The sequence below is a fragment of the Amphibalanus amphitrite genome, unplaced genomic scaffold (assembly GCF_019059575.1).
Source record: "Amphibalanus amphitrite isolate SeventyFive unplaced genomic scaffold, NRLGWU_Aamphi_draft 001470F_arrow, whole genome shotgun sequence".
Classification (NCBI taxonomy): domain Eukaryota; kingdom Metazoa; phylum Arthropoda; class Thecostraca; order Balanomorpha; family Balanidae; genus Amphibalanus; species Amphibalanus amphitrite.
This window is the reverse complement of record NW_024882963.1, coordinates 1-142,580: the sequence shown is the minus strand read 5'-3', so window position 1 is coordinate 142,580 and position 142,580 is coordinate 1. Positions and strand designations below refer to the sequence as shown.

The 142,580-nt window shown below is 50.8% G+C and overlaps 5 protein-coding genes across 9 annotated transcripts; 2 read left to right on the top strand and 3 right to left on the bottom strand.

The window, feature by feature from the left end:
• Positions 1-5,726: 5,726 nt before the first annotated feature.
• LOC122373270 (serine/threonine-protein kinase pim-3-like) lies at positions 5,727-14,186 on the bottom strand. 3 transcript variants are annotated; one of them, XM_043351176.1, is made up of 4 exons: positions 14,033-14,186; positions 8,368-8,528; positions 7,554-7,917; positions 5,727-7,008 (listed from the first exon to the last, which is right to left on the bottom strand). In XM_043351176.1, exons 1-4 carry the CDS (start codon positions 14,097-14,099, stop codon positions 6,641-6,643), a joined length of 960 nt encoding a protein of 319 aa, XP_043207111.1. In that variant the 5' UTR covers positions 14,100-14,186; the 3' UTR covers positions 5,727-6,640. The 3 variants fall into 3 exon arrangements, with proteins under 3 accessions (XP_043207111.1, XP_043207108.1, XP_043207110.1); XM_043351173.1 differs by lacking the exon at positions 14,033-14,186 and adding an exon at positions 12,005-12,463; XM_043351175.1 differs by lacking the exon at positions 14,033-14,186 and adding an exon at positions 9,451-9,754.
• A 15,148-nt stretch (positions 14,187-29,334) lies between these two features.
• On the top strand, positions 29,335-32,609 carry LOC122373268 (uncharacterized protein K02A2.6-like). Its single transcript, XM_043351169.1, has 3 exons — positions 29,335-29,652; positions 29,902-32,301; positions 32,571-32,609. The coding sequence occupies exons 1-3, from the start codon at positions 29,335-29,337 to the stop codon at positions 32,607-32,609; spliced, it is 2,757 nt and encodes a 918-aa protein (XP_043207104.1).
• A 4,580-nt stretch (positions 32,610-37,189) lies between these two features.
• LOC122373269 (constitutive coactivator of PPAR-gamma-like protein 1 homolog) lies at positions 37,190-59,934 on the bottom strand. 3 transcript variants are annotated; one of them, XM_043351170.1, is made up of 16 exons: positions 59,849-59,934; positions 57,813-58,337; positions 54,222-54,655; positions 53,682-53,849; positions 49,940-50,132; positions 49,209-49,364; positions 48,671-48,729; positions 46,599-46,730; positions 46,002-46,190; positions 44,637-44,743; positions 41,572-41,697; positions 40,827-40,950; positions 40,332-40,483; positions 39,777-40,146; positions 39,472-39,545; positions 37,190-38,840 (listed from the first exon to the last, which is right to left on the bottom strand). In XM_043351170.1, exons 2-16 carry the CDS (start codon positions 58,018-58,020, stop codon positions 38,741-38,743), a joined length of 2,592 nt encoding a protein of 863 aa, XP_043207105.1. In that variant the 5' UTR covers positions 58,021-58,337; positions 59,849-59,934; the 3' UTR covers positions 37,190-38,740. The 3 variants fall into 3 exon arrangements, with proteins under 3 accessions (XP_043207105.1, XP_043207107.1, XP_043207106.1); XM_043351172.1 differs by having other exon boundaries at positions 46,599-46,712; XM_043351171.1 differs by having other exon boundaries at positions 49,209-49,361.
• Positions 59,935-64,344: 4,410 nt separating this feature from the next.
• LOC122373272 lies at positions 64,345-75,193 on the bottom strand. The gene is made up of 8 exons (XM_043351178.1): positions 74,665-75,193; positions 72,880-73,103; positions 72,451-72,582; positions 67,893-68,573; positions 66,295-67,782; positions 65,724-66,039; positions 65,076-65,486; positions 64,345-64,750 (listed from the first exon to the last, which is right to left on the bottom strand). The coding sequence occupies exons 2-8, from the start codon at positions 73,057-73,059 to the stop codon at positions 64,572-64,574; spliced, it is 3,387 nt and encodes a 1,128-aa protein (XP_043207113.1). The 5' UTR covers positions 73,060-73,103; positions 74,665-75,193; the 3' UTR covers positions 64,345-64,571.
• Positions 75,194-88,486: 13,293 nt separating this feature from the next.
• Positions 88,487-142,574, top strand: LOC122373271 (rho GTPase-activating protein 26-like; the record flags this gene model as incomplete). The annotated part of the gene is made up of 18 exons (XM_043351177.1): positions 88,487-89,003; positions 96,256-96,413; positions 102,930-103,001; positions 107,789-107,893; positions 132,178-132,288; positions 133,177-133,281; positions 135,209-135,286; positions 136,305-136,356; positions 136,812-136,909; positions 137,809-137,985; positions 138,469-138,618; positions 138,990-139,164; positions 139,488-139,590; positions 139,901-140,060; positions 140,484-140,597; positions 140,982-141,222; positions 142,162-142,302; positions 142,506-142,574. Coding segments are annotated over exons 1-18 (2,272 nt in total), but the record flags the coding sequence as incomplete, so codon positions are not given.
• Between the last annotated feature and the right edge of the window lie 6 nt (positions 142,575-142,580).

Genomic DNA, 142,580 nt, shown 5'->3' with positions numbered 1-142,580 from the left:
AATGCATCACTTTTAAGTATTCATTGCATCAGTTTTGACGGTACTATTCGGTCCCAGTATAGTCATTTTATTATCACTGTTTATAACAGCAATATCAAAGCAGCTTTGCACAGGTACTTCAAAGTTAGTAGATATGGTGTGTTGACACACTTGATTTATATGATATAATGTTTAAGCCCGGGTCTCTTATCTCTTTATGATAGGTTTGAAACTCTTAAAAAAATTAATTGATTCTCAAAACTTATGCTGAATAGTTAGGAAGAGTTTGGGGAAATGCTATCTCCAACGCGTAGTTATCAAAATTCAGACAACATCAATGTCGATTCAACAGGAACACTCCTGATTTGTTGTTGGGCTGGTGCGAGGGATGAAAGCGCTCCAGTTATTGTATATGCGTGCGAGCGTGCCGTGCGTTGGGTCAGCAAGACTAGCGCCATTGTCCTCGCCATAGAGGAGGGACAATGACGCGCCACTCGCCGCTTATGTATGAGCGGCGAGTGGCGCCTTATGTTGATGTCTGCAGTCCCTATCGCAGTCCCTGGCAGACAGCGAGGCGGCTGGAGCCGCAGCCATCGCGCAGACCGCGTGTCGCACCGCCCCCCAATCCCAAGTCAGCCCACCCTATCGACAGATAACACCTCAAGTGGCCGGTGCAGCGGCTCGCTGTGTTTCACCGGGCCGATGGGTACGACCGACCCCGCGACGAGCTATATATAGACATTGCAGGATACCTCTTGAAGGCCGCCGATCAAAGGACAAGTGACTAGCGGAGCCGTCTTGCGCACTTCGCCATCTGCGTCATTCGCGTTCGTCGGTCCGAGCCGGTGCTATGACAACCGAATGGCGCACTTTCCCGGCTAGTGGCTTTATCCATAGCTGAACGTTCAGGGTTACATAAGCTGCTGGGTCAGGGCGTGCGTCGACGAACGTTTATTTAGTTAGGTACATATTTATTTTTGCTATTAGTTTCATTCATCTCCCCTTTAAATGTCTCTGAGAGATACGCGTTCAGCTTCTAATTAACAGGAACAGTGGCCCGTAAAAAGAAACTTTTTTAGTTTCGATAAAAAGTGTGTCAGAACCTTAAATATTCGCAGTTCATTAAGCACCGGAATCGTGTTTCGTACCATGGCCAAGTAAGAATAACATGTTATTTATCAGTGTTCACATCTAGCGCAGTGCGCACCTACCATGTCTTTTCATTTAACCCTATTCCTGGCGGGGGGGCCTCAGGAGCCCCCCCCCCCTGAGGTTTTTTGGTTATATCTCCCAAACGCTTTGAGCTAGGAAGCTCAAATTTTCTGACTTTTTCTAAAAGGCTTTTACGCAACATTTCTGAAAATGTTGAGGTGATCTGACCTCAGGTCAGGTCACCAGAGGCGGTTTGGTGACCCTACCTCAGAAAAGTTTGCAATCACGCCAGAGCTAGAGTTTTTGACCGATCAATTTCTTCTCTTCAGGCTTTAGTTAGGGTACCGGTATGTGCAATTTGTATATCTCAGAATTTTTATATCTGTGACCTGAGGTCAGGCCAGACTCGTGACCTTTACATTGCAAGCCTATGGGAAAATATTGAAACGCCTCCTGCTTCGTGTAAATGAGTCAAAACCACCCAGTTCTTTCAGTATTATGGAAGATTATCTCATCGGTGATGATCCTGGTGCCGCTAATTGACAGGCGCACCGGCAAAGGTCATCTGAGGTCATGTGACGTCATAAATCGTTTTTCTGTCAATAAATCACGACATGATGGTGCTCAAGACTTGTAAGTGGTACCAAACTGCTCGCCTGGTCAAAGCGCGTCGTTTGGTATGCAGCATGACCATACCCCACAACCTCATTGATGAATGACCTGACCTTGACCTCAGGTCAAATTTTAAATTGACCTGTGAAGGTCAGCACATACTTATTTCGCATCGCCTCGGCGAGAGCAACAAAAAATGTATTGGTTTTATGTCTCTATGTTTCTTAGTTTAAAAGTTATATAGGTAACTAATTCCAAAACATTTTATCGTTGATGACCTCTGGTGACCTCAATATTGACCTGACCTGAAAATGTTTTATGTAAAAGTTGTAGATCTTTAAACGACCTATCAAACGCCGTTCGCCGTTTGTCGCTGCGATGTGTAGTTTTTGAGATCTGAAGGGGGCCGAATCGGCCCCCCGCCAGTTTCTTGTCCCGGCGGAACCCGCCAGGAATAGGGTTAAAGGGACCCTCCCGCCTTCAAAAAAGTTTATGAATTGGCATGAAAGTGATGTCGCTCGGTTCAGAAAGAGCGAAAACGAATATCTACCAAATATCACCGAAAAATATTCACCGGTTTTCAAGATATTAGACTTTTACTTTTGTTTACTTTTTGGGATCTCCGCTGTTCCTAGCGACTTTATTTGGAAGCAATAGTTTGGCAGCTGAAAGTGCGGCACTTGTTGCGCGCAAAGCAGCATATACCACCGCGTGCTACAAAACGTTTTAGTCAAACATTTAAAAATCGTTAGATATCTGCGCTGACGTCACACATTCAGAGGGGTATTCCTATGCATTAGCCCCTCTGAATCAAAATGCTGCAATTTTGAAATTCAATATTTCCGATTTAAGGCATTTCTCGATGTTGTGAGTGCCAAAACCGGTAATTGTGAGCCAGGGACCCCATTTTGGCTATCTCAACTCAAATCTAATGTTAAGGTGGGAGGGTCCCTTTAAAAGCATGTCTATAGTTGCGGTGATTCGATTCAAAACACAGCACCTAAAATTTCACAATTTATCTTTCCTCTTCCTCTTTTTCCAAGCTCTTCTCTCCTACCTACGTCTCCATTGCTCTTTCTCCACATCATGATTCCCTTTCCATCTCTCTCTCCCTCCCTCCCTCCCCCCTCTCTCTCTCTCTCTTTCTCTCTCTCTCTCCCTCTCTCCTCATCCCTCTCCTCTCTCTCTCCCCCTCTCTCCTCATCCCTCTCTTCTCTCTCTCTCTCTCTCTCTCTCTCTCTCTCTCTCTCTCTCTCTCTCTCTCTCTCTCTCTCTCTCTCTCTCTCTCTCCCTCTCTCCCTCTCGTCAGGGCGGGGTCGCCCCGCCTGGCGGCGTCCTCGGTGCTAAGATCAATACTCCTACGTCGGCCAGCAGAGTCGGTCGGCAGCCTCCCCCGACGGCGCGTGACTCTCTCTCTCTCTCCTCCCCCACTCTCTCCCTCACGCCCACTGCCGCCCACCGCCGTCATATGGTGTAGAGAGGTGAGACGAGACAGTGGCCATATGGGAGGCAGACACGGGACCAGACTGGTCATATGGTGCAGATATGGGAACGGATTCCGGTCATCTGGAGACGGGTAGTCGTCCGTATGGAGAGAGATGGGAAATCGGTCACATGGTGTATAAAAGAGTACTGATCATATGATGAAGAGACGGGACGGAAAATTGGTGTATGGTGTGGAAAAGATGAAACGGGACACTTGTTATGCTCTCATTATAGGTATATAATGGTGGGTGTATCTCAAGAAACGAGACAGGAAATTCGACACGGGTCAAATCTGTAACGCACACGATCCGTAAACACTTATTTATAGTCTAAAACGTGCAATGCAGTAGAAGTCTTTCCCAACTCTGTGTTGCACGTGTCAACTCTTCACTTTATCCGTCTATAGTAAGTGCAGTAGGTACATCAGTTGCAGTAAATCAGTTGCACTGCATCAGTAAATGCAGTGAATCAGTTTTTCCTTTTGCCTCAGTGTTTCGAGTGAGGCATTCCTCTGGGCTCTGACTGCGAGCTAGTGACTCATTCCGCGTATGTTCGGTGTCGGAATCTGCGCACTGTTGGCTGCCGCCGTCTGACCGAGCAGAACCGAACGTCGGCGATGCTGGCACTGGTCCCGCTGGCTCCGTCCGTGACAGGGGCGTGGGTCAGCCGCCCACTGCAGCGGCGGCCGCCAGCGGTTCGCCCGCGCTGCCCGCGCCGCCCGGACAGCCCCGACCCGTGCTGACTCACTGGCGGGACGCGCAGCCGCCCCCGCCCCCGCCGCCGCCGCCCCCGCCCACCATATACGGCGGCCGCCCCCGCCCAGTGTGCGTGTGCCGCCTGCTGGGCTCGTGCAGTGTGCGCCGGAGAGTCCCAGCCGCGCCTACACCCGTGTCCGCTCCCGCCCACGCCCGTGTCCGCTCCCGCCCACACCCTGACAGCGGTGAAGGAGAGTGGCCTCCCATGAGGTGCTCCTTGCCAGCGCTGCTGCGCATCGCGGTGACAGATTAGACACAAGAAGACCGCGTCCTTCAGGCGGATCAGGGGGGGGGGGGGGGCTCTGAAGTCTTGGCTTCACGGCGACCTGGCGTTATTATTTATTTATTGTAAATACATATATTGAGATCGAGCAACGTCCATTTTACAGACCCACTTTCACCTTCACTGGAGGAACGAACACGCCGGTAGCCGGCGCCGCTCTTTGCTTATTTTGCAAAGAACGAAAGCTCTGAAGTAGCCCACAGACGCTAAAGAGCAAAATACCTACATATATTAGCATGGGCTTTGCAAATTATCTGAACAACTCGAGAGGCTTCAAAATGCGACACTATCATGTTGACACCTAATCATTACTCGTAGAAGTCACGGACTGACGCATACGTTTGCACCGATAGTAGGTGTGCCGTTTTGACTCATGATATTTGCTAGATAACTTATACCATATTACTGCTTATGGTAAAGTGTGTCGATATGAACATACCAGCAGCGTAGCACTCGTAAACTACATTATTAGGCATAACGGATGTACTGATGCAAGAGTCTGACGTAAGGATGGCCTTGGTAAGGACGACTGCACCGGTAACAAAATCCATGCTATGTTTATTATTGATGTATTTAAAAAATGTTAAAAAAGCTATTTCATCTGACCGAATGCTTCTAACACCAAATTGAAAAGTTTTTATGCATCAATTTACAATAAATGTTGGCTTCGCGTGCTGCCGATTGAGGCTCAGGTATTCGATGTCGTTTCAGGTGTTGCTTCATCGTGGGCCAGCTGTTTGGGTGTGGCAAAGGTGCGGCCCGATTACCAGGTGTTCAGACACTCGCGCGTATACGGGCATCCTTGATGTTCATTTATCCTGATGTAAAAACCGTCCCGGTTGGAGGGACGTGTAAAAGCATGCCCACCTGTTGATCGCATGTCTGTGGCGCTGGCTTGTTGTCCATGAAGTAACCCGATCTGTCTGCCCCGACCAGCCCAATGTTGCACGTATTGCGCAGTGCAGACCGATCTGCGCAGTCGCTGTGGACGTCAGCCCACAGCTGCCGGCCCGGATTCCAATCGTTGGCCAATTTCTCTGACCTACGACCGTTGGACAGCAGGGCGAGGTTTGACGTCTACGGGCCCATAAACCAGTAACTGGAAGTGTCCAATGGTCTCGTTGTCTTCCTTTTTCAGTTTCTCCCAGCATGTCTAGTTTCCCCGCGAATTATGACGCCAGTTTGTCGCAAACATACCTGGATCTCCCCGTGTATGTATGTGTGACATCAAGTAATTTCACCTGAAGCGTAATCGACAAACGCACGTTAGGTATCGGTATGTTGGCTTCGCTAGTGGCGTCAGCATGCGTGTTTCTATATGTTCAACGATACGTTTCTAGCGTGAGATAAATGTATATTTATGTATCGCCCAACTTCTCATGTCGCTCCTTCGTCAGTCTCCTTTCCTCTCTCCTCTTTCCCCTCTCGTCTCTCACTCCTCACAATCAAAAACAAGCTGATACCCTGGCATTTCATTTATCGTCATTTTATCATATAAAAATATGTGATTCAGTTGGCTGTTGGGTACGTACATATGCACACGCACATTTACACACACACATGCACACACTGAATGATCTAGGCGGCGGCGCTTCCTGCCGCGCGCCGCTACACATGCTGGGTGGCGGCGCCCCGGCCGCACACCGCTGACAGGGCTTCTCGCCGACGGCGGATGCCCTTTGAGAGAAATTGCGAGGCGACTTCGTCGCGGTTCCGAGCTAAAACGTGTGAAGAGACAAGGCAACACTGACAGTGGAAAGGGAGGTCCCGCCGGACTGTGGGTTCTGTGGGTTGAGTAGCGAACTCGACTAGAGCTACCGCCCACTGCAGCCGCCAGGTTCCGCCGGTACGCTGACTTTGGAACTCTTTGGCTTGCTAAGTGGAGGCCGGCGGCGCCCACGCGGGCGGCCAGCGGCGGTAGCGGCGCCGTTTCCTGCAGCACGTCATGGCACTGGTCTAGGAATCGGCCGCGAGACGTGTAGGACCGGGCTGCGGCGCCCAGCCCGGTCCCTGACCGCGTGATATGTACACAAGGAGACGGCACTCTGCACCACACCAAGCGCGCACACTATACACCTCGCCAGCGACACACTCACCCACAATAATATATAATAATAAATATACACAGACTCGCCATCATCCACAGATGCTCCCTCTCCCGCACTCCTCGAGACGCTCATGAGCAGCTGGGTGTGACGCACAGTCCGAATGCGCCACGCGCCAAGTACTAGGAACATAATAAAACGAGCCCGCGCGCGGCCGCGCTCCTACTGATGGTATGTACAATGAGAGCGACGGCTCGCGCGCGGCGACCGAGCGCCAGGCGCCCGGCCGTGACTGAGCTAGGCCTTCACGAGCTACCGGCAACCGGTCGTCAAACACTCTCCTGACTGGCGGTGCTCTGGTCGGAGTATGAGAGCGAGTCCGACTGGCGGCGCGAGGGAATGTCGGTGGGAGGCGAACTGGGCAGCTGCGCCTCCATCCACGGATGCACCATCACCTGCTCCAGGGTGAGACGCTCTTCAGGCCGGATGGCTAGGCAGCGCCGGATCAGATCGCGTACCTCCGCAGACTGGCTGCCGCGGAACGACGGCTGGGCGCGGATGATCTGGTGGTCCTCCTCGAACGGTATGTTGCCGCACACCATGTCGTAGAGCAGGATGCCCAGTGACCAGGTGGTGGCCGGCAGGCCGTAGTAGCTGCTGTTCTGGACCCACTCGGGCGGCGAATACACCCGCGTACCTGCGGCAGAGAGAAAGAGGTTCGTCAGTCACCCGTCAAACCGGCCGGCAGTCGTCGCCGCCAGCGCACCTAGTAACGGCCGCGCCAGTGCGTTGCTGGGTGGGCGTCGTCAGGCGGGGGCCGCCGTCGCCGCCGCCGCCGTCTACTGCGTAGTACGAGTATCGAGCGGCCACCGGCGGCCGGGGAGAGTGCGGAGCGGGCAGAGCGGCGGGCGGCGCCGCTATCTATAGCCCGCCGGCCGGACGGCAGACGGCGGCGGCGGCGGCGGCGGCGGTCCGAAACGCCGCCGGAGCCGCGCCCACCGCCCGATTTAGAGCCGTCGACGGGCGCCGGAAGGGACCGTTACCGACGGCAGACATTCCTCCGACCGCCAGACTGACATAGCGGGCGGCTGGCGACCTCAATATCCCCGCCCCGACAACAGTGGCACACCCTTCCATATCATCAGCACAGCCATATGGTCACAATTAACCGACTTCAAAACAACCATACGATGCATGAGTTTACTAGAGAGCAAACTCGCTCATTTCCGAGTGCAAACTCACCGTCAAAGTCGGTATAGAGTCCGTCCTTCAGTATCGCACCGGAGCCAAAGTCGATGAGCTTGAGTTCTCCAGTGCGCTGGTCGACCAGGATGTTCTCGTCCTTGATGTCGCGATGCACCACGCCGGCAGAGTGGCAGTCAGCCACTGTGCGCACCACTTGCTTGAAGAAGCTGCGTGCTACGCGCTCCTCCAGGGCACCCCGCTCCGAGATGTAGTCGAACAGGTCGATACAGTTGTCGGGGCGCTCCAGCACCAGGATGAAGCTGTCCTGACGCTCGTACCAGTCGAGACACTTGACCACGCCAGGGATGTGCTGTACATCCTTTAACAAGATCACCTCGAGAGGTACGCGCTGGAAGTTGAGCTGAAAGAAAGAGGATCCTCATTAGTCGAGTTCGGCGAGCGAGAGCAGTGCACGTGCGGGTCATCAGTGAAGGAAAGGTCACCAAGCTCCACGCACGAGTGGATAGGCATTATCAGTAGATCACCCGAGCCCTGAGATCGGGAAAATGATACTTTCTAACAGAGGGTGATCCTCATCCATCCCGCTGCTACTCGCCACTAAGAATAGAAATGTCACATCAGTTGCCTGACGTCTGTATCTGTCCAACTGCCGACGGGCGTTTCTCTCCACTCACAGCTGGCGACTGTAGCAGTTTCCCCAGCAACGGCTGCTAACAGTTGTCCTACCCCTAAGCTGACAACAGTTACAGTACCCTCTATTCCCGTCAAAACTAGCGGTACTCTCTAGTCCCCCGCAGCTGACACTATTTCTACTCACCAGTCCCCCGCAGCTAACACTACTTTTACTCACCAGTCCCCAGCTGGCCACGCTGCGTTTGAGCACATGTTTGACGGCCACCGGTAGCCGGTCGCGGTTGCGCACGCCCGCGTACACGGTGCCGAAGCCGCCCTTGCCCAACACCTTGCCCACGGTATACGTCTGCTGGAACGGTGGCTGGCGGGCGACTCCATCTGGGGAAGGAGAGAAGATGATGTCAGAGAGTCGCCTTCGCGTGACGGCTGGAGGCGGCTCCACACCGCCCTAGCCCGGACACGATGAGGCAAAAACAGCGGCCTTCGCATGCCGGCGTTGGGCCGAGCAAAAAATATGTCATATACGGGGGCAGAACATGCGTCGTGGGCGAAACCTGTTGGAGTGCAGTGGTTCCCTTACAAGTTTAAATTCAAGGCTAATATTTACAATTTTGAAGAGCAGAAAAAAATGTTTGCGCACTAATTCTGTAAAATACATTGCTTGTCCCCTGATGGCAGAAGTAAAACGCCTACAGTTATACTGTGCCGCAATGATCAGCCGCTTTACTTGTGAGTTGACCCCTAGATGGCAGTACTAAAACGTCTGAGGTTATGCTGCACCGCAATGATCAAAACCTTCACTTGTAGCCCATAGATAGATGGCAGGCCTAGAACGCCTGAAGTTATACTGTGCCGCAGTGACCAGAAGCTTCACTTGTGGCCCCTAGATGGCAGGACTAGAACGCCTGAAGTTATACTGTGCCGCAATGATAAGAAGTTTCCGTTATTGTCCCTAGACGGCACTAGTAAAGCGCCTGCAGTTATGCTGTACCGCACGACCCTTTTGCCCCAAGTAAATATGCCTGGATGTGTGGTAGCTTGGGACTCGGCACTTCAATTAAATCGATTTTCTGAACGTAACCATCGATGAGACGAAATTAAAATTTATGCATGCTTAAAGGCAGCTCGATAACATCTGATGATAACGTAAATAGATTAACACCTCTCTGGGCACCTGCAGGCGCAAAAAAAAACACCGAAAATAAAAATGAAAGTTAAAAACTTAAAAGGACTGGACTACCATTATTTTTTCCTATTGATAAATCAAAACAATAGGATTCTCAGACACCTTTCTCCGTACCTTTGGGCTTGATGGGCGCCACTTTTCGCAAATCGCACCCAAGCGGCACACAGGATTGGGAGCGCATGTTGGCGGCCGCGGTAGCACCGCGTCACGAGCGCTCACGGAGCGGCGGGCACACCTCTCTACGCGCGGCAGTCGACTCCCGTCGCCCCCGTCCCCGCCGCCGCCGCCGGCGTACGATTGGTGACGTCAGAGCGGCGCACGCGCCGGCGCCGGTCACTGAGTTCGCCCGCCGCGCCCGGGGGGAGGGGGAGGGGGCGGCCCCTGGCGGCGGCAGCGGCCCGCTATCGACACTGCGTGTGTGTCCGCTGTCTGGACCGAGGACGCACCGGAAACAGCTATCTGCCGGCGCCGGGCGGGGGCCCATGGGAGCGGAGATAACTCCCCCTCCTCCCCCGTCCCACTCGACGCTCGGCGCCAGCCTTGGGAGGGCGACTGCCCGCCGCTAAACCGCGATGTATGATGACACAGCGGTGCGCGGTGCTAGAGTCCGGCGCAATGGCCAGAGGCCATTCATTTCATCCGTGCAGCAGCCGGCGAGGCGGCGAGATAAAAATCTATGGCCGGCAGACTGGAATGAGCCGCAGACCGTGAGGTGCTGGGAAAAATGTGCCGTTTTACGGGTGCATTTGGTACGTGACCTACATTTGGGTTGGTAACGGTCACTATCACTGACAGGTTTCCTTGGCAACGCGCCTAGTGCTCTGACGGGATTAGGAAAATCAAGTTATGCGTAAAATCCAAGGAAGGTCGCCTAGTGACAGTAAAAAGTCAGCCAATCGAGTAATTCAAAGTGAACGGTGACGATGTTACTGGTATCCAGTATATTCAGTCTACATATATAGGTAAGAAGTCCCCTTAGCTTGCATACCCATCAAGGAACTCTTAGCTTAGCTTATAGGTATGTTTCGTCTGCACATGGTCTCCAAAGCGCACGTCTATCATGTTTCCTTTTTCGTATTCCAATGGGGCAAAGTTATATCCCTGCGGTTATAGCGACAGCCTCAATAGAGAGCACCACTCACTCAATTGGACATTCTTTCCCTCAACTCTGCACAGCGCACTACAGTGTGCGCTGCAGTGTGGGCGACTGACATTTTGCACCAGCCGGCAATAATATCTGAGCAGGTGTGAGGCAATGTTATTGTACATAGGTAAGCAGAAAACAAGTAGAACAACTTCGGCTGTGAGCTATAAATATCGGAAGGTCGTCAAGTGCGTTTAGTGACCAAACAGTTGCAACCGTTCCGTTTTGTATTTAATATTTATTGAGGGTACCTAAATCAGAGGTGCCAAAAATACTCTCCTATCCACTAACTGAAGTTCAGTCATTCATGCGCCTTTCGAAAACAGCGCCCAAAGTAAGCCTGATAACCAATTCATTCAACACGATCCAGTGCTCAATTATTGGCTACGCAATAATCAATAGTCGAACAGTAGACTTCAAAACCTGCGATCGGCATAGTCAGCGGACAACCCACAAATCCAACAAATCCTGGTTCTTATCGATAGCCCTGGTAGCTAACAATCAATCGCTGTCCCTAAAACGCACTATATTGTGTGCAACAAACGCGCACGGGACACCAAACTATACACTGTGCTTCGTGCTCATTGAGTAAGTCAACGCCTCTTCGATGAAATTCCTCACCGAATAGCAAGCACGAAGTTAGCCGCGAAGTTAGCTATATCCTCTGGGTGCGGGTGCACTCGTTGAATGGGCGTCCCGGTATTTATCGCCCTGCGTCCCCAGTTTGTGATGTTTACCTCACACGAAGACGGCCGACAAACGGTTGGACTGAAGGTCAGTCGACTGTGTACCGACCGTCTCAGCGGCGGGGTGAGTGCGTGTGTCGCGCATCTGTGCCGCCGGGGCCGCCCCAGGCTACGTGGGTGGTCGGTGGACAGATACAACCTTTGACCGGACGTAACAGGCAGACATAGGTCGGGTCCACAGAGTGCTCGACCCAATGATGATGACTGTGCAGAAAACAACGAGGGTAACTGATGAATGGTATTGAGGACGAATGTAATGATGATTCTGATTCGGGGTGTTACATTTGGTAGTCAGTGACCATATTGTTATATAATAATTAACCAACTCGTCAGAATTATGTTCAGTATTACAGCTGAATGAATGAAATGCCTCTCAGCGTACACCATAAACCCGAACTTTCATGTGTTGACCAAATGAATGGGTCCCATCGGGACTGATCAGTTTAATCACTGTGGTGTGAATAGTTGGGCTTACACAGGCGCATTCACTAACGATGTCATTTGAAGTTCTATACGAATGAATGAGTGAATTAATTAAAAAACGAAACAAACATGAGAATGAATCAATGAACGAGCAATGATTTGTTTACTTTGATAATTTTAGTGAAATTTCGTGAGCTTTATTAGCATAACACATCAGTATACAATGTATTTAGTAAACACATTTCGGGAATACTGTAGCTTCAACGAGCATAGTTATATGTTTGGATGATGCACACAGAAACCGTTCAATTGTAACGATCACATAAAACATATTCGAATGAAGTAGAATGTTTACCTGGAACTTTATCCGGCGAGGTTGGACTGCGAGTCTGACTTTTCCCAGCTGGCGTCATGGTGATGGAAGGCATGTTGCGCGCACTCGGCCGGAGGCTCAGGCTGCATACAGCACCGCCTCTCGCTCTGACACAGCTGGCGCGCTGCGCCGGTCGCTCGCCGCGACACCACTCGACCGCCTCGGCCCTTCAAAGCGGACTGGCGCGAGCGAGCGGGCGCCGGGCGACTAGCAGACGCTAGACGGCACTGGCCCCGCCCACGGCAGCAGCGACAGCAGCCAGCGCCAAGGACCCGGTGGCCAGCGCTCATAAACACCGCAGAAAACGTACAGTTTGTGGGCGAAATAAGGCAGTATGAGCTGTTGTTAAAAGATTTGCTGATTCATTCATCTTCAGTAAAAATGTTTTTCATGAAGGAACGAAAGTATCTACAATATGCTAATGCGGGACGTCCGAGTGCTCGAATACGCCAAAGAGGCTGCCATATTCGCCAAGCCAGGGGACTCGTCTGGGCTTCGGCTGGTATTTCCGGTGGCACTGTGACCTTTCAACAAACGTCAATATAAACTGGGGAGGCGAACCGGACTGCAGCCGTTGTGCCAAGGGCTTTGATGGGGTACCCTCTGTGCTGCCGTTTAACGTTTCCCAATCGCTATCAGTGATCACGATGTGGTAGATGCATACCTAAATACAATAATGAAAAGCAATACCTAATGATCAATATCTCCTGATACGTCCAGATTCGGATTGTGCAAAGAATCTTATTAAATAAGAATCCTGAAATTTAAGCAAACACAAATGAAAGACTAAATAAAATCACTTCTGCTCTTCGCAATTGAACCTAATTAGCTGGTAAAGAGCTTAAAACTGATGCCGCTTTCACTTGAATAAAGTTGGAATAAAGTACCTTCCAAGGCTCTGTACCATATAAATTATAAAACGTCATGAACTTTTTCTTTTAGTTTTAGGACCTTGCTTTTTCTTTACATCACTTTATTTTTAAACGGCAAACACGTGCGCTTCCAAAATAAACATGAACTTCCAAACAGAGAAACGATAGTTCTAGCGACGATGTTCTATGTGGCATGCCTTTTAACTATGCTTTTTATTATTAAGTCTTACGTCTTACGTCCTGAACGATGTACGTAGTTTGCTGTTTGCATAATTCCATAACGTTCACATCGGTAGGCATCAGTGTTGGACATCAAGGTTAAACGTGGAATTAAAATACTTTTTGGATTCATGTAATTGTGTACACATATCATTTCATAAGGCTGATTTATGGCTCACACGGAATGTGCGGTTACAGCAAAAATTGAGCAAATGCTACTAGGATCTATTATAACATTTTATAACATTAACAATTTAACATACATAACAACATAACGTTATAGCATTTTATAAGACTGATGATCTATTATAGTTGCGAATGGGCCGAGAAAAATAATTTTCCTTAGTTAATCGAAAATTGTCAGCAAAATAAACAGTGCCATGTGAATCTTTGCTATTGCGTTTGCATCGAAAGGGTGGAGTGGTGGTGCAACACCAAACATGTCATCATGTCACGCGACGTCACTCAAATGCCGACAACGGAACGGCACAGCTTTGCCGCAGGGAGAAAACGATTGCAAAAATCGCGTGCCGACTCCAGATTTCACCAGTTGCGGCGCACATACCGCCATGCAATGACACACGACCATGATTGAACCGTGGTGTGATGCTGATGAAATAAATAAATGACATATAATGCCCCTTAACTCACTGCCCAGCGTTACTTACAAGTTACAACGTCCATCAGAGGCCTGTTTCACTAACAAATAAAACTTGTATTTACAAAGAAAAAACTTGAGTTTACAAGAAATAATTACCAACATTTGAGATTTGGATTTCACGAAACCTTTGAACATGAATTTTGAGTTTAAAATTTGCAAACTTTTTTACAAGAAAAAGTTTGCTAGAAAACATGGGAATCGCAAACTTTCTGTTTCACGAAGACCAGAAACTTGAAAGAAAACATCGTAATTACAAACCTGAAATTCCAGTGGTCCTGACGTTCGGAATTTTGATACTTTTTGTGCAATAATGCAAAACAGTCATATATTTAGAACAACTATGCCTTTGTTGAGTCGTTTCATGCTCAATTTTTACTTAGCACACACCCTAAGAAGCAAAATAATCGGTATTAAAATAGTGTCATGTTTTGTCATTCGCGCGCCATAATTGCATTCAACAGTCTTCTGCTGTCAAATATTTTGCGTGTTATTTTCTTTCAATAATAGGACAATGTGAACTATCATTTATATCTTTTTCCAACAGCATCATTATTTATAATTTAATTAGGCAGCTTTTGACATGAATACTAGACAATATTTGATACAAAGAAGCAATATCTTTAACATGCTATAGTTCTTGATTAAAAACAATTTTACTGTTTACAAGTTTATTTGCAAACATTTTCTTATCGGAGGTGCCACTGGCGATGAAGCTTAGTGAAATCGGTTTTTACGTAGTTGGTAAAAATACTTATGAATTGTAAACTACAAACACTTGTAAATACAAGTTTTTAGTGAAACAGGCCTCTGATCGGAATGCGTTATAGCGATTTTCATGCCATGCGGTACAGTCTACCTTCAGGCGCCTACCGCTAGTGCCATCTAGCGGCAATATTTAAAACATCTGCAAAAGTCTGAGCTTGGTCGTAAACTAATTGGCACGACTTTGCAAGTGCAGGTAGGCCAGTGTAGGTTGCGAGTGTAGCATCAGCCATGGCTTGGCACGTCAGCTGAATTGATGCGTAAGTTTTGGCACGACACTATTATTATCAAATTTGCTTTGATCGAACTAACTTTGACAAGGCTTCGATGATCGATCAACTTTAAAGTTTTTTTTTTATAGTTTTCTCACGCAGCCGTATACACAATTAGCAATAAGCATTTCTTGCAGTTCGTTGTTTATGACTTTCTATTTTCTTGCAAAACTATAGGTATCACATGAAGCCCTATGCGAGTGTATGAGAGCATTCCGAAATCCGAACTGAGGACAAAAGCATTCAAAAGTTTCAGACCAATATGGGATAACAAGGTGATAACTGGTGTGTTCTCTAACAGCCTACAGGGGCAAAAATCACATTCGTTACGTAATGGGCAATGGCCAAGCCAACAGCCAAACGTTATGCAATGTTGCGCAGCTGACATCAAATGACTTACATAACATCGATCAGATTGATTGGCTATTGTATGATATCCTAAACAAAACATGGCACCGATGGACGGTGTCACTAGTGCGAATGGAATTGTCGGCGACGAAATCGACAGCTTACGGAGGGATGAGTTGACCTGACCATTGACCACTCACAGCACTGAAATGTTGACATCCAGGGTAGCGGAGGCTGGAAGCAGACTGGATCGTTGGAAAGACCACGCCGTCCCGCAACCGGCTTAGAGGACAGCGACGGGCGAGGCAGCGGAAGACTGGTGGCGGCTGATTGGAGACCTCCAGAGGCAGCAGCAGCGGCGACAATCGCCGCCAACGCTGCCAGTTGCAGCATCACCGTATACCCACACCCCACCGCCTCAAGCAGACCCCCACGGGACGTCTAACTGTCGCTGGGGCTACCGCTGCAGCCACCAGCTCCTACAGTCAGCTGGGGACAGACTCGTGCAGCCGACGGGTGACTGAGTCGAGCTCGCCGGCGGAATATGGCGACGACAGACGTCACCAGATCGACATGTTTGTGGGGTGAATTGTGACAGCTCGTGCGCGCAGGCGGATTTGCGCAAATTATTCAAGTTATTTTGAAAATAATGCCACTTTTTATTGGAGCAAAAATACGTTCATATAGCTATGGCCTATGGGCTAATTTATCCCTGCAGGTATACCCATTTCAGTCATACAAATTTACTTCCTTCAGGGCAAACATAAACGGTTTGACTCAGCAACAGCTATGTCGTGCGCTGAAACAACGACCGTTCAAGCACAGTAGAATCACAGCCGCCAGTTGATTTAAAAAACGACCGAAGTATTTGCATCTGCAGATAGGTCAACCACCACCTGGGCACACACAGTATAAATATAAACAGACATAAAACAGTTAACACATTCCTGATCGTTCAGTCCAGTCGTCTGGTCGACGGGTACAGGTTTTGGCATAGCTTGCACAAACCAACTGCTCACGAAGATGCATGGGCGGCGCCACCGGGGGGGACGGGGGGGACAGGTCCCCCGCTATCGAAAGTTAGGGGGGTACAGTACCCCCCTATCGGCGAGGTCCGTTCAATAGTTGATAATAATGCATTGTAGAGTTATCCGTCGCATTTAATGCATCGTTGGTTAATCAAGACAGGTTCTGAATAAAGATTGCTGTTGGGATGTATCGCAGGGGGTCCTGGCCATCTGCAAAAGGTGTGGAGCTGTGATGCCTGTAGTCATAAGGTGATCGGCAGGGCCTCGGGGATCGTGCCCCCCCCTTTTTGGGGCGCCAGACAGGGTTTATTACCTCCCCCACCCCACTGCCAGACCACATTGCCGACAAAACCAAGTTTACTGAAATTCCATAGATTTCCGTTACTATATGGATATTTTCCATTCCTAATTAGTCAAATTCAAGCATGGCAGCTCTACCACAGGAACCATTTGAAATATATGCCATTTAACCCAGCACTTGTGGGCAGAAGTGTTCGGATAGATCACAGGCAGGACCAAAAAAGCACGCCGTAGCCCAAGATCTTATAATTGGGTAGCATCGGCACCCTCTCGTCAAGGGGTTCGATAGCACTCGTTTTTTTTTCTGCAAAACTAAGTTCGGTCGGCGGCCGAACGGCTGGGGGTCTAATCAAGCCCCCTTCCCTCCCCTTCTTACGTCAGCGGCTGTGAAAATGCCATTACCAGCTGTTGAAACATGGCAGTTGCTTTTGCATGAGTGCACGAAAGGGTTTTAGGTACGTGATACGTGAAAGGTTCTACATGAAATTGAGATACACCAGCTTATCAAATTGTGCTCACTGTGGTGCGCTCGGTTTTACCTTGACTAGTCTTTGAATTCTGGGGTGAAACAGACCAGTCAAGAAACCTGTTCCATAAGGAGAGCCACTGATGCTAAAGAGATGAGGGATGAGGTTTCAAGAGACCTTCATTACCTCCCAAAGGGGTGCCACGCCATTTGCCAATCCCTGCTGTAGTTGTTACGATTGGAGGGTGAATATGAGAACGATGCAGGTCGTGACAGCTCGATCATGACGAACACAATGGTGCCGACATCACAGCTCTATGTACCGCAATTTTTGACGAAGTTAATCAACAAGGACCGGAATCCTACCCTGGGGCACTTCACCTGCAGAGGTCGCCGGACCTGAGACCCTTTCACTCAATTTTTTCAACGGTGCATGCGGCATGCGCTCGTTTTTCCCTTGAAGCTCTTGGTAAGTAAAATCCATCAGAAAGTGTGATCAAATAACGGCTGGTGACCTTCCATGACCTAGCATGACCTTTTGAGTGACCACCGATGACATGACCACTGACGGCTAGCCATTAGCTGCACCCTGCCCGTTGCATATGGATCAGGTGGTGATGTCATGATTCTGAAATTATATTGCAGTTTTGGCGCACTTGTCTGAGCAGAAAACATTCCCACTTTTCCTCCATGACTATATGATGATGAAGCCATGAAGCTGACCAGACGCAAGATCGAAAATTTGAAAGTACGAAACGTAAGTAGTTGGCACTGCTACTCATACCTAAGCAATTCGCAGCTTGTAGGAAACCAGCTTTGAGTTGGCAAGACTGCAAATTTTGATTTAGAGGCAAGGATGCTTGAAAAGGTGATCGATCTTATAGTTGTCCTATGATAAGTTTGGAAACGGGATGCACCATTCGATGTGTTTTGGGCTTTGCCAAGTTTCGCGGCGTTACGTGCCTCGTTTTTTTTTTTTTTTGCATACACGATCAGTATCTACTTTTGGGATTCTCAGTCAGGCAAGCCCCCGTCCCCGTCCCCCCCTATCGAAAACCCGTGGCGCCGCCAAGATATCTTTACTTTTGGTGTACTTTATTCCGAAATGTCAATATATTTCAATGAATAAGTGAAATTTCAGTCCAATGTTATTATATACTTAAAGGGACCCTCCCACAGGGCGTATTTTAACATGTTAACTGGGTCGGCAATTGCCGACCCAGTCACGGAGAATGCCGACCCAGTGACAGCCGTTTGCCGACCCAGTTGCCGCCCCCTCTAGGATGCAGCACGCACATGCAGGCTAGGTGCCGTCATTCATAGTGAGGCTGCTGCCCTCCGAAATGATAATGCCGCCTCTTAAAGTGAAGCAGCCGTCTATAGAAAGTGATGATCCCGCAACTCAATGTGACAGTGCCGCCCCTAAATCTGTTAGTAGCCCCACTCAATGTACCTAATGGTGCCGCCCTTCTAAGCATCTGTGGAGCCCCGCAATGTGATGATACCGCCCCTCAAGAAGATGATGCCGCCCCTTTCAGCATCGGTGGCGCCCCTCAATGTGATGGTGCCGCCCTCAAAGTGCCGGTGGAGCCCCTGAATGTGATGGTGCTGCCCGCCAACGAGTCGGTGGCGCCCCTCAAAATGATGCTGCCGCCCCTTAAAGTGTTGGTGTCGCCCCTTATAGTGTCAGTGACACCCTCCGAAGTGTCGGAGGAACCCACCAATATAATGGTGCCGCCCCTCTAGGTATCCACATAGCCCCTCATTGTAATGGAGCCGCCCCTCAAGCAGACGATGCCGCCCCTCAAGAAGATGATGCCGCCCCTGAATGTGATGGTGCTGCCCGCCAACGAGTCGGTGGCGCCCCTCAAAATGATGCTGCCGCCCCTTAAAGTGTTAGTGCCGCCCCTCATAGTGTCAGTGACACTCTTCGGAGTGTCAGAGGAACCCACCAATATAATGGTGCCGGCCCGCCCCTCTAGGTATCCACATAGCCCCTCATTGTGATGGAGCTGCCCCTCAAGCAGATGATGCCGCCCCTCAAGAAGATGATGCCGCCCCTTTCAGCATCGGTGGCGCCCCTCAATGTGATGGTGCCTCCCTCAAAGTGCCAGTGACGCCCCTAAATGTGATGGTGTCTCCTGTCAACGAGTCGGTGGCGGCCTTCAAAATGATGCTGCCGCCCCTAAAAGTGCTGGTGCCGCCCCTTACAGTGTCAGTGGCGCCCTTCAAAGTTTTGGAGGAACTCATCAACACAATGCTGCCGCCCTCTAACTTTCTGTAGCGTCCCTCCATATACATAATGGTGCCGCTTCTCAAACCATCCGTGGCGCCCCTCAAAGTGATGGTGCCGCCCCTTACAGTGTCGGTGATGTCTCCTCAAAAGTCAAGGTGCCGCCTCTCAAAGAAATGCTGGTGTCCCTCGAAATGTCGGAGGCGCTCCTCAATGTTATGCTGCCGCCCCTCAAACCTTCCGTAACGCCCCTCAACGTCATGGTGCCGCCCCCCCCCCCCAATGTGCTCACGGCGCCCTTAAATGTCCTAGAAGCGCCGGTCAAAGTGATGACTGTGCTCCTGGCAGTGTCGGTGGCGCCCCTTATAGTGTCGGTGGCGCCCCGAACAGTATCGGTGGTGCCCCTCAAAGTGATGATGTCACCCTCAAACAAACGGTGGCGCCCTTCGAAGTATCGGAGTCCCTAAATATCATACCTATTTCCGCCCATTAACGATCTGTAGCGCCCCTCCATATGATGGAGCCGCCCCTTAAAGTATCCGCGGCGGTCCTTAAAGTTACAGTGCCGCCCCTTACAATGGGGTGGCGTCCTCAAAATAAAAGTGATGTTGCCCCCCCCCCCCCCCCGAGTAATGTTGGCGTCTCTTCTAAGTATCGGATGCGCTCCTCATTGTCATTTTGCCCCACATCACTGCGCACATGGCGCCCTTCAATGTAATGGTGCCACCCCCAACGCTCAAAGAGATAATTGCGCTTCTCACAGTGTCGGTGATGCCCGTCAAAGTGGTTTAAGTGCCCTAAAAAAGTTGGTGGCGCGCCTCAAAATGATGCTGTCGTCCCTTAGCATATCTGCAGCGCCTCCAAAATGATAGTGCCTTCCCTTAACCGGCGCCGGGCTGAGGTTTGAACCCCCTCCCGACCCCTATAACTTGGCTACTGGGCCACGTAGCGACACGCGGTAAGCGGCATTCGAAAGAGTGTCAAAAACTACTTGGGTTAGTTGGTTAACCGTACTTTGGTTAGGTCAAGTCAACTGTCAAATATCAGATGACCAGAGGTCATCAAAGGTGAAATGTGGGTGAAATGTTGTCTGTTTCAACATTTATTGACAAACTGGCGCATAACTCGGGGAAGAATAGAACTACAGCACCGCGAAAAAAGCACATTCGATTGCTCTTCAACGTTCCTATAAAGTCCTCAGACTTGACCTAACATCAACGGCTTAACCTCCAGAGCACAACTAGTTTAACCCGTGCCGGGCCGGGGAGGGTTGGAGTGGACAGTGGAGCCCCCTCCGCCCCTCTACTGAGCTGTTTTAATGAAGAACCTTTTTACTGTAATAATTATTGACTCACGAAAGTTATGATATTGTTTTTTCAGTACTGTGCTCCTCTCGTCGAGATGCGTCGAATGAACTATAATTTGACATTCAAATGTCATTTGGGAAATTTGAGCTCAGGTCCAGGTCATGACCTGACTGGTAAAGGTCACGTTGCATATCAGTCGATTTGTATCGTCAAACTGAAATCATCTAAGGTGTTTTCATCGCTCAGGTATGTCGCATGTCTCTATCAGAAGTTATTGAAAAAACTGCTGGAGGCCTTCCATGACCTGACATGACCTCAAGGACATAACGAGGGGTCGTGGGTGGCAATTTACGGATTAAGTGTGTCATTTTTAATTGTTTTATGATGTTTAAATTCGTTAACTTTGACATTTTTCTACCTATAAAAAGAGGCATGCATGCCCTGATTTTCTCCCATTTCCTTATACCTAATGGAAGGGTCGCAAAATTGTCCTTACCTTTGGTCAAAGACATAGCAATTTCGAGACTTACATTTTATATATACAGTTACACACTGCTTGTCTTATCAATCGCTGAAGTTATAAAGGGATCGTTCAGTCGGTGTATCTATGGTGAGCATTTGCCTGTTCCGTAGCTCAGTTGATAGAGCACCGGACTCCCTTGTCTTCGCTTGCGTTTTGTCCGCCGGCCGATCCGGAGAGAAAGTTACTGAGTGAAGGTCATTCAAATTTCAAAAACTCAATGAAAATGTCACTGGGGTCACGAAAATATTTGAGTAGGTAGGTATACCATTCATTAACTTGGGGGGGGGGGGATGAACGTATCGTTACAAATTACAATACGCTGTTCATTACGCGAGTAACTAATGAATAAAAAATGTATGACTTCATCCTTACTCCACCCGCTCTCCCTCTCCATAAAAAAGAGTTAATTGTGTTGCATTTTATTTAGATGCAGAAAAATAGAGGCGTCAAAGGATATGGCCGAATATCAGCGACCCTTGCTGTGTAAGCAATGGGGCTTGCAATGGGGTATGACAAGTGGGGGTAATGGCCCCGTCCAGCGCCCATAAAGTGGGCACCACTCGTGCGACCTGCCGACCACTGTTCTAGAGCCATAAAACACCGTGAATGTTTTAAGCTTGACGATACGGATCGACTGGTATGCAACATGTTTTATTTATGGTGAGGTCATGAACTTGACCTCAGGTAAAATTTTTAAATTAATTTTTGTAAAGTCAAATTATAGTTCATTTGTCGCATTATGACAAGAGAAATACCATATCCCGGAAAAATAGACGTAATACCGCTGAGCTTAGGCAGGTTGAATCTGAAATCATTACTTAGAAAGAGTTATAAAAGAAACGTCGAACGTGTCTTTTTTGTCATTAAATATCAGTAGGTATGCCGCCCCCTCAGATGCCCAGTGCCGCCCCTATGAGTGCAAAATGCCGCCCCTAAATGTGATTGCCGACCCAGTGAAAATCCCTTAAAATACGCCCTGCCCTCCCACCTTCAAAAAAGTTTATGAATTGGCATGAAAGTGATGTCGCTCGGTTCAGAAAGAGCGGAAACGAATATCTACCAAATTTCACCGAAAAATATTCACCGGTTTTCAAGATATTAGACTTTTACTTTTGTTTACTTTTTTTGGGATCTCCGCTGTTTCTAGCGACTTTATTTTAGAAGTGCGGCGTTTGCGGCAGATGTTGCGCACAAATAGCATATACCACCGCGTGCTACAAAACGTTTTAGTCAAACATTTAAAAATCGTTAGATATTTGCGCTGACGTCACACATTCAGAGGGGTATTCCTAAGCATTAGCCCCTCTGAATCAAAATGCTGCAATTTTGAAATTCAATATTTCCGATTTAAGGCATTTCTCGATGTTGTGAGTGCCGAAACCGGTAATTGTGAGCCAGGGCCCAGGGACCCCATTTTGGCTATCTCAACTCAAATCTAATGTTAAGGTGGGAGGGTCCCTTTAAATCGGTTTCATTAATCTGACCTGAAACATAAAAGATATTAAATATTAAAATAAAAGAAATTGGGTTGATTCCAGACTGCTCAGCCTGGCGACGCAAGTGACAGGCTGTATGAGCCGGTAGCGTATTTACAAATTGCAACCGAGCTCCGCCGTAGGGTATTTTTTTCCGCCGTAGTGTATTTCACTTGGTGGATTTTCTACCATACATCTGCCTGAGCTTAGGGTAATTACAATTTGTCCGCGACGTTCAAAAATGATGCACCTTTTTTCGCAGTATAGGATATCGCATGTGCATATTTCTGCCTATTTGGGTGCGCTTTAACGGTTTTTCGTGAGTAACTCGCGTAAAAACCGTCCGATCGCGACGAAACTTTCAATACCCCCGAGTTTATCAATTTTACACCTACCCTGAAAATTTCATGGCCCTGACCCAAATGACCTTTGACCTGTGACCTATTTCTCGAGACCATGTTTGGCCCGAATACTCGGTTATGGCGATTCGGCGTATGTCAGCTCGCATTAGCCGCGCGGTTGCAGTCTTCACGTGGTTTCAAGCCTTGAAACATGTGATATGATGCTGGTCCCATGCATTAGGGTGGGTGTCAAGGTCACCTGAAGGTCAGGTCAGCTCAATGACCTTTGATGACCTCGGTTCACTTTTTCGAGTTTTACATGTTTCTAGGCTAGTTTTTGGAGCTGATTTCGAATTTAGCAACCATTTGAACATCACAGGGGGTGTAACGAAATTATCCGGACACCTTTCTTCCCGCTGTAAAAGCAAAACAATCTGGTACTTTTTCTTTTAACTGAGCTTGTAGCCACCTTTCATAAAAAACACACTTTACTCACCTCGTTCACTCACCTCGTTGGTTTCTGCATATCTTTGGAGTGGTTTCAAGGGACAGTCAGAGAGGAAGTGAGGAACCCACACAGTGGCGAATGTTCTGGAGCATTTCAGCCAATGGATTTTCCAGCACACTGGCTTTGATGCGGACCAACGCCGTCTAAACCTGTGCCTGCGGTTGAGCAGTGGCGGGTGGCTCTTCATTACCTCCTGCTAAACAAGAGCCCACAGGTTTTCGATTGAAATGGGATCGCGACTTTTTCCAAGTAATAAGCGTTAGCCCAGAATGATTGAAGGTTCTATCGGCATCACTTCCCGTTCTTTTAGGGACTTTTAACCCTCGCCCGCACATGCCATTTTCCCATCCTAGAACGCACATGGGGGGGGGGGGTGGTTGCCACCCCCCCGCGCCATTTCGTTCCTGTTGGAGATAGAGCTTAGCAGTAAAGACCAAAAAGATTCTTTGGGAAGAGACAAATCCAATGATACCCAGTTTTACCTTCTCAGGTCAGTCATTGACCTTCCAGGTCAGGTCAAACTAAAAAATGTTGCTGTTTTGGGTCACCGTTGGATATCAAGTGCGCTGCTTATCAAATACCGATGACGATGCTGTTTTCTGGTGCCAAGCCAGCTAGAACCTCTTTGTCACACTATCCGACCAGAATTTTGCTGCTGAGGTCATTTCAGGTCAAGTTAGGTCAAGGTCAATTATATGTGTTTGTATGTGTGTGTGTGTCTGTGTGTATACTGATGTGTGCACCGATTGTTTTTGGGTCCATATCACATGAAATCATGATCTGAGGTTTTACCAAAAATGCAGTCAAAAAACTTCACAAAAAGTAAATTCAGCTTGCCTAAAACGCAATTATCTTAGATGACCTAGGTTGACCTTAACCCTGACCTTGACCCCTGTACATCGTCGAACAACATGTTCCATGATAGGTGGGAGGTAAGACTGGCAAAAAAGGCCGAAATCAGGGTGTCAAAAGCTCACAAGGCCCATGGCAAACGCAAGATGTTGAGAATTGCCCCTTTGGGTCATGACATGACCTGAAAAACAAGGTCATATCTCCGAAACAAAAAATCACAGAAACTTGAAATTTTCAGTGGACATCAAGAAAGGATAGACGAGCAGCTATACGAAAAATCAGCCTTCTAGCTCTAAAAATGTTGAGTGCAGAGCAGAAAGACTGCCTGGGGGGGGGGGGGTGGCAACCACCCCCCCCCCATGTGCGGGCGAGGGTTAAGTAGCGCGCCGCCACGCATGAAGACAGCGTGGCTTGAATCAGGCATCAGTGCGCGTTCAGAAACCGTGCCCTCCTATGCCGTCTGGTGGGGCGCCTCCAATCATGCTCCACCACGGACCACCTTCCCTGGAAAAGCTCCACCCTTGCCTATGGGGCAAAATATAAGGGACAAAAACACAAAACAAGACAGATAAGGACAAAGCAAAATTAACTCATTATCTAATGAAATTCAGGCTGGAGCAAAAACATAGGTAATAGGTATCTATGTCAAATTAGAATGAAAGATTAAAATCAACCTGACCAGGCCTTACGGTCTGACCGGGTCATAACCACCTTACTTCGCCTAACTTGGCCCAATTCAACCTAGGCCTACCACAACACCTGCAGAGGTACCTTCCTGGAAAAAATGACGCCCAGGGAGATGGCTGTCCAACTTATTGGAATACTACCATGATTGCTTGTCAAAATGTGTGTCATCAATCATCATGCTCTTGTTTGACAAGTGATGTATAATAAATGTGATATTTAATAGTTATCTCCTGACTGTTGACTGTTGAGTGATCAAAATATTCAAATTATCAGGGTACAATCCTGTGCATAGTGCACACTAATCATGCTGTTTTTGTGTAGGCCCTCTGCACATTGTTGTGTGCACTGCTATGTGCACTATAAAAAAGTGACTGGTGTTACATGACAAAAGGTTGAGCAACTGTGAAGTTCATGCCCTTGGTCTTGCTGGTGCCAAATGCCTATAGCTATAGCAGGATCAGTGAGGGTTGTAGACATGCTACATACATTGTGCATTGAAGATATTGGCACAAAGTTCATCCGTAATTACTATGCTTAACACCTAATGTAAGAAGCGACATAAATGCCCAGATGATAAAGCTCTCTGGTCAACATCACACAAATTTATTAACATACTTTGCAGGTACATATTAACATTCATGGCAAACACTTTCGATTTGATTCAGAAACTAGTTGCTAGTAAGCTTGCATTTTTGTAGGTACAACAACGACCATATATTAAATCATAAAAAACCTTCTCATGGCATTCATCACATACCTTTTTACCGAACAAGTACCTTATACCTAGCTACCATGCAATGATTCTAAAATTTGTCCGCAATCCATCTATATCTCAACTGACACAATGAATTTTAAATACCCTAGCAAAACCTATAACTGTACATAAGAAGAATGCAATACTACAAGAATTATGAATTTCTGAAGTTATTCTCACATGCTGGAATGTTGAAACTCTACTTTTGTTGTCCATTTCCATGTTTGATTGAGCCATCATATTGAACTGTTTTCATTCTTCAGTCACAAGCTTTCCCACAAATCTTGAATTTTTACACATCATCTTGAACCATGCTCCAGTCTTTCCAACAAGGTACTACGTAACATCAAAGCAATTTTGATTTGTTACAACAGCTTCAGATCATGATAGGCTTGAGGTTTGTTACACCATTTGCCAGACAAATCTATAAAATGTGTATCAATTCCCAAACTAAGTAATTGATCATATCAGTATTTGCAGTTTCCACACAATGTTTCATAATACTATTCTATGTTTATATAAAGAAACTCAAATAATCCACAAATTGTTATTGGAACACTCCCACTTCAAGAATTCACAGCAATAACAGTACAAGTTCGGAAGCAAACAAACATTGCGCCACATTTCGTATGAAACGCGCCATCGTCCTGAAGTTTCTACCACAGACGGTAGTTCAACCGCAGCCGTAGTGTGAAAACCCCTGCCCACCTTACCCCACGGCGGAGATCGGTTGCAATTTGTAAATACGCGAGCCGGTATGGACCGACTCAGAGGATTTTGATCAGATACCGGACGCTTTCAGATCTATGTACTCATCAGGGAACACAGACCACCGGTCTCCATCCATACGGGATCAAATTGCAGCGCCGTGGCAGGCGGCAGGTGGCCCGGTCGGAGGGCACATCACCGTCCCCCGTGCCAGCGCGGCCGATCGATCCGCCTAGCCCAGCCGCCCTCCGCCAAAACCGCCTAGGTTGGCAGCTCTCTGCCGGTTCAATTCCCGCGCTTTCCGCCGACCAATCAGCGCCTACTACGGGCGCCAGCGTAGCACGGTCGGCGGCCGCCGCCCAACCGCCCGCCGACACGGCGGAAGGGGTGACTGCGGCAGCTACAGCCCGGGTCGCCGAACCCCGCTCGGTGTCGTATTTCGATGACCGTACTCGCAGTGGACGCCGTGCGTATTTACAAATTGCAACCGAGCTCCGCCGTAGGGTATTTTATTTCCGCCGTAGTGTGTTTCACTTGGGGGATTTTCTACCATACATCTGCCTGAGCTTAGGGTAATTACAATTTGTCGGCGACGTTAAAAAATGATGCACCTTTTTTCGCAGTATAGGATATCGCATGTGCATTTCTGCCTTTTTGGGTGCGCTTTATCGGTTTTTCGTGAGTAACTCGCGTAAAAACCGTCCGATCGCGACGAAACTTTCAATACCCCCGATTTTATCAATTTTACACCAACCCTGAAAATTTCATGACCCTGACCCAAATGACCTCTGACCTGTGACCTATTTCTCGAGACCATGTTTGGCCCGAATCGCGATTCGGCGTATGTCGGCTCGCATTAGCCGCGCGGTTGCAGTCTTCACGTGGTTTCAAGCGTTGAGACATGTGATATGATGCTGGTCCCATGCATTAGGGTGGGTTTCAAGGTCACCTGAAGGTCAGGTCAGCTCAATGACCTTTGATGACCTCGGTTCACTTTTTCGAGTTTTACATGTTTCCAGGCTAGTTTTTGGAGCTGATTTCGAATTTAGCAACCATTTGAACATCACAGGGGGTGTAACGAAATTATCCGGACACCTTTCTTCCCGCTGTAAAAACAAAACAATCTGATACTTTTTCTTTTAACTGAGCTTGTAGCTACCTTTCATAAAAAACAGTTTACTCACCTCGTTTACTCACCTCGTTGGTTTCTGCATATCTTTGGAGTGGTTTCAAAGGACAGTCAGAGAGGAAATGAGGAACCCACACAGTGGCAAGCTGGGGCATAAGTTTCTCCGTCGAGGGGGATAAAGGGGGCGGAGCCAGGGGGCAAGAGGGGCGAAGAGAGCGAGCTTGATTCGCCGACTTGGTCCGGCACTTTGCCGACCGATCGCCAGCCGGCGCCACCGGCGCCCGCCGTCGCAGACGCGTCGCCAGGCACTGCGACGCGGGCGGCGAGTCGGCTCGGGCCGGCCGGCCGGCAGGCAGGCGACCGCGACGGATGATCAATCAGCGAGTGGCCGATGCGCACATTGTCTGAATCACCAAGAATCACAGCTTCAGCCCTATCCATCGGTTTTCTGCTACTGGTGTGGTGTCGCGAGCTGCTCCCCCCCTGCCCCGGGGCCTGGCGACGCCAGTTGCTCCCCCCTGCCCGGGGGCCTGGCGACGCCATTGGCGGCGCCGGCGCGCAGACGCGGGGTTCGAGAGCAGTCGGCCGCCGGCCCGCGCGGAGCGCGGTTGTGGTAGTAGCGATCGGTGTTTGGCGCTCTAGGAAGTTTAACGCAATGCGGCTTTGGTTGTGAATAAAGAGCTCACGTTATAACATCCTGGCGACGAGGATCAGATCAAGGTGAAGCCTTGGAGCTGTGATTGCGAGTGATGGCGAAACGGGCCAGTGATCAGTGCGCGGTGGTCAGCGAGGGCGGACAGGCCACGGACGGTGAGGGCGCAAACGTTGCTTAGTACGAATGCTTAGTGCTTAGTATTGCTTAGTATTTTTATTTTCGCGCTGCTGCTGGTAGTGTGCCTGTCGCGCGGCGGCCGTTGTCCTGGCAGGGTTTCCCATGTGATCGCCGAAATTCGTGGCGGCCATGATGCCTCGGCAGTGTGGTGTGCGTGGCGCATGCGTCGGCGTCCTGCACGCTGATTGGTCGGCCGGGGGTGACGCGCAGCTGTGGTAGCGCGTGTGATTGGCCGATCGGTGCGGCGGAGAGGGCCTCAATGCGGTTTGAGGCGCCCGGTCCCCGAAGCGGGCAATTTCGGCGGGAAGCTGGCGCGCGGCCGGGCGGTGTGGGGCGAGTGCGCATGCGCGCGCGGTGACGTGCGTGTGACGTCACTACCACGTGACGCCCCCGTCGAGAAAAGCGCGGGAAACCGCAGCTGCAGCGCCAAGTACAGGCGCAGGGCGGCGCGGTGAGCGGTGACCGGTCGGCGTGAGCGGTGGCCGACCGGCGTGTGCGGTGACCGACCGGCGTGTGCGGTGACCGGCCGGTGTGAGCGGTGACCGGCCGGTGTGAGCGGTGACGCCCGGCTGCGGGCCGACCGGTGGAGCGGCTGCGGGCCGCCGGTGGAGCGGCTGCGGGCCGACGGTGGAGCGGCCGCGGGCCGACGGTGGAGCGGCTGCGGGCCGACGGTGGAGCGGCGGCGAGCCGACCGGAGAAACGACGTGCTGGTGAGAGGGCGGCGGCACGATGGATCCAACGGGGATGCAGATAGTGTCTGCGGTGCCGTACCGTCCAGGCACGGACTTTGAAAAGTGGCTCCGGGCATTGGAGCGGTATATGATCGCTGTTGACATTCAAGGGCCTGCGAGACGGTGTGCAGTCCTGTTGCACCTGGTGGGCCCGGACCTCGCCGATGTCAGCGATTCACTGCCTGAGGAGGACGCCGAGAGGCAGGGAGAAGACGAGTTTGCTCGCCTGAAAAGGAAGCTAACACGGTATCTGGTGCCGAAGAATAATGTGGTGGCGGAAAGAGGAAAGTTTCAAGGGATGAAAATGGAGCAGGAAGAGAGTCTGGAGGAGTTCCTGGGCAGACTACGGACGCAAATCCTGCGCTGCGGCTACGAGCCGGCGCAGGTGGACCGTGAGTTGAGAGACCGATGCGTCCTGGGCAGCCGAGGTGAGCTACAGAGGAAGCTGGTCCGGGAGGCGGCGCTAAAGGGTGACGACCTCTCTCTGGAGGACGTCCGGCGGACGGCACGGGCGCACAGGGACGTGATGGATCTGACGACGCGGCTGTCAGGGGCGCCGGCGCCGGCCGAGACGGACGGGGAGGCAGTTCACCTGGTGCGACGCCCGCAACGGACGGAGAGGGTCAGGCCGACCGAGCCCCCGGGGCCAGGCACGTGCTTCCGCTGTGGCGGCCGGGGCCACTGGCGGCGCCACTGTCCCAGCGCGCAGTCGCGGCAGGCCGGCGCGCGGCCCCGGCAGGACGGTGCGCAGCCGCGGCAGGACAGCGGGCAGCCACGGCAGGACAGCGGGCAGCCGCGGCAGGCCGGCGCGCGGCCATGGCGGGCCGGCGCGCCGCGCTGCTATCGGTGCGGAGAGCGTGGGCATCTGCAGCGTGACTGCGGCAAACAGCGAACTGGCGTGAAGCTGGTTCAGGACGGCGACCAGGCTGACTGGCAAGTCAGCGCCGTGCAGCCTGCCGCAGCTGAGTGGGCGACGGTCAGGGTGAACGGCCAGGAGTTCACCATGCTGATCGACACTGGCTCACCGGTGACTATAATCAGCGCGGAGACTCACATCCCCGGTCTGACGCTGCGGCCGAGTGAGCTGCACCTCACGTCATTCACCGGCCAGCAAATCCGTCTGCGAGGCGAGGCCGACGTCAACGTGGAGACGGACGGCCGAGCGACACGGCTGCGACTCGTCGTGTCCGACATGGGCTCTCACCGACCTCTCATGGGACGAGAGTGGATCAAGGCGCTGAGGACGGCGTCGGGTCTGGAGACGCTGAACGTGTGCCCGGTGGCGACTCAGCCGACGCTGAAGGAGGTGATGGACAAACACCGTGAGGTGTTCAAAGAAGAACTGGGCAGAATCCCGGTGAAGGTGGCGCTCAGACTGAAGGAAGGCGCCAAACCGGTCTATCGACGCGCCAGACCGGTGCCGTTTGCGCTACAGCAAGATATCGAGCGGGAGCTCGACAAGTGGCTGGATCAAGGGATCGCCGAGAAGGTGCCTCCTGGACACTTCTCCGGATGGGGTACGCCGCTCGTACCCATCCCCAAGAAGGACGGCGTGCGGCTGTGCGCGGACTATCGGATCACGGTGAACCCGCAGCTGCAGCCTCTGAAGTATCCGATGCGCACGCCGGAGGAGCTATTCGCCAGCATACGAGGGAAAAAGTTCTGCAAGCTGGACTGCAGGAACGCCTATCTCCAGTGTGAGCTGGACGAAGAGAGCCGAGAGATGACCACCGTGACCACACACCGTGGTGCGATGCGGATGAACCGTCTCCCGTACGGGATCAGCACCTGTGGAGCGCAGTTCCAGGCGATCATGGACCAGGTGCTGGATGGTCTTCCAGGAGTCGTCTGTTACCTGGACGACGTGCTGATCGGCGCCGACAGTGACCGTGAGCTGATGGACAGGCTGGACCGGGTGCTGGAGCGGCTGAAGGACAACGGCGTCCGCCTCAAGAAAGAGAAGTGCCAGTTCGGAGTCCGAGAAGTGGTGTATCTCGGTTGGCGACTGTCTGAGGCGGGTCTGCGCCCGGTGCAAGAGAAGACGGCGGCCGTCACAGCAGCACCTGACCCTCGGAACGTGCAGGAGCTGCGATCTCTGATCGGGTCAGTCAGCTATTATCAGCGGCTGCTGCCCAACCTGTCTACCGTGCTAGCGCCGCTCTACGCGCTACTGAAGACGGGCGTCAAATGGGCATGGACGGCGGAGTGCGCCGCGGCAGTGCGCCGTGTGAAGGACATGCTGTCCACGGCGCCGGTCCTGATGCGGTACGACCCCGTGCTGCCGCTGCGGCTCGTCACGGACGCCAGTGCGACAGGAGTCGGAGCGGCTCTGATGCAAGTGACGCCCGAGGGGCTCGAGAGGCCGGTACAGTACGCCTCCCGAACGCTCACTCCGACGGAGAGGAAGTACGCCCAAGTGGAGAGGGAAGCCGCAGCCGTCTCGTTCGGAGTGCGGCGGTTCCACCAGTTCCTGTTTGGTCGGCCGTTCACCCTGGTGGTCGACAACAGGACGCTCTCCAGGATCCTAAACCCGGACCGTGAGCTGCCATCTCTGGCGGCGGCTCGCATGCAAAGGTATGCGCTGCAGCTCGCGGCGTATCAGTACAAGATCGAGCTGCGCCGGACGGAGGACATGAGGCTGGCGGACACGATGTCCCGTCTGTCGGTGCCGGACGACGCGGAGAACCGGCTGTCGGCAGAAGAGGAGGCGGCGTACGGCGGAGGCGGCGTAATGTTCATCGCCGAGCAGGGGCCGTGTCTGACCGCGCAGCAGATAGCAGTGGCCACGCGCCGAGACCCGGCGCTCGCCCGCGCTCTGGCGGCGGTGCGATCGGGCTGGCCGGCGGTGGTGGACCCGGACCTGGCTCCCTTCAAGAATCGCCGAGAGGAGCTGACGACTGAGGCCGACTGTCTGCTCTGGGGCGGCCGAGTCGTCATCCCGAGCAGCCTGCGCGACACCGTCAAGCGGGAGCTGCATGAGGGTCACTTCGGCTGCACTCGCATGAAGCAGCTGGCGAGGCGCTTTGTGTGGTGGCCGGGACTCGATGCTGAGCTGGAGGCGCTGGCTCGCGGGTGTCAGGCGTGCGTCTCAAAGCGAGCTGAGCCGCCGCAGGCGACACGGCACCCGTGGGAGCCGACGGACGGCCCGTGGCAGCGGGTGCATGCCGATTTTGCCGGACCTCTGAAGGGCACCTGGTTCCTGGTGATGGTGGATAGTTTCTCCAAGTGGGCTGAAATGATCCCAATGAAGACGACCACGTCCGAGCGGACCGTAGCGGTGATGAGGACGGTTTTTGCTCGTCTCGGACTACCACTGGTGCTGGTAACGGACAATGGCCCACAGTTCACGAGCCAGGAATTCGCCCAGTTCGCCAGCTCTAACGGGATCCGACATGTCAGAGTGGCGCCCCATCACCCATCGTCTAATGGGATGGCGGAGCGAGCGGTCGGCTCGCTAAAAAACTCACTGAAGGCGACTCTGGCAGCAGACGACAGCGGAGGCATGGAACTGGCGCTCGCCCGAGTTCTGATGGCGTACAGAGTGACGCCCCACGCCGCGACCGCACGGACTCCCGCTGAGATGCTGTTCGGGCGGAACCTCCGCACTCGTATGAACCTCATGGTCCCGAGCGCCGAGACAGCTCTGCAGGCGGCTCGGGACCGGCAGCGTGAGACGGCCGGCGGACGGAGCAGGGAATTCGCCGTGGGAGCTACAGTGTGGGCCCGCTCGTATGACGGTCGTCAGAAGTGGGTCCGCGGCACGGTGGTCGCCCGCCCCGGTCCCGTGTCGTATGAAGTGGACGTGGGACACGTGATCTGGTCGCGCCACGTTGACCAGCTGTTGGCGGCGGCGGCGGACCCAGGGAACAGCGCCGGCGGTGACGTCAGAGCGGCCACCGGCGGTAGTGTCCGAGCGGCGACCAGTGGTGACGTCAGAGCGACGACCGGCGGTGACGTCAGAGCGACGACCGGCGGTGACGTCAGAGCGACGACCGGCGGTGACGTCAGAGCGACGACCGGCGGTGACGTCAGAGCGACGACCGGCGGTGACGTCAGAGCGACGACCGGCGGTGACGTCAGAGCGACGACCGGCGGTGACCGGGCTGGTGGCGCCGGCGGCAGCGCCGGGCGCCCTGTCGGAGACGATCGCGCCAATGGCCTCGGTGACGGCAGCCGCGCCGGCGTCGCCGGTCAGGCCTGTGACCGGGGAGCAGTCGGCCTCGGCCGTGCCGGTGATCTCGGCGGCGGCGGGGATGCCGGTGACCCCGGTGGCTACGGCCGTGCTGGTGACCCCGGCGGCGGCGGTAGTGCCGGTGACCTCAGCGGCGGCGGTGATGCCGTCAGCAGCGGCGGTAGTGCCGGTGACCTCGGCGGCGGCGGTGATACCGGTGACCTCAGCGGCTACAGTCACACCGGCGGTGGCGGTGACGGCGGCGGCAGGGGCGGCGGGGACACTGAGGGCCCCTCGCAACGCCGTTCCGCTCGGCGCCGGAGGTGCCCGAGGCGACTGATCGCCGAGGTTTAAAATGTGTTTGTTTCCACGTTCCGACGCGTAATGTGTTTGTTTCCACGTTCCGACGCGTAATGTGTTTGTTTCCACGTTCCGACGCGTAATGTGTTTGTTTCCACGTTCCGGTTTAAAATGTGTTCCGTTTTAAGGGCGGCAGGTTAAAGTGAATGTGTTCCGTTTTAAGGGCGGCAGGGTGTGGTGTCGCGAGCTGCTCCCCCCCTGCCCCGGGGCCTGGCGACGCCAGTTGCTCCCCCCTGCCCGGGGGCCTGGCGACGCCATTGGCGGCGCCGGCGCGCAGACGCGGGGTTCGAGAGCAGTCGGCCGCCGGCCCGCGCGGAGCGCGGTTGTGGTAGTAGCGATCGGTGTTTGGCGCTCTAGGAAGTTTAACGCAATGCGGCTTTGGTTGTGAATAAAGAGCTCACGTTATAACAACTGGTATCATCGTGACCTTCGCACCTGGTTCCTGGTATGATGGCGTCCTCACGATGGCGAGGTGAATGTTCTGAAGCATTTCAGCCAATGGATGACAAAAAGCACACTGGCTTTGATGCGGACCAACGCCGTCTAAACCTGTGCCTGCGGTTGAGCAGTGCTTATGGCGGGTGGCTCTTCATACACCTCCTGCTAAACAAGAGCCCACAGGTTTTCGATTGAATTGGGATCGCGACTTTTTCCAAGTCATAAGCGTTAGCCCAGAATAATTGAAGGTTCTATCGGCATCACTTCCCGTTCTTTTAGGGACTTTTAAGTAGCGCGCCGCCACGCATGAAGACAGCGTGGCTTGAATCAGGCATCAGTGCGCGTTCAGAAACCGTGCCCTCCTATGCCGTCTGGTTGAGCGCCTCCAATCATGCTCCACCACCTTCCCTGGAAAAGCTCCACCCTTGCCTATGGGGCAAAATATAAGGGACAAAACACAAAATAAGACAGATAAAAACAAAGCAAAATTAACTCATTACCTAATGAAATTCAGGCTGGAGCAAAAACATAGGTAATAGATATCTATGTCAAATTAGAATGAAAGATTAAAATCAACCTGACCAGCCCTTACGGTCTGACCGGGTCCTAACCACCTGACCTTACTTCGCCTAACTTGACCCAATTCAACCTAGCCTAGGTACCACAACACCTGCAGAGGTACCTTCCTGGAAAAATGACGCCCAGGGAGATGACTGTCCAACTTATTGGAATACTACCATGATTGCTTGTCAAAATGTGTGTCATCATGCTCTTGTTTGACAAGTGATGTATAATAAATGTGATATTTAATAATTATCTCCTGACTGTTGACTGTTGAGTGATCAAAATATTCAAATAATCAGGGTACAATCCTGTGCATAGTGCACACTAATCATGTTGTTTTTGTGTAGGCCCTCTGCACATTGTTGTGTGCACTGCTAGCTATGTGCACCTTAAGTAAAAAAGTGACTGGTGGTACATGACAAAAGGTTGAGCAATTGTGAAGTTCATGCCCTTGGTCTTGCTGGTGCCAAATGCCTATAGCTATAGCAGGATCAGTGAGGGTTGTAGACATGCTACATACATTGTGCATTGAAGATATTGGCACAAAGTTCATCCGTAATTACTATGCTTAACACCTAATGTAAGAAGCGACATAAATGCCCAGATGATAAAGCTCTTTCGTCAACATCACACACATTTATTGACATACTTTGCAGGTACATAATTACATTCATGGCAAATACTTTCGATTTGATTCAGAAACTAGTTGCTAGTAAGCTTGCATTTTTGTAGGTACAACAACAACCATATATTAAATCATAAAAACCTCATGGCATTCATCACATATCTTTTTACCAAACAAGTACCTTATACCTAGCTACCATGCAATGATTCTAAAATTTGTCTGCAATCCTTCTATATCTCAACTGACACAATGAATTTCAAATACCCTAACAAAACCTATAACTGTACATAAGAAGAATGCAATACTACAAGAATTATGAATTTCTGAAGTTATTCTCACATGCTGGAATGTTGAAACTCTACTTTTGTCGTCCATTTCCATGTTTGATTGAGCCATCATATAGAACTGTTTTTGTTCTTCAGTCACAAGCTTTCCCACAAATCTTGAATTTTTACACATCATCTTGAACCATGCTCCAGTCTTTCCAACAAGGTACTATGTAACACCAAAGCAATTTTGATTTGTTACAACAGCTTCAGATCATGATAGGCTTGAGGTTTGTTACACCATTTGCCAGACAAATCTCTACAAAATGTGCATCAATTCCCAAACTAAGTAATTGATCATATCAGTATTTGCGGTTTCCACACAATGTTTCATAATACTATTCTATGTTTATATAAAGAAACTCAAATAATCCACAAATTGTTATTGAAACACTCCCACTTCAAGAATTCACAGCAATAACAGTATGTATATACAAGTTCAGAAGCAAACAAACATTGCGCCACATTTCGTATGAAACGCGCCATTGTCCTAAAGTTTCTACCATAGACGGTAGTTCAACCGCAGCCGTAGTGCGAAAACCCCTGCCCACCTTACCCCACGGCGGAGCTCGGTTGCAATTTGTAAATACGCGGACGCCGTATAGTCGGGGCAGGTGGTTTGGTCCAGGGTGTTTGGTCTAGGGAGCTACCCACTCTGTCGCTGGAACCAGGACAAACAAGCGGGCACCCTACCCCTCTGCGCAGACGCTATCGCCGCCCCGCGGTGGGGGGTCGCGGTCGCCCAATAGTAAACACCTTTCTCCCCTCAGCAGGTGGGGTCTCCAGGAACCCCAAGAACAAATCCGCGGGAAATGCACCGGTCATCAAGTTCGGTCAATGAGAGATAGACCGACCTCAGAAAGAGATGTCGATATCTACATATAAGAATAAGAGACGACACAACGCACGGTCCGTCCGAGGCTGACACGGCTGAATTTCAAACGCACGGGTGTGAACGGCGAGCGGTGCACTGACCTTCAGTCCGCAGGCAGCACGGCCGATCCCCACTCGCCACGTCCGGCTACCCACGTGGCTCCGCCGGCCACGCCGGCGTCCACCTGGTAGACAGGCACGTCCGGTCGTGGGGGACGTCGGGATACCCAAGTATGGTCAGTGGACCCCAGGTAAGGTCTGTGCACCGAGGTACGGCGGTCTGCCCACGTGGCTCGGACGGCCCCGCGGCCACCCACCGGGGTAAGAGGCACGTCCGGTCTGCGAACGCTGCGAGCCTCACAAACAGGCGCGACGGTCGCAGATCGCTTATCGCTGCCCGCCCGCCCGCATTCCTCGCACTCTGTTTGCTTCTGTTGGACGAGGGACCGATGTGTTTTGTCTGCTGGGGGAAATGCTGGCAGCCAGACCTACCAAAACACAGAATATGCATTAGAAAATGAATGGAATTAAATGCAGCCAATGACATGGAATGTGGTAGTCAACTGGGCTAGACAATAGACATTCACTTAATTTAAAAGCTGTCGCGAGGACACCTTTCAGCCTATCAGTCTGAGGTTGAAGGGTGTGTTTGAGTTCCTGTGTGCATGTGCACAACATAAGAAGTTCAAAGGTTTAGCTTATCTGCACCCTGCATCCCTTGCATTTCGTTTTCATACTTATTCCCATCGGAACCACCTGATCGACACTTCCCCCTCTCCTCCGCTCAGAAAGAGTCCCGGTGTCGGATTTCAGTGATATATTTTGTCGGCACACGGCACGGTCCGTCCCGGGGCGGCGGTGGCCGGGCCCCTGCCCCGGCGAGCGGCGGGCGCGGGCACTGGCACACCGCCGTCACCCGCCGCCAAGCAGCTAGCGCCACGTGACATACACGAAACTACGAGTAAACACAAAACGGCCAGCGCACGCGGCGCCGCGCCGCGCCGAGACGGGCGCGGCGCCGGTTAAGACAGGTCGCAGTTACAAGCTAAATAATTTTCTTAACATCGACTACGAAGTCTTCGGGAATTACGAGGCTATATATGCTGAGAAAACGCTAGACTTCGGGGCCCACCAATGCAATTGAACAGCCACTTTCGGCTAGCTGTATCAAGTTAAAGATAAACATCACCATTTACTTATAATATTCACACCGATATCGATAAGCACGGAAAAAGGACCTTCCTCAGAGAATACGGTGTGTATCCCGCTGTCGTTTCTCACCCTTTCTCTCAGCCACAGCTCGCTCGCTGCCTTCGCGGCTGTTTCTGCAGAAAGCTGGGCGCGTCAAGCCGCCCCAGCCGAAATTGTAGAACACCGGTCGGCGCCATATTACTATGTGAACGGACCTTTTTGCATACGCGCTGTGATAAGCAAAACCTCAAGCACTATTCAAACTTTTTTTGATGCACACACCCGGTGCTGTTTTCATTTGGTGAGACGTACTCTCTTCGGTCTCTGACAACGGGGTCTTCCAGCTGGTTTGGCCGAGACAGCCGAGGGCCGGTCCCGAAGGGGGCCGCGCGGCTGCCAGCCGTCTTACGTTAGTACAAATAATTCATAAAGTTACGAATCCACACAGGCAAACTATGTCGGCTCGCAGCGTGGCTTTCCCACGGCCGTCCGATCAAGAAGAAATTCAAACACCGAATACTATGTCGCCTATTTACAGGTAACGGGCAGCCGACACGACAAAACGAGTAGACCTATGTGTCTGTTCTCGCGGACGCTCAGACGATCGGTTAAATACGTGTGTGAGAGTCGACAGCGCCGCGCTCAGTTACCAAACTTGTCATATCCAGTCCAAATACCGACTGTCACCGCCCCAGCGCGGGGCTGACGTCAAAACCGCGCTCTTAACCTACCAGAAACCGTGTACGAACGCCAGAACGTGCGGTGGGCCCCGCCAGAGAGGTTCGCAAGATAAGCGACCGGTACTCGCGCGCGCACGCTGAATGAGCGGCCGCGGCCGGTGCCGTCTGATGTGAAAACATGCTGGTCAGTTTGTCTGTTTGAGTTGGTGTGATGCTGTAGCTAGCTTGGCCGCCGCCGGGCCGGCGATCGTGTGCCTCCTGCACTGTGCGCTCACGCGCTGTGGCCTCCCTCAACAGTAGTCAGTAACAACAATACAAAAATAGACTCTGCGGCGCGCGCGCCTGACGGCGGCTGCGGCGCGGGGCGGGGCGGCGGCGGCGGTGGCCGGCGACCGGCCGCCGCCGCCGCCGCCCCTGACTCGAAGCATCACAGTGGAGGGCCGTCGGTGCGGCGGCGCGGCGCGGCGGCCGGCCAGGGCCGTCTACTGAGCCACTAGCAGCAGCGCATCCTCGAACTGGGCGGGCGCCGCGGCGCCGCCGCCGGCACTGCCCGGGTCGCCGGCGCCGCTGCCAGCCGCAGAGCTGGAAACGACGGGGCGGGCGTCAGTGACACGACCACACGGAGACACACAGACGACACAAACACCAACGACACCGGACACACGTCACACGACGCGGAACACGCAACACCAGACGCACGAAATCGGCACCGTCACATGACTCTGACACAGACACGTGATATGAGTAGGCGGTGACCGACGACCGGCAGATGTCTGCGCCGGAACGATGACTTCGCAGGTCTCCGACGCGCAGACGGACGCCAGAACACCGCGCACATCGCCAGACACGACACACTATCTGCATTCGGAGTCCCAAGCGGATAGCCCGTGCGGCCGCCCGCTGCTCCGGAGGCTCAGCTGCAGGCGGACCCATCCGCTGACCAGATGTCCACATGGAGAAACACTAACAAACATACACTTTTCTTGTCATAGATAACACAACGTCGATATAATCTTTAACGTCGATAGATATTATGTAATCATCTTCCTGTGTATACCGTTATAGATTTTATTATTTAGGTGCTCTGTACCTAAAATTAGCTACAGCAAGGAAAAATATCGCTATTCATACAAACTAAACACAATATGGTCTCTGTCCACCCGCTTTTCTAAAATTGGGTTTGTCGGGTAGATAAGAAACATTCGGAACTCACGCGTCGGGTCCGGCATCCAGGCCTCTTCCGGCCGATCCCTCCTTTTTGGCCGGAGACACAGCCTTCTTCTTCACCTGGCGACGACAGGAGACACACAGATGCGCTGTCATTACTACCTCCAGCATGTCGAATATAGCGGCAAAGATACGATTATGTGGTGACCGGAGGCATCACTATTAAATGTTAATGTTACAGTCAGCAAGGAGCTATTGCTGTTCAGGGTTCAGTTAGCGAGAGCATGGCAGAGGCGAGACAGAGACGCACAGTCGCACAAGACTCACTCCATTTCGACTCTTTCAGCTCACCGTTTTAGCGGCGCGGCCGGCGGCGGGCCAGCCGTCCCTGGCGGACTGCTGGCCCACGCCGCCGCCGGGTCCGCGGCGCGGAGCACCGCCGGCCGGCGCGCGGCCGCGGCCGCCCAGGCTGCTGTTGCCGGCCCACGAGCCGACCACCACGCCACCGATCTGGAGACGTCCGCCGCGTGCCAGTAGCCGCCGCGGCCCGGGCACCAGCGGCGGGTGGCCGGCCGGGTGGCCCGACAGCTGCGGCCGAGCGTACTGCACGTGCAGGCCGTCCAGCACCGCCTGGCGCACCAGGTCCAGCTGGCCCACCATGTCCAGCTGGTTGTCGCACAGCTCCAGCACGTTGCGACACTGAGTGGCCTTCAGAAGGAAGCTGCGGACGGGAGACGGCGCGGTCAGTGTCCAGCCGAAGAGACCGCAACGAGAACGAAAAAGAAAGAAATGCAACGAGACCGGAGCACAGCAACATACACGTCTGCGGTGGAAAACCACTTTTCCCACCAATCTGGAAGACATTTTTACACTCTACGACAAATCAACGTTAGCCGTCACACTCACCTGTGGAACAGCTTTCCGTCGAAGAAGAGCCACGGGCAGCACATGAGCCACGGGATGGGCGCGCCGCACGCGTCGTTGGCGAACAGCACCGTCTCGACGCCCTGCATGAACAGGCTGGCCAGCTGGACGGCGCGAGCCGACAGAGACGGAAGCTGCCGGGTGGAAATCAGAAAATGGACGGTCAGAGACGCTGCACGGAAAGCAGTCAGGAACGGGTACAGACAGCGCGCAATAATTTGGTCTGACCTAGCCTAATCTGATCCATAGACATCAGCATACAGAAGTCTATTGTCTCAGGGCTCACCTAAACTAAAATGCGTTGTACCGGCCCCACATGGTTCATATAATGACCATTGAGCCAGTGTACTGTCGACGGCGCAGTCTGAACAGGTAATCCGAACGAAACCAACCGCGTCTTCGAACAACACACCGGACCCAGAAGTCTCGCACTGCTCTGGCGGGGTGTGTCATTTCCCTCCAGTATCGCTGCTTTACCTGCAGATCCTGCAGGTACTGTGAGTCGGTCAGCTTGGGGCTGAGCGCCTGGGCGATGAACGCGTCCAGCTCTGGCTTACAGAGGAACGCCTGACCGTTGGGGCCAGTCTGCGACATCATGTACCTGGGGGCAGTCGACGGGGCAGGTCAGATCAGTCGCCATGGGGACCTACCATCGAAACAACGGCTGATAACGGGTCTAGAGTACATTACCGGGGCGCCACAGTGCGCAGTACAGGGTGTATCATAGCCTAGCCTAGCAGTTAACATCTTATAACTCTTGAAAAGCTCTTCATATCAAGTTGTTTTTAAGGCTCTCTCAACAAAGACCCCCAGTGAGTCATATGTAAGTGGTGAACCGATGCATCATTGTAAGACACTAACGGGGTGATAGGGGACGCGGTAAGACCCGGACGATAAAGATAAACACAGACCTAATGTAAACAAAGCTCCGTGAACACAGACTGATTGTTGAGTGACTGGCTGGGTTGAGGAGTGACGGGGAGTTGACTACCAACTGCACCAGCTCTAACCCTGCCCCAGTCCCACCGACAGTTCCGTCAATCCACAGGCGTATTATGAAATCCAGTATGAAGGTAGCATGGTTTAGTGAAAAATGGTCAAAGATGTTTAGGTTATATTTGGTAAGGCAGCTCCCACCCCGCATACCATCCCTGGCGGCTGAGATACCGCCCGTGTCTGTCCAACTGTCCCGACTACAGCAGATAACCCCGATCATTCTCACCTGAGCACGCAGGCCAGTACGAGCAGGTGCTGCGGCACATAGAGCGGGTTCCGGATGTACGGGGAGTCGGCATTCACGCAGCTCAGCAGCGCACGCATTCGACGCTTCTTGTCGTCATCCGTCGTGCTGTCGGAAGGGCAGAGAAGTGCAGTCAAAGTTCAGGTCAGCTTGGGTACTGATCATGGGGGTACTGGCATAGAGTTGCGTGCATGTCAGAATTCACATAATGTGGCAAGGAGCGTATGGGAATGTCCCCGTTCAAATAGGAGATCGTGCGTGCTCCATGACCTCATCATAAATGTCATTTCGCGTGAGATCGTAAAATGTAGATAAGAAGCGAGATTGTTCCCCGCAAGCTATGTATTCATCAATAAGCAGATAGGGCAAGCTGGCATTTCCAAGAAGCAACGTTTATTGCATCATTTCCTTTCTAATTTTAAACAGCTTTCGGTGCCGTTTGATAAAAAAGTGACCTAAGCTATCCAAACGAACTCGAGAGGATCTCACGTTTTTACAAACGTCGATATTTGATGACAAACACTCAATACTAGCTGACATCATTTCAACTCAACAGACACTCAACAAAACACAATCATGCCCAAATCTCCTACTCGAGCCGAGTCAACAGACAGCCAGAGCCGTTACACCGCGGCGCAGAAGACATCAGTCGGTGTCCCCCGGTCACGTGAGGGCAGAGGGGGCGGGGTAGAGGAGAGGAGAGGGCCAGGGTCAAAGGTCGCTTCATTCAAACGCAACAGACGGACCGACAACAAGAGTGGGGGGGGGGGGGGCGGAAAATCGGCCGGACGCAGGCCCGTCCGTCCGGTGTGCAGAGTCATACAGGGACAAGTGCACCGAACAATGAGCAATGAGCATCCCGTGACTCGCGATTTTGCGCCGCAAGGGAGATCTGCGTCGAAATTTTCTGTGATACGGACTACGGAGCCGAAAATAATTTAATATAATGACGCTAAGAAACTAAGCCTTCTCACTAGACCCCGTATTATGAAGAGTCCTTTAAATGTTTTTGGTCATGGATCCCGCAGCGGTTAAGTTACATGACGACCAGAGTCCGTTAGATAGACAGTAATCCAACAGCCAACTAGGGAGTTGAATCGTCCCACAAAACAGACTAATAAATAATGCCCTGGCAATACCAAGTACACAGCTGGCTCGCGATTAGTCGAAACACAGCTGAGGTTTACACCGGGTTCGCCGGATTCAGATTCAGTCGGCGCCATCGCCGACCCCCGCTGGGTTGAGTATCAGCAGCTGTGGCGACACGCCGCTCAAACCAGCCAGGAGTAGCTAGAACCGCTCCGCGCTGACACACAGCTGCTAACACAGGCCTGAGACGGACAGACGTCGCCGAGGTCCGCCCACTCCCTGTCTCCACGCGGGCGGGCGTCGGTCCCGCCGCACCCCACCAAAATATGCGCCGTCACGGCGGCTGGGACCTAAACAGCGGCGGCGGCCGGCATCTAGCGTGGCGCCGACCTGAAGAGGCCGGGATAGAGAGCAAACAGTCGGCGTGATACCGGTCATCAGGCGCCCACTGTATTGTAAACGGAGCCCGAGGTCAGTCAAGTGGTCACGTCATGGAAAACTACGACACTGTCGGCACCCGCCGGGGCCTCCCACGTGATATGGCGTATCGAGAGGCGCAGGACAAGCGGCCGGAAACGCTTCAATGATAGCGCCGCCCGCCCACTTGGCGTCTGCAAAGAGGCCTGCCATGAGATTCGGTTTGTGGAAGCGGCCAGTGCTAATACGCCCACTCGAGTCGCTAGCTTGATTTACTGCTTTACAGCAGGATACTGTCAATGGAAATGTGATCTCATATTTGAAGTAGAAATGACGCAATGGAGTTGCACAATACATTTCCTAAGTACCATCTAGACAATTTATGGGCAGAAGTCTTCAATGTGAATGAAACATGAGAGCTGAGCCAGAGAAATTCATCATGCAGCATTTAGAGTCAGATGTCCCCAAATTGAATGAGACGTCCTTAAATGAGTCATTCATAAAGTCAAAGAGGGCCGTTCACGTGAATCATGGAGAAGGAAACATTCTACTTATATAATAGGCAGATAGCTGTTATGAGCATCAGAGATTAGGGACGCCACAGTCCGCAACAGCACAGATATTGGTAGCACTTATCGTTGATGGCATTGCGAAGACCGGACGAAAACAAATATTTAGAACGATTATAATTTATAATCGCGGTCAACGTCCGAAATGATGTAACTAAAGGCCTAGAATGGCGACCTCCCGTGAGCCAGCCTCCAGGACGGCCCATGTCAAATGACAAACACTGTCTCTATGGGTGCCATGATCTGGGCCAGCGCCACAATAACCAGTATATTCCGGTATCTACCGGTGCCTTGACAACCTGACGACCCGTGCTTAGTCTGCCCGCGGTACGAGCCGCGGACAGACATACACCGGCGGACCCGGCATACCGCCATACTACCTCAGCCGGGGCTTCGTACGCGAGGCCGACTGGTCGAGAGCCCAGCGGTCCCTCCCACGACGCAGACGGCGCGTGATGACACGCCAAACATGCTGTCACCCACGCGTGTACGCCAGTCACAAGACGACCAGGCACGCCAGATGCTACGCAGTGGACCCGTGCCCGAAGGGGCAGACCACGTGACCTTACAAGGTTGAGCTGTCATGTATGCATAACAGTACTCGAGTGGTGTGGCATTGCTGGAAGGAAGATGAGCGACGTGCTCCATAGTTCAACGTCGTAGATGTCTTCGTGTAGATGTGTGGTGTGCTGCGTAGTAGTTATGCGCTATAGATGTGCGTAATACTTGAAGCAAGACTGTCATCATGCGTCTCATTTGTCGAGATTCCGGCTGGTCGGCCGCGCCCATTTTCCCTGTAACATTCCTGTGTTCCGTGATATGTAATGAGTGTACATTGAGCTGTTGTCTGTGGTCCGTTGCTAGCCCACGCTCCCGTGACCCGTGATGGTCTCATGTCTGGTCCATAGTCCATGGTCTGGTCCACAGTCTCAACCCCTTGTCTGTGTTCCGAGTAGGAAGTCGTCAACTCACCCGAACCAGAGCCGCTGCACGGTCGGCACGCCCCAGTTGAGCGGCTGCGCGGTGACCAGATCGGGCCGAGTGTACGGGTTGGCGCGGCTGTATGCCCACTCACGGACCTGGTGGGAAGAGAGGGGAGTATGTACGGTCAGGTCACCGCGGGGACCACCCACGGCGACGACACGCCACATGGAGGATAGCACGCAGCCCACGCCACGTGGGACAGGGAGAGCGTCACACGCAAGGTCGAGAGGTACGCACTACGCATTACGCAGAGTCGCCCCCGGTCGGGCCCCATTCATTCGTTGTCAGGTTCGCGGAGCAGCTCAGACGGCATGACTCGGCAGTTCGCGCTGCGATACCGAAGGCTGACGGCCCACACCTGAGCGGCAGACTGTCGGGCTGCTATCGCTGTCAACGTGCACATGAAACGATACAGCTGCTATCGGCGCGAGCAGCAGCGAGACACATGAGACGGCACGTCACGTGAAAAGTAGCCGCGACAAGTCGAGAATGGTTATATAACGGTCATTTATATAACGGTTATTATGTACTGCAGTGATCACTCCAGTGAATTATAAACACTATTGATCAGTGCGGTCTATAAAAGCACGGTCACCGTACAAAAGCATCAGCCCATCGTGTCCCGTTGGGGGCGTCAAAGCCGAGGGCTATTTAATCGTACTTTGACGCGTGCATGACACATAATACACATTGCACACGGTACTTATACATATCTTAGCATAAGCTTTGTACCTACACGATACTTGAACACAAATCATGTGATAAACATTGCACACGGTACGTGCAAAATGCACATGACGTATGATGAACACACCAGCTGACGGTGAATGCGAATTACACACTTCAGGACACATATTACACACACATTTCACACAACACACATCGCATAGGGCGCACAGAGCACACTGATCCTCAGGACAAAGGCGAATGCGCTAAAATGCATGGACGAAGATAAAATACTCAAAATGACAAAAAAAAAAACTTCGCAGAAATAAGCCCAATGAAACTAAAAAACTGTGAGCAGATTGGCTAAAAGACGCCAAAAGACCGAGTATCAAGGATAAATGGAACGTGGGACAAATAAGGTAAGCTCAGATTCAATATACAGACAACAATATGTCAAAGACGAAACGATAACCAACAGGACCGCAATCCTTAGTTTTCACATCACTTTCTGTCTACTGGCTTTCTAAAGCTCCAGGTTAACCACGCACACCAATTATAGACCGCAGTAAGTGATGGACGTTTTGCACAGTGTACAAAACGTCCTTGGTTTTACCTGCAGAAGTGCAGACTAGGTATTTAAGTGCAGTAATTGCATGCACACCAGCCAGTAATTGGTGGCTGTCTTACCTGCACGGTGGGGATCTGGTGCTGCTCCTCCGCCGGCTTGTCCTTGTCGCGGTTGTGCAGGAAGCTGTGGTGGTACAGGTTGAACAGCACCGCGTACACCCGCTCGCGCACCGGCCGGTAGAAGAGAGCAGAGTTGGGCAGCTCGCGGCCCAGCTCATCCTCCACACACACCGGCAGCTGCAGCTCACCCTGCGGCAAGGGGAGGGACACGGGGAGTCATGGGATGGTACAGAGAAATACACGGGGCAGCACCACAGACAATATGGAAAGTCACGGAGAGAAACAAAGCGGTATGGGTCCTCGCCCACAAACTATTATGCCATTATGGCTGCCACCTATCGACAAGAGCAGTGCAGTATGGCGCGGCACAATACGATGCTAGCCCGCTGATTAAGTCAAGACCAAATCGATACGGCATGAATCGCCTCAACAAATAGCCTACGGCCTTGCCTTCTACGCTGAATATAAAGATGGCGCTGAAACGAAGAAGCCTAATAAATAACTTTTAGTGACCTGTGCCAAAAATATATAAGGATCATCTGCACCCAAATGCAAAGTCTAGGGAAAGCAAGGTCCTTACAGCTTTCTTAAACTCACCTGTGAGAGCACCTGGTACACCCAGGGCGCCATCAGACCCTTCTGGTGGCGCTCAGCTGCCGTCCGCAGTACCTCCGGGGTGACAGAGGGCAGTGGCGGCGGCTCCAGGTTCACCTGGGGGCCGTCCTCCGGCTAAGGGCACACATTCAATAGCGTACGTCAATGTAAGTCCCTAAAACTTGTAGAGCACCTCTCTTCATTTGAAATTAATTGTGCTGTGTCACGATTATACAACGGGCAGCCAATTACTATCAACCTACTGCGTACATACAGGGTGTCCCAGAATTACCCGGACATTTATTTTCTGGCTAAAGGTACGATTGCGCTCGATTTTAATGATATACAAGCATCATACTTTTATAAGATATCCCTTAGCTATCGAGCTTGGGGACTGTGTGCTTTTGGTGACCGGTAACGACTCGAATCAAGTATTATCCAGAGTCAAGTAAGAGTAGTCCTTTTCCGTTTTCAGCTTAAGCCACTAATAGGCAACCATGGTGAATCAACTCCCGTTTTCAACTTTGTAAACGGACTTTCGGCATGGTTTTTGCTGGAGAGCTTCAGCTGCTCATCTGCAAGCAGTTAGGATTGAGCAAAGCGCAATTATATCAGCTAACGAAGCCAGAGAGAGCGAGAGATAAACCTGATTGACAAGCTTGGGCTCGGCCAAAAAGGGCCATGCACCAGTTGTCAAACGGGTGGTTGCTTGTCATGGACAACAAACGTCACTGATCTAGCTGAAAACTAGCTAAACGATAGATCAGGATTATCTAAAGAACATCAGTCTACTTTCCACCACTATCTTCGCAAAATTTTGGAATTTGGGGTCCCTCGCCTGAAAAATATGCGAAAACTACGGAAAAAGCAGCGAAAATCACTACAATTCATCCCAAAAATATAACATATACAACAAAAAATTATATTGAAGCACACTTTGTGATCTAACGAAGGTATTCTGTCATTTGAACCGCCCGAAAAAGGCGTGTGTGAACGTCAGATGGCTACAACGCCCCAACAGCAGAGACGGCCAGGCACCCGTCGAAAATCAAATTGTGAGACATTTTGAGCCACCGTGCACTCATTCGGCTTGATATGATGGCCCAACGACAGCCGTTAGCACAGAGTACTTCTGCGGTAATATTCTACCAGTAAAAAAACTGGATGCCGTAAACCAAATGGCCATGAAGGGGTTTGTTTTGGAAACCAAATCTGTTGGAAGCCAAAGGTCCCGCCATGTTCAGACATGAAGCTTCTCCACTTCAGATGTAAAAAAACGCGGCAAAAGTGGTGTAGGCAGCAATTTTTGTTTTGAGGGATAATGCCTTATGACCTCGGAACACTTTGATGTTAAGTTAATCTTATATGATCGTATTATCCTCCGGCAACAGGTCAAAGAAAACAGGCCTTCACCCAGTTTCGGGAGAGCCGTAAAACAACTGAGACCAGCAATGGCTGGCATTTTCCATCATTGTCGGCTGATCTTGTAACAAGCGTATCTATTGCACGTTCTATTTCACAGCCACCCTAGTTGACTATATAGGACGATAAAAAGAAAAAAGCGCAATCATGTTTGCCTTATTTTATACGCTAATTAACAATGTCCGGGTAATTCTGGGACACCCTGTACTATCTCTTCTGCTGCTCAAATCTTAAACATCATACCTTTTGCATACATAAAAGCATTTGCACTCGATGGTGCTCTTTGACGTGCGATACGAATGAGAAGGTCGGCCTCAGACCGGAATGCGGCGCTGTGCCACAAGTTGGAATTTCCCTCCACGTGACCATGATAAAGCGCTAATAGACGGCTTCCTACCGCCACCCTTCCCCACTGTGGACTTCCGTCCTAGTCTTTTATGGGCTCCCAACTCCCTCCGCTATGGACTCCTCCGTACGCGGCTATGGACTCCCGCCGGCCGCCCCCGTCTCCATGGACCCTCGCTCTCGCCCGCTATGAACTCTCTCCCCCGTCCGCTATATGGACTCTCACCCCATCCACTATCAATGACCCCTGCCCCGTCCACTAGTGGACGTATGGGGGAACAGAGCCGCCCCTTGTCGCCACCACTCACCCCGTCCACGTGCCCGTTGGACGCCGAGCCGCCCGTGAAAGAGCCCGGAGCAGCACCATCTGTCGGTGGAAGATAACACTTAACATTCAAGCCCCACTCGCAGGTGACGAATGAGTACAGTGTACGATCGATACAGCACATAACAAAACATCTGTTTTCATCTTTCATATTGTCATATAAAAAAACAGACACAAAAGCCACATCACTGTGAAACATGCACCTGCCTATAACTAAATCAACGAAGCAGTGATCGAGCAATGGAATATCCAAAATATGCAGAGTGCAAGCAATGATCGCAACTAATAATGCTCTAGCACCCGCAAACACAGAACAATTTAGTCAAGGGTTTCCATTGCATGAATTCGAGACTATGAAACACGCTTAGATCTTACGTCATAAAACGTGAGGAGATAAATTATATTTAACAAGCGCGTGGTTACTGAGTAAGCAGCGTGCCGGAGAAAAACTGCCCGATCCCCAGCAGTACCATGGCGACTGAAGCCTCTGACTAGGTCTGACGCCCCCACCCCTCCCGTACCGTCCGTGCTGAGTCTGCTCATCTGCTGGGCCAGGACGCCATTGACGGTCGTCCGTCCGTCCTGCGAGCCGCCGGCCGCCCGGTCGTACAGACGACGCGTCTCGGTGGCCGCCGGGTCCGCCGCGTCGGCCGGCTTGGTGGCCGCCCGCGCCGCTGCTGGGGCAGGAGGGGAATCTCGGGTCAGAGAAGTCGGAAGCACTAGACAACACCTCATGCGAGCCAACCAGTCCTGTCCTTTGAACAAAGTTCTGCTACCAAACGTCCCGCCCATTGTCGGTAGGCTATCCTCCCAACCATCATCACTGCTTCTGGGTACGCTGTAAGTTGGGCTTCGATCCTCTCTTTTACAGGACTGAGCCCCAATCAGTCATTTAGATCCCTAATCCGTCATTCAGGGATATAAAATGCAAACACCATCGATACAAGCGACATCTACGAATCATATCAAGCCGATTGCAGCATCTTGCGTTGATTCGGCAAATAAGGCAGTTTCACAAGAACTGTAGTGCATATGCCGATTCCTTGAACGCTAATGCTATTGCAGTCATTTTTCTTTTATCCAGCAAAAGAGCACCTATGTAGCCAGCAGTCTCATGCCCGGCCCCCCTTTCATCAGCTCACAGCATCGACCATGGCATCCACTGAGACATGTTACAGCCAAGACATCCACCAACCTCTCGTCTTCCGTCCTCCACTCTCCATCCGTCTCCTGTCCATCCGTCGTCACTCACCGCCGCCGGCCGGTTTGTACTTGAGATCGTCGCGACTGGCGTCCGTGTAGTAGCGGACGCTGGCCCGCAGTTTGGCCACGCGCGGGTCGGTGGCAGACTGGAACACCAGCGTGCCCACTTCGTCCAGGTCGTCTGCCGAAGCCAGCGTGCGCACAAACTCGACCACCAGGCCAGTCACCTCCTCGGGAGTGGCCTGCCGGAGAAACAGAACAGGTCAGGTACTGGCGCGCGCTATCACTGGTTAGAAACGTGCAGGGGCGTAGTGGTACAGGTCAGACACCAATGGTACAGTCGGGGCGCTCAGTTTTACCATGGATGAGGTATTCCTGGATCGGACACTCCGCCGATTTTCCGACCACCCGGCGGCGGCGGCGGATTTCCCGACGGCGAGGGCGCTGGCGTCATTTTAGCATTGCGGGCTATGGGCGGAGCGTGTCTTTTTGTATACTTTTGTCGTTTATTACTTACCTATAACCGATTTTGATGAAAATTTTAGTGAACCAGGTAGAACAGGTACTGAGGAATGTCATGGAAATATTCTTTTCCCAGTTTTGATTTCAGAAGTTGCTTAAATTCTGCTGACAAGTGAGGGTTCGTGATTACAGCCGAAGAGCCAATGTTGGAATAAAGTTAAGTTTTATGCGATAACATGAAAATAAGTTAATATTTGTATTAAATCATCAATAGGAACTTGTTCGACTGCCGAGGAACGATGATATTTGATGATAAATTGCATCGGCAAGTCAAGAATACCGGCTTAGTTTATGGGCATCAGGTAATGATTCCGTATGTGATAGTGACTAAATGGAGCCATAATAATGATAAGAAAGGACTAGAAATTATGTTTGAAGTGTCTGAAATTGTGTCTTATGAGCTAAAGTTCGCTAATTTCGCCCTCCATTACCGCGTTTTTAGCACGCAAGCCGGTGCGGCGGCCGCCGGCGCACTCGCCGCCGATGTTTCGGAGCTCCGCCACCAGGGCGGCCGCTTGGTCGCCGGCGCTAGTGTTGGGGAATAGGGAGTGTCCTATCCAGGAATACTTCATCCATGGTTTTACATTACAAGTCAGTCGCTTAACCCTAGTGCAGGTTGGGTCGGGTACAAATAAGATGCACACGGTCAGATAAGAGTGTCGGCTCTCAGACAAAGGAAATGGAGATACCTACTTATTGCGCCGATCACTTCAGTTCTCCTGATTAATTTTACAACAATGTATCGATTGTTGGGTGACTTTTTTGTGAAAACAAAAGCATTCAGATTTTAGTTGCACATGTGACAATGCAAGGGACTAATGATAGTGTTAGCTTCATTTCTCCAGTATATTTACTTATCATTTATACCTTTCCACTATAATTTACACCTTTCTTACACTAACAATAGTAAATGTATGTATGTAGGTGTGAATCCTAATAATCCCGCTGTGAATCCCAATAAGTTCTCATAATTCCGTGGCCCAGCTCGGAACTTTTATGCTCTGTGTGTCGGGGTAGCGGGGCGGGGTAGGGGAGGCGATGTAAAGCGTTCCATTTGCTAACGATTCATGTAGCAGCACGGAGTCAACCCCCGGCACCTTGCCGACGGACGGCGGCGCTGTACCGTAGCCGCAGTCGGTCGGCCAACCACCGTCGGCCAGCGATGCCCGCCCACAATCGATTCCGACCCACTCGTCCCGTCCACCGCGCAACCGCACGGCACACCACACAACACACCTGGCCGCACGCCATGGTAGACAGAACCTGCCCACCATTGAGGGTATGGAACGGCCAGCGATAACGGAATTAGGGGAAGTGGGGAGGGGTGGCCGTACATTGTACAAACGCTAGGCGATGCCGCTCGGGGGTGGATGCCATAGCACAGCTGCGGTGCGTGTTGGTGGTACGAGGTTGAACGATGCGTCACCGCAGTGCATACTGCATAAGCTTCGCGGCCCCCTATGGGCTAGGGAACCATTCTATTCGTGCCAATAGCGGGTCCACTGGACCCAGTCCAGGTATCCAGGTGTCTTGGTGTTCCCATTGATGGATACACGATAACGAAAACAATCATTGAGTGTCGTACGGTGACAACAATCAGCCTTCGTCGCCATGCGAATGGCTTCAGCCACCTTCAGCACAACGTAGCGTTCACTGGATTCGATAACTCTGTCCAATAGCCCCGGGTCTGGAAGCGTGTGAACTATCCTGAAAGACCGACAGAGTGTCAAGTGGGGGTGTCCGAACAGCTCACTTTTGCGGTGGGCGAGCTTATGTTTGAGGCCTGTGAGCGGCAAACGTCCAGTCAGCAGTCCCATTGATCATGTGTAAGCTTCCTTCGGCGATGTGAGAGCGAAACTGTGCGCTGTGTAAGCTAGCCTTCCCGGACAAATAGTAAGTGAGCTCACCTTGACATATCCGGCTGTAAGTGACTAAGTGACTATGTAATGAGCTCACCGTGACATGACCAGGCGTTAACCCGCGCCCTGGTGGGGTCTGTTTATAACGCGACCTGGTGGGGGGGGGGGGCTATTTTTTGCCCCCCCCCCCTCGTATCTCCGAAACTACTGGACGGATCCGCAAAATTCAAACGGCGTTCGAAAGGCCTGTCAAATTTGTCGAAGGAAACCAAATTTCATTGACCTCGGGGTCACCGATGACGTCACAGGTCAGGTCAAAGATAAAATGTTTCACCGTTCACGGGGCTTCTAGGGAAAGCGCTATAACACCGAGTAAAACGCATTTTGTCGAGAATCAGCGATAAGGCGTCAGTTGTCTAGTACATATGTTGCTATTAGAGGTCACTGGTCATACCAGGTCAGGTCACAGGTCAGGTCACCAAGGGTCACAGCCCACAGGTCAGGTCACATGAGCCCAACTTTACTAAGGTTGTGTGATGCATGTTTTATGGCCAACTTTTCATTTCCAACTCAATGGTGTTGGTTATAAGACTATCAGGTACGGCTTAGGTCACTTTCTGGTGAAGTTCAGGTCAAGGTCAGGTCAAGGTCAGGCCAAAAAAGGTCAAATTTTAAAGTTGATAGTTTTGCATAAAATGGGTATTGATTCGATGCAGCTCGTCACGGGGAGTCTAATGGTGGTCTTTGTTTTGCGCTACGAGGTCTAGAATTGCTAACAATTGTGTTTCAAAATTTGACGTCATCAATTTTGAACAGTTCTTTCGCTATAACTTGGCCAAAAAAAGAGGTATCGATCTCAAATTTGGTATGTAGATAGAAGGCGGTAGGGACTATCACATATATTCCGGTTTTTGCGAAATTCAAAAAACTTTTTGGATTTTTCGATTATTATATCCAAATTTTTTTTTGATTTTTGGGGGTCAAAATCCAAAAATTTCACAAATCCGAGATAGCAGTTTTGTAGCCCTGTCGATTCTACAGCCTTTGTCTTTATCATTTTTCTGTATTTGCAAAGCTATAGGCCTGACAGCTCTTCCCGCGAAACCCTTTTTTGGGTCGAAAACAGCAGAACATGACGTCACTCTGACGTCATTTCCGGCCAACCTATCATAGCCTTTGGAAAAAATTTTGGTCACAATGTGTAAAATTGATGTCCGGGAGGGTACTGAAAGTTTGGTGACGATCAGCGCAGCGGTTCTGGAGATATAGCGAAAAGTCTGGAGGGGGGGGGGGGCAAAAAATAGCCCCCCCCCACCAGGTCGCGGGTTAATAGACGTTTGTACCTTGTTTTATTGCTGAGTGACTAATGACCTCACTTTGACCTGCCCACAGAGTGTCTAGTGAGGCTACCTTGGCGTGCCCGGCGCGGCTGGCCAGCCGTCCGTGGAACTCTGCCAGCTCCTCCTCCGTCAGCTGGTAATTGCCCAGCAGCGCGGCCAGCAGGCAGAACCGGTTGGGCTGCAGGTCCAGGCCGCGCGCCACCTCGTTCAGGATAAACTCCTTCGTCTCCAGAGAACCCTGCCGAAGAGAATGGGAGAATTGTCAGGGACGAAAAAGAGACACCAAAAACCGAATATAGCTGACGGCGTAAAAAAAAAATGCGCAAGTTGTCCTGTTCCTGTTCTTCAACCGTTGCAGTTCCTGAGAATATCTTATCTCAGTTGCAGCTCCTGAAGATCACACATTTGGTTCTCTTAAAAGGCGCAGACAGGCACTGGCATAACTGTCTCAATGCCATGTCTTTTTTAACATCCTAATTACAATCCTAAGCAATATCATTTGCAATATCATTTCACCACTCCGGCTAACTACTGACGTCTGACACCTACATATTTACGCGCCCTCACAAACTCTCCGATTTTTCCTTTCCACCCTCGGCGCCACCCGTACCTTGTAGGTGAGTTTCATCTGTTTGGCGGAGAAGTAGCGCGGTGGCCCGAGCAGCAGGTACTCCGCGTCCTCCGCCATCACGCCGTGGTAGTTGTTCTCCCGACAGAACGCCATCACCTCCTGCCGATGGTCCTCCACCGAGCAGAGCACCTGGACCTTGAGGTGGCGCAGCGCCATGCGCAGAGCGGTGCGCAGACACGCCGGAGCCGTCCACCACACCTTGGGCGGCGGCGTGGCCTTCAGCGCCACGTGCTTGAGCGCCTGGTTGATGTCTCGCCGCTGGTTGTACTGTCGGCCCACCCACTCGCGCATGCGGGGCAGCTCGAGCGCGCCCGAAAAGTAGACGGCCAGCTCCATGTTGTTGTTTTGCACGGTCTGGACGAGGATGGAGAGAAACTGAACCATCCGGTTCCACTGGCCGCCGCATACCCAGTCTGTGGGAGAGGGGACACGTCAGCGGGCTACGTAGAGGAAGAGGGAGAGACATAGGGGAGAGCGATGCCAGTCGGCAATCGCCCTCCGAAATAGCGGACCAAAGAACGAACGAGCACCCATTGCATAATCGGATGCATAACGTATGTATAATTCTGTCTTCGCATTATTCACAGACATAAAATGCATCATTTATTGCCTTAACACGCGCACTGCAGCGGGTCTGAGCCGAACACGAACTGCAGGGGGGGGGGGGGGGTTGAAAACAACCCCCCCTGAGATCTCGAAAACGGCGCAACGTAGCGACAAGCGGTAAACGGCGTTGGATAGGTTAAGATGAGATCGACAAGAAATACTAAGATCATTTTTGGGTCAGGTCAAAAACGAGGTCACCAGAGGTCACCGAAGACAAAATGTTACGATTTTCACAACAGGAATTTCGCGGTAGTTTTTCTTGAATAACTTGTCTTGCACACAAGACAGAGGATCGATTCGAACGCCATCGTTCTTAGCTCGTCAAGGCGCATCGAATGATATATAATATGACCTCGAAAGGTCAAGTTGAAAATTTGACCTCAGGTCAAGGTCATGACCTGACCGAAATAGGTCATGTTGCATATCATTCGATCCGCATTGACGAGAAAAACACGATAAACGTCGAACGGAGTCTCTATCTCTACTCAATCTCAAGTTATTGAAGAAAAACCGCTGGTGACCTCAGGTGACCTAAGATGACCTGGAGATCACCTTCCAAAGGTCATAAGTGATATGTTTCGGTGAAATCACCAACAGGGACCTGTAATACTATGATCCTGAGCGTATTGAAGTCATAGGATGGCATTCAGAGTAAGTTGAAATTTCTCCCATTGACTTATAATGGGCCGGTCGCAAAAATGACCTGACCTTAGGTCATCGATATAAAAATTCCGAGATATACAAGTTGTAGCTCGTGATGACTTTACTATTTCCTGTGGGTTTCAAGATCATATCTCAACAACTGTGGGCTTGGTGGGATTGCAAACTTCGAAATTTACGTTTCGAGGTAGGGTCACTTGACCTGACCTGGTGACCTGACCATAGGTCACCTGGGGTCAAAATTTTTACTCAAGGTGTGCAAAAGTTGTGAGAACAGGTATGCAAAATTTGGCGGCGCTACGCGCCGCCGTTTTCTCGCAATTTGCGAAAAACCACAGGGGGGGTTGAAAACAACCCCCCCCTGCAGTGCGCGTGTTAAAGTCTTTATGTCCAATAGTAACTGGATATTATCTGGCTTAGTAACTGGCTTAGCATTCTGTCATCACAAGCGTCGCAAAAGTCTTCGATTTCGCTTGTGACATTGCACAGCGAAAAGCTCTATCAGCCCATAAATGGAGACATTTCCCAGAAGGAAAAGATAGCCGCGCATTAGGACCGCAATGTATGGGAGCTAAGCCGAACGCCGGCACCTGCACCTATCAGACAAATCTGCTGCGGTCCAGACCGGACTGTAGCTAACTCACTAAATGCACTGCCCGGCAATAGTTCCCGAGCCCACCCCTCCCCGCCGCCCCACCGGAGGTACACCGTACTGAGCAAACGGTGCACAGTGCACACACAGGCGGAGCGGGCGGACGTGAGGACCGGTGCACGGGATCGGCACCGACCGCGGCGGCATTGACGTCACTAGCCGCGGACCCCCAGCCTGTCCCTGAGAACGGACCCGTGCCGTGCACCGTTCGACCGAGTCCGCCATATGGGGAGGCAGGACACGGCAAGTAGCCGGGCTACAACCCAACGGCTGGCGACAGACCATGTCAGTGACTTACAACAGTCCGGCGTAGCGCAGCTGAATTATGTGTGTTTGTGTGCGCGGGGGAGGGGCGGAAAGGGGCGTGCCCCGGCGTGCCTTCGCCCCGCCCCCTAGCACTATGCAGGCTGCAAAATGTCGCACATAACGGTTCAACCGGCTGACACCGACAGCCAAAATAAACGGCAATACGGCCGGGCAGTGACCTCCCCGCTGCCGGTGTGCGGCGGGCCGGGACGGCGCCACTGGCGTATTGTATCTACAACTTGGGTGACCTTAATTTATGGCGTTCGACAGCTTGCCGAGGGATTGGATTAAGGTTCGACAGAGCTGATTATGGCGTCTGATCTTCCAAATCACCGAACAGAGGGCTAAGTAAGAACGGCTTTATAAAGAAGAACCAAACTGGAATGCCCGAAGTTGGAACTCTCAGTACTCTGCAATAACCGCGATAGGTCTTCCAAAAGAGCTACGGTTCTAGGACAGACTATCCCAGACTCTTGACAGGGAAGGTCTGCAATTGATGGTAGCAGCCGCAGCTAAGTGAAATCAGTGAGTGGGACGGATCGTCAAAACATCCCTTCAAACATCCCGCTAAACTGATTTTTTACATCAAGAAAATAGCACCTCGCTAGAATGCATTGGCAGCATTATCTGCCACTTGTCAGGATTCATTTCCTCGACATTATCCTAAGTCCTGACCTACTGTCTCCGGCAAGCAACACCCTTTTACGGTTGACATTTTGCCTTCAGTTCGTTAGATCGTGTTTCAGATCATATTTTGTGCAAATGGAAACAAGAATCGCACAAAGCCCTGCGATTCATGCATACCAAACTCGCATCAATCCATGCATGCTTAGGACGCGGTAAATCAACGCTTTTATATCTGACCACCTGTTTTGCCGCCATTCGCCACACCTACAGGGTGTCCAGGAAAAAAAAGATACTACGGAAATTAAGTCGCATTCATTAACGCACGTGCCGATTTTGTTCCAACTTCATGTGCTTATAGTACAAGATTTGGCAAAACTCATGAGCACTGTAATTCGTCGTTGGAAAGTTGTCTGCCTGCCCGCCGAGATGGTCAACATGACCATCAGTCACCTGCAGACCGTGCTAGTGCTGGAGCTGATCCGCCATAAGGCCGCTCTCATTGAGTATCCGCTTTGAGGAGCTGCCGTGACTAACTTAAGAGTTAACATGCCATGTGGCACCTGCTGTCTGTTTTGCCATATTTTTGCGAATACAAGCATGTGCCATTTTAAAATGTAAGGTGTTTATTTTCGAAATTACAGCAAAAAATAATAGTATCCGTTTTTTCTGGACACCCTGTACCTACACCTGCACATTACTGCTTACTCACTACTCCTCACCTGAAAAGTAGCCTCCATAGAGTCTGTCCAGGCAGCCCTCTGCGTCCAGTACCAGACAGAGTTCGACGGCGGCTGGCGGCCGGTGCCGGCTGCCCGGTGTGCGCGGACGGTGCAGCGTCACGCCGCGCGCGATCTTCAGCAGGTCCACCGGTACGCACGCGCCCGGCACGTGCGCCTCGATGTAGCGCTGCAGGTCCTGAATGCCCATCTTGCCGCGTGCCGTGTCACCAGGGCCGACGCCCGGTTCAGGAGGGGGAGGCTGGGTTCAGGATGAGACGGGGTTACAAACAGCTAACTGGTGACGTTGGGATGTTAGGACGTTGGGTTTAAATTTGGTGACACTTTGATAGCACGCGACACATTGGATGCATTACAGCGGAATTCCCGCGGGGGTATAGGGGGGTAGAAAAGGACTGGTTTTAGAACAACCCCCCATTAGTATGCTGCATGGTGAGAAAGAAATGAACGGAAGGCTGATTTCCGATGTTTTATTACCATGGCCGAAGATGGAGGGATTTAGAATATCTGAAAAAGGAAAATGTTGTCAGCAGCTTCCTTCATGCATAGCATAGCTCAGCTGGTAGAGCATTGAACTACCAGCTGGTCGGGCTTAGGTGCAGTCACACTCTGGCAAGCATGCAAGTGTGAGACTTTTAACAGGGATGGTCTGAGATCGGTGGGAGAAGCTAGTCAGTTGAAGCCTGTTGAGGGGATGGAAGATCATTTCTGGCTTTGATGGGAACCCTACACTTTGGCATTTTGTTACATAATTGTTACTCAATTGAAATCAGCAGCAATTTAGCTGTTAATCTGCTTCTCTTAGTTAATTTCAAAGCCCATTTAGACTATCACCTTAATTGGGAGATAAAAGATAGGATCATGAAATAGCAGCTTTCAAGTAATTTTGGGCAACTGAACATCTGCATGATACATATACTAAATAAGTTAAGTCCTAAAAACATTTAACTCTATGCAAAATTTGAGGTAAAAGCAAATAGAGGTAAACAGAAAAGAGGTTAAAAGTGAGGTACCTACTAACTATGAAAACAACTTAAAAGATAGCACAAGAAAAACATTTTAAAGAAAGTCAAACAATGCTTTAAGATTTAAGTAAGTAGGTACCTGATGGCAAATATATGTCTAAGCATTTTTATTTAATAGTTTCATAGCAAATTTCTGTTAAAACAGACAACCACTATAACTTTATGTCAAGCTATGGATATAGTACAGAGACCAGTTTAATCAACAGAAAAAAAAATAGCCAGCTGCCAGTATTTTAATGCTTAGTCTCCTTCAAGGTCAACTTATCACATAAAAATTAGCTGCTAATGTGAAAACATATGTTAGACTGGCTGATATTAAATTAAATCAGTGGACTTTTCACCTGCATGACAAAATTCAGGAATGACTGGACACAAAATTCTGGCAGCTTGCATTTTTTTGTTGGTAAAAATGACTTTTATGTATCTATATGTTACATCTAATGTTGTAAGATTAGAAGAGTTACAAGGTATTTCATGCAGGTCAGTTGTTATCTATATTTTATCGATGTAAAGCCTTAATTATTATTTTCCACTGACTAAGGCGCTTTGCTGTCCGAGAGGTCTGGTTTTATTTAATTATTGTATTTTGATTGTGAAAAAACATTACTGTTATAATCTATCCACAGATCTAAAACATATTTTATATTACATAAAATACCAAAAAAATCACAAGATTTTATACAACATTTTCCACAATATCTTGATCCCCAAATGCCAAGGCTTCCAATTGAACTTGAAGCAGGATATGCTACATTGCATGATACCCCCGACATACAGCATGTACAGAAAACGATTTGAGTCATAGAAAGTCATAAAAATTCCTTTCTCACGAATTTCATGAACAAGCAAGGTTCTTGACGCCGGGGGGTATCGAGCAAAACGCCGCGCCGCGTGCGTCTCAGTTGTAGGATCAGCATCAGTCGACTTTGAAACACATACATAAGGAAAGAGAATTAGATTTTTGACAGAAAACAAATTGTATCACTCACGTACCATCGCCAAAAACATAATTTAGCCGAGAAAACCCAGCATGGGTCCCACGAGGTCTCCCTCCACGATCGCCACGGCTCCGAAAAATGCAGCGTAGTGACGTGGCGCTGAGATCGATTGTTTTATCGATTTTAATTCATTTTGAATTCGCTGCAAATTTGAGGTATATTTGAATACATGTATGCATATGATATCTTAAAGAAATTGTTATTATTTTGAAGTTTACAAACGCTTGTTTGATTACGGCATGACAAGAACATCTTCAGGATTCATTCTCCCGCTACTAGAATTAGAGCGGCAACATTTTAGCCCATGAACCCTCATTATATGCGCGTAAACGTTACATACAATGCAGATTGCAAAATGTGTTTGTGGGCATGGTATATGTAGGCACCAGCTGCCTAGTATATTCAAATATGAATTAAAGCAAAGCCCAGCATGCTTGAAAATCCTAGAACTTTTGACTTGTCTTCCATCCAAGTTCCAACCTTTTGTAACAAGTAAGCTAGGTTGAGGTATGCGGCACATTAGTAGTTGAGTGTCAAAGCCCGTGTTTTTCCATGCAGCCAGGCATCATCAGGCACCTACCGTCTAGTCGGTCATTCTCTGGAGAAATTTTACATTGGTTACGTCAGGACCTAGGTAGGTAACACGATGCAACAGTTGCGTGGCCATGCGGGCATCCTTCGCTGCCGCTTTCGTTATTCTGCATCCTCGAGTCTCAACGGCACCGATTGTATGCCAGCTAACGTGTTGGAACGTCTGCAATATACGTTAATTACCACGGAATATAATATAGTCTATGATAACTCGTGGACTATATGCTAATATGTTAAGTATGTTAACCCGCGCCCCACTGGGGGAGGGCTATTCATAGCCCCCTCCCGTTTTTCTGCAATAACTTCTTAACCGCTTGACGTATCGCCGCCAAACTTTCAGTACCTTCGGCTGCATCAATTTGACACATTGTGTCAAAATTTGAACTTCGTATCTATCATAGGTCAGCCGGAAATGACGTCAGAGTGGCATCATGTTCGGCCGATTTCGACGCAAAACATTGAACCACGGGAATCAATCACAAGAGCTCAGTTTTTGAGGTAGATCCGATTTCTTTGCATGAGAGGACTCAAAATGGACTGTGCTATCAAACTGCTATCTCGAATTTTGAAAATTTTGAAAATTTTGAAAATTATATATATATATATATATATATATATATATATATATATATATATATATATATAATTAAATTCAAAATTTGTATTTTTATCTTTTTTTCAAAAAGATAGACTTTTCAAAAAACGGAATATATATGATAGAACACATGCTTATGACTTACTCTAGCAAGTTTTAGGCAGATATCCTCAAACATGGCCAAGTTATACGCATTATAGATAGACTTGTCAAAAAACGAAATATATATGAACAGTGGCGCGGGAACCCTAGCGGGGGCTGAGCCCTCCAACTTTTCGGCTGGGGGGGCTCGTAATGTGTTTGAGCCCCCCCCCCCCCCAGCTGGAGGAATCGAAATAGGAAATCTACCAAAATAATTTCATAGATTCATACATAGGCGCGGAAACCAGGGGAGGGGGCAGTGGGGGAAGATTGCCCCCACAGCTCTGGGGCCGTGGGGGTGGTGCCCCACAACTTTTCATGAGGTCAGGAACCGTTGAGGCAGCTTGTCCTCCCCAAATTAGGGGTTGTGGGTCACAAAGGAAGAAAGCATGTAAGTGAAAAATCCACCTCTTTCACTGGCTCGGCAACTCATTTGGCAGATTAAAACCTTTATTCCAGGCTGCCAAAACGGTAGTTTCTTCACTCAGCTGAGACGGAATACCTGCCTTTTTTGCAAATATTTTCGTTTTTTTTGTTGAAAAGGCCAAGATCTGAAAAATAAGTGGCCTAAAACCGGTGAGAAAACTAGATTTGGGGGCACCCTAGGTTAATCTCTATTATGGTTCAGCCCCCCCCCCCCCGTCTGGAAGAAGTTCCCGCGCCACTGTATATGATAGAACACATGCTTATGACTTACTCTAGCAAGTTTTAGGCAGATATCTTCAAACATGGCCAAGTTATACGCATTATATAGCAAAAATTTCACAATTTATTTTTTTTTCAAATCAATTTTTCTGTACGAATTTGACATTGCACACCAATATAAATAGCACCATCGTGTTTCTGAGCTCAAACATCCGATAGACATGTTTTTGTTGAAAAATTTCAATTTTAAAATTTGACCTTTTTGACCTGAAAGTGACCTGACCTCAGCTATATTCAGATGAAAATGGCCTCAAATAACACAGGCAACACCGAATTCGAAATATATGGCCTAAATGAACCATAAAAAATGTGTCACGTGACCGACTTATGACATAAAATTTCCGTGACCTATGATGACATGACCCTGACCTGAAAATCAAAGTACAAGTTTGGTACCCTCAGAGTATCTAAAGCATTTGTTCACGAACCACAAATTAGCCTGATCTGACTTGTAAGACGGCAGCCAGAGCCTTAAATGTGAACAAGCCAAACATCGATAATTTTTACTTTGACCTGACCTGTGACGTCATCGGTGACCTCGAGGTCAATGAAATTAGGTTTCGCTCGACAGTTTTCCGGGGCTATTAGATGAACTTTGACGATCAGCCCAGTAGTTTTGGAGTTAGGAGGGGGGCTACGAATAGCCCCCCCCCCCCCCCAGTAGGGCGCGTATACACAGACCCCAGTGGGGCGCGGGTCAATTATTTTGAAGTCTACATGTCGTAAATAATATATTCCGTTACAATACGTTATCAACCCTAGCTGACCGAGGAGAGGTTGGGTGCCCCCCATAGGGTTTTTCGCGATAACTCAGAACACGCCGGAGATAAAGAAATGGAACTAGGCATAGGTACCTTGCCTTTGATTCAAGACGGGTCTATAAACACTAACCACATTTTCAGGTCAGGTCGATTCACTGACCTATATCGTTATAAATGAACCACAGCGTCTGCACGATCCTAAAAAGTCTCAATTTCGCGAAACCCTCAGTGCCAAGGAGCTTTTACAGAGGATGAAACTTACAGGTCCTATTATCCCAGAGAATAGAGAGGTCTCTCAACCTGTATATCTCGCATTTTTCCTAGAGGTCAGCTGAGGTTAGGTCGGTCACGTGACCCTAGCATTACAGGTAAGTCAATGGGGAAAATTGCAAACTGCTATTTTTGCGCCGGGAACGATCTAAAGCTATAGTTCGTTTTTCTTAAGTTCGACCCTCACTGTAATCGTCTCTTTGAACACAGCACGAGAATTGCTAGCTGAATTACTTAGAAAACTGGCTGGCGCACATTGATTTCACAGACGATTAATTTTACTCAAAATTATTTCTTCCTGGCTCTTATTTCCCAGACTCCTAGCTCGTAGGTGCCTTTATATACAACCCCACAGGAATAGTCATTTTGTCAGAAATTATAACTGAACTGATCAATAGATCGTACGGCGTTTAACAAAACGGTACATCATCGGTTTTTAAAACTTATTTGGAAAATATTATTCATGTCTGCAGTACAATGTGCGCTAACCAGTTTTCTTAGTAATTCAGCTAGCAATTCTCGTGCTATGCTCAAAAAGATGTTTACAGTGAGGGTCGAACTTAGAAAAAACGAACTATATGATACTATCTCGAGCACACGGAATCGTGAAGAATAGTTAACCTTATCCTCGAAGAAGTAAAAACAATGCCAAAAGTTATATTTAATGCGCCTGAGCAATGCAAACGCGATGGTGCCAATTGCGGCTCTGCGACCTGTTTTGGCGAAGTTTTTTTTACCAAAATTTGAGCCCGTCCCTTGGGCCACGTGACCTGATATTAGAGATCACCGGTTGATCAGAGACCTTTAAATTGGGAACCCTCGGCCGGCGACAGTTTATGACTATGGTTACATCCCTGTCCTGTGGTGCCCAGCGTTCGGTCCTGCCTAGACTGCCCATCGTAGTCTGGTCGGCGAACGGGATGCGAAAGCGCCCGACTACTTATCGCTGTACCTAACCGTTAAATTACACATTAATTTTAGAAAAAAAAATCCCTGAAACTCCCTATCGAAGACGAATGGGACATCCAATGATTGATCCCATCAATTAATATTATAAACGCGGTGACTGTTTTAAATTTTGGTAATATTTGAACTCGAGCTGTAAGGAAAAGCTACTAAAAATAGTGTTTCAGCACAATGCCAGTAAGATCTTTAGCGTGTGATTTCAAACTTTTACGACTAGACATTGTAATTCGATGTACGTTTTTTCGGCTAGGTACTAGTCGTTTATTGTTTTCGTTTCCGAAAACAATAAACGGCTATAACAATAAACGAAACGAAACAATAAACGAAACGAAAACAATAAACGACTAACCGAAAAAACGTTAGTAGCCGAAAAAACGTACCTACGTCGAAGATCTTTAGCGCACCCTAGAAGCGACCAACCTTTCCGCAGAGCTTACATCCATGATCCACACCACAAACCACTGAGCGAGTCGATGTTGCATGTTATTCACATAGTCACATGATTGACGACACAGACTGCCGTTCCGTTCACCTAAGTGACTCATTCACGGAGACAATGCACCATAACAGCCATGCACAAGTCAGTTCGACAAGTTCCCAACAAATATATCGGTGACTAACCGAAGACACCGCATATCATATCGCTCTATCACAGCCCTCCCGCATAGACACAGAGCATCACAGACCGACTACGCCTTCAGGCCCTCTCTGCCGGCTTCTCGGGGGTGCCCAGCTCCCGGAACGTGCTGAAACTGGACGCTCCGTTCCAGGTCCTCCAGCACGGAGACGATCCAACCGTGGTAGTCAGAGACCTTGGTGTAGACGGCGGGGATGTCCTGGCCACAGCCGATGCCCCAGGACACAAGACCTGGGGGAGGTGCGACGAAGAGTTACTTAGTGTTGTGAAGCATAAGACACCGATGACCGTTTACTGGTTCCTGCAAATTGAACGGTACGTTTCAGTATAGGTATCTGTAAAAAAGTCCGTTTAGAAGATCTTACAAGTGCAGCAGCCAGCTAACAAAAACACCAGCGGCTTATCACCCACCAGGACCAGTTTATCATCCGCCCGAAGCGTAAAGCGGCCCGCTAGCACCCACCTGCAGCGTAGAACGTCCCGCAAACACCCATCTGCAGCGTAGCGTGGTCCGCTAACACCCACCTGCAGCGTAGAGTGATCCGCTAGCACCCACCTGCAGCGTAGAGCGGCCCGTCGGGCCCGTCCTCCTTCAGAGGACAGACGAGTGCGCCGCCGCCGTCCCCGAAGCACGCATCGCTGCCGCTGCGGCCGGCGGCGCAGAGCACACCGCGCCTCGGCAGCTGGTAGAAGGGTCCCAGGTGCGTGGTGCGCAGGTGGTGCTGGCACGCTCCGGGCGTCACCACTGCGACTGGTGCCTCGCGCAGCACCCAGCTGTAGGAGCTCGGATCGTGGATGTCGCCGGAGACGTGTCGCGCCTGACCCCAGCCCGGTACCCAGCAGTGCTGGTGGTCGAACTGGGCGTGCGGCGGCGGCAGGCAGGCCGGCTGCACGTGCGGCAGGCCCTCCACCGGCGGGTCCAGCAGCAGAAGCGCCATGTCGTTCTGCAGGTTACCCGCGTAAAACTCTGCCGAAAGAAGCACAGTTTTTTGACATGCCATGTCGAAATGATGAAAATAATCGATTACAACGAAGCGTTCCGACTCCCGAGAGCCTCGACATGGGTAACGTTGATATATATTACCTATCCTGCCTTGCTCGACACACAGCCACCGAACATTCATATTTAGCGATAGATTGCCTCTATTTCAACGCTCCCGCAACCAGCCTCGGTAGCGCGCACAACCAAACATCCCCAACCCACCTGGATGGACCACGGCGCGCACCACCTCCACATCGTAGGCCGGGTAGAGCTCCCGTTCCGAGGCCAGGTCCCAGTCGCCCACACGGACCACCAGCGGGGTACCGGCCGGTAGGGGCGTCACGCAGTGGGCCACAGTCAGCACGAGTCTCGGCGCCACCAGCACGCCGGCGCAGAGGTAGGTCAGGTCCACCGTCAGTACGGCCACGTGCCACGGATACTCGCCGTAGCCGGTGACACCGTCCTCGCCCCGCTGAGTGGTCACTCGAGCGTGAAGACCGACCTCCGCGCCGCGACCGCACTGCGCGGACAGGGCTGGCTGGAAAACGAAGCATAGGGGATGGTCATCAGCAACAAGTAAAGCCGTGAAGAACTTAGCCAAGGTGCTTATCACGCATATCCCTCTCAGTTCGTCCTTCAGCCTCTCACCCTTCAGAAGATGGATCATCGAGCAAACGAGGTCCGAAAGTCTTCCCACACACAAAAGGACGGTTATCACTTTACTCTTTCAAATCTCAAACCGTGAGCGTTTACTGCATCCCTCAGCCAGCGGTCAGGCAAACCTCCGACTGACCTGTTGGTGGTGTGGAGGCTGATGTTGCCCCGGCCTCTGATGCACAGTTTGCTGGTGCGGCGGCCTCTCGTGGACATTGAAGTGCTGCGTCTTGTCTGGGTGGACCTGATCCACGTGCGGTCCAGTTCCCGGACCGTGCCCGCCGGGCTGGAAGTGCTCCGGCTGGAAATGTCCCGGTTGGAAGTTACCAGGCTGGAAATGATCAGGCTGGAAGCCTGGCTGGAAGCCAGGCTGGAAGTTCCCGGGTTGGAAATGATCCGGTTGGAAGCGTCCCGGTTGGAAGTGATCAGGCTGGAAGGGCTCCGGCTGGTGGAAGGGAGGTCGTGCACCGTGTCGGGGAGGCTGGGTCGGACGGTGCAGCGGCAGTGGCGGCCGTGGAGCCCCGAAGAACCGACCCCGGGGAGTCTCCTGCCCCTGCTGGCTGCCATGTCGTGAGGAGACTGACCCGCCCGGTAGACTGTCTAGGATCCTACTGAGCAGGCTTCCTGGCTTGTTCTCAGTTTCTTCCTCAGCGTCCAAGGAATTCACGGAACGACTGTCGGCGTCACCAGCGGCGGAGCGACCAACAGGTCCAACCGGGACATCCGGGCCCATCCCGCGCCACATCTCGGCCCGCAGCGGCCGAATGTCCACATCCTCCAACTGAGGAACCGTCCTCGGCGTCACCGCGATCTTCTGTGGAACCGCAGTCTCCTCGTGCGCCTCAGGCACCGCTCCTGCGGGCGCTACTCCTGCAGACACAGCTTCTTCATGCTCTTGTTCAACGTTCGAATGTGCTGGAGGCGAAGGCAGTGGTGGTGACTGGGTTGGAGCAGGAATGGGCGCTGGCGACGGTAGCGGGGGCAGAATAGGGAGCTCACGCCTCACATCAGGCCTACTAGACGGCCTGGGCGGCGGCGGGGTGAGACCTCCCAGCTTCACAGTCCCAAGTGATCCCGCTGGCTTCAGCCTTCCTCCGAGGGTGTTCCTGAAGGGCGTTCCCTCGCTGTCACCACCCTGCCCATCAGCAGCCGCTGCCGCTCGTTGCACCTCTCTCAGCCTCTCGGCAGCGATCTGAGAGGGGTAGATGACGCGTCCCTGTGACGGTGGCGGCGGTTGGATCTCTCGCTTCGGACGCTCTTTCAGGAGAACGCCCTCCAAGTAGTGACCGTGACTTCCTAAACCATCCGAACTCCCGCGATTCGTTGTTGGGGCAGCGGTCGTTGCATGCTGAGAAGGGGGAGGAGAAAACGCCGAGAAAAGCTCCGCCAAGTGGTCCAAGGGTAGCTGAACCACGTCCGAATCGGGCACGGTATCCTCAGCAACACGAGAACTGGGATCAGAAGCAGATGCAGAGCCAGGTGGAGACCCCGCAGCTGGACCGGCACCATTTGCTGCGTCTGCAGCTGGAGCCGGGGCAGGGGCTCCCGTCTCCTGATCCGCCAGGAAGCTGGGCCGTCGGCAGCATACAAACATCTCAGAGTCTTCGGTCAGACCACAGAGGTACTCCTGAAAAAAAGAAGAAGAAACAGTCGTAAACGTCGTTGTCAAATATTGCTGACAAAAGTTGTCACATTAACGAAATATAAATGATAAACGTTCCAGCCCACTCCATTCACCTTTTCCTGGGACGACTCGGCGTCGAAGAGGACTTGCCATGCGTCGCAGAGATTCCACGGGACGCACATGGATCTGCTGGGACAGATGTGTGGCACGGGCAGATCGTCATCTGGCTCACTGCGAGAACCCAGCTCATCGGATCTCCTCAGATGTGCACCTCCAACGGACAGGTCCCCGTGGCCAGTCGGGGTCGCTTTGGCCTTCTCAACATCACCGACCGCTGGCGATTCTTCATCGATTTGGCTCATATCAGCCATGCCAGAGCCCTGCATATGTGGATAGCGGTCCATTACCCTGTTGGACCTTCCTCCGGTCGAGACGGCCCTGCCTTCGCGACCCTCCGCGGCGAGCTGATACTGCAGCTCGAGCAGCTCACGCTCGGTCTCCCGAAGACGCAGAAGCTCTTCGTACAGCTCACCTTGCGCAAGGAGATCTTCGTTCGATGTTCCGTCGTTACGAGTTGGACTTGGAAAGCTGTCAGGTTCGACGACATAGCCGTCGTTTATGTCTTCACCCTCAGACGCATCGTGGTCCTGTTTTGAGTCATCGGCGGGAATGTCCTTTTCGAAGTCATCGTCGTCGTCAATGTGAAGTTCGTTTTGGTTCTCCAGCTCCTCCAGGTCATCGATGGTAAAGGTTGGCCAGGGCGCTACCACCAGACCGCCTTCGATATTGCTGCCCTGCAAACACACAGAAAAAGGTCGGTTTACGTGAAGGACGTCATCGACAAATGAATTAGGATGCGTCACACGGCTGCGATGTTTTAGTTTACCTTGGACCATTATCCTCTGCTATTTAGTTCCTACCTGCACTTGATATTTATCAAGCGTGCGATATTAATTAAATGCACTACGATGCTTACCAATGCGCGATAATCAACCAAGCAATCAATCAAACATGTCAAAGGTCTGAGCAGTAGCGGCGGAACACCATCAAGCAAGGGGGGGGGGGCACTGCCGACTTTTGGTCCCATTCTTTCCATGCAACGCCCATAGGGCTAATGTTAAAATGCCAAAATCAAAGGGGGGCACGGTGCCCCGGTGCCCTCCCCGTTCCGCCGCCTATGGGTCTGAGAACAAAAATGAAAACGTGTGGTCAGCTCGAGTCATTTTGCCTCATCTCCGTACGCATATTTCATGGGTTAATTCGAGATTTTGGCCGCAGAACGCTTTGACATGGCTTGTTACCACGTTAATTAATTTATTTGATCGACTTTTACTGTCAAGCGTACAAATCCGTCGACTTGTGTTCGGTCAATACGGTCATCACTATTTTGGGCCTTGACGATCACCAATGTCAGGAATATGTGATTATAACGTTAAAAAGGCATTTAAATAACAGTAGGTACTTACCATTCGTTTAAAAACGCATTGCTTAAAACTATGTAATTGCTTATAAAGACGTATGACTAATTGAACTAATATAGGTATTGAACTAATATTGAACTAATATAGGTGACGAGAAAAAGTTGTCATTTTAAGGTGTATGGTAAAGTCAACAGAATGAAACAAAATTATATTTTAAACCGCGAGCAGGTAGAACAAATCTTTTAAACGTCGAGCCGATAGGAGAGACATTAAAAAAATATACTTACGAGCGGTTTAATAATTTTATCCCGTACCGCCGATATGTTTTGGGCTGTAAAACTTAACCCGGCGGCCGCTGGGCCTCAGCGCCACCCGCCGGCCGCTGGGGGGGGGGGGGGGGCATATATGTAGTTGCCCCCCTTTACTTCTGCGACGATATCGTCGCAACGCGAAGAGATAGAGAAGCGAAACTTTGCACACACCTTCCTGAATACCTAGCCAAGGTTGTGTCCAAATTCGGTGTCGATCTCATTTGAAATGACGTCACAGTGACGTCATAAGTCAAATTATAGATTTGCGACTCGCAGTTTCCTAATGATATATCAGATACGTGGGACCGAATAGAAAGGGCCGATTACACTATGCAACAGGCATTTTGTTCCTGAGTAACGACCGATTTTTTTGGACTCATTGGGTCCCATTATAACCGAAATGGGCATTTGTTTTGATCTGAAAATGCTTTTCCGGTTTTCAGAGACGATTTTCGATTTTTGGCCCCGAAATTCGGTTTTTGGCCCACTGTGTCCGGTGTAATTGAGTAATCGACTCGCGGTAACTTTCATCGCCCTTCCTATGCCATAAGCTTTCGAATGATATCCGTTTTTGCATATTTGCGTGTAAAAATACCGTCATAAATCTATGTTAAAGTAAGAAAATATTGAAATTTTGTAAAAATTTGATTTTTTTTCGAATTCATTTCAAAATAGAGAGAAAAAAAAAACTAAAGGCCCTATCCAAATTCTGAGCCCAGTTCCTTGAAGAGCATTCAATTTCCGTTCGGAAGGTACTATTTTAGTGCATTTTATCGGTTTACTGTGGCGTCCAGATTGAGTCACTTGAAAAACGGGCCCCCAGCCATTTCCATGACAATATGTGTTCAGTGCATGAAGAATCATTCTAACAAATGGAGGTACAGATCAAGATTCTGAGCGACAGGACTGCTCAAAAGTAAGTTCCTGCGTGTGACCCGAGGTCACAAGGGGTCAACAACATGACCTCAGTTGACCCCTCGTTGATCCTATGGCGTTAGCATACGTTATCAGGTTAATGCTATATGATATGACTTAGGATATGTGTTTAGGTTAACTCAATCTGGACGCCACAGGAATCCGATAAAATGCACTAAAAAGGTACCTTCCGAACGGAAATTGAATGCTCTTCAAGGAACTGGGCCCAGAATTTGGATAGGGCCTTTAGTTTTTCCTCTATTTTGAAATGAAATCGAAAAAAATGTCAAATTTTTACAAAATTTCAACATTTTCTTACTTTAACATAGATTTATGACGTTATTTTTGCACGCAAATATGCAAAACCAGATATCATTCGAAAGCTTGTGGCATAGGAAAGGCGATGAAAGTTACCGCGAGTCGATTACTCAATTACATCGGACACGGTGGGCCAAAAACCGAATTTCGGGGCCAAAAATCGAAAATCGTCTCTGAAAACCGGAAAAGCATTTTTAGATCAAAACTAATGCCCATTTCGGTTATAATAGGACCCAATGAATAATATCTGTTAATACCTACCTATCGAAAATAAAGGATCAAGCAAGTTTATTAGAATTACACACGCACCGATAAACGTTTATTTTACCGAAAACGCCTCATTTTTCATTCACCGAATTCATTCAGCCAGATATAACAGCTTATGCCTTAATTAAATCAAACACCTTTTCAAATTTACTACCACGCGGAAACATCTAACATGAAGTAACTATGTAATTGCTTATAAAGACGTATGATTAATTGAACTAATATAGGTATATAGTGACGAGAAAAAGTTGTCATTTTAACCCTCGCATGTGTAGGGGGGGGGGGTCGGATGGACCCCCCCCCATGGTTTTTCGCAAATAACTCGCGTAAAAAGCGGCCGATCGCGACGAAACTTTCAGTACCCTCGCATTGATCAATTTGACACCTACCCTGAAAATTTCATGACCCTGACCCAAATGACCTTTGACCTGTGACCTCTTTTCCGAGACCATGTTTGGCCGGAATCGCGATTTCGCGTATGTCAGCTCGCACTAGCCGCGTGTTTGCAAGCTTTTCGTGGTTTCAAACGTTCAAACATGTGATTTGATGTTACTCCCGTGTGTGTCAAGGTCACCTGAAGGTCAGGTCAGGTCATTGACCTTTGGTGACCTCGGATGACCTCGGGTCACTTTTTCGAGTTTTACATGTTTCTAGGCTAGTTTTTGGAGCTGAATTCGAATTTAGCAACCATTTGAACATTTACGAAGTAGTTTTGGTGACTTCGTAACATGTTACGAAGCTGTCAGAGGCGGTTGACACGTACTACGAATACCCGTCATGACGCCTACTGGTTGACCTGACCTGACCTGACCCGACCTGGTCTAAATGCTTCAAGACATCATCTGTGATCAAAACTAACACGATATTCGTGATCAGCACCCCGAAAAACCCCTTAGCAGCCACACTTTACGACTTTCTAACAGGTCCCGATTTTCCCGACTTTGGGTCATTGACCTGACCTGGAAGGTCACCCAATGACCTAGGACCTTAAAATTGGGTATCATCGGCTTCCTCTCGTCACGGGCAACACGCTCGTTTTTTCCGCGAAGCTCTAGCTCGACCAGGGGCCAAACGGCAAGGGGGGGGTCCAACCGACCCCCCCCCCCCTACACATTAGAAGCTGGCAAACGCCGCACACATGCGAGGGTTAAGGTGTAGGTAAAGTCAACAGAATGAAACAAAATTATATTTTAAACCGCGAGCAGGTACACATGCGCATCTTTTACCGGGATTTTAAATAAAACGTCTTAATACGTACCTGATGGCTGATACGAACACCATTCCTTATAAGTTTAAATACCTATTCCAATTATGGCTAAGGGCTAAGGCTCGAATAGGTAATTGTTATTTACTTGCCAAACAATAACACCATATAAAAACCACCAAAACTGTCGTCTGACGACTGATATTGAACATTTCACCGGCCCTCCTATGCGTACCTTTCTCTGGAAGTACCATCGGAAGGGCGTCGGTTTGAAGTGGTGCGGCAGCAGCTCCTGTGTGTCGCAGCAGACGTAGTTGACCGTGGTGTCTGTGACACCGCACACGTACTCGCCCGGTGCCGACCCCTCCTGGGACGGTGGGGGCGCGTTAGAATGCTCTTATAAATGGATGGACCAGGGATATACCGTCCCGTCCCGTTCTGTCCAATTCTGTCGGTCGTCCGATGGAAAGGGACATCGGAACAGACTTATCTACAGACAGACATCGCCCCACAGATTTGAGCCTGACTTACCAGCATCTACTAGTAGCAAAATGAACTCATTTTTAGGCGCGACCAGTGGAACAAGGAGAGATTGGTCGAGGAATACGGTCTACGGAACAACGAGCGACCATAAATTATGGAAACAGACGTGACTTCTACCCACCATCGGATTTTTAGCGTCGAAAATGACGTAGTCGGGGTCGCATAGTCCAGTGGGCAGACACCAGCTGTTCACGGGGCAGGCCACGGGCAGCTGCTGTGTCTCCTCTTCATGCTCTGTACCGAGACAGGAACCGATAGCAGCCACCACCAGTAGCGCCGCCAGACGCCGCAGTGGTGCCATCTCTCGGCGGTCACAGGTAACAGTAGCGGAACAGCGACACAACCCTGAGGCAGGCCAGGGAGACACGACATGAGTCATACCCTACCGTGATTAATAATGTTTCGTAACATTGTATACAATTTGGACGGATAGGCAAATGTCTACTCCGAATCAAAGCACAAAATGATTTATAACGACCCATTGCTAAACGGCCCCAATCGTTTAGGCATTCAGCATTTTTGGCCACAGTCTTTTTACGGGGATCTCATATAGTCAATGGTCAGATTGTCTGAAAAACAGCAAACGAGCTGAAGCCGAAACGTTACTTATGACGATGCAGGTAGTTTGCTAAGTCAACGGGTGTAATTAACACGAGCACCGACGGGGGTATGCGCCAACTTCGTACCGACGGGGGGATGACCGCCCCCCCCCCCCCGAGATCTCGAGAACGAAGCACGATAGCGACAAGCGGTAAACGGCATCGGATACGCACGGACAAGGTCTACAATTTTTACACAGGTCATTTTCAGGTCAGGTCAAAGATGACGTCACAGGGGTCGAAAAAGTCAAAATGGCGGCGCTAGATAGGAAGAGAGTTTTTCTCGAATAACTTTTTCGAATTAGTCAAGATAGGAACAAACTAAGGGAATCATCGTGATCCTCTCGTCAATCCGCATCGAATGATATATATGTTGACCTCGAAAGGTCAAGGTCAAAGGTTGACCTCAGGTCACGTGACCTCGAGGTCATCATGTATATCTTTAGATGCGTCTTGACGAGCTGAACACCATGAGACCATCCGCGCGGCTGTATCTTGTTCCTGTACCGAGTTATTGGCAAAAAAAAAAACTTTGGTGACCTTTGATGACGTCACATGACCTTACAGCTGCCCAACAGCAAAACAGACCTCAAGGTAGTGAAGGTTGATCGTATATGAAGTCATATATGGACGTATGGTATATGGGGCCATTCCGACCCGTTTTAGTGGTAAAAACAGGGAGTTGATTTTTCCCCCATTGACTTATAATGGGGAGGTCGCGAAATTGACCTGACCTTAGGTCACCGACATCAAAATTCCGAGATATCAATATACAAATTGTAGCTACTAATGACCTAATAACATCCTGCGACTTTCAAAGGCCTCCGCCCATCTACTGTAGCTCTGGCACGGTGACAAAGTTGCAAAAAAGTGACGAGGTTGGGTCATTCAAAGTGACCTGGTGACCTGACCTTAAAAGTTAGGAGGTTCAAACTTGCACACCATGTGTAAAATTGATGAGAGAATAGTCGTACCAAATTTCGCGGCGTTACGCGCCGCATTTTTCCCGCTATCCGCGAAAACCAAAGGGGGGGGGGCGGATATCCGCCCCCCGTGTCGGTGCGCGCGTCTCGAAGTCCTACTTTTTACTTCTAAACGTGATAAAAGCATAAAATTATTATCTTTTGGAAGCTTTCTTGATTAATGATTATTAAACCAAACCAAATAGCCTTTTTGGTTTTCTTGCCAAACTTTTACTTACGGTACAAAAAATCAATTAGACATAAAATCACTGGAGGCGGATGAGAGACCGCAGCTCAACTGAAGCTCAGGCGCGGTGACTCAGCCGAAGCTCTCTTTACTCTTACCCTTTGCACTTTAGCACTAGGTTGAGGTCGCCTCTCGCCTTCCGGGGCGAGGTCGTCCACCGCAGCTCCCCGTGCACCGTCTACCGCTCGTGACCCGCGCACCAGACTGGCCCGCGCCGTGACCCTTGGCCTCGCCGGCGGAACAGCCTACCGCCCAGGGGCCAACTCTGGAGCCCCGCCCACTCGAGTGGGTTGCCACACCTCAATGCCACCGGAGTGCGGCTCGGTCGCCGTTTTTTTCTTTTATCAGGGTGCAGCCACCTTGCCTGGCGTTTCTGGACTTCTCAAATCGGTGAAATCCACATAGGTGTGCTCAGGGCTCAAAAAAGGTGTTTGGTGGTCGCCGACCACAAGTTGTACTCATGTTGTGGTCGCAGCACCGGCTGCCCACTGCCCATGGCTCTTTGGTTGTCGGACAGGCAATGGAATGTTTTTTTTTAAGTAATTAACTTCTAAGTGCTGCTATTCCCAGCCCCGTAGCCCGTATCAAGCGGGCTACGGGGCTGTGTATGTACAATGTACACGAATCTGTAATTACAACATGGATTAAAAGCAGCGGTTTGATCGCTAACGCTGCGTTCGGACAGCCCGGTTTCCACGTGGAGTTTCTACGCCGATGAGCTCCTCACGGAAACGATCACCTTTCGGCCGTTTGGCCATAGCGTTTCGCGCTGACCAAACGCGTTTGCGTGAGGAATTCCTCGGCGTAGAAGTTTCACGCAGTGACCGGGCTGTCCGAACGCAGCCTAAATACACCATATAACAAACGAAAGAGTGAAATTTTGCGCCCGAATCCCTACCCCTCCCCTGGCTGGCCCGACGGACGTCACCCCTCCCCTCGGCGTCCCTTCCCCACGGCGGCAGTCAGCTGGCGGCCGGCCGGACGGCCGGCGCGGGGTGAGACTAAATGCTTACTTCGAAATCTAAGCTGTGTTGCGGGATTGGCGGTTATGTGCGGTGCGGCGTGTATGCCGCGGGTGCGTATTATTTAGGCCAGGGTTCATAATGTCCAGGGCACAATGTGTCCAGTGCTCGAATTGGCCAGTGCCTTGAATTGGCCAGTGTTCACATTGTCCAGGGATTACATGGTCCAAAAGTGGCCAACTGGCTGCAGATAGGGTAAATTCAAAGAGGCCAGGGTTCATAATGTCCAGGGCACGATGTGTCCAGTGTTCAAAATGGCCAGGGTTCATAATGTCCAGGGCACGATGTGTCCAGTGTTCAAAATGGCCAGTGCCTTGAATGGGCCAGAGTTCATAGTGTCCAGGGATTACATAGTCAACCCAACCCAACCAAACCTAACCTAACCTAACCTAACCTGACCTAACCTAACCTAACCTAACCTAACCTAACCTAACCTAAGGTAATGATGTTTGCCTACCAGGGATAAGGAAATAGTTTCTCGCATGAATAGATTGCAAGCAATAGTAAATCAAATATTTTTAGGTTAAGTGGTTATGCATCAGGCTTCAGGCCTTCGGCCTGAAGCCAGATACATAACCACTTAACCTAAAAATATTTGATTTACTATTGCCTGTAATCTCTCCTAAGGCATTGCCTTCGGCACTGCACTGCTTTGCATTGAGCTGATTCCGTGTTTTTTTTTTACACAATGACGTCACTTTCAGTGACTATGTAATCCCTGGACATTATGAACTCTGGCCCATTCAAGGCACTGGCCATTTTGAACACTGGACACATCGTGCCCTGGAAATTATGAACCCTGGCCATTTCGAATACTGGACACATCGTGCCCTGGACATTATGAACCCTGGCCATTTTGAACACTGGACACATCGTGCCCTGGACATTATGAACCCTGGCCTCTTTGAATATACCCTATCTGCAGCCAGTTGGCCACATTTGGACCATGCAATTCCTGGACATTATGAACTCTGGCCCATTCAAGGCACTGGCCATTTTGACACTGGGCATAGCGTACCCTGGACATTATGAACCCTGGCCAGAATGAATGCTCCCCGTATGCCGCATGATAAGTAAGCGGCGACCACTAAATTAAAGACTGAAACGCTCTGACCTGTTTTCAATGAATAACACTGCATACCAAAAATGCCAATCGCTCTCGTCATAAGATATTTAGATTTAAATAACTAAGTTATCTGCATCATTATTTTGAACCAAATTAATGCTTTCAACTTAGTACTCACTCATTCCTTCCTTCGTTGGCTCCAAACAGTCTTTCGATTGTCTGGAAATCGTATGCCAAATCCCGCACCTCAGTATACGACTGGTGCATATAAAGGCCGATGTAAGAATTTCAATAGGCTCTCACATGCGATTTCCTGGCTACCCAAAAAGTTTCAGTCACGCTATCAAAACATGGTACCTATGTCAGCCCTGTCACCAGCTTGTAGTGCCCCTGACCGCCACCGACTCCCTTCCCTCCTTAAAAGCCTAGTTTCCCTCCATCATCTCTACTAGATTTAGGTGATGCTCCGACAAATTCACAAACAAGACCGAACTTGTTCGGAGTTCGGACTGTGAGTTAACCCTCGCCCTATAGGGGGGGGGGGGGGTCGAACGGACTCCCCTCGGTTTTTCGCAAATAACTCGCGTAAAAAGCGGCCGGTCACGACGTAAATTTTAGTACCCTCGCGTTGATCAATTTTACACCTACCCTGAAAATTTCATGACCCTGACGCAAATAACCTTTGACCTGTGACCTACTTTTCGAGACCATGTTTGGCCGGAACCGCGATTCAGCGTATGTCGGCTCGCATTAGCAGCGCGTTTGCAGTCTTTTCGTGGTTTCAAGCGTTCAAACATGTGATATGATGTTGCCCCCATGCATTAGGGTGGGTGTAAAGGTCACCTGAAGGTCAGGTCAGTTCATTGACCTTTGGTGACCTCGGTTCACTTTTTCGAGTTTGACATGTTTCTAGGCCAGTTTTTTTCTAGCTGAATTCGAATTAAGCAATCACATGAACGTTTACAAAGTAGTTTTGGTGCCTTCGTAACATGTTACGAGGCTGTCAGAGGCGGTTGACACCTACTACAAATACCCGGCAGGACCTCTACTGGTTGACCTGACCTGACCTAACCCGACCTGGCCTAAATGAATGAAGACATCATCTGTGAACAAAACTAGCATGATATTCGTGATCAGCACCCCGAAAAACCCCATAGCAGCCACACTACGACGTTCTAACAGGTCCCAATTTTCCCGCCTTTTGGGTCATTGACCTGACCTGGAAGGTCAACCGATGACCTAGGACCTTAAAACTGGGTATCATCGGCTTCCTCTCGTCACGGGCAACACGCTCGTTTTTTCCGCGAAGCTCTAGCTTGATCAGGAGCGAAACGGCAAGGGGTTATACCTTATACGTTCGCGGATGGAAAAACACAAATACGGGCGAGGGTCAAGTTGAAAGTATTAATTTGGTTCAAAACAATGATGTAGATAGATAGATAGATAGATAAGCTTTATTTCAGACTCTGGGTCCATACTCTTAAATACTGATGATTTCAGTCAGTGCAGTGGCAAGACAACCAAATGTCACACAAACAATCATTCGGGCCTGTTTCAGCACTCGCGCAGAGCTATGTGCTAGCTCTGCGTAGATAAGTTAGTTATTTAAATCTAAATATCCTATGACGAGAGCGATGGACATTTTTGGTATGCAGTGTTATCCATTGAAAACAGGTCAAAGCTATTGAGTTTTTAATTTAGTGGTCGCCGCTTACTAATCATGCGGCATACACGCCGCACATAACCGCCAATGCCGCAACGCAGCTTAGATTTCGAAGTAAGCATTTAGTCTCACCCGCCGGCGCGGTGGGTGAGCGTCCCGTCCCGTAATACGCCACGCCGCGTACCTACCACGTAGTAGGAGACCATTTGGGCGACCAATGAACGGCGCTCGTCGGCGATTTTGACAACCACTCTTCCCCATTGGTTTAAAGGGACCCTCCCACCTTCAAAAAAGTTTATGAATTGGCATGAAAGTGATGTCGCTCGGTTCAGAAAGAGCGAAAACGAATATCTACCAAATTTCACAGAAAAATATTCACCGGTTTTCAAGATATTAGACTTTTACTTTTGTTTACTTTTTTTGGGATCTCCGCTGTTTCTAGCGACTTTATTTTAGAAGTGCGGCGTTTGCGGCAGATGTTGCGCGCAAATAGCATATACCACCGCGTGCTACAAAACGTTTTAGTCAAACATTTAAAAATCGTTAGATATTTGCGCTGACGTCACACATTCAGAGGGGTATTCCTAAGCATTAGCCCCTCTGAATCAAAATGCTGCAATTTTGAAATTCAATATTTCCGATTTAAGGCATTTCTCGATGTTGTGAGTGCCGAAACCGGTAATTGTGAGCCAGGGACCCCATTTTGGCTATCTCAACTCAAATCTAATGTTAAGGTGGGAGGCAGTGTTCGCCATGGGCCGGGCCAGCCCAATGGGCCATGGGCTGGGCTGGGCTACGGGCTGGGCTGGGCCCTCAAATATGAAGGATCGATGGGCTGTGGATGGGCTGGGCCATGAACTGTTAAAGGGACCCTCCCACCTTCAAAAAAGTCAATGAATTGGCATGAAAGTGATGTCGCTCGGTTCAGAAAGAGCGAAAACCAATATCTACCAAATTTCATCGAAAAATATTCACCGGTTTTCAAGATATTAGACTTTTACTTTTGTTTACTTTTTTTGGGATCTCCGCTGTTTCTAGCGACTTTATTTTAGAAGTGCGGCGTTTGCGGCAGATGTTGCGCGCAAATAGCATATACCACCGCGTGCTACAAAACGTTTTAGTCAAACATTTAAAAATCGTTAGATATTTGCGCTGACGTCACACATTCAGAGGGGTATTCCTAAGCATTAGCCCCTCTGAATCAAAATGCTGCAATTTTGAAATTCAATATTTCCGATTTAAGGCATTTCTCGATGTTGTGAGTGCCGAAACCGGTAATTGTGAGCCAGGGACCCCATTTTGGCTATCTCAACTCAAATCTAATGTTAAGGTGGGAGGGTCCCTTTAAGTTGAGTCAGGGGTTCGCAACTGAGACAAAAACTATAACTACATAGCTTATTACTGTGTAAGACTCAAAAACGAGTCATTAAAGCACGCATGCAATGTGCATTGTGCATGCGGCTCGCAAAATATTGTTTCTTTGCTACCTTTGGGTATCTGTGCGGTGTCAATAATTTCTAACCCATTCATTTTTGACGGGCTGGGCCGGGCTGGGCTTTGACGCTTTTACCATGAATGGGCTCGGGCTGGGCCGGGCTGTGAACCCATGGGCCTGGGCTGGGCTGGACTAGGATTTTGCGGCCCGTGGCGAACACTGGTGGGAGGGTCCCTTTAACACGGGTGGTCGCACAGAAAACGCCGACGAGCGCCGATGGGGAAACGTGGTAGTATTCCCGTGTACGGAAGGTGGTAGTTTATCCTACAACAGTGGTATGTTTGCTCACCGTCCAGTGTAAAGTGGAAGTAACTATGACCATTGACTAAATGATGCGCATAAGTGATGCTGAAGTTGTGGCACTATTCTTAACAATATTTATATAGTTTTTCAAAGATATTCTTCGAAAATTTGATTCATATTCCGCGTTTTTGGTCGCACCATTGAGAAATGGAATAGCAACCGTGGTCGCCGACCTCATCGGCAGGACGGAGCTTTTTTTAGCCCTGGGTGTGCTGTTGACTATTGAAAGGCAGAAAAACAGCAGCTAGCAGCCTATTTAATGGCGGATCCAGGGGGGATTTAGGGTCATGCCCCCCAAGCCCGTTTGCCCCCTCTATAAGACCCTCGCCTGTATAGGGGGGGGGGACGAACGGAACCCCTCGGTTTTTTCGCAAATAACTCGCGTAGAAAGCGGCTGATCGCGACGAAACTTTAAGTACCATCCTATTGATCCATTTCACACCTACCCTGGGAATTTCATGACCCTGACCCAAATGACCTTTGACCTGTGACCTACTTTTCGAGACCATGTTTGGCCGGAATCGTGATTCGGTGTATATCGGCTTGCATTAGCCACGCGTTTGCAGTCTTTTCTGGTTTCAAGCGTTCAAACATGTGATATGATGCTGCTCCCATGCAAAAGGGTGGGTGTCAAGGTCACCTGAAGGTCAGGTCAGGTCATTGACCTTTGAAGACCTCGGTTCACTTTTTCCAGTTTTACATGTTTCTAGGCTAGTTTTTGGAGCTGAATTTGGATTTAGCAGCCATTTGAACATTTACGAAGTAGTTTTGGCATCTTCGTAACATGTTACGAAGTTGTCAGAGCACTGAAAAAAATTTTTACTCAGGCCAGGCATTACTCAGTAATAACTCATGAAGAAACTCAGTGAATACGATAGTGGTGCTCACTTATTGGCTGATCTAACTCACATCACCAGGGTGACTTCGTTATGCGTGAGTTCTGAGTGCTTAGTTTCGTGAATTCGAACTGAGTCGGAAATGAGTTTTGCTTGGGCAAATCGGGCAAATCTAGTTTCCTGCGCAATGCATGAGTTCTCGCGAATTCACGTGCAGTTGTGCGTGAGGTACCCCCGGCTTGAAGATGCGCGCATGCGCGGCAGGGTGAGTTTCCTGCGTGATGCGTGAGTTCGCGTGATGAGTATTATAGCCGTTGCGTTCGAAAACCGCGGCGCGCGCTTCAGTCCGTTGTGGCGCGGTGACTCGCGTAGTTCACGTTGAATTGTTGAGGCTATTGTGAAATTGTGCGGGAGAGTGCAGGAGCGGGGAAGGCGTGCAGCGAAGGATGGGACGGGTAAGTTATCTGTGAAGAGCTCGGTGATTGTCGATGAAGCTTTTATCAATCGCATGCGCCGCGGAGAACAGGGAGGTGAACTGATGGACCAGCAGACATTCCCCGCCGGCGTCAGGAGGTCGGTGCCAACCGTGAACGGCGGAGCAGATCGATCGAGAAACTGAGGGATACCTACCCGGCATATCGAGAAAGAAGAGGTGAGTTATGTTATATTTAAATTTAAAGGGACCCTCCCACCTTCAAAAAAGTTAATGAATTGGCATGAAAGTGATGTCGCTCGGTTCAGGAAGAGCGAAAACGAATATCTACCAAATTTCATCGAAAAATATTCACCGGTTTTCAAGATATTAGACTTTTACTATTGTTTACTTTCTGGGATCTCCGCTGTTCCTAGCGACTTTATTTGAAAGTGCGGCATTTGTTGCGCGCAAAGCAGCATATACCACCGCGTGCTACCAAACGTTTTAGTAAAAGATTTAAAAATCGTTAGACCTCCGCTGACGTCACAAATTCTAAGGGGGCATACCAATGCATTAGCCCCTTAGAATCCGAAAACTGCAAGTTTGAAATTCCATATCTCCGAATTAAAGCATTTTTCGATGTTGTGAATGCCCAAACCGGTATTTTCAGGCCATGGCCACCAATTTGGCTATCTCAACTCAAAACTAATGTTAAGGTGGGAGGGTCCCTTTAACCCTTGCATGTGTGCGGCGTTTTCCAGCTTCTAATGTGTAGGGGGGGTCGGTTGGACCCCCCCCTTGCCGTTTGGCCCCTGATCGAGCTAGAGCTTCGCGGAAAAAACGAGCGTGTTGCCCGTGACGAGAGGAAGCCGATGATACCCAATTTTAAGGTCCTAGGTCATTGGTTGACCTTCCAGGTCAGGTCAATGACCCAAAGTCGGGAAAATCGGGACCTATTAGAAAGTCGTAAAATGTGGCTGCTAAGGGGGTTTTTCGGGGTACTGATCACGAATATCGTGTTAGTTTTGATCACAAATGATGTCTTTAAGCATTTAGACCAGGTCGGGTCAGGTCAGGTCAGGTCAATCAGTAGGCGTCGTGACGGGTATTCGTAGTACGTGTCAACCGCCTCTGACAGCTTCGTAACATGTTACGAAGGCACCAAAACTACTTCGTAAATGTTCAAATGGTTGTTAAATTCGAATTCAGCTCCAAAAACTAGCCTAGAAACATGTAAAACTCGAAAAAGTGAACCGAGGTCACCCGAGGTCACCAAAGGTCAATGACCTGACCTGACCTTCAGGTGACCTTGACAGCCACCCTAATGCATGGGAGCAACATCAAATCACATGTTTGAACGTTTGAAACCACGAAAAGCTTGCAAACGCGCGGCTAATGCGAGCCGACGTACGCCGAATCGCGATTCCGGCCAAACATGGTCTCGGAAAAGAGGTCACAGGTCAAAGGTCATTTGGGTCAGGGTCATGAAAGTTTCAGGGTAGGTGTAAAATTGATCAATGCGATGGTACTGAAAGTTTCGTCGCGATCAGCCGCTTTTTACGCGAGTTATTCGCGAAAAACCATGGGGAAAGGGGGTCCATCCGACCCCCCCTACACATGCGAGGGTTAAAAAAAACATGTTTGTGGGATAATGTTGTCCTTATCCTAAAAGAACGTTCATTTGACCCTTTTTACTTCTTTAAACAAGAACTCCGTCACGACCCGATGTTTTTTTTTGGGGGGGGGGCGAAGGTTGTTTGAAGTCGATTCTTTCCATGCAGCATCCATAGGCACAATGTTAAAAATGTAAAATATTGGGGGACACGTCCCCCGTACCCTCCCCCCCCCCCCCGGTGGTGGAGCCCATGGTCTTAATTCCGCTCGCTGAACCGTTTAAGATTCTTTTGTCTCGTTTGTGCTTATTATTTTTCCACTGTTATTATTTTTTCCGACTGTTTTTTTTTTAATGCCTACACACATATTTTCGTACACTATTCGATTTCAGCGAGCATTTTCAACCTTCCTTACATATTAGATTATTAGATACCGCGGCGAGACGCGTTTGGACGTGAAATACTTATTTCCATTACTGTTAAGTATAACACATTTTATGTGATTGTTTCAAGCTGATTTTAATATTGGACGCCCATGGAAGTGTTTTACGAGACTAAAACCCGACTGTTAAGGTGACCATCCGACCTTGACCCGCGCTGTGCTGGGTGGCGTTTTACGCCCCCCACCCCGCCCCCTCAGGTTTTTCGCGAATATCTAAGAACGGCGGCGCGCAGCGCCACCATTTTCGGCACACCTGCTCTGTGCTCATACATTTGTTTCTGCATATGAAGAAATTTTAGACCCAGGTCGTTCAAGGTCAGGTCACGTCAAATGACTTAACATCGGAAAAATTTCAATGGTCGCTGACGATCGCACCGTTCGCAACGTGCCATGGAAACCGTTCGATATTTTTGTCATTTTCGCTCAGGGAATTCACCGCTCGATTTCACACCAGTTTGAGGTAAAATGTCAAAAAAATATCGAACGGATTTCATTGTATAGCGTTTTTGATACTGTCCCATTACCATGTGTCAAGTATCAACCTTACGGCATGTATCAGGCGCGGATACAAGGGGGGGCCATGGGGGCCATGGCCCCCCCCTTGGTCGATTTTTTTTTTCAAAAATAAAATAAAAAGTTAAAAAGTTAAAAAGCTGAAAAGGGGGCCTCCTGAAAATAAAGTAGCCGAAATCCGATGAGTTTTTTTTTTTAACCTACCCACTTAGTTATTTCTTAGAAGACTAGCTGAGAAGACTTCTCTGTTAGAAGATTGGAAAGCTTTTCATAACTTGGAGGTCTCTTATACTCACAGAGATGACCACTTTTACAGGGCCTCCTAACCTGCACAGAGGGCCTCCAAGCCTGCACAGATGTTGAGATGTTGCCTGAACAGCTAGATAAGCTCAATAGACGCAGTTTTTTTGGGGGGGGGGCCCAACAAGTGGGAAGATGGGGCCTCCAACAGGTGGGATTATGGGGGGGCCTCCTGGTTTCTAATGGCCCCTCCCTTGGAGATTTTCTGGATCCGCCCCTGGCATGTATAAAATATATTTGCTAGTGCAATAAAACACCTCATATGTGTTCAGCTTGACGGTTTGGATCGACTGATATGCAACATGACCTGGTCAGGTCAACCTAAGGTCAAGTTTTAAATATGGCCTTTCAAGGTCTAATTATAGTTTATTCGTCCCGACGAGAGGAACACTATGCTAACGGCAAAATAAATGTCGTGACTCTTGAGTGGAAAGTATTACAGAAAACATTTTGGTAAAAACGGCTTTTTTAGAGTTTTTGCTCTCTGGAGGCTTAATTGTTGACCTGAGGTCAAATCTGAGATCAAACGCCAGCAAAAAAAAAAGTCGAAAGGGCTTTTGACTGCATTTTTCCGCGGGCAGCTCTTTTGGTTCCGAGTTAAGCACCAGTTTTTCGAAAATATTGAAATAAGCAAAATTTGGCCTTTCCTGACCTCTGGTGACCTGGCTTGACTTGACTTGACTTACCCAAGACTTGGCTTGACTTGACTTGACCTTAAAATTACCCAAGTATTTCCTTAAATATCTTTAATGCTTTTTCGAAAGCCGCTTACGGCGTGTCGCTACGTGGCCCAACCCCAACAGCCGAGTTAGAAGAGGGGACGTGAAGACGACCCCCTCCCCCCAGTACATCACGGTAAACTCAGAGCACCAGCACGGCGCGGTTTAACATTAATTTTGAGCTGAAGTAACTTGATAACTTTTGATATTTCAATCACCTTGCATGCCCTATAACTTCCGTTTCTCTTACTGGCAAAAGAAAATCTGACTTTTTTATTGTGTTTTCAGGGAACGGCCCATTGAGCCTCCTCTGCATCTTGGCGGAGAAGGCGTCAGTGGTGGCGTACACGGGTGACGAAAATTTGGATCACCCCTATCATAACAAGTCCGAAGAAAACGAACGGTGCCGCCTCATCGTGGAGCGAACGGAAGTCTTGTGGGGATCCATGGTTTGGAAGGGAGTCTTTTGCTGTGGGCGACGGCGCACTTTGTGCTCAGTCAACAAACGGCGCACAAAGTGCGAAACACGCTGTGGTTTGTGTGTATCCATGTGCTCCACACACCATTCAATGCTGAGCGCCAGCCACCTGTAGCCGCGAAGACTGAGGTCGAGAAGCTGGCAAAAGAGTGAAGCTGAGCTGACGTGGAGTCGATCCCCCCCCCCCCCCCGACGCAGTTTGGCGTGTGTCAGAATTTAAATACAGCGCAATGCGACCGTTTCTACAAACATGTATTTCTTGTAAGGGCTGGGGCGAATAGTGCAAGACTAGACGTTGGTCGGGCATGGTATAATACAGATATGTATGCTGGTTTTGGGCAATGATTCGTTATATATTGGCCAATCCCAATATATAGACTAGCTGCCTGGTAGTGGCTGTTGTATCAGCATCATGCATGCATATTGCATAATGCTGATGCGGCAGCTGTTATCATGGGCGGCGAGCCTATACATTGGCTTGAGCCAATATAAAACGAATCAGATCAGCCGTTTCAGGCGGCGCCTGAGTAACACCCGAGTATCGTATGAGTTATCGACGTGAGTACGTCCTGAGTACAGCCCTAGTTTTCACTGAATAACCGATGAGTTCCAACTGAGTTATGGCCGTACTACTACCTGAGTTATACCTACATTAGTACCAGCTGAGTTACATGTGAGTTACTTCCTAGTTTTTCATGAGTAATGACTTACTAATACCTGAGTTTGGCCTGAGTTGTCTGAGTAGGACATGAGTTACGCATGAGTACTTACTGAGTTTTATCTGAGTTTTACCATCGGACAAAATGGCAACTCACTTTGTTACTCACATGCTACTCACTTGCAATGAGTTTTGCCCGAGTCTTACCTGCGTTCCGCCCTGAGTTTTACCTGAGTACGCGGATTTAGAGTGAGTTTTACCATTGGACAAAATGGCAACTCAGTCATTACTCAGAAAAGTGAGTAAAAATTTTTTTCAGTGAGGCGGTTGCGCACTAGCAATACCTGGCAGGACCCCTACTGGTTGACCTGACCTGATCTGACCTGACCCGACCTGGCCTAAATGCATGGAAACATCATCTGTGATCAAAACTAGCATGGTATTCATGATAAGCATCCCGAAAACCCCATAACAGACCGTATACGTGAATAACAGTCACACTTAACGGCGCTCTAACAGACCCGATTTTCCCGACTTTTGTGTCATTGACCTGACCTAAAAGATCAACCATGGCCTAAGACCCTAAAGTTGGTTATCATCGGCCTCTTCTCCTCACGGGCAGCACGCTCGTTTTTTCCACGAAGTTCTAGCTCGATCAGGGGCGAAACGACAAGGGGGAGGCCGAGGGGGTCCAACGGACCCCCCTTTAACCCTCGCCCGCACATGCCATTTTCCCATCCTAGAACGCACATGGGGGGGGGGGGGTGGTTGCCACCCCCCCCGCGCCATTTCGTTCCTGTTGGAGATAGAGCTTAGCAGTAAAGACCAAAAAGATTCTTTGGGAAGAGACAAATCCAATGATACCCAGTTTTACCTTCTCAGGTCAGTCATTGACCTTCCAGGTCAGGTCAAACTAAAAAATGTTGCTGTTTTGGGTCACCGTTGGATATCAAGTGCGCTGCTTATCAAATACCGATGACGATGCTGTTTTCTGGTGCCAAGCCAGCTAGAACCTCTTTGTCACACTATCCGACCAGAATTTTGCTGCTGAGGTCATTTCAGGTCAAGTTAGGTCAAGGTCAATTATATGTGTTTGTATGTCTGTGTGTGTCTGTGTGTATACTGATGTGTGCACCGATTGTTTTTGGGTCCATATCACATGAAATCATGATCTGAGAAGCTTTTACCAAAAATGCAGTCAAAAAACTTCACAAAAAGTAAATTCAGCTTGCCTAAAACGCAATTATCTTAGATGACCTAGGTTGACCTTGACCCTGACCTTGACCCCTGTACATCGTCGAACAACATGTTCCATGATAGGTGGGAGGTAAGACTGGCAAAAAAGGCCGAAATCAGGGTGTCAAAAGCTCACAAGGCCCATGGCAAACGCAAGATGTTGAGAATTGGCCATTTGGGTCATGACATGACCTGAAAAACAAGGTCATATCTCCGAAACCAAAAATCACAGAAACTTGAAATTTTCAGTGGACATCAAGAAAGGATAGACGAGCAGCTGTACGAAAAATCAGCCTTCTAGCTCTAAAAATGTTGAGTGCAGAGCAGAAAGACTGCCTGGGGGGGTGGCAACCACCCCCCCCCCCCATGTGCGGGCGAGGGTTAAACGTTCACGGCTGGCAAAACACCAATATACGGGTGAGGGCCGAGGGGCGGGCTAACAATACGCCTTTGGCGGTGCATGGAAACGAAGGGGCCATTTTTCGGCCACTTACGCCCCCCCCCAAAAGTCCAACTGGATCCGCCAATGAGCCTTTTGAAATACATATACCTTATAATTCTGCCCGCATCAATCGCGATTTCCTGAAAGCGGACGGAGTCTAGTTATTTCAACCTTTACGATCACCCCAGGGAATGCGATTCGGGACAGTTTTTTGCTAGCCTTCTTTAGATTTAATGATTTGGATATTAAATTGTTATCAAGCAGAACTATTACGTTGATTTTGAAATCATCTATAATGATAGCAATTTCATTTATGGTGCTAATAACCATAGATATGTCTGTATATCTATGCTTATAACGGATTTATTTTACATATAGCAGAACTATTTTTATTTGCTAGTGGTTTCCTAAAATATGGTAGCAATATTGGAGTTTTCCCTTTACCTGCCCTTGCCTTTATTCTTTTTTCTTTTCAGCGAAGAGAGGTGAGACCTTATGGCCCATTACTTTGATATTTCAAGAAATATGCGAAAATTAATTTTAAAAATAAATTCAACTATTGAGTGACTTAGTCATATTGCATCAACGCACAAATCATCAGATAATGATGTTTCGGTATTGTGTAAAGGTAAAGGAATTCCTTTAATATGGTAGGAAATAGTTGCGACAGTTATGGTTGTTGTGCTGCGCCTCCGGCGAAAATGATGTCAATCAAAGTCAGTTTTGAGAGTGCGTTTGAAGGTGTGGGGTGCTCGGGCTGGGCTCGTGTGACAGGGTGTGCCTTTGTGTTGAACCATCTAGACTGGACAGAAACAATCCAGCGTATATTTATATACTTGGGAGCGCTTCTAATTGAAATGGTAGTGCTCCTACCAATGTAAATATCAACATGGATTTGGGCCTTGATTGATTCGAGAAAGCTAGCTGGTTGGTTGAGTCAGAGTTGAAGAGGTTGTTCTTCAGTTGAGGTTGAACTGAACTGCACCTGATTCAAACATTGCAGTTAGTGCAACAGGTGTGCGTGTGGCTCGTGGCTTTGATAGAGAATAAACAGTTTCTGAAGACTCGACAAAATGGGTCGACAGTGCTTGCTTCCCTTGGAGCTAGCTGACTGCTTGACAGACAGCCCCTACTTCCGGCAAAATCTGCATGCTTATGAAAAGGAGCTTGAAAACACCAGTGCATCAATTAAATCTCTGGTGAAGGACATCAAAGAAGTTCTTGATGCCGCAAAACGTGAGTACCTTCACTTCCCCTGTTTTGGTTTTAACTTCATACATGCTAGGCTTCTGGGTGCAGTTGAATAAAATAGCCTGTGTCCCTTAAAACTAAAAACTATCACCAGTATGTATTATCAAGCTCACCGTCATGAATGTTAAGTAAAGCAATAATGCCAAGGCAATGATTACATCCTGCCTACCTATGCTGCAGTTGTCATAGCACAGGATGTATGGAATTGACTTGATGATAATGAGAGATGCTGCTTGATGCTTGGTTCAATGGTAAATATCAATGCAATATCCATTGTTTCAAGAAGTACCTATACCTATTTTGGTGTTGATGCGTGCTGTAGTTCGCCCTAATGATGATGATTAAGCACACATATGGCTTAAAACATTTCATGTTTTCATCAGTAGCTGGTAACCAGACATAGGCGTAGGAACGTTTTCGAAAGTGGGGGGGCCAGGCTCCCAGAGGTCTAAAACCTAACCTACCCCCAAAATCTAATTTCTCCTCGGATTTCGGCCACTTTGTTTTCGCAAACATGCTCAGAGGTAAAAAAATCGAGACAAAAACAAAAATAAAATTGGTTAAATTTCAGGGAGACTCCCGTCAATAAAGTCAAACTGATGGACGCGTTCCCCTGTCCTCCGCAGCCGTTGGCACCCATGCAAATTCCAGAGGCATCCAGCAACTTTTTAATTACGAGCAAGCGTGAAATGTGCAAAGCGAGTCTTTTCAATATACCTATAAAAATCAGCATGAAGGGCCCAGCTAGGCTCAGCCAGGCCTGTAAGGTTTTTAAGAGGTTTTATATTAGCGACCACTGCAACTGGGCTGATTGACTGTCAGAGGCCGGTGTGGGCCCTCAGAGACCAGTTTAACACTCGCCGGCCCGGACCTATAAGTTTTCTACCTACCGCCGAGGGGGGCGGGCGGGTACGACCCCTCTCGCCGTTTCGCCCCAGGTGGAGCTAGCGCGTCGCGGAAAAAACGAGCGTGTGCGCCGTTACGAGACGCAGAGATCGATACCCGATTTTAAGGTCCTAGGTCAACCGGTGACCTGAGGTCAAGTCAAGTGCCTCAAGGCACGGTTCCGTTTTTGGTGAATAACTTCGCAAGAAACGGCCGCAGGGCGCAGAGCCGCGATTTTGCCAGCATCGTGTTCGCCTCTCTCAGGTGCGTCGAATGATATACTTTTTATTTGGGTGAGGTAAACTTAGGGTGTTGACCTCGGGTCACGGTCAGGTCAGCGCCCCCAGGTCACGAAATTGGTCGAATGAGGTCTCGTCTCATATCATTCGATTCGGAAGGTCTTCATAAGTCCATTGGTGGCTTTCCCGACTCGCTAGCTCAATTTGATCGGTAGTTATTGACGAAAAACTAATATGACCCTTATAACGTCATAAATGACGTCGCGCAAGGTCAACATTGCAAAAGTGACGCATCGAACCTTGCAAGGAGTGCATGAAATCACGATTCGGTGTGCTTGAGATAGTTGGAGATCGTTCCCGGCGCCAGAAAAAAAGCTTTCAGTTTATCCCCATTGACTTATGCCTAATGGTGAGGTCACGAAAATGACCTTACCTCATATGACCTTTAGGAAAATCCGAGATGTACAAGTTGTGAGACTCCTAATGGATACTAGGTCCTGCAAGGTTCATTTCCCTGTGAAATCTTCTCTGGCAGTGAGGGCGTTGCGAAGTTGCGACATCTGAAGACCGTGCAGAGGTTCACTTATGACCTCATAGGTCAGTGACCTGATCTGACCCGAAAATGCGGTTGGTGTCAAAAGATCCGGCTTGATTCAAAGGCCAGGTATGCCAAGCTTCCGCTCTTTATCGCCGGCGTAATCGGAGCTATCGCGAAAAAAAACTACGGAGGGGCGGCACCCCCCCCCCCCCTCGGCCGGCGAGGGTTAAGGCCCTCAGAGACCAGTACAGGGCCTGCAAAGAGCAGTTTCAGACCTTTAGATGCCGACTTGGGCCATCAAAGGCTAATGTGGGTCCTTACAGGCCAGCTTGGGCCCTCAGAGGTCAGTGTGGGACCCTAAAATGCCGGCATGGGCCGGCGTTGGACCCCAAAGGCCAGCAGAAGTACTTGCCCTCAAAAACCAAGATGGGCCTCTGAGGCCAGCATCGGTCTTCAGAATCCAGTGCAAGGCCCTCAGAGGCTAATGTGGGTCCTTACAGGCCAGCATGGGCCCTTAGAGGTCAGTGTGGGGACGTAACAGATCGGCATGGGCCGGCGTTGGACCCCTAAGGCCAAGATGGACCCTCAGAGGCCGATGCGTACCCTTAGAGGCCGGCATCGGGTCTCCAGAATTCAGTGCGGGGGCCTCAGAGGCACCTAAAGGTTAGTCTTGGGACCCCAGAGACAGAAATGAGGCCACCAGAGGCCGATGTGAGGCCCTCAGACGCCGGCTGGGCCCTTGAGGCCGGTTTAGGGGTCCTCAAATGCCAGTGGAGGAACCTCAGAGGTCAATGTGGGTTCTCAGTGGTCAATGTGGGCGCTTGACCGCCACTGAAGGGCCCTCTGAGATCAATGTAGGACCCTCAAAGACTGGTTTGGGAACTGTTAATAGCTGGCGTTGGATTCTTGAGCCTCGTGACAATCGAATAAGTGCCAGAGCCCCATACGCCCATGGGGGCCCATTGTTTGTTTGGGGAGGGGGGGGGGGCAAATGGAGGGGCAGATACAGACATTGCTGGCCCCCAGCCTGTTGGAACCGAGGCGGGGGCACGGTCACCCTGGCCCCCAGCTAGTACGCCTTTGACGAACTATGCCGACCCCAAGCAGATCCGGTCAAGCGTTGGTCGTTTGTATACGCATTCTCCTGCACCGTGCTAGTATTGTCTTATACCTTTTCAGTGCTCGCTGTCCCGCGCATCGTAATCAACAAAATGCTGCGGCACCAGGACTCACAGTCTTGTCTCTGATATGGTTTTCTTCATTGAGTGAAGGAAATTGCGGTCAATAACGCTGTAGAAACAAAAGCGAATCTTCACTAAAGGGCAAGCTGAATAGTTGTCAAGTTCTGGTGTTTAGGGTACCGGGTGGTAGGTACAGACAGACACTTAAGTCAGCAAAAAGTGGGGGGGCCAGTTAACATTGCTGGCCCCCCACCTCCGAAAGTGGGGGGGGGCCATGGCCCCCCCGGCCCCCCTGTTCCTACGCCTATGTTAAACCAGAATCAGTATCTAGTACCCAATCACAATGTTGATGTATTCTGTTGCAGTCTCAAAGCAAACTGTCTGGTTTCACTACAGTCTACACAAAGACACAAAGTTTATTTTATACATGGCCATGCTATATAATCGTCTTCTAAGTCCAATCAGATTGAGATGAGGGAACTCTAATGCTTAGGTTGATTTCACTTTTCATTTTTCCTGAATGAGATAATTACATCAAGGAAGCTATTACATAAGTTATCTAGTTGTCAGGTCTTTTTCAGTGACTGAACCATTGTATTTTTGTGTATTATTTTCCTATTCTGCAATTGATTCACTGAACTCAAGGCTTTGGTTTCCCTTTCTCAGCATCAATAGAATCTTAAACTAGGTATCCTACCTACCTTACCTTACCTTACGGTGTTCGGGCATAATAAAGGCCAACTCGGCCTGGAGGTCCCGTTCTAACCGAGCTCCTGTCCCTTTTGCCATTTGTTAATCCGTGTCTGGTATATGATACCAGTGATGGCCCCAGTGGGCATCGAGTCTCGCCTTGAACGAGTCCACGGTGGGGGCACTGACCACTTGAGCAGGTAGGCCGTTCCAGTCGTTCACGGCCCTGACTGCGAATGCAGCTCTCCTCAGTCTGCTGACCGCCTCTGGCTTGCGGAGCTTGTGTGGGTGACCTCGTGTAACGGCACCCGTGGCGGGGCAGAAGAGATCCGTGACTTCAACATCAACCCCTCCATGGAACATCTGGTAGGTGAATATCATGTCGCCCCGTTTGCGTCGGTAGTACAGCGATGGAAGTTTCAGAGCCCTGAGCCTCTCTTGGTAGGGCAGGTGGCGAAGGTTGGCCACCATGCGCGTAGCTCTGCGCTGTACCCTCTCCACCAGCTTCTGGTCCGCCCTGTTGAAAGGGCCCCACACGAGGTTGCCGTACTCGAGGTGCGGGCGCACCAGGGACTTGTAAAGCAGCGGCAGCGTGCACTCGTTTATCAGCACGAATGAGCGACGAATCACAGCGAGAATCTGGTTGGCCTTGGCTACGGCTGCTGAAGCATGTTGTCTGAACTTCAGCTCGTCATCGACTTGCACGCCCAGATCCTTCTCCACCCGCACGACGCTCATCTCAGAGTCTCTCATCACATACTGCTTTGCTGGGTTGTTTCGTCCGAGGTGCATGACCTTACACTTCGCCTCATTGAAGGGGAGTTGCCAGGCGTCCGCCCAGTTGACCAGAGCCTCGAGGTCAGACTGGAGGCTAGAAGCAGCGAGAGTAGAGGCTACCGTGGAGTACAGCTTCGTGTCGTCCGCGAACATCGTCAGCGAGGAACCAACAACCTCAGGCATGTCATTAATGAAAATCAAGAACAGTAGTGGACCCAGGACCGAGCCTTGGGGTACCCCGCTGACCACCTCCGACCAGTCAGATGACTGACCATTAATCACTACCTGCTGTCTCCTGGCTCTCAGGAAAGCCCCGATCCATGTGATCAGCTTGCCGCTCACCCCGTGACTCCTGAGTTTATAGAGGAATCGTTGGTGAGGAACAGAGTCGAAAGCCTTCTGGAAGTCCAGGTACATTACATCGACAGGCTTATGATTCTCTAGGGCCCTGCTCCAGTCATCAAGCACTTTGACCAGCTGGGTGCTGCAGGAGCGCTTTGGCCGGAAGCCATGCTGGCAGTCTGCCCACAGGTGGTTCTCTGAGAAGTGCTGATAGATTGTGTCTCTGATGAGGGATTCCAGTATTTTACAGACAACAGAGGTAAGACTGACCGGCCGATCACACCTAATGGGGAAAATATTTTCATCCCTGAAACATGAATGACCGGCTTAACTTCATCTCTGAAAAGAGTTTTCATCTATTCCCAACAGCCAGTTCACATGTCAATTGACAGTTGATGCACCCACATCCTTTTGTTCCACACCCTGTCAAGATCCTGACATGCAATCCTGGTTTATCAGTTGGCATAAAAATTGACATTACACCATTTTGCAAAAATACTTCAGTTATTTACTTTCTTTTTTCTCATCCTAGGAGTGTTCTTTCTTCATCGGCACACCCAACCAATATCCAATTTTAGAACACTGATTAGGTTAGTCAGCGTGGCTGCCGCCTGGCCAGCATGTCTGGCCCAGCGGTCGGACGATGACCTCAGCGTCAAAACCAGTGGGATGCGGAACCCGGCGAACGTGACGTACTTCCCTTCCGCAACGTCTAAGGAAGATAGGGAGGAAGGAAACGAGTCAGGATATAACTGGAAGATGGAACTGTAATGCATTGCCTGGGGATGGGGGTGGGCTCTAGCCTCTAGGAGATAGATGCTGAGGCAGAACGAGAAGGGGTTGGTTGAAGGGGAAGTAGAAGAGATCGAGCAAGGCGGAACTGTAAGGGATGGGTTGTGCTGGAACGGAAGGGATGGGAGAGGAACGGAATGGAAGGGATGGAGGAGAGCAGAATGGAAGGGACGGAGGAGGCACGGATCGTATGGGATGGAGGAGGCACGGCCGCACGGATCGTATGGGATAGAGTAGGAACGAAACTGGACAGGACCGGACTGACGCAGAGACGGCACACGCTGCCGAGAACAACGCGGCGGAAGTCCTTAGCCGGACGGCGATTGAGCGCGACGCTCGCCAGGCCGTGCAATGGTCGTGCACAAGGCGTGCACCAGCTGTGCACAGCCGGCGGCCGGCCTAGTGACTCAGGGTTTCCGGATGGCGCGTGCGACACCGTCCACTCACGGTGTCAGTGACGGAGCTCCGTCCCGTCTCCGGTCCTGTTCGGTCGGCGTCTCGGGTCAGTTTCTGCTCAGTCGGGACGTGCGGTAAACCCTGAGCCTGGATGGAGACTGTGTTGAACTCTGAGTCTGGAGGGAGGCATGCTGACCACTGATCAGCGACCAGTGACCTAGTCGGTCCCTGTGGTAGACCCTGAGCCCGGAAGGGGACACACTGGCCTTCTGTGGACGGGAGATACGCTCAGTGATTCGTTCTCATGAGCGGTTAGTCATCGGACCGACACACACTCACGGGATGTCGCCAGAAGCATCCATGTGTGTATATCCGGACCGCGGCCAAGGGCGGCTGAAGGTCGACACTGCCAGCTCCAAATGGACTCACAATGTCTGCTTAGTTCCAGATAGGGTTAACTTGTGTATACAGAGGCGACGTAAACCAGGCCTACTGGCATTGCTGAGACGATTACATGCAGAAGTCGTTAAATTCGTGGTGATGCATAGGTAAGATGTATGTAGTTGCCAGCGAAGTTATAATCGACTTGTCTCAAACGTGGTATTCTACTATAGTTTTACTATATACCAATGCACCGTAATTTGCTTTGCTCATCACGTTCTTCCCTGGTTTTGTCCGAGTTTGAACTCTGGAGTTGGACTCGGACTGAAGTTGAATTCGGACTCGGGCTCTACGGAGGTCAGGCCACGAAAACTGATATGGCTAGCAGCTGAATAGTGAATACTGAGTAGTTCTCAGTAATAAGGGCAGTAAGTTCATTTATCGGGGGCTGCTGCTTTGTTTATTCATGCAGATATTGGGACTGAGCCAGGCTCGACATTTCTAAATCGAGCATGGGTCGATCGAGCAAATCGAGCAAAAACAGTCACCCTACTAACATCGGTAGGTATGTTATGATGAAGTAATCTTTGTTCGGCTTCAAGCTTGCTGCTGTTTTTCCGATGTTTCTCAAATTTATCATCAAATGTTGGATGTCTTCCAGATGCCAACACATCCTTGCATTCTCGCAATCAAATTGAAGTAAGACAATCGGTCATATACTCTGACACTAACAGTTTTGTTTGTGACTTTAACATAACATCCTGTCGTCATCTAGTTCTAGCCGTATCGAATCTGTCATCCTTCCCGCCAACTGTCCTCCTCAGACCGCCAGTCTGTCACCTCAGGCTTCCTCCGACCGCCCGTGATCGTCCCCCCAGGCCCCATCCCTCCTCTGAGCATCCTCCACGCCTGACCGTGAGTCGTGAGTCGTGACCGTCTTCCCCCGGCCGACCCGTGACCACCTACCCCCGTCCCCTGCACGCCCGTGACCGCCGGCCCCGTTTCGTGTCCCGCAGAGCTGTCGCGATGTCAGCGGGCGTTCGCCAACAGTCTGGACAAATTCCAGTTCGACTGTATCGGCGGATCACAGACGGATGACGAGATCGTCATCGCCGGCAGTCTCAAACAGTTCGCCTCGCTCATCAACCTGATCGAGGAGGAACGCCAGCGAATGGTGAGTAGATGGGCACTGGGCGCTGTCTCTGGGACTGGCGGCTCAGTGAAGGGCAACAGAAACGACGAGCATGTATTGGAAAGGCGTTGTATGATACTGGTGCATCACCTGTCTGCCTGTTTCAGTTGAGTGAATCAAACACGCATTTTTGTACTAACTATGCAGTATGCATGATTGAACTGGAGTTATTTTGACTTCGTTCTCACCCTGAAATACTCCGTGGCCGCTTCACGTGCCCTGCCCCGCCCTTGTGGATATCACGCGACTGTGTGGGGATCTGCCGCTCGTAGCGGGTCGCAGGGCGCGGTCCAGTCGGGCTCCTTATCCTATCTTTCAGCTCCGTTAGCCACTGAACGCAAACACTTGCCGCTGAGGCCAACCGGCCAGAACCTTGGCTGTTGCATTGAATAGACGTCAACTTTGTGTATGTACGGGCGATAAACTAGCACCCACAGTGCAGACGCAGTACGGGGAGAGCGGTGGGGGAGGGGAGGGGTGGCTGCCGTGCCCCTGAAACCCTCTGCTCGATCACGCCGCGCGGAGTCCCGCCAGAGCCCGTAACACGTGCCCCGGGCGCGTGTTCGCTCAGTCCATTGTGCAACACTGCAGAAATGGGAGTCTGACGCGCACACACACAGTCAATCGGTTGCTGTTGCTACATAGGCTGGCGGACTCGGGTGCGAGGGTCTGTCGAGCATTGACGTTGCACTGGATAGTATTCAGTGTTACCGCTTAGCTGGAGTGGTGTGTTTATGACGGGGTGACTGCTAGAGAGGAATTTGTCTTGGTGATTGCACAGAGCGGCACACTTTGACGAGGAATCAGTGATGTATTTCCACCGTGATATTGTTTCGTGACCTAAAAAGCATCCCGAAAAGCGTCGCGTGTTTACAGAACTGCGAGCTGTGAATACCGGGATGGTTTTGTGCCGATATGATAAGCCCGAGTGAAGTAAAGCGAAAGTTAATCCAGTGGAAGTATTTGTAACATTTCGAATACTTGTGTGAAATTCCGAATACGCAATAAGAAGCGTCTCATGGTGTATTGCATATAAATAATACATCTGTAATATTTGATTGATATTCGAGTGGAAGTCCTCGTTTGTGTATCATTGAGGAGCAGCTGGAGAATGCGCTAGCATTACCCTGATCTCTCGACTCGCCTACTTGCACTTCCGGAGTTAACGTTCCCATGGTGCAGAGATATCCATAATACTGATGTAACGCCCTTAGGTATGCAGTAACGACCGACCTTCTTTACGCTAGCGTCTGTTTTTCCTTGAAAAGCCGATTGCGGTCTTCACTACACCTGGGAACGCGTATATTTCTGACCGGTTCTCCTCCTAGCCGTGGCAAATCGCATCGAATTACGTTTAGATTCAAACTAATACAAAAAGAAATACAGTGTGCTATGTTCACTACCATCGGCAGGCTCTACGCGGATATGAAAATCCCGTTTCATTATTGTGCTCTCAAGTTGTGTCATACGCACGTGCGTTTTTCGGTCACAAAACACATCAAACGCCCGTCGTGCATTGTGTTTCCGTATTTTGAGTTGATTCTGTCGTCACCGCGGGCTGCACTGGTCACAAACGCCATTATGAGAGCGTGTCGCCGCGCCGCCACGAGTCGCTCCCCATCCCGGACCGCTCTCTCCGCGTGGTCCGGGCGTGCGACAATGGGATAGTGATTGTCATCTGGGGCATGGACTGTGGCCGCTGTAAGGAGCTGACCTCTGCTGTCATCATCACGAGGAGGGGGGGGGGGGAGAGGGGGTCACCCAGTAACACTCAGAAGGGGAGCTGGTTCAGGTCTGACTTCGTCCGAGGTTGCTAGTTCGGGGCGGCTTTTCGTCAAGCAAGGCGCATCGCTCGTCAACGATGCCGCTTTCCAGCGATGATCTAAGCCCTGGATAGCATTCCGTTGGTACTGGGCTGTGCTTATGTCATTTGTTTACATTGCAAGATACTCGGTGCGTATTTCCAGAGACATGGAATGGTTGTTTACATGGCGAGTATGTATAGACAAAGCTCTCGGCGGATTACTGGATTACAGATCGAAAGCTCTTGCGGATTACTGGACTATAGACCGGTATCGTTACGGTGAATGCCTGGTACTGCCGTGCTGTTCGAGTTTGGTATGGCGGTTTGTCTGCTCGTCGGTCATCCATTCCGATACTACGCTTGGGATGGCTTGGTCAAATAATGAAAACATGTTATAGGGAACACTCAGAAACTACACTACCAACACACAAGAACGCTGAAAAAAAAAACAGTTAACACTAAGCTGGTCATGTTATGGCTCACGCACAGCTAGCTGCTCGAGAGACGTGGAGGGTTGGCGTATCACAGGCTTGTTGCGGGAGCCCTTACCAGACGAAGGCTCAGTAACACGTTGTTCCCTGTCTGACTGGGACAGGTGTAGCGACTAGCGATACGATACGCTTCCCCCAGCAGAGGGAGCGTGCCGGCTCCTCCCCTCCGGTTACCAGACAGATGCTCCCCTCCGCTTGTCAGATACAGGTCGGACACTCGTCAGACCCAGCCTCCGATGTAACACCGTGAACTGAGGACCGGGTTGGGGTCGGTCCTAGGCACGGTGTCTTGCTGTGATCCTGGGGGTGGCCTGCTGTCATTTGGGACTGAGCCCCAAGAGGCTAACGGCTGCGTTTGATTGAAATCGAGCTTTAGTCTTTCTTTGTCTCTGGCTTATAGGTATCCCGTTATTTTCTTTCTTCTTCTTTCTTGGATAATAATTTTTCCTTGTCTTCTGTCTTGTTCCGTCTCTCTCTCTCTCTCTCTCTCTCTCTCTCTCTCTCTCTCTCTCTCTCTCTCTCTCTCTCTCTCTCTCTCTCTCTCTCTCTCTCTCTCTCTCTCTCTCTCTTCCTCCGCCTCTCCCTCTCCCTCTCCCTCTTCCTCTTCCTCTTCCTCTTCCTCTTCCTCTTCCTCTCCCTCTCCCTCTCCCTCTCCCTCTCCCTCTCCCTCTCCCTCTCCCTCTCCCTCTCCCTCTCCCTCTCCCTCTCCCTCTCCCTCTCCCTCCCTTCGTCCTCTCCCTCTCCCTCTCCCTCTCCCTCTCCCTCTCCCTCTCCCTCTCCCTCTCCCTCTCCTCTCTCTCTCTCTCTCTCTCTCTCTCTCTCTCTGTCTCTCTGTCTCTATCTCTGTCTCTCTCTCTCTGTCTCTCTCTCTCTCTCTGTCTCTCTGTCTCTCTATCTCTCTCTGTCTCTCTCTCTGTCTCTCTCTCTCTCTCTCTCTCTCTCTCTCTCTCTCTCTCTCTCTCTGTCTCTCTGTCTCTGTCTCTGTCTCTCTCTCTCTCTCTCTCTCTCTCTCTCTCTCTCTCTCTCTCTCTCTCTCTCTCTCTCTCTCTCTCTCTCTCTCTCTCTCCAACGCTACATGCGCACCTGCCATGAGCCAACGTGACGCGTCAAGCACACCTGCTGAGAGTTAATGGCTCTCCACATGATAAGGCGGTATGGTGATATCAGCTAACGTGACACGGGAGCGTAGCAAAAGACCGTCGCTGATATGCCATGTGATGGGATGTTAATTGCTGGTACGACGCGGTAGACGGTCAAGGGCATCTAAGAGAGATTGATCTGACCAGATTTAATAGTCATCAATAAGGACACGGCCTGTTTTTGGGTACACCATTGCGTGTGTGTATGTGGGCTGTGTGAATTTGGCCATCTCGTTGTCATGCGAGCCGCCCGTTGATTGGTAACCTCGCTGAGATCTGAATGGCGGCTGGGAACTATCAGGTAGGAGCGGGATCTCGGCGGCCGACGGCGCCGTCAGTGTGTCAGTCGGACGCAGCCGATGACGTCATCAACGACGTCACCGGTTATTGGTAGGGTAGGGTCTCAGGTGCTGGGAAAGCGGCTGGTCAGCGCGGGTTTCAATCACTATGACAGGGTTCAAAGCAAAATGTCTTCGTTCTTATGGCTGTTGAATGTAGTGCGACGAATCGTGCTGGGATGCTATCGTCCCCCTTCGCTTTAGGGATGACACCAATAAACCGCCGCAACGCAAAACACATGAGCACCAGTGGTAGCCGTCCCCCTCCTCCTCATGAAGCCGTCAAGCGCCACCTGTGCCCTGCCAGCTACGCTGTAGGTGAGGACACCTGTCCCCTCCAATCAGGGCAGACAGCTGGACCGTCCGTCATCGTATCTGTGGAATGATCACAGATCACGGTGCCTGCGCCCAGCTCACGCACGAGATATCGGTCGCTGACACTACGCCGCGACTCCAGCCGACGTCCTCAGTTTCTCCTTAGCTCCGTTTTCAGGGCGTGAACTCCAATCTGTTGGAAAGCTCCGCTCGGTGTGGTTTGTTTTCGCTGTGTGGGCCGAGGACCTGTCTGGCTTCTGTCTCGGCTCTGAGCCGTCACGGTCTCCGTGTCTCAAAACTGGCTGTGGCCGCGGCCTGCCGGGAGCCGTGGGAACCAACTGGGCGCCGCCGTGGCTGGGATGGTGCTGCTCGGACGGCGCTGGCAGGGGCTGGGATAGCTCGTCCGCTGGATCCGGGACAGCTCGATGGCTGGACCCAGGGCAGATCCGTGGCCGGATCCTGAACATATCGGCGGCTCGAACGGAACAGCTTGGCGGCTGGATCCGGGACAGCTCGACGGCGGAGGTCCATCCAGGATAACTCAGTGAGTAAGCGGTAATTTAGTGGCGGATCCGGGGCAACTCAGAAGCAGGAGTCTTAGGGGGACAGTTCGGCAGCAGGAATTTATCTTTGTGAGCTCAGTGCCGCGTATGGCCCGGAACACCTTGGCAGCCGAGTTTGGGTTTCGGTAAGGTCCGGCACAGTCTGACGGCTAAGTCTGTGGACAGCTTGGCAGGAGATTCATCAGAGATGCTCGGTGGTAAGCGTCTGGCGCAGCCTGCTGAAGCTGACAGTCCACACGGTTTTTGCGATGCCGTCGGCACTTGGAAGACGGTTCCGAGCCGACCGTCGACGCGCGCGCGTCCCTTGGTACCGGATCGGGTGGATTACCGCCTCGTTCAGCTCTGGTTCCCGTGATTTATTCCATCCAGGCACGGGACTCCTCCGTGCTTGTTTGTAATGCTTCCAACGATTTGGCTGTTAGTTCCAGCAGCCAGAGTTTTGCCTGTAGTCGTGATTGTAGCTTCTGACGTTTTGTAATTTATGGTTTCGCTTCTGCTTGTCATCATAGACTAGTTCCCTTCAGGGATGTTGCGTAGCCATAAACAAAGAAAAATAGCAGCCTTTTCGGCGATTTTTACAATCCTGGTTTTTAGTGTTAGTTTGTGAGTCGTGCGTGGTTCGTTTGCTCATGTGCGCCGTTTCGTTTTATTCCAACTACCTGGGCGGCCCGATTTCGGTGAGCCGTGCCGGCACCTTCCTTCTTAGTTCCGCCAGCGGTGCCGGCGGCGCGGCTGCCGGTCGTTCCGCCTCGTGTGCCTCTCCGGCCGGCGGGGCTCAGTGCGCCGCGGGCTAACGGCCGTTCCGGCACACAGGTGGGCTGCGGTCGGCCCGATGTGCGCCGGGACCGTCGGGGGTGGACCGGCGCACGGTGCGGACCACGGGGCCGCCGAACCCGGCCGAACCCCGCCGGACCGACCGCAGCTGCCGAGACCGCTGCCGTCTGCGGCCGCCAGTGTAAAAACAGACGAGCCCAGCGCGTGCTGGTGTGCCCGAACTCGCGGTGTCGAGATGACAGAGCCCGCCGGCCCGGCCCCGGCGCGCGGCGCACGGCCTCTGCCTGCAGTGATGATACCCCTGACGGCTGCGCCAGACTGGTTATGTCGGTCGGGACAGCCGGTGGATAGGGTTACCCGTCGGGCACGTGGGGTACCTCACGGCACGTGTTGCCGCACCTGGCACGTGGGACGCATCGCGCGGGTATCACGTCTTCCTGAGTATCACGTTCCTCGGTACATGGGGTTGAGAAAGTTATGCAGCTAAAGTGATGGTTACTGGCTACTGCTTTATGTGAGCTGAACTATGTGGATCGCCGTTGAATGGCTAAAACACTCCGGTAATTATTCTTGTAGTTTTTTTTTGTTGTTGTTGTCTTGAATACTCTCCTCTGCAGTGTTTCATTTTTCAGCCTTTTTGGTGGCAAATCACACCTAATGGGGAAAATATTTTCATCTCTAAAATATGAATGACCAACTTTACTTCATCTCTGAAAAGAGTTTCATGTATTCCCAACAGCCAGTTCACTTGTCACTTGACAGTTGATGCACCCACATCCTTTTGTTCCACACCCTGTCAAGATCCTGACATGAAATCCTGGTTTATCAATTAGCATAAAAATTGGCATTACACCATTTTGCAAAAATACTGCAGTTAATTACTTTCTTTTTTTTTCATCCTAAGATTTTTTCTTCATCGGCACACCCAACCAATATCCAATTTTAGAACACTGCTCCTCTGGTCCCACCAGCGGCATCTGTACTCGACCTATCCTTTAGCACTATCACCTACCATGAAATGCGCCTCTTTCTCTCTTGTCTTTGCCCTGACGTCCGTCCCTCTCTGTTTTTCAGCTCGAACACGGCCACAAACAGGTGATCGGAGCACTGGACACATTCCGAAGGACGCACATCGGCGCCGCAAAGGTCAGTAACACTTGGTGCAACACGGTGTCTCGGTGAAGCCACTGTTTTTTTTAGCGTGGAAGTTTTCTAAGCAGGAGTTTGTGGTCATTGAAATGTGTATTTTACTATTGTGTTTCTGTCCTTTCTTACTTTCCAAGAGCACATAATTGGGATGAAATGGGGATGCCCTCTTGATTTGCTGTGAACAACCAGTCTCGCATATGCTTGTCTGCAGAGCTCGTGTGAATTCGCCGTGCTCGCATCACTCACGAGGCCAGGTTGACTGACCGGTCGTTAACCTGTCTCAGATGGTGTCGCTATGTGCCGTTTTGTCTCAGCAATCTGTTGTCTGAACTTGAAAGTTTTGTCTGATGAACTGATCGATAAACCACAGAATGGGTTTAAATTGCGCCTTGACATTTCTCACAGTCATGATTTGAAATCATTCATTGTTCACCTTTCACCATTCAGCTACCAACGAAGCCCAGGTAAATGCTGATTTTGATTGCCGATGCTATCTTAGATTCAGCAGTAGATCTGTCGCTAATCCCTACAGAAACGTGCAACTTCAGTAACAGTATTGGACATATCAGCTCGTCGCTTAGCCGTTTTCCGCAATTGAATAAAAGCGGAGGGATTAGGTGAAATCGTTATTGGCTGGTGCACAAACTCACTGATCAATTACCGGGACGGCGCTAAGCTCAACGGAACGGAGAAGGAGCACTTTCTACAGTGGAATCGGGTCTCTGCGTGCTCTGGCCGTGGCCACCGCTAGGGGCTTGAGGGGTATTGTGCTGCAGTGGATCTGTGACGGTCTATGAGAGTTCGCCTCTAACTCTGAGTCGGTGTCTCGGGTCTTCTCGCCAGTCTACTTATGGTTCATGCCTCACGTCTTCAGCGTCGGCTAGCGCTGGGGTGCGCCGGCTGGTGCATGCGTCTTCCTCCGTGAATACTAAATATGAGCTAAGAATCGCGTAGTTTTCACCTCAATCGCAGCCAAATTGGAGACCGGAAAGGTGTATTCCGAACGCCCCCGGTTTCTAGAATTGCTCGACATCTCTAAGGCGACACAATGGAGCCGTGTATTCGGGAAGCTGATCTCTGCCTCTTCAGGTCGGCGTTTTGTAGCTCGTTAGTGTGTGAAAGTGAAAGCAGAACACCGCAGGTCTCGGCTCCGAACCTGTTTCGCCTGTGACCGCATCACTTGACTAAACATCACCTGATTTCATCTCAAAGCACCTCGCCCACTCTGGTCTCACCTCACTTCCTATAACCTGGCCTAATCTCGCCTTAATTCCATGCTTTTCACCTATCTTCTCCTTACCATCCCACCTTGTATCATACCACCACGGAATATATACTATATAGTCGTCTACCAGAGCTGGGCATTGCGCAACTTAAGTCCGCAACTCCGCAACTCCGCAACTTGCGGACTACCCTCTTGGTAGCGGAGTTACGGATCGGCTACCGAGCCCAAAAAAGTTGCGGAGTTGCGAGTTGCGGAAGCGAAAAATTCTAAAGCGCAACCGCTACCGGGGCCGCCACCGCTGGTGGGGGCGCCACTGTACTCTTTGCACTCCACTGCACACTGCACGTGTTTCCAGGCTAGTTGTTGAAGCTGATTTCGAATTTAATGACCGTTTGAACATTTACGAAGTAGTTTTAGTGCGTTAGTAACATGTTACGAGGCTTTCAGTGGTGGTTGACACTGGATAGGCGGTAGGACGCCTACTGGTTGACCTGACCTGACCTGACCCGACCAGGCCCAAATGCATGAAGACGTCATCTTTGATCAAAACCAACATGAAATTTGTTATCAGCGCCCCCCCCCCCCCAAAAGCATAAAAGCTTCACTTTACGAAGTTCTAGCAGGTCCGATTTTCCCGACTTTTGGGTCATTGACCTGGCCTGGAAGGTCAACCAATGGCCTATGACCTTAAAATTGGGTATCATCGGCTTCCTCGATCGTCACGGGCAACACGCTCGTTTTTTTCCCGCGAAGCTCTAGCTCGATCAGGGGCCGAACGGCAGGGGGGAGGGGGTCCAACCGACGTACACGTTAGACGCTGTAAAACACCGCACACAGCGAGGGTTAAGTCAAATTTTATGGTCGCCAGCACGGGGTTGGGGGCAGGGGAGGGGTGCTTGGACACCCCTCCGTAAGGTTTTCCGCAAATATATAAAAAAGGCGGCGGCAGGGCGGCTGTTTTCGACACTGCTATTAACACATCCTTTCCACACATTGTATGAACATGTCAGACCCAGGTCACCTCAGGTCAGGTCACCCGGTCAAGTCAAGGGACCCAATCTCCGAAAAAAATTAAACACCCGCCCTAGCAATACAGGGCAATATAGAATTAGATACACCTATTGACCGATATCACTTTGAAACTGTCTGCATGTGACAAGGGTAACAAGATATAGGTACAAAGTGTATTGTCTCATATTTTTTATATTTGTGGCTTAAGGTAAGGTCAACTGTGTGACCTCTCCATTATAAGTCAATGGGATAAAATACAACTCGTCCGGATTTGCGGCAAAATGATCCCAAACAACTAAAACATGCAAAGAGTAGCACTGGCAGGTCATTTACGTCGACTGGTGTCGCAATGACTTGCACATTGAGCATTATAGGTCACGTGACGTCATCAGAGGTCACCAACAGTCAGGTCACCAACAGAGGTCAACCAAAGGTACTACCTGTCAGACATAACACTGCACTTCAGGACTAAAACTGATAAAACATAAGAACCTAATAGAGGTTGGTAGCGGAGTTGCGGAGTTGCGGAGTTGCGAGTTGCGGTTTTACGATCTGCAAAATAGTTTCGGAGTTGCGATTGCGCTTTGGGTACCTAAGGTTGCGGAAGGTAGCGGTAGCGGTTTCCAAATTTCGGTAGCGATGCCCACCTCTGAATTAGTCTACGATATATAGTGTCGTAGACTATATATTCCGTGATATCACCTTTTGCTGCTTTTTTTCTCAGCTTCCTAATAGTGGCCATGCTTACACTCCTTTATCACTATTAGTTGCCACATCGATTCCGATTACTTCCTGGGACTTTCTTTTCACTTGAATGCCGAATGACCTCACATTCACAGCCTCTGCAAACTAAACAAACAGTCGACCGACTTCACTGACCCGCCGCTCCTTCACCATCTCACCCTGGCAGCTTGATTGCGCAGGGGTGCAGATGATACACGGACGACGGACGACCACCGTCGACTCACCACCGGCCTGGCGTCGCTCAATCACTGAGATCGTTTGGCGAACGGTGGCTCATTGCGCGTGCAGCCCCGCGGCCGCCACCCGCAGTTTGTGCCGTCAATCCCCTATCCGCTGGGATGCCCTGTTTGATTATGTCATCCCGGAACGGGCGGTGCACACTGGTCTTTTGACTTCAGTTCGATGATCTGCTGAATGTTTTTGTTGTACGAAATAAAATTTCACACAGGTACCAAAACATTCTTCGTGGAATTAAGGACGTGACTAGTGTGCTAACGTGATTTACTAGAGCTCCAAACTTCTGCTGGCCGTGGACTCCGCTGAATCCGCCGCTACTTATCCGCATCTCTAGCTCTCATCAGAGTAACGTCTATCTGCGGCCGTGCCCCGAAGCGTCACTCTGGCGCCCTGCGGTGTCACTCTGGCACCCTGCAGTGTCACCTTCCCCTCCCCCTTCGCCATCCGACGGGTGCGGTCCGCCTGCTGACGGCAGCCCGCCCCACCCTATCTGGAGTGACTCAGACGGCTCTGAGATCTCTGCGCCCGCTATCGTGCAGTGACCGCGCGGTGCCACCGCGGCGCCGCTGCGGTGCTGTCTGCACTCACGAGGACGGCGCGACTCGCGTCTACATCAGCCCGGCGGCGGTGCCCTACTGGCGCCCCTTGGTAGACTGGCGGCGCCGTGCCCCGGGCGGCAGGCTGTGGGTGGCCGGGCCGCCGCCGACCACCGGCCACCGGGACCCGGTCACGTCCGTTCCGTATGCCCGTGTGCCCAGCCCGCGGCCGTGCCCGCCGTGGAATGCGCTCTGAAGGGTCGGACGGGCCCCGGGCGACGGGACAGGGACTGGGGAACGAGGACTGTGTGCTCCACTGCGGACTGGCTGTGCGGCGGAGAGGCTGGTCTGTATTGGCGACCCTCCCCGCCCCAGAGTGACCCGCTTGTCTGCAGCTGTGCAACCTTGGGCAAACGGCATGTGCATTGTGCATGCAACATGAATGGGACACGTTGGAGTGTGTCGAGCCCTTGTGCCTCATCGTAGTACGTTAGAATCGTGCTCCCTTTTACAATGGAGGCCACAACGGGTGTGGCTGAAGTACTGCACTTGCATCCCTCCGATTTAATGACGGTATTTCACAGCCCATATGTAGTTGAGATGATACGAGTTGACAGGATCTTGATGGCTGCGCCTGGATGCATTTCCATTCCAGGAGGCTGCCTTATAATTCGACTACTTAACAGTCAACTCACTGCCAAGTTTTACATTCCTGATGAGGCTGTAACTGCGTGCTCTGCCGTGTGCACTGAAGGTCGTGCACATGCATACATCTATTTCTTTCAATACTTGTGTTCACATTCTTCTCCATGTCTGTGCCCTATGTGTATAAATCATCCATGAATGTTTGTTTGTGCTTACCTCATTCTTATGTGCCATCGCTAGGATTCTGGCTAAATGCACTCAACTCGAATGCCTGTGTTTCTCGTATGCAATTTGGTGACCAAGGCCTTGTATCTCGGTAATCGATTCTCAGTGAGCTCGATGGTGTGCGTTCCGTGACTGACGCCCCGCCTTCTATACTCTCACAGGAGGGCCGGAAGAAGTTTGAGAAGCAGACGCAGAAGTTCTGCTCCAGCTTGGAGAGGCACCTGAACCTGTCCACCAAGAAACTGGAGAACCAGGCCATGAAAGAGGTAAGTCTGTGTAGCTGGACTCGATTCTCGAATGGAACGATTCCTGAGACTATCGAGCAGATTGTCCAGAGAAGCAGTGTATCGCTCAGCAGTCGACCCAATCGCGTCTGGTTTGGGGTTTGAACAACATAGCCGCTGGCGCAGAGAAGGGGGCGCCGGTTGGTGCGGAGAAGAGGACGTCTGGACAGGGGGCACTGACCTCCCGGAGCTTGTCAGTGGACCAGATCATTAGGGGAGGCGGTTGTAGTCTGTTTCGTCTCGCCTAGTTCTGTGACTGACAGCGAAGCCTGCTGCCCGGGTCAGTGAGTCACTGGCCGTCGGCGCCTGCCGCCAGTGGCCGTGCCTGGTGACCGCGCCGCTGTGGAATGGTGCCACTGAGCCGACCGGTGTCTGTTTGCAGCACCAGTTATGTCGGTCGGAGTTCAGGGTCATGTCGCACCAGCTCTGCCGGCCGGACCATCACGCTCAGGCACTTCTGGGCCGAGCTTTAGTGAGCGCCCTCGCGGCTCCAGCGTGAGCGGACTAGCGTCGGTCCAACGGCAGGATGACACCGAATAACATTACCATATCAAGCGCAGTTCGCGAACAGGTCCCTCTCGTCACCTGACGACAGACGATCGCCGATGCATGTTTCTCTGCACGCATGTGAAGTGAGCTTTAACCGGTCAGTAACCTTGATTCGACACTGACCGTGAATCCAGATCAGACCATCTGCCGGAACTCTCGGTTTGATACCGCTCAGTCTGATCGGTGATCAGTACATCAGCTGGTGGCTGTCGCTGCTCCGTTTTGCTCAGCTGTCAGCACACGGCGTTCGTCCTTGGTTGAGCAGCGTATGGCCTACCCGTTTCGACGACCGCCCGCCATCCATTGTCCGACCAGTACCGAATCACTGACACTTGTAATGCGCATAGATCCGAAATGCAAGCCCAGCTTGGTTCGAGACGCCGCGCCGGTCGGGTCCGTTATTTTGGCCCTGAGTGCTAGGCACGCCGTACTCGCGTGGCACATACTCGATTTGTGGCTCCTCAGGACCAGGCCCAGGAGGCTCCTGAGTAGGTTGTGAGCCGGTTCTGGGCCGCGGAAGTCTGTCTGATTCATGGCGCTGTGTTTTTCCTGTTGCACGGGTTGTCGGCCGCGCCTGTAGCCTGTACTGCCGCCGCTGGCGGCCTCTGGACGGCTCAAGGCTGTTCACGATTGAATACGACCGCCTCGCAGGTGACGAGCTATGGATGACCCCTGTGTCTAAGGAGCTTGCTGTCGGACAGGGGGTGAAACATAAAGGGACAAAGCGAAGTGAATGCTACGATGGCTACACCAGGAATCCACCGGACATGCATTCTTTATTTGGACGTTTTTAATTTTTAAATTTAAGGTCCTGACGCTTGGGATCGTGCAAACCGGCAGTACTGTCTGCGCACCCAGCTTGCCCGTGACCGAAACCCACGGCGGGTCGTCACACATGGCAGACTCCTAGGCGTGAGAAGGACTGCAAAGTGTCAGTCTCAGCTGCAGGAGGCATACGAAGTGTTTGTTTTAGGCGCGGGAGAACCCTCCGTGTTTGCTCGTATCGGATGCGCCATCCGATCCCAGTGCTGGGTCAGCCTAGCGCTGCTGTCCGGGGCTGAGTTAGGTCACCCTGGTTAGCGGCCATGCTCCACTCACGGCTGTTCTGGCAAGCCTCAGTCAACACAGTAGGGGCACGGTCAAAGAGTCATCTCGACCACACGCGTCTGTGTCGATGACTGTTCGGTGCGGAGTCTGGCACGTCCGTTCATCCTGCTCGCCACTGGGGGTCGTTAATCACAGCCGGGTGACCGCTGAGCTCAGCAGCGGCGCCTGGGCCACGTGTTTGGGGTCAGTGTCACCACGTGGGGTGGTCGACGGACCCTCCTCACCGCACCCGCTGGACTCTCAACCGTCTCCTGCAGCCGACGTCAAACGGTAGTGTTGCGTGGTGAGATGCCAGCGGGAACTCCAGTGCAGATGGTCAATGATAGGATTATTTGTCTGCGAATGGGGACCGTTTGCTTCTCTATGCTGAGTGTGCCGCGGATAAAAAACTGCGTCTGTTTCTGCGGTGTGGTTTATTTTGTCTATAATCAGGGTGAGACCACATCACACACCGTGCTTATTGAAACAAAGGAGCAACATGAAGGCAGCAACAAGAGCAACATTTGATTCATTATTTCAATTGACTGACTGGGTCGATGCTCCTGCTATTGACACGTGTGAGATTTGAGAACCTCTTGAACAAGAACTTCCCTCGATTGAAGCGTGCGTGCTCCGAGACCACTCATCTCCCACCTCACGTGTTCTCGGAATCCCCGCTGCGCACTGGCGTGGCGTCGGTGACGTCGGTACGAGAATCAATCTGGGCGGCGGGACGACCACGCAGCCCGTCATCGATCGACTCGGCGACGAGACGCCTCCTCTCCGAGTCGGCAGGGGCAGAGCCGAGCAGAGCTCGACGGCTGGTGGGGGCGCATAGTGAGGCGTCTGGGCGTCTGGTGACGCGTAGGGAGACGCACAGGGACTGGCGCCTTGGCGCCGAGTGGGGAGGCTGTGCCGTGGTCTGGTGTTGGATGGGCTGAAGACTGATTGCAGAGAGCTGTGCTGGACGAAGATATGGCGCTTCGTGGTGAGTAGAGACTCAGTCAGACTCAGGCGTCGCGATGTGGGGCAATTTAAAGCTTCGGCTTTGCGCGATGAGTAGAAGCTCCGTCTAATCCGGGTGACGTGGTGTGGGGCGCTCAGAGCCTCGGCTGTATGCGGTGCGCTGTGCGGTAGAGGCGCGCCGCGCCGCTGAGTCCACCCGCCTCGTGCTGCCGGCAGTGCGTGAAAAACGGGCCACTGCGCCCCGGCGGGTGCGCTGAGCGGGTACAGAAATGGGGCGCTTTAACCAGCTTCGGCAGCGACTGAGCGCGGCCGAACGGGGCAAGTGTGGCTCGTTCACCCGTCACCGGCATCATTGCTCGCTCTGCTTCCGCTGTTGATATTCTTGGGTAACGTTTCATTATGTAGCCATTCATAAACCCACGGTGCATGTGAAACCGCCATATTTCCATCCACCGAGAGACTTGTTTTCACTGGAATGTTAATTCCCTGTCGGCTGACCGCCGTCGGACGTCGCCAGAAGCTGTGAAGCTTCCCGATCCGGTCCGACGTGGGTTGTCGTGGAGCTGCCACCGGGACGGGGGCCGGGCACGTGGCGCGGGCGGCTGCAGCGACGCCCACCACCTGTTCGTCCGTGTGTGCGGCCGGCCGTCGGACGAGTGAAAGCCGCAGACCGGGAGCGACGGCCAGTCTCACCTGCGGCTTAGGTATCGTAGAGAGACCAGCGACTGGCTGCCGCCGCTGCTGCGGCTGAGCTACGACAAAGCTGTGGTCAAAGGCGCAGAGCTTGAGACTGATTTCTGGGGTAGTGCATGGTTATTTATCGTCACACTATTCTGGGTAATTGTCAGAAACCGCACTACAAGGTGTTGTCTAATGATCTACCGGTAACCACCGTGCGTCAGGTGGCACGGGATCCAACGGCAACCACATCACGCCAGCTGGTGTCACGGAACCCGTTCAGTAACCGCACATCAGCTGGCGTCACACAATCCTTCGTCAGTAACCGCCTCGCGTTCCTAGCTTGCGAAGCCTCCACTGGTCAGTAAAGATTTGTATTGCACAACAGACTACGTGATTCCCGCGCCACAGGGGCTGGTTTCTTCGCCACGGGCGCCGTGGTTCCTGCTGTGAATGAACCCGTGCCTGGCACAGTCGGATGCGCTCTCCACAGAGCTGCGGGGGCTCGGGCTGTATGTAATCATTGTGCAGGTGACTCAACACGCTAGAACACGCCAACGAATGGGACGCGCAAAGATGCGCAGCACTAACTTCAGTCCGCTAAGCACTGAGCTGTAAAACAGCAGTGTGTTTACAATCAGCCCCGTATGCGCTCCGCGCCGGGGTAAGTTATCACCGGGAGTGCCATAGGAATGCGGCGCGACTAGCAGCCCGTGTCGGCCTTGGCTGAAGGCTGGTGGCGCGACCCGCTCCCAGCGAGCAGCGGACGAACATCCGGTCAGAGTCTTGTCGAGGCAGCGGCCTCCTTCCTAGGGCTGATCCTCCTGCAGCTGGAAAGGGAGGAATGCTGAGCCGGGCCTGAAAGTTTCACCGAAAGCGATTCTCCTGAAATTGAGACGGACATGGCCTCTGCCATGGTAGACCGTGTCGGGGATAATAGGATTGTGAACTTTCTGATATTCTTTTGTGTTGAATTGTCCATCCGGAGTTGTTTTTGTCGTAGTCGGAAAAGCTTGCACTGATAGGACCGGGTAATATTTTGATAGTTGTGTTGAGGCTTGGTTATCCCATCGAGTTATACAGTTTGCTACTAGAGATTGTTGTGTAAGGCGTAGAAACCAGTCGCCGCCTGGCTTGCACTGGTAATCTGGCAGGATTCCACCGTTAGCACGGCGCGTTCGTCGACGTCTCCGCCGGATGACGGCGCTATTCGCCGGCTGGTCCGTCGCTCCCTGAACGGCGGCGACTGCTGACGCCGTGTTGACCCGAGGTCCACACGGTCCCGATCGAACGCCGTCGAACAGCGCCGTTATATCCGCCCAGTGGGCCGGATCCGACCCCGCCCCGCCCCCTCCGCTAGTGTCAGATGAAAACCATATCGACCTGGCCAAAGGTCACCCAGACGGGCTGATTTGACCGCCGACAGGGCGCCGGACAGACATCGATTTAACGGCCGTCTCAGGATGCGCCGCCAGGGATCCAGGGCCAGTCGCCATCGGCGCCCGCCAGGTCAATCCTGCATAACTTGGCAAAATATTGCCCCCCCAAAAATCGTTGAGGTGACAGGTGCTGGTAAAAAATGATGGTTATGATACTTGATAGATTGGAAGCTAAACGTCTTCATTATTGTGTCTATTGGCGCTATGAACGGGTCGAGGAACGTGTGTATCATCCAAAGAACGCCGCGACGTCCACCTCGCGGTGGCAAAGAATCGGAAGGAACGTGTGATAGGGCCCACACCAGATATCCCAGACCTGCGACTTATCCGACGCACGTCTCTCGATCTCTCTCGACCACATTGGAACGTGTCCGTCTGTATGTTTGCTGGTTTCACTACGCGCCTGGCATGCGGCTGCATTGTCGGAGACCGGAAACCATCTCAGACCATTCTCACTTTCAACGTGACCACACCCGAGTCTCTCTCCTTCCTCTCTCTCCGGTGTGCGGTCGTGATGGAGCCTGCGGCGCTACAGTGCTCGTCTCACCATGAGCGCTCGTGTTGGTGATCGTTCTGCCCCCAGCAGTGCTACCGCTGCTGCCGTTACTGACTTTCCTTTTCGGAGGTCCGGCCGACGACTCTGATTCTCGCCATCCCCGGGCGGCGGTGGCACGGCACCGGTCTCTGCGGTGACGGTGGTGGTGGCGCAGTGACTGCCTTGCCGCGATCTAGGCCGCTGTGCGCCGCGGGCCCGGCCGCCGGCTCGGACGTCACGGCCACTTCACACGGGCCGAGCGTGGTAATCACCCGGCCCGGCCTCCTGAGGCGTACCCGGCGCGCACTGCCCGCCGCAGCGCCGCGGCCGGTGACGAGCTGACCCGACCGACCCGACCCGCGGCGCGCGGGTCGTGACCTCCGCGAACTTCAGTCCGTGCTCCGACTGGGAAACATGGGCTGGACGGTCCGGTCTGACCCGCCAACGTTTCGCGTTCAGTTCACGCACTGCGCAGTATGGTGCAGCTGTCCGTGGCCTCTTCAGAGACATGCTGCCTTGATTCGTCATTTGTTATTTAGATCAGTATTTTACGGTGTCAAATGACTTTGAAGCAGGCAGCTGAATATTTCTGTCCGAGCTGGATCCTGTCAGAGCCCCTGGTCCCTGTGCAGTGATACGGACGGGTCGGGTCACCTGCCCCTGTTGCTATCCACCACCGATGCCAAGTTGACCTGGTGGCTCGTGCCTTCCTGTCACCTCAGCAACAGGGGCCCTCTCGGTGCCAGGCCCTGGCCATGGGTACCCCATTCGGGCGAGGACAGGGAGGGCGCAGCACCGACGCATCTACATGCAGTTGGATTCATGTTTGTTAAACGTTATGAAAGGGTGTTGTTTATGGATGCACGGAGACTGGCTACTTTGCGCCTATTTGGTGACAGGAGCGGCTTTGGTGGTTCTGAGTTCTGACTGGCGAGCCACGGCAATGATCGCTGTGACTCCAGAGTGGCGTTGGTTCAAGGAGGCTCATCAAAACCACGGTGGTTTTGAAGAGGCACCAGCGACTGCTTCTCTTGGCACGATGTAAATGGCGTCGGTTACTCTGATAGGCGGCTTTGATAGAAGATTTATCAGACGCAGTCCGTGGATCTTGCTGATCCAGCTCCAGTGCTATCTGTGGTTACCAATGTTGGCCGAACCCCAACCGTTTTCAGATCGTAGCGAGCCGGCGTAAACATAAACATTGACGCTTGTCTGACTAATGGGCGTCGGCTCGGACGACTTCGGTCAGCGCACTGCTCTGGGTTTCGTGAGGCGTGGGCGGACAGTATGACTCAGTTGCACGTGGAGCGAGGCGGAGGGTAAAGCTCTGGATCACGTGAACTGGAAGGGCTGGGTTTTGGATTACCTGGGAGAGATGGATGATTGGCTTCATTGCTTAGATGATTCTTGAGACTGATGATTAACTTCCTATCTCACGTCTTGCCGAAAGACTTGTGCCAAAACACCTAAACATTAGATTGCAAGTTTAAGTTTGGTTGAAGTTATGATTCGTTGGAGAGTGATTCGGCGCTGGATCGTCTGCTGACCTCTGGCGACCACGTGGTTCCGTCCTGCGGATGACTGACGTCACCCCTCCGGTCCAGCCGGGGTGACGTCACCGCCGCGGTGCAGCGGGCGGTCCGCGCTGGGGACCGGACGCGGCTCCGGCAGCAGACATTCGCCGGCGCATTTCTGCGGTCGTGCCGACATTCCTGGAGACTATCAGCTCGGACCGGCTGGCTGCTGGTGACCGGACCTCGCTGCAGCCCCCCCCCCCCGGCCCCCGCCGGAGGCACGGTCCGGCCGTGCCCGCGCGTAGAGTACGCCGTTCACATGCCGTGCACGCGGGTAAACACAGGGTATGTCGAGGTCGGGCGCAGCGCAAATGACACTGCAGTGCACCTAGCAAAGGAACCCCGGGCCACGCTGTATTCTTTTGCAGCGCGGAGTGGTGTTATCGCTGTGGTGCCGTTATCCCCAAATGCCCATTAGTGGCCAGCTGCGTAATGTGGATCCCAAACTGCGTTAAGCTGACCCACAACCTGCGTAATGTTGACATACACTGCGCACGTAACGTTGACACACGTCGTCGCGTGTCTCTACCGCGTCGGCTTTCTCAGATTTTGTAACGATTTCGCCCGGCGGCCTCCCCTACTTTGTATTCGTACCTAATCTCCTTTGTTGGCGTTTAGTCGACCACAAATGATCCGGTCGCCGAATGTTTCGTATGCTGAGTGAGTCCCTCGCACGGTTCTCGTTGGGGATGGAAAACTGTCTGGAAGGAACGAGGACTGGCCGCTGAAGTGTGCTGCTTTTGCCGGCCACCGAACAGCCAAGCTCGTCCATCCCAACCCAACGCTCACGCGAAGACCTGACACCTCTTCAGGCCGGCTAGTTCGGATTTGTAAGGAGGCAAAGCTTTATTTGTTAGAAAATGGCTAATTTTTTAGTAGCTATGCTATCGGTTCATTGGTAGGAGTAATCGCTGTCAAAAACAAACATAACATCACGCTGTAAAACACCCGTCTAAGCTGTGTAAAACCTAAAACCCATGACAGGTTGAACCACAATCTCACGCTCTAAAAAGCGAATGTTTGACGGCATTCGTGTCAGGATTTCCGGTTGTGATCAGCCTCTGAGTTTCGGAAGGTGCTCCAAATACGGTAAACCCTACCCAAGCCGGACGGTGACACGCTAGAATGCCCTGCTCCGTTGGAGAGTGAGCTCGGAGCAATCTCAGCTGGTGAAACGCCGGACGAAGTAGCGTGAAATCCTTTAATGTATCGTAAAATAGTCCGGCCGAGATGTAGAAATCTCAGATGATTGGAGCATTAGGTGATTCAGGCATGGTGTTTAAAGAGATCCGATAGGTTCAAGTAGACCTGGAGTCTCCCAGGCACCAGAAGGCCTTTGCAGATACATGAGGCCCCATGAGGGTCAGTAGGCCCGGCTAATTTACTGAACCGTCCACTATCCAGGCTCTGACCGGAAGTGTGGCCTCGCTCCGTTTTCGCTCGGGGCGGGCCGGCGTCGGGCCGCCGGTACAGGGACCCGCAGTTGCTACTGTACACATATATTACCAATTCAGAATTGTGCTATAATTTGCTAAGTGCTGGCCATCGGAGAAAGGAAATGTAGCGCAAAGTATGGAGGAATAACACATGTTTGCTCCTAGGACGTATGTTTTGTATAATTTCTCTTACCGCAACAGATATTCTTCTAAAACTACAATCGTGCTATTTTTCTGTGCCGGTTGCCTCCCCAGAGCCCGTCCTTGGTATCGCCTATAGCTTCCGCTCCCGCTACGTGAATGAAAGTCACGTGACTACTACACGTTTGCGCTCAGTACTAACACACCTAGCCCGAGGGCCGGTCCGTAGCGGGGAGGGGTAGAACGCCAAAGCTCCAGCGCAGTGGAGGTGGTGGTGGCCCGTATCATAAAGAGGCAACGGTAAGCAGAACTACAATTGCCGCAGTATGAGATTATGATAAAGTTTTCTTTAAATGTATTAATTGACAAGAAAGTGCAAAGCTTATCCGATATAATAAAACGGTGTCCAAGGCCTTGGAAGAACTGTAAAACATATCCAGGAACGTATAAATTTATGATACAGGCCATGACCTTTCACCTTGCCTCCGGGGAGGACCGCTCAGGAATCCACATGCCGAACGAATCGAGGCCTCGCAGCGCGGCGGCAGACGAGGTGGATAAACCATTGCCGCCTGATCTTTCGAATACTTATGTTTCCAGAAGAAGGAGAGGGGGGAGGGCTGTTTTCAACACACTCACAATCCTTTCCTTATTAAGTTATAGCTTACCGAAAAGATGCAACACAACGGTGGCCGTCACGAGATGTAGCGAATCACCTCAGACAGCGGTTTTAAGTAAACCTTAAGCATTGGAATTCAGGCCAGTGACCCTGAAACATTATTTTATTTTTGCAGTGAATAAGCTGGAATGACGTGGGCAAAGTTAATTGCAAAGAAACGGTTTTAGTTTCAGAAAATTTCTGAGGCTAATCGCGCCAAATAGTATACGTTATTGCAAAATGTCAAATAGAATGTCAGTAGGCGGAACTATGGTCAAGCGTACCCATTTTCGGGAACGCATTTTCGTTCCCATGTTTGGGAACGATAAACCCAAATATGGGAACGCCATGTAGGCATTATTTAAAACAAGAAAAAGAACTGTTAAATGACGTCCAAAAAATATAAAACGATCGTGAACCACCTGATAGTTGTCTCAATATTGATGGGAAAGAGTTTGATATTGTAAGGCCCATCGTAGTTTCAAATCGTTCCCCTATTTCTAAAGCAGTCCATCACCCGGGCCGCGAGCCCAAATTTGGGAACGCTCTCGTACACTGGCGCTGCAAGCGTTCCTTATTATGGGAACGGCGTACCCAAAATTGGGAACGATTTCACCGACGCCTTTCAGGGGCTCTTTTCATTAACAAGCATCACGTCCAACGCCGCAAATTATTGTTAACGCAACAATCATCAGATGACCTTTCCGGCAAGACCGTTGCATGTTTCGCCCGGTCTTCTGCGCTTTTATTCCCGTCGATCTCGCAGCGGGCACGCCCCCCTCTGCAGGATTACGTAATCCACAACGCTCAGCGATGTTCAACAAGGTCTTCCATACCTATATCCACCGTCCGCGCCGAGGGTGGAGACATGTCAAGCACCTGTCTGCTAATCACCGAGAGTTGACGAGCACAAGAAGTATCCAAAAATGGGAACGCTGAATATGTTACACCCTCAAAACACCTAGTCCCAATGAAAATCTAGTTTTTTCCTTTCTTAATGAGTGTAAGTGGCAAAAGGCCTGGTAGGATGGGCACGAGGTATGATCGAAATCAGCATAAAAATTATAAATAAGCCACACAGAGCGACCTATATCAGAGAAATTCCCCCCAAACGATCATGCTTAGAAACGCCGAAGACAAAAACCACGCTCATGACGCTGCTTATAAAACAACGCTAAACAGCTAGCATCCAAATAAAATATGTCTTTCAGGGCTGATAAAATACAGCTGAATGATTTTAAACCACTGAAACTGAGTTTACAACAGTAGTTCGGTAAAATCACTGACGTTCCACGCGGTCGATCGCCCCGACACCAAAAGTCAACAATATTACCTCGGGACTGTCCGCGTGTTCGCTTGCATATGTCAGCATCTGGTGTCGCTAGAATGAAATTTCATAACCAGGCGAAAATTATTATACTTGACCTCAAAATGTAAAAAATGCTTCATTTTCCTTAAAATTGCATGTTAAATGTCGTATAACCCATATTTCCACCATTCTGTCATTTTTAAAAAATCATTAAAAATATCATTCCACGGTCAATTTCCTTGTTCCACGGTCAGATTAAAGATAACTTTATGGAGATTTAGTAGATACTTAAATCAGCGTGCACTTTTTTGAGACGTGATGCACTTTTGAGTTTTAGTGGGCGAACGGCCGAAAAATTGCCTTCCGTTCTCATAAATGGGAACGCCCGTTCCCATATTTGGGAACTCCGTTCCCAAAAATGGGAACGTTCCTATATTTGGGTACTCATGACCATAGTTCCGCCTACTGATGTTACGTGCTATCCAGATGATGGAATTTATACCGACACAAGAAGTCAAAAAGTGGCATCGTGAGTCATGTTGCATACCTATAAATCGATTCGTCAGCTCGGCTCGAGCTCAATAGTTCATTCGCGGATGATCGGTTCGTTTTTTTTTACATTTTATGAGCCAGCAACCACCCTCCCAAGTCCCCCCCCCCCTCCCCCAACAACAACAATTGTTGACAAATACTGTGATGGCCTAAAATGCCCTCAATTATGTTACGTATTTGGGGCTCTCAACTTTGATTTAATTCTTTTATGAATGGATGGTCGCATGAATGAACGAATGAAAAGCTCTACATCATTTGAGCGTCAGATGAAATCCATCCTAAAATTTGATCTACCAGTCTGCAACGGAAAGGTTTAAAAACGGCAGTGCAAGTTAAGTGCTGTTTCTAATCTATGCCGTTTTTTATCAAGTGTCTTATAGCTCCTCAATCTTGAGCCGCTTCTCTCACGATTCATTTTATATGATGCTTACATTATTCAAGAAGTTGCTGTTTTCGAGCTCGTTGGTCTTAAAAACTGCTATCGAAGTAACTTAGTGTTTCGGCACTTAAAAAACAATCGATATTTAAACCTCACCAATTTAGGCATTTTTCAGCGTCTAACATGTAGCGGAGGCGCGTAGAAACATTACGTTGTTCGGCCCTTGATAATAGAGCCAGAGCTTCGCTGAAAAAGAAAAAAAGAGCGTGCTGCTCGTGACGAGAGAAATCCAATGATTTTAGGGTCCTGGTCATCGCTGACGAGAGAAAGCCAATTATCTTTACCTATGTCCTGGTCAATGTTGAGAATTGAGATCCTAGGTCGACCTCCCAGATCAGGAGGTCGGTAACCCAAAAGCACGGAAAATTGGGTCCTGCTAGAATTTCTCCAAGTGAAGTTTGCTGAGACTTGGCTTGCTCCTGACTTCGAATTTTCACTTGCTTTGTTCAAAGATGATGTATCAAAGCATTTCGGGTAGGACGGGTCACGCCAGATCATCCATTAGGATTTAGGCGTTCCGCCGGCTATCCATAGAATGTTAATTAACCAGCACTGACAGCCTTGCAACATGTTGCATAGGCACTATACCTGATACCAAACTATGCCTAGTTTTCAAATGCTAAAATGGGTGCTAAATTTCAAACCAGCACTTCCTAAAAACCACGGTAAAAAGGCGTAAATTAAAGGAAGTTAACGGAGATCATTTCAAGTAAATGACCTTAACCTGAGTTTCACGTGACCTTGGCACCCACAACAATCAATGAGACAAACATTAAATAGTATATTTTACATGTTGTCACGCCCCTAATCACGAAACGACTATGGAAACACATAGAAGATGTGCGCTGACTTTCAATTGCTATTCTGGCCTGACATGATCTTGAGAAAAATAATCACAGGTCAAAGGTAATTTGGTTGAGGGATTTAAAATTCTCGGAGAAGATGCAAAAATGATAAGGACTATTAAATTTTCCGGGAAGTTGTAAAATTGATTAACTCCAGGGCACCAAAGAATCGTCGCAATGCAATCCTTCGCTTTGCCGTGATTTCATATTGGTGAAAAACAGGGGGCGCGGTCTAACTTACCTCTACTTATATGTGTGGTGAGGGTTAATATTCATTTTATCTGTGCTGATGAATGTGCGACAATTTCCACATGAACTGGGACCAGTCCATATGAGTATGTTTTTCTCACGGACAATGACAATATAGAAGCAATGCGAATAAAACCAAACGTTTCGGACAATAACGTGCCTTCGTCAGTGGAAAAAATAAGTGTAGGTTTAACATCGATGAGAACTATATGCGGCACCGTCTCGGTCTGGCCAGCCGGGTTGCCGATAAAATACACAAATGTTTATAAGCTTCCATGATGTGCTTAAAAAAACTGCTAAAAATATAGGTATCTTAAAAAAATACAGATAACTACTTCACCGATTTTATCGAAAGAAAACATCTATGCCTTTATAGTTACTTATTTCTTGCCACTGACGGAGGCATTTTTTGTGCGAAACGTCTGTTTTTATTCGTATTGTTATTGTATTGTCATTCCCTGGGAGAAAAAAGGATAACTCTTCAGTTAGTAACCATAAGAGCATAACGGCTTAAAGGGACCCTCCCACCTTCAAAAAAGTTAATGAATTGGCATGAAAGTGATGTCGCTCGGTTCAGAAAGAGCGAAAACGAATATCTACCAAATTTCACCGAAAAATATTCACCGGTTTTCAAGATATTAGACTTTTACATTTGTTTACTTTTTGGGATCTCCGCTGTTTCTAGCGACTTTATTTTAGAAGTGCGGCGTTTGCGGCAGATGTTGCGCGCAAATAGCATATACCACCGCGTGCTACAAAACGTTTTAGTCAAACATTTAAAAATCGTTAGATATCTGCGCTGACGTCACACATTCAGAGGGGTATTCCTAAGCATTAGCCCCTCTGAATCAAAATGCTGCAATTTTGAAATTCAATATTTCCGATTTAAGGCATTTCTCGATGTTGTGAGTGCCGAAACCGGTAATTGTGAGCCAGGGACCCCATTTTGGCTATCTCAACTCAAATCTAATGTTAAGGTGGGAGGGTCCCTTTAATGTAACACTTCACTGTGTATACGAAACCTATAAGTCCCTAAAAATAATCCTACTTACAGCTTTTAAAAGATACAGCTTAGGCATACAATTTCTATTCTGCATTAAGATAATATTCATTTATCGCCACAGAATATGTTAAATTAGTGCTGCTGAAGTTCGCTTTCGAAGCGTCTCCTTAAGGCATTCCACAGCTCTCAAGTGCCATTTTGGATCACGGAACATGGCTGGGCGCGGGACAGGTCGTCTGCGAGCTTGGACGGACCACGTGACCACCTCCCCTCCCCCTCACTCCCGTCCCCTTCCCCAGCAGGGCGTCCGATCTAACCGCGCCCCAGGCAGTCGGCTCGGTCCGACCCTCACTGATCGAGCCACGGCCCGGCGCCGCCTGAGTTTGTGCCGGGTGCAAAACTGGAGCAGTAACTAGCGCCGGAACTAGTAATCAGCACGACCATCGTCAGATGGCAGGAGTGAATGGAATAAGCGGTTCCAGGTTTCAGAAGGAATGGGGCAGGAAAAAGCGCTGAAAACAATGTTTTGCTGATATAGCCATAAAAAGTTCACTGAATTAGGAGAGCAGCACATCAGTTTAAAGCTCTTCAGATGGTGGTTTCAATCAGCACACAATCATTTCTCAATTCGTCTCCAACGTTGTCACAGGCCAAGAATACGCTGAAATACTAGTGTGTACAGAAGCAACTGCGGGTCCCTGTACCATCCGGACTGCCGGGAACAATGTGCGCAGAGCAATCACAGCGCGATGCCGTGGTCACGCAGGCACTGACCAGGCTTTCACCGCGCCTCGGGCGGTGGACGGAGAGAGAAGGCGACGATCGCGGGCTGGACCGAGTCCGGAGGACCGCCGGGTATAGTCCTGAGACAGAGCCCGGAGGCAGCATGGTCATTTGTCAGCCATCAGGAGGTAGCTCGAAAATCACATGGCTGCCAGAAACTCAGCGATAGGGACAATGTCATGTTTTGTCTAATTGGCATTTCTTGTGCCTGTTATTGCCCAAAATGAGTGGTTTCGACGTGTTCATTGTAACAACCTCGTCTTTAATCATTTTCGCTGCCTTCGCTGTGATTTTCCCCTAAGTCATTTCAGGATTCAAATATCTCCTGATCGCAATTATGACGGCTGTACGATCCCCGGCCCCGGCTTCAGCACTCCCGTAGTCGAGTTGCCAGCGACACTTAGCGCACATGGTAGCGGGTCAGGCGCCTTGACCTCCGGAAGAAACTCCCATGGTTATGCCGTCCCACGTGGGGAGCTGTCTCGCTAATAGCGCGCTACCTCCGCGGCGCGGTGGCTGTAAGAGCTGGACCCGAGGCAAGCACCGCATCTTCGAGAGCGCGTCTTCATACTCGATGAGTGATGACTGGAGCTTCATGAGATGAGACAACAGCTGAGAACCCTGAGCCAGGACCCTCTTCAGGCCGGGCGACGGACTAAGTGTTCTGGCTCTGAGGTAACTGTTGCTGATATGTGGCAGGCAGGATCCCTCCTTGGCTCTAGTACCCCCCGATTTTCTTGCAACTGAAATCGGAAAGCGAATTTTTCTATCTTTTTACGGAGGTTATGATTTTATGAACTGTCGGAATGTACTCGAGATGTTAGGCACAGGTCTGCTGGATCTATTTTGAGATAAGTGCCGTCTTGGCTTCCCGTTGTTCCGTGAACAAGTGTCTCTGAATAATATCAAACTGTTCAATTAAACAGTTCGCTACATTGAACATTCCCATGCTATCTCTCATTCCCTCTCTCCTCCCTCCTCCCCTCTCCCCGCTCTCGTCCCCCAAATTCCTCCCACTTTCGCTCGGGCAGCTGTAACAAGCATGTAACCCATCTTTCGGATACCCATTTACACCGGTGCTGAGCAGATAAGTGCGTGTGTTTGGGACTATCAGCCGATTTATCTGTTCAAAGGTTCGATTACACGCATTTTATAGGCCCTTGTTCCGGGCTAAGCCGTAGCATCGCCGATCGGTGGATGACCGTTCACTAAATCACGGCGACCGCCGGCAGCGTGTGTGTTGGTGTGAGGAGAGTGGAAACAGAATTTCCTGTAGTCACTCATTCTGTTAGTAACTCTGTAACTATTGTGTTAGGTAGAATCTACTGCGCATCTGGCTTGCTAGCCAGCAGATGTGAGTGCAGGCTGCCTATAGTTCGATTTCAGGACGCTTAATATGGCATATAAGCTTACGTTTATATGAGGCAGCTATCAGAAGCGTATAGGTGGACGGCTGTGAAGTGCCATATGTTCAGTTCACGGTTCATTGGACCCGACATTGGGTCGTCACTCGTCAGTTTGGGATCAGATACCTAACCATATGCTGCCCCCAAACATGATATATTGCAGATAGTGGAGGCTGCCAATTATCATTTTCCATTAGCAATGTTTAAGAACGCTAAGTTTTCGTAGACGGTCATTAAGAAATGATCATTACCAAACTGATGGCTGTCACCTGTTGTCAAACGTATTCATGCGAATACCAGCCGGTCCTCAGTATCCCGCCGTCCATTGGGCGATCCGCTGCCGTCGCGGCGCGTCGGCCCGGTACCGTCACCAGCGTCCGATGCTGGTGGGTACGGCCGTGTCCCATTTCCCGCTGTGGCCTACTGCGCTGGCGGCGGACCGGCGACCGGACCGGCCAGGACCGGACCGGTCGGGTCGGGTCGGGTCGCCGGAGACCGGTCCGCCCGGGCCCCGGATGTTTGTTCTGATCACGCCTGCGCACGTAGATATGTTAGGAGTGAAAGTGTTAGGTCTCGAACATGCTTTTTGTGGTAGTTATTCGATACTCGACAGCTTATGTAAGTTCATGAGTCTCATGACCAGTTCGTCGCTTCCAACGCCATTCGAGCTGCGTTGCTGGTCCAGTAAGGTAGTCAGTGATACCACCATGCCTTTCACGCTCCGCTGCCGTGCGCCCGGACTCGCGTGCCGACGTGTGTGCTCTGCCCCATGCCTCCTCCCACCGGCTGGCCGATGTCGTGAGCGCCGATTTCACGGCCCATTTGTAGTAGTGTCAGCGTGAGCGTGGTGAGAGCCGCTCCTGAACAGCAGCGGGTGTCTGCGTGGCCTCAGGGCGGCGACAGGTGACTGGCCTCAGGGTAGAACGTGTTGGTTCCATTGTCCCCAGTATTACAGGCTAAATCGTGACAGTCGCCAAACTCGTGGGTCAGAATCGGCGATGTGTAACTCGACTAGCCAGTCTGCTTCAGATGTGAAGTGTGGGTTGCACATTGCAGAAGCGGGCCAATTCTTTAGAGCGACGCGTACCGTTTAGGTCGTTGTCGCTCGCTACTGGTTCGGTGGGCGGGACACAGGTGTAGGTGCACTGTGTGGGTGTGGTGAGCTGGTATCCGCTGCAGCTCAGTCCAAATGTGGTCCAGTCGGCCCACACTGCTGTCGGGCCGTGCTACCGGCTTCACCGGAAGGGTCGCACAGGATCTCTCTTCAGCTGTCGGGCCGGAATGCCCCCGCCTCTGCTTCTGTCTGGGCCATTGCCTTACCGGTGCCGGACCACTCCCCCAGTCAGTGTTCTAAAATTGGATATTGGTTGGGTGTGCCGATGAAGAAAAAAATCCTAGGATGAAAAAAAGAAAGTAAATAACTGCAGTATTTTTGCAAAATGGTGTAATGCCAATTTTTATGCTAACTGATAAACCAGGATTTCATGTCAGGATCTTGACAGGGTGTGGAACAAAAGGATGTGGGTGCATCAACTGTCAAGTGACAAGTGAACTGGCTGTTGGGAATACATGAAACTCTTTTCAGAGATGAAGTAAAGTCGGTCATTCATATTTTAGGGATGAAAATATTTTCCCCATTAGGTGTGATTTGCCACCAAAAAGGCTGAAAAATAAAACACTGCCCCCAGTGGAACCCGGGTCACTTCCCACCTAGGTCCTAGTGAAGCAAAATGCTCCCCACCTGATGTCTGGGTCACACCATACCTAGTGCCTGAATCACTCCACGTATCTGCCGAGTGGAATTCCATTCCAAGCTTTGTCTCAGCAATGCAGATGCTTATTACGAAGAAAAGGTAACCGCTGAAACCAACACGCCAAACTGGAATCTCGAATCGAATTAAGAGTGAGTGAGATATATGCGAAAAATGCTCAATAATCGCAATGTAAGCAGCAAATATGTTGACGGATAAACGCGACACTCGTAAGCAGAGTGTCGTGTACACATAACTAGTTATGGTGTCTGCAGTTGCATTCCATTCAGCCCACACCTACTATGCACAGCATCACACCGGCGCCAGTCGCGCCTCTCGTCACCGCGCTGCCGCCGGCCAGCCGTCGGCGGGCGGTATATGATAGCTGTTTACGTGGCGCCCCGCTGTGCAGCCGTCTGTCAGGCCCGCTGTGATTGAGTCGTGACCTTGCTCTGTGACTGACCCCGGCCGATCCCCGTCCAGTCAGTGCGCGGTTGTGCGACGCAGGCGCGGTGGTTGCTGATGTTGAAATGGAAGCGGGTCGCTGTCCGCTGCTGCTGCGGGTCCGCTGTCCGCCGCCGCTTCAGTGGGGCATCGGCGCCGGTCTGTCTGCATCTCATCTCTTTATTGCCAGTTTGATTGTCGAATGGCTGTCGTAAACGTAAGAAGTGTTTATGACCGTAAATGGGTTGCAAGTTATGATCCTTGTTATTGATGCTTGTATGAGATCACTGCGTCGATTACTTGTGGAACTGAAGCGTAACTTTTCTCCTGTTAGTTGTGCAGAAATGATACAGTATTTTATCCGTAAAAAGATTGTGAGAGAGCAAACTTTCCTAATTTATGTGACTGCCGGATTGCTGAAAAAACATCGCAACAGTTCAAGCACCTGCAAGGACTCTAGTCCTACGGTTGCACTAGTGCAAGAAGTAACTACGTGCTGCCGTTCTGCAATGCTGCAACTGCCGCTGTGTCCCTGCTCCCCGATTGGTGTGCTGCGCGGCGCAGCGTGCGTTCCCGCCCCCTCAACCACGTGCAAGGCTGCACTGACACACCGCAGAAAGCAGCCGCACAAATTCACACACAGCTCTCTGCTTCATTGCGCATTGTCGATGTGGTAATTTTCTCTGCAGTCCGTTTTCCCTATCATTATCGGCAGCTGCTTCTGTGAGTTAGCGTCTCTATTGGCCAGATTCCAGTTTTCCTTTACTTGGATTCTGTTACTGCCCAGCCTGGGAACCGTCTATCTACTCCGGTGGTTTGCAGCGTAAGACTTGTCCCAGCCGCATTGACCCAGTAGGTATGTTGTCTGTCTTTTCCAATGTCCCAGTCCATGCCCCATTTATGCTCAAAGTCGCCCAGTCTGTGCCTCATCCCGACTCTGGTGGCCCAGTGCCTCGCCCTCATCCCGAGTCTAGTGGCCCAGTCCGAGCTCTGCGGGGGGCGGCGCTCCGGCCATCTACAGAGGTATGCCGCGGCCTTCTCAGGAATGTTGGCCACAAGGGCGGCCGACGCCGCGGCAGATCGAGGTCGGTCACTGGGGCAGATCGGCCGACCGACCGACTGGGGAGTGGCTCAGCTGTGAAAATTTATTCCAGGAGCTCCGCGTGGTGTTGGCTGGACATTGGACAAGGTGTATTTTTGCTCGCTAGTGTTGATATGACCTATCAATTTCCTTGGGAACAGCCATATACGGGGCTCATTTTTGTCGGGCCATTTCATGCCGTCCTTTGCTCAATTTGAAACTGGTTGGTGAACAGTGTGATTGTAAATTACGGCGACTGATGTCCTTGGTACCAACCAAGACCATTCGGTATTTTATTGATAGTTAGCTGCATGTCCATACCGAGTGCTCATTATCAGGTAAAAAGCTGTCCTCACGTGACCCGACCCAGCTGGAACGGTATCGCGTCACGTGACCGAAGCAGTGTTTAAGCGCGGCTCCCACGTGTCCTGGCGGCTGACGCTCCTCACTCCGAACCGGCCGCCTGTTCCCGTTGGCCATTGTGCTGCCATTTTCCTCCATATGCCGCGTGCGGTGACCGCCGCGCCGGCTGTGGCGGCTGATGGCGGCTGTGGTTACCAGAGTACCGATGGCGACTCTGGTTACCGGAGTTACCGGTGCTGTTGGTGGCTTTGGTAACCCGGGTTCTCTGGTGGCCGTGGTGACAGTTGTGCCAATGATGATGCGCTGGAGCCTGAAGGCTTGAGCAGCGATGGCGCCTGTGTGGCTAATTGTCCCCCGTGACCGGCGTTCTGTGCCCGTCCGGAGCAGCGCTGCCGGGTCGACGAGGTCTGGTCGGGTGACCCGGCCGGATGTCTGAGATTGGGTGCTGCAGTCATCGACCCTGATCAGTGATCGTATTCAGCTCGTAATTGATCTAGATACTTAGATATCGGATATGATACCTGATATACTTGTCTTCTCAAATCAACTGAGGCCAGTGGACTAGTCTAAAAAGTAAACACTAAGTCGCTTTTTGTACACCGAATAATTATAACAATCTGGTGTCAACAACTCGGCCGCCACCCTATTCCTGCCCCGAGAGGCCAGATCACGCTGTGACCGCGGCCGGCACGTCGTCGCAACTCCGCGAACCATCACGTCAGATCCGTCACGTCCTGTCGGCGGCCGTCGGGCCCCTGGACCCGGGGCACCGGTCGGGCGCCGCTGCGCCGTTTTTGCCTGCACCGCGCCGCGCTCGTCCCGGGCCGCCGCTCGCCGGGCGCGTTTTTCGGCCGTAGCGGCGGCCACCCGACACGGCTATAGAGCTGCCGCAGCGCACTGTGATGTGGGCCTCCGTCATACGACTGGATAGACAAAACTACGACCGTCGTAGTTAGTGATGCGGCGGTGAATGACAGTTGGTGTGAAATCTGCCCTCGGTCGTTAGGTCGGTCTGATGCGTTAAAAATTGCCTGTCGGTGGCTTACATAAATGAATGGAGAGGTCGTAGTTGTCAGTAGAGCCCGGGACGCGGTGGCATGGGCCGGCCCGCGTTGACGAATGGCCGCGCCGTTACGCGTCAACTGGGCTGGTGGGCTTTGTGGAGCGGCCGTGACGGCTGTCCACGCGGCGGGGGCCCGCGGTGGAACCACGCGTCGAGCGGGGCTCGGTAGCTAGACGGCCGTAAACAGCTCTAATGTGGTCACGGACCGGGCTTGAAGGGATTGGTTCGAAATCCGAGATGTTTTGAACGAGTTTGAGACTGACATGAAGCTGTCCGGGCTGGGACGGATGGCGCTGGACGGGTCGAACTGAGTTATCCCGGGTCATGCTATACGGATCATGTCATTGGTGATTAGTCTGGGCCGGATGCTCTGGGTCAGATATTCGAATGATCGGATGTTACAGATTACAACAGAACGATCTGTGTAGGTACTGTGTTATGTGCACGGCACTTGGGTTACTTCGAGTTCGACGGAACCCACGGGCTGTCCCGCTGCGCAGGATACCTTGACCAGCGTAACCTACCCGTCACGCTCCACCGAACCGTCACTCCCAGCCGCACCTCTTGCGTCATTTCTGCGTCGGACCGGGCGGCCCGCCAGCTTCTATACCCTGCGGCATTTCACGCTATCGGTGTGCACAGAGAGGCCGCAGCGGCCGAGGACAGCCGGCAAGTGCCTCACTCGTCGCCCCGCCTGTTTACCTCTGCCGACACCCGGGGTAGTGCCCGAAGGCCTCTGCTTACGTGGCGTGGCTCCTGGGGATGTATGCGGGAACATACCCGCTACCCTGGGGAGATGTCTGCCCGCTGGCACCTCGCACTCATCTGTTTTCCTTGCGGCTCCTCGCCCTGTTGTATTACTCGCCCAATGTGTGTAAGATTACGATGATGGATGATATGTGGAAGGCGCTGCAGTGTGTAAGAGATTCAGTGTATGATTTGGACGATATTTCCTGTAATGTTCCCGAGTTTCCTGGTGTTGATATTATGCTGACAGATGGAGCTCCCTTAGCAGCGACATTTGGCTGTCATCTGTCGCCGTATGTCAACAAACAAACCATACGGTTGCCGAGTTTAGGTTATTAATTCTACTCTTCCGTGAGTCATGAGCAGAGTGGACAAACACACTGGTAATTAACATTCTCATGCCTTAGCTTCTGTCGTTAGTTACTGTGCCCATTTCATGTTAGAATGTCTTTTGACCATTCGCCCCATGTTGAATTCTCGCCTTGAGACATGTCTGTTCCGCTTTTCTTTATACTTTTCTCATCACTTGACCAGTCACCCGATGAACACCTGTCCCACGCTTTGAGGGACGGTTGGTTGGTTTCCCGACCAGTCGGCCGACCGCCCCACTGACCGCGCTCGCCGTCCCCTCGCCGCGCCGAACCGCTCTGCGATTGTAATCAATGCGACTGGTCGTGATGTATCGGTGGTCGGTCCGACCGCGTCGGGAATACGTTACCGCCCCGATCACATCGGTGCCCGCCTCTATACTGGGGCTGCGACCGGCATCTGACCTGGTGAGGTCCGGCTTTTCGTCGCTATTTGGAACGGACAAGCTAGCGGACGCTAGGGATCAGTCAGACTCGGCATGGGACGTGCTATCGCTGCACCACACTGCGGCGCAGTTTTATATCTGCGCATTTACCCACACCATCGTTCACAACAGTCATCGGGTGACAAGTGGTTTGTCGAGATACTGCTGATGCTGGGCAATCCCTGGTGTTCACAACTTCTGGGTTTTGCGGTGGAACTGCTGGGTGGTGGTCAGTTACACCAGCAGTGCGTTCCTGCTCAGTTAACGGCTGCGGTGGACGGACAGACCAGCACAGAGTGGTTACTCGGTGCCGGTGGTTACCGGTCCCGGTGGTTACCGCCGGTTTCCTGTTCCGACATTTGGTCGCGGTGCGTGCCGTCCGCCGGGTCGGCAGGTCATGCTGACTGGCGGTCCGTTCAACTGAGGCCGGTCCGTGCCAACCGGTCCATGGCACCGCTCAACGCTGTCAATGAAGCCAGTCGACCGGCCCGGCAGGGAAGCTGGCCGGCCTCTAGGTCACAAGCAGTCTGTTTGGACTTCAGTTCTCTGGGTCTGTGGGGCCGCTCTATACATCTCTGCGCTTTGCAGGCGTTTGAGGTGTGGGTGTTAGTGTTTGCGGTTTTGTAGAGCTGCGCGTGTTTGTTATTATGCCGTCTGTTAGGTAGCCCAGGCTGTTACTCCGAAGTCTAGTCGAGGCCAGTGACTCGGCAAGTGGCCCGCTGGCGATCTGGGGAGTCTGGAAGGGTCGGCGTTCATTGAGAGGCCCACTCTCCAGCGACTCGGGCACTGAGTGGGCCAGTGGCACGCCGAAGGTCGCTGACCGGACCTTGGGATGACGACGTGGCCAACGAAGTCACGTGCTGAAGTGGGTCTGGAGTGAACGCTCTAATGAGTGCGACTGTTGGGGCGGGCCATGAGACTTCAGAGACTCTGGGCTGTTGCAGCTTCTCTGTGTGAACAAAGTGAGAGGTGCGCGCTCATGGATTAAACAGCAGTCTGAAGTGCTTGCGCAAGAAGCTGCAGAACTAACGCTATCTGTTTGCCCTGCTGGGTATTTCTTATCATACTATCGAACGCTTCTCCGTTTTATACGTCTTTCCGGTAACGGAATCAAGCAAAGCGCATTGCAAACTGACGCGATGTAGACTGTTTTTAACAATTGCGCTGTACCTTTTGTTATCGCGCCGTTCGCACCGATAGGCCGGTGGAACTACTGTAATCGTGTTTGTTCGGCGATACTCGCCAATGCGATATTGATCCTGGCTATTGGGTTGACTGTAAAAACCGCAGTCAGGCTCTGCTGGTTTGTGTTTCACCGTGAATCACGATTGTTACACCACCTGTGCCTATGACATACCCTCGCTGCGTCGTACCGTGATATCGGTACACTGTATATTTGTAGAAGCAAATATGCACTCGCAGTGACTCGCTGTTCTTGGCTGCATAGGCCCGATCCTGGCCGCAGCCCGCAATGTCAAGGTCTTCTGTCGGTTATGCCTGCCGCTCCCTCCTGTAATATTTTCATCCTTCCGGTGCCATCCGTTCATTATCCACTGAGTTGCCGAGGTCGCTGAGGGCAGATGGCTCTCCAAATTGCCGGCCTGTGTGATCATCATCAGTCAGTCTGAGTGACCTTAACTCCCGTATTACCGAGATGACGAGGCAACCCAGTGTCGCCCCGGCCCGCCCCGTCGTTACACCAGCCAGCGGCCTGAGACCGCGTGGCCTGGCTTGCACTCTGGATGCTCCGGAGTGCCGGCCGTCACTTTTGCGTAGAGAAGTGCCAGATGGGAATGGATTGCCTCCGCAGCAGCGAGCCAAATCACTGGGACGGCATCCCGCTGCGGTTGGGTCGCTCACCGTTACAGGTAGCCGGACCGGACCGGGGCGTGGGACAGGTCACAGCGCCGGCGCCCCCGGCCGCTCCGAACACCGGCCGAACGGTCGGGCTGCGCGCGGCGGCGGCAGGTGCCCAGTGACGTCACAGGCGACGGATGACGTCGCAGGGAGCGGCGCAGGTCCGGCTGGTGGTGAAGATCCTAATTGGACGCGTCACAATACAACATTTATTTTTGCATTATTTGGTATGGACAAATCGTTCGTTTTCCGACAATCAAACTCAGAAGAAACAACAATACAACATAATTCATCATCTCGTATCAAACTCAATTTTACGCTTTTAGGTCTTATGATACGATTTTGTCACGGCTTACACCGTGAACTTCTGCCGACCGAGCCGTGACATCTAATGTCTATTTGTGAGATGGATGGGAGGCGGGACTCTATCTCGCAATAGTCGCTACAAACCTCGCTATCTACCCTCGTTTGTTTAGCGACATGTGGACAATTATGCTGACCCAGTCTCCTCTATTACAGGCGGATGCAGCTCTGGAAATGGAGCGGCGATACTTTGTTCAGGCCAGTCTCGACTACGTCTGCATGCTGCAAGAAGTGCAAGAGCGCAAGAAGTTTGAGTTTGTGGAAACGGTGAGTGTCCCACCGCGCGCTGCTCGCTCTGACCTCGATGTGACCTTGGACGGTGGGAGGGTCCACGCGCAGCCATTGCCACGGTCCGAATGGGTTCCATTGCGGAGCGACACGGCGCCGGTCCCCCGCCCTGGCTGTTACGTCGCCCCGTGTGAGCTCGCGGTGGTGTGACCTGGCTGACCTCGGGGTGACCTACGCTGACCCAGCGGTCGACTGAAGTGCGGTTGGCCCCGCGTTCATACGTGACCTTTGACCTGGGGTGACCCGCGGCGTCTGTCTGTGACCTGTTGTCACCCAGACAGCGAGTCGGCCGGGGCGGGGCGGGCAAACGAACCGCAGGGGGTTGGCCGGTGACCTGGGTCTGTGTTGACAAGGGCGTTGACAGTGATGGATGCTACACAATTTGATTGCGTGAGGTAACTGGTGGTCAGCGAAACAAGCACGCTTAACTTAACTTTTACCTTATAATTTTCGAGCCAAAGATTCATGTGAGCTACAAACTATTTTTTATAGACAAGCGTGCATTCATCATTAATTTGATAATGTGTTTTTTGTACTTATTGACACAATTTCTGAGCTGTATTTACGGAAATTGGTCACGATCGCCTGTTCCTGCCCACATCAGTGCCCGCAATGACACCGTGTCGTAAACTCCTAACATTGATATGGTTTGCAGCAGTTTTACAAACTTGATAAATAGTGTCCTGTATCGTAACGTGAATGTGTGATACTGAAGTACACTTCAGTCGATAACCTTGAATCTCGATATAGCTTGTGTTGTGTGTCGCTTGAGATATACAAATACCGCCATTATTGATGTGCCGATAGCGTTTCAGCGGACACAAATTCCGCAGTGTTCCCCGCTGACTTCCTTTTGTTCTATTTCAGCTGCTGGGCTGTATGTACGGCTGGATGACATTCTACCATCAGGGACACGAGATGGCCAACGACAGCAAGGGACAGATGCGAGACCTCCAGATGCGACTCCAGAAGGTTGGTGAACGAGGGGCTGTTTCAGTTTGTCGCTCGATATATGCCTTAGTTTTTGTTTGATATGAGCCCTGTTTTACTACACCTTTTTTCATTGCGAGTCGGCATCTGTGCAGGTCATATAGACTGCTTTCATTTAAGCCGGCAACAGGCGTGGTCTTTCGACATTTGCGCGCCTCTCATCGACACAACGCGCCTTCACGATAAGGGGCATTGAAAATAGGCAGTGTGCACAACTTCGACACTGTTCAGTGGATTTAGACATAGCGCACTGAATATGACAACGTCCATCTGATATAGACGGGCGTGAATCAATTTTGACAAAGGTCTTTTAATTTCGTTTACGATTATATCAAACTTCATCGTATACATATAATCAATATGTATGAGTTGAGCGTTCATAATCGACATACCCATAACTGAATTTGGTTTGATTGTCCTCGCGGCCTGTCTCTACGAATATACGCAGATAATGAATTGTTATCACGTTCATAAAACACCATAGAATTGCTTTTTAGTCTCATTGCACGATACAACACAATTTGGTTTCAATACAAGTAGAACTTTATTTATGTGTGTGTACTTCAACATTTTAAAACAAATAAATACAAGCAGTTAACGAATCAATTTAATCCACAGTAATGGGTCATCAGCTTGAAATGCCTCTGGTAAAAGAGCAACATGATAAACAAAATTTCATTTGTGTATGGCCAATGGCCATGCCACATAAAAAACATTACGTAACACTGCAATAACAATGAACACAAGCAGTAAAATCAATGGACACAACTGAACGCTCCGCCGCCGCCAGTTGTCGCCGCGCCGGTGCGGTCACCCGGCCCAGGTGTCCTCTCTGGCCAGGCAGGCGCCGATGAACGCGTTGGCGTGTTGATAAGCAGCTGCCACCTTCTCCTGGGTCATGGCAGCCATCGCTTGATCCGCCAGCTCCTCCAGGATGGCGCTCCTCCACGTTCCGATGTCACGGTGTCCTGCCGCCAGAGCCGTGCCGCGATCGTCCAGCGTATACCCTGCCCCTGTCCAAGACGCTGCTTCAGGTCTGCTTTGTAGACAGAGAAACAGTTCTCAATGGGGTTCAAGAACGGCGAATACGCATCCACTTTGCCACGATGGACCAGGCGGTGTTCCTCTTCACGCTCAACCGGCGGGCCACAGCGACGTAATCGTTGCCATCACGGTACGCTTGGATGATTCGCTCGCGGTCCGCGGCACAAACGGTATGGCGGAGTCTCGGCATCTTGATACCGAATGACGCAAGCACACTGACCTGGCTTGAGGCCACCTAGCCTACCGGGAACCAGTAGAGGTTCAAGTGTAAATGATATAGATGACGCCACGTGGTCAGTTTGCTACTTCAGCATAGTTTATCAACACAAAACAAAACATGTTTCATATTTTCATTGTCCTACAAAAAAATCAAATGCAAATAAAAATCAAATTATCCATTAACGAAATCCATTTTGTATTGCCTAATTCAATCGAGAAGCGACTAAATTAAGTGAACTAAGACTAAATCTATTGTCAGTGTCGATATCAAATGCCCTTGTCGATATATACTGTGACACCGTTCGAAAATGAACAGCGGATAAACTAACGAAATGAAAACTGTCGTACAGTCCAAAGTAAGTCTAACACAATGCTCATTTACCGAACTGGGCCGCCTATGGTTACGGTCAATTGAATCTATGCCGACTCGCAATGAAAAAAGGTGTAATTCGTGCGGTACTTTCAATGATCGAGGGTTCCCAGTCCGTCGTGTATTGGTGCTGAATGTCATGAACATTTTTTTTTTATAGTTCTGTGGTCTGTCCGTCCCGTCTTGCCCGTATATTTCATTATGTCTGTTACGCTACATCTTCCCCCATGCCGCATCATTTCTGACTCGTGACCGTGCTCCGTCTTTGTCCGGCAGACTCGGGAAGAGTTCGAGTCAACTCGCAGTGAGGTGGAGTCACTCAAAAACAAGATGATGCAGGATGTGCGACAAGCGGTACGTCTCCGATGGTAGCTGGATTATGTTAGAAACAATGTTCCCTAGGTGTTGTTAGGTGTCCTACGCCCTCTCGACAACGTCACATATCCAGCGTAGGTGGCCGAACTTCGTCTCTCCGTTCTGACTTCTCGCAGTTACACGTTACGTCTGCCTCTGCAGAATGACGATTGCCGTTCTTCCAGCTGCAAAAACCCGATAGCTGAGTGGAATGTGGGCGGCGGAGGCCGGACGTCGCGCTCGGGAGGAGGGGAGTGGGGGAGGGGAGGGGGTCAGTAGGTCGATGGGGTCACACTGGCCTCTGACCCACCACTGTGCACCAGCTGCATTAGGTGTCGGTCGCCGCGTGAACCCTGCTGTCCATTTAGGCAGTGAGGTGGAGCTGTAGAGATGGTATTAGCCGCGCTGGGACGGGATTGCGAAATGAGATGTAGCGGTGGGCTGAGAAGCCTGAGAATGGCTATATTGAAAGGCACAATCGCTTTACCCTGGTGTGATATGTATTATTGATGCACCCTATACTTTTGATAGCTGTTAGATCGCTCTCAGCGGTTACGCTTGTGCTCGTTGGACAAGGCATGCTTTTGAGGTTGAATCGTTCTCTCGTCCCGCCGCGGTTCTGGCGTTGTCATTCTTGTCACGCTGTTAGGCCGCCAGATCTGCTGCTGATTCTTGGCAACATTCACTGTCAGTGCAACCCCTCACTGTCCCCATCATCCCGGCCGGCTCGGTAGCATCAGCTAGACCTTCCGTACTCCTGATATTGCATTCTGCGCAGGAGCAACATGTGCATTCAATGTTGGAATTCTCATTTTCAGTCGTGACCCCGGATCCTAAATTCAAGCTGGAGAACACCAACCAGCCAACTCTTATAGCAACTGGCCGCAATACATATTTACCCATGTTGTTCTCACATTTTTATGCTAGGATCATGTAGGCTTCGTGCGGGCTGCACAAATGAAGTGAGTTTGTGTATCATTTTACCGAACCTGACGTTGTTCGGTCTGACGTGTTTCAGAAGCCACTGGACGCTGGAACCCGGCATGGTTACCTCTACCTCATGGAGAAGAGTGAGTTCCAACCATCAGTACACCCCAGTGACGCTCTACCGACCGAAATCGAGCCGTCAGCTCGTCAGTAAACATCGATTTCGCAGTCTGCACACGGGCAGTCGAGTGCTAACCTATCGCTATCGTGACAAGTCTCATTGTGTGACATTGGTTTGATCCCTTTCACCGAAGTGATAGTGTGGGACAGGGTAAATCGACTCAATGTCGTATTGTGATTAGGGAGCGTGGTTTCGCCACCGAGGAAAATAAAGCGATGCATGTTTTGGTAGCGCTGACTTCTTGTCCACTCGCCACTGTTGTTTTTGCCATGGCGTATTCGTGCTGTCATGACTAATTTGCTTCCCTGTTTACTTATTGCGGTGGGCCTTTCGACCGATATGTTGCCGAAGTATCATATCTTGGTGCTATCTCAATGCTGTACCGACCGTGCTAACCGCAACACCTGTTACTTTCAGAGGCGTTCGGCTACACGTGGACCAAACACTACTGCAAGTACCACAAGAAGACGAAGCTGTTGTCTCTGATGCCGTACAATCAGCAGACCGGAAAACTGGTGAGTCTCTTCTCTGTTTTGATTGTTGTCCCTTTCATCTATCCTTTCATGTATCAGTAAGACTCCTTTCCCTGCGTAATAAAAATGCTTGGAAAGCTGTTCAGAAGCTGTATCAAATTCCTTTCCTACCGAGCCTATTTCATTCCCGTGTGCTGATTTTCGCTGAGGTAAGCTTCAGCCCCTTAACAATATGGATTTTGCACATTGCTGCCGCCACTGTTGCCGAGTATATAACTTAAATTCGTCACCGTTTGCTTTTTATTCCGAACTGGCACTTTATTCTCATTTAAACCACGTTATACTGCATCACTCACCACATGCATACCGCACCGCGACACGTACAGTTCCACAATCCACATGTTCAGACTGAGGGAGGTCTGTTTGGTGGCCTTCGCGGCTTTTTGCCTCAATGGTGTCTTTTCGGTCTGCTGGCTGTCAAATACAGGTTAATTGGCAGTTTTTGGGCCGGCGCGGTGGTTCGACTACCTGCATATTTGTGTTGTAGCGGTGCTCTCTGCGGTTCCTCTTCCGTAAACCATTGCTTTACGGCACTAATTGAATAACAACTGAAGGCTGTGACATGGTGCCTGAGCTGCAGTACTGTGCGACAAGGCAGTCGCACTCATAGACCGAAAACGGCTGCCATTGCCTACACATTGACTACCCATTGTAACAACTACTAACATTTTTTAATTATATTTCTCCACGCATTCAACTGACGGTTATCTTCTCTTATCATTTGAACGGACGAGCAAATGGGATACAATACATTGAATCACGTTTCATTTACAAAGTTTTATTTACGATGAGTCTGTATCACTGAGCTAGTGTATCTTCCCGTCCCTAACTAGCCCTGCCTGAATCACACCCGCCTCTGACCGCCCTTTCTCCTCTCTCAGAGTCAAAATGACGACATGGTGGTCCGCTCGTGTGTGCGGCGCAGCTCCGAGTCTATCGAGCGGCGGTTCTGCTTTGACGTCACAGCCGAGGACCGGGAGGGACAGGTGTACACGCTGCAGGCCATGTCAGAGGACGACTTGCGACTCTGGCTGGACGCCATGGACGGAAAGGAACCGGTGAGAGAGGAGGATAGGGACCTGAGAGGGTTTGGTACCCGGCGAACAGGAATCGGGGCTGTATAGAAAAGACACAGGACAGAGGCGAAATGGACCCGGTGAGAGAATATGATAGGGATAAGCGATAATGCAGTCTTCGGGGATAGGGCGGATAAGGACGAAAAAGAAGCCGGGACTGGATAACTGTGAGATATTCGTAGAAATACGAATGAGAAACTACATTTCTATTTCATTTTGTGGTCACTTCCATCGACATCTGTAGAGCCTGATGGTGGTGACGGAGTAGCTAAATGGTGATTCGTCGCAGTTCTTCAACGAGGGCTTCAGTTGACACTTGACAGTGCTAGCTCGAATGCGCGAGCGCGATCCATCTGTGCCCTTGGGTTATCTCCCGATATGTTTATCGCATACGGTAGTCGTGTTTGTATTTACTCTGTCTTTCCTTTGTCCTTTTAAACCGCCTTTGTCGCCTCTGCCCGTCAGACGTACTCCAAGTACGGCTCGGACCAGCGCAGTGAGGTCACCGCCCTGGACGACAACGGCTTCCACTTTGTCACGACGTGCATCGCGCAGCTGGAGGGCCGCGGCCTGGAGGAGCAGGGACTCTACCGGGTGGTCGGCGTCAGCTCAAAGGTGGGTCGACCGTCACTGGCCAGTCGTCACTCGCGTGGGCCAAGTTTGTCAGAGCTAACAGGTCACAGCAGTGTTCAGACTTAGGCTATGTGTCCATTACACCACTACCGCGTTGGTCTCTTGTCAGTTCTGTAGAAGTCTGCCAGAGCCCAGAGACCATACCTTTGTTGTCACCTGGCCATCTTATTCGCGTCTTAGTGCGTCAAACACTCGGCTGACCAATGCCTCTCTTATTGGCCTACCCTCCTCTCCTTCCCCGACCTATCGCGCTATATGGCCTGGCTTCCGCTGTGTTAATGCTCCACCGTGTGACCTGCATGCGACTTTACTGCGTAACCATTGTTTGACCCACCCCCATGACCCGGTCTCAGGTCAGTAAGCTTGTGCAGCTGGGCCTGAACCGGCAGAAGCTCGAGAAGGTCTCCCTCGACAACGTGGTCGAGTGGGAGACCAAGACGCTGACCAGCGCCATCAAGACGTTCTTCCGCAGCCTGCCAGAGCCGCTGATGACCTTCCAGTTGCACAGCGCCTTCATCAACGCCGCCAGTGAGTGGGATCGGCGGGTGGAGAGGGTGAAGTATGTGTGTGAGAGATAACGGGAGAGTTCATGGTCTGGGAGTGAATGATGTGAGGGACAAAGAGAGGAGGTTCGGGGTACTGAGGTGATTTTTTTGCAGCATTTTTTGTGAGGGTAGAGGTGTGGAGTCTGGAGAGGGATGGAGGCTCACATCCTGTCGTATTTTTTTTTTTTTTTAGACAAGCTCGTGTTTTGAAGTTTAGGTCCGCATAATGCGTTTTGGGTTCTTGCAAAATCGTATTCATGGCAAGCTGAGCTGCATGTAAACCTTTTCTGTGCCTTGTTTTTGCAGAGGCCGATAGCTCAGTCAGGGTAGCCGAGATCCACAAGCTGGTGAGGAAGCTACCCGCAGTCAACTACCGGATGCTCAAGATCCTCATGCAGCACGCACAAAAGTAAGTGTAACTGTTAGCCTCAGGCGGCACCTTTGCGACGGGCTCTGCATACGGGAAGTGACTTGACCCGTTGTTAAAGGAATTGGTACGATAGAGGGTTTTGATCTCAGTTAATTTCGCCTTTTCACGTACATTTATGCTGATTTTGGAGTTTTGAACAAATGTATGCTTTTATATGCATACTTTGTATACTGTAGCATGTGTAGAAGTGACTTACGTAGTTACCCTAGTGCAGGCTCCGATGCTCACCCATCCCCTCACCTATTCACCGCTGCTGTCACATCCCTCACCTCTCAACTTTCCCCCTCAGCGTGAGTCGGAAGAGCGACAAGAACCTGATGTCTGTGAGCAACCTGGGCGTGTGCTTCGGACCGACACTGCTGCGGCCGGAGGAGGAAACCATGGCCGCCATCATCGACATCAAGTTCTGCAATACCGTCATCGAGATCCTCATCAGGCACTTCGACACGGTAAGGCGCTGACTTCCACGTCTTGGGTTCCACATTGTGGACAGATGCTCGGCTAGAGATTGTGTTGGAAGAGTCAATGAGTCGGGGAGCGGCGGGCTCGAGCTAATGCGTTTGACCGACGATTTTACCATGAATTCAGCAACCTCAGCTCAGGTGCGATTATGTGTATGTAACTGTATTGAATAAGGATACAAATGGTTCACCTGTATGAAATTCCATCTATGACGCTGCGCCTGCGCAGTCAAGGCTGGGAGAAGGGATATGCTGTCAGGATTTAGGCAGCACTCTGGTTAAGAACCATCTTTGTGCCGACTCGGCACTGTGTCCGTGCCATGTCCACCACTGTTTTGGTTCTAAGAAGCTGTGTCTGTCCTCTGCTGTATTTCGCTGTGCGCTGACGGACCATTGTTGTACCGTTGTCAGATATTCAACAGTGGCACGGCGCTGCCCAGTCCGGTAGAGACCAATGGAGGGACCCATTACGGTAACGGACCGGTGCCCGCCCCACCGCCCGGCATCATATCGGCCACTGCTCAGGTGAGAACCGGCTCACCAGGTGGTGAGAACGGTCACTGGCTCTCGCTAATCAAGTGAGAGCCACAACCACTGCCCGTCCGGTGTCAAAGAACCTCCCCTTTTGTCGGAAAGACGTTGCCAGGGATGTAAGGCAACCTTTCAGTGATGCAATAATAAGGCAGCCTCATTACATTTTTTTTACGTGGAACAATTTGTGTATCATATTCAAACGACTCCGAGGGCATTTCGCCGCCGCTCTGGTCTGTGCTTCTTACCGATGCTGACTGACTGCTGACTGCTGACCTCTCCGGTCCTGGCTGTCCGCTGTCGCTGTTCTGTCTGGTCGTGGCCTCCTGCTGACCGTGCTCCTACCGTTGCTGACTGATGGCTGTCCGTCGTTCGCAGCCGATCCAGGTGACGTACGAGGCCGAGCAGCTGGCCCGACAGTCAGCCCGGCCGGCCGGCTCGGTGCGCCGCCACCCGCCCCCCTACGCCCACCCGCCGCCGCCCTCGTACGCCGGCCAGCACCCGCCGCCCCCGCCCCCGCCCGCCGGCGGCGGCGCGGCCACGGCGCTGGCAGCGTCGGCAGCGGCTGCCATCGAACCGCCCAGACAGAAGCCGCTTCATGTCTATAACCCGACCACCCGTGAGTAGGGGTGCCTGCGCGTGATGGACGCTTTGGGAGACACTGGTGGTGTGTTGGTCTGTTTGTCGGTGTCGTATGGTGCTGCTGTGTTCTGGTCCGTTCCATCTGCCCATCCGGTGGAAAAGTGGGTATTGTGGTATTGTCACATTGTGTCGTGCAACTTAGACGTTATCTGTGCACTCTGTCGTGTCCATACAATGGCAGCTTTCGTGGTGTCCGCTATCTTACCACGTGTGTCGTCTATGGAACGGCAGATTACAATGGCTGGAATTCAGACGTGTTTTCTGGGAAGAGTACTTACTTTCTGCAACCGTTGGTCATTTCATCATCTGCGGAACTTGAAGAACCAGTCTTTGAACATGCATATGCTTCTGCTAATTGTTATACTGTAGCTTTGAGAATGTTCATTTTCATTCACTTTTATCTCGACCACTTTCTGAAACAGACTAGCTACCTGTATTTTCACTCGGCCCTTAGCTGCTTCATTTCGTCACATAATTCGGCCGTTGACCCGAGTCCGCAACCCTGTGTCTTTCGCAGCTCCTTTGCACGCTCCAAGTGATCTTCAGTGATCTATCAGCACTTTTCTGTCTTCATGTCCGTCAATCTGTCCGTTCGCCTTTCTGTCATGATAAATGTTCGTTTGCCTTTTCGCCTGACCTATCCAGTTGCCGTGCCTGCTTACCCATCGTTCATTTATTAATTTTATCTGTCTGTTTTTCTGTTTGCTGGCTTGCTTGTCCCCTGGGTCCGTCTATTAGCCGCCTTATCCGTCGATCTGTTCGCTCATCTGAGTGCTATGTTTGCTTGTTCGCCATGACGGCGTGACCCCGTCTTTCCTTTTCTGTTCGTTCGTCTGCCCACCGTCTGTTCGCCTGTCTGTCGGTTGTGTTCGTGTTTGTGGGCCGTAATCGTATTTGTCCGCCGTCCATCCTCAGTTTCTCGCCGACCGGGATCGAGATCGGGTGGAGGGCGGCAGCCTCACCAACAACAGTATGAGCAGCAGCAACGAGTCGCTGTCGTCGCGCTCCTCGAGGGACCTGCAGCACACCACGTCATCCAGCTCGTCACCGTACACCCGTGAGTGCGGCGTCACATCAGGACGTGGCAGCGCGGAACGAGGGTTGGCCATGACTGGGTGGTCACTGTGACTGTCGAACACCCACTGGTGATCATATTTTGCTTTTTTGTTTGTTTGAGAGTGTATGTATAACTGTGTCACTATCCACAACTTCACAGCCTTCATTTATGTGTTTTAACCATCGTCATCGTTTCGTTTTCAGGCTCGAAGCTGGGATCCTGTGCCCACCGAGCTACCGGCCCCACTCAACCTGTAAGTACCTCTACTGACCGCCAGA

What these genes read in the sequence shown, in the direction of transcription:
- LOC122373268 (XM_043351169.1), top strand. Translation starts at nt 29,335, where the DNA reads ATGGAGCAGGAAGAGAGTCTGGAGGAGTTCCTGGGCAGACTACGGACG. An exon ending in GCCCGCAACGGACGGAGAGG is followed by an intron (nt 29,653 to 29,901) that starts GTCAGGCCGACC and finishes GGGCATCTGCAG; the next exon opens with CGTGACTGCGGCAAACAGCG. An exon ending in CGACCACGTCCGAGCGGACC is followed by an intron (nt 32,302 to 32,570) that starts GTAGCGGTGATG and finishes GATGGCGTACAG; the next exon opens with AGTGACGCCCCACGCCGCGA.
- LOC122373272 (XM_043351178.1), bottom strand. Translation starts at nt 73,059, where the DNA reads ATGGCACCACTGCGGCGTCTGGCGGCGCTACTGGTGGTGGCTGCTATC. An exon ending in CCGAGTCGTCCCAGGAAAAG is followed by an intron (nt 67,783 to 67,892) that starts GTGAATGGAGTG and finishes TCTTTTTTTCAG; the next exon opens with GAGTACCTCTGTGGTCTGAC. An exon ending in CGGGCCGCTCTACGCTGCAG is followed by an intron (nt 64,751 to 65,075) that starts GTGGGTGCTAGC and finishes CACCTCCCCCAG; the next exon opens with GTCTTGTGTCCTGGGGCATC.
- LOC122373270 (XM_043351173.1), bottom strand. Translation starts at nt 12,077, where the DNA reads ATGCCTTCCATCACCATGACGCCAGCTGGGAAAAGTCAGACTCGCAGT. An exon ending in GCGTGGCCAGCTGGGGACTG is followed by an intron (nt 7,918 to 8,367) that starts GTGAGTAAAAGT and finishes TCTTTCTTTCAG; the next exon opens with CTCAACTTCCAGCGCGTACC. An exon ending in ACTCTATACCGACTTTGACG is followed by an intron (nt 7,009 to 7,553) that starts GTGAGTTTGCAC and finishes TCTCTGCCGCAG; the next exon opens with GTACGCGGGTGTATTCGCCG.
- LOC122373269 (XM_043351170.1), bottom strand. Translation starts at nt 58,020, where the DNA reads ATGGGCATTCAGGACCTGCAGCGCTACATCGAGGCGCACGTGCCGGGC. An exon ending in CCGGCCGCGCCGCTAAAACG is followed by an intron (nt 39,546 to 39,776) that starts GTGAGCTGAAAG and finishes TGTCGTCGCCAG; the next exon opens with GTGAAGAAGAAGGCTGTGTC. An exon ending in CTGGATGCCGGACCCGACGC is followed by an intron (nt 38,841 to 39,471) that starts GTGAGTTCCGAA and finishes CGTCGTTTCCAG; the next exon opens with CTCTGCGGCTGGCAGCGGCG.